Below are 121,896 nucleotides of genomic sequence, written 5' to 3' on the forward strand. Positions count from 1 at the left end.
AAAAGCAGGCGTAGAAAGAAGCATTCATGTTGATTGGGGTGAACGGTGTAGAGTCTTCCTATCGTGGTATCTTTGAAGATGGTAGGTTGGCCGTAAACCCACTGGTTATCTACTTCGATGGTGGTACCGTTGCCATTGTAGGTTTTTCAGTCATTTTACAATTAGAAATTTCTCTTTCAACGGTCTTCTTACAATTAAAAATTTGTCTTTGAACGATATTCTTAAATACCTGTGTCCTGGTCGTCATTTATATTCCCTGTGTCCCGGTCGTCATTTGTGTCCCGGTATCCCAGTCTGTAATTTCTCTTTTTTCTTTTTTCAGTTTTCTTTTTCTTCTTTATTTTTCAGCTTCACTATGAAATACATATCGCCGAACCTTTGTTTTTTTAACTAAAATCTGGTAGTCATTGATGACCTTATCCAAGTCAAAATCCCAAACCCAATCATCATCGCTATCATTTTCAGTTTTAATATGTTTTGACTCTCGCTGTCCAGGTGGATCTTCATCTAACTGCGCGGTTTTGCGTTCTTTAGCCTCAAGCCTGTTTCCTTGCTGTTCTTTTGATTCCTCGGCACGCTTTCTTTTCTGACTTTCTCTATCAGCAGCAAGTTTTTTGGCATAGACTCTTTGAGCATCTTCATCAGTCATTGTAAACTTAAACATTAATAGAATTCTACGCGAACATATGTCTTATATAACTTGAATGACGTCACCTTCAAAGCAAAAATGATGGCAACTAATTTCATGACGTCAGCCGAAACATGACGTCACCTGATCCACGATCCACAGATCCACAGACAACTTATTTTTATATATATAGATATAACAGCTAGTATATATATATAAATAAGTTGTCTGTCTGTCTGTCGGTCGAGTGACGTCATTATATGACGTCTGAATTATTTCATCATATACCAATTCAAAAACGAATGTATTCAAGCCGAAGTAGCTTAATTCTTAAATAAATAATAATAAAGTAGCTGAGTTGGTAAAGTGTTATGTTCCAGGTTCCAGGTCCGAGAGGTTCCAGGTTCGAACCTTGGCTTTAGCATTAATACAAAAGAAGAAAAAAAAACTAAAAAAGGTAAAAACTACCAAAAAAAACTAAAAAGAAAATACTAAAAACACTAAAAAAGCTAAAAAACTAAAAAAAGGTAAAAAACTAAAAAAAATAAAAAAAGGTAAAAAACTAAAACCTAAAAAAGAAAAACTAAAAAAAAAACTAAAAAAAAGGTAAAAACTACAAGAAAAACTAAAAAGAAACAACTAAAAACTAATAAAAAAAAACTAAAAAAACTAAAAACTGAAAAAAAAACTAAAAAAAGGAAAAAAACTGAAAAATAAAGGAGAAAAAGAAAACTAAAAACCGGGACACAGGGAATATAAATGACGACCGGGACACTCAAAGAGAAATTACAGACTGGGACACTGGGACACAAATAACGACCGGGAGATATAAATGACGACCGGGACACTCAAAGATAAATTACAGACCGGGACACCGGGACACAAATGACGACCGGGACACAGGGAATATAAATGACGACCGGGACGCTCAAAGAGAAATTACAGACTGGGACACTGGGACACAAATGACGACCGGGATACTGGGAATATAAATGACGACTGGGACACAGGGACACAACTACAAGGGGGATGCCGGGGGCACAGGGAGATATATAAATGACGACGGGGACACGGGGAATGTTCGATTAGCAATCACCATCAACAAAGCTCATGGGCAATCATTAGAATAATCAGGTATAGATCTGAATACGGATTGTTTATCCCATGGACAATTTTATGTTGCATGTTCAAGAGTCGGTAAACCTGACAATCTATTTATATGCACAGACAATGGGACATCGAAGAATGTTGTATATTCGCAAGTTTTACGTAGTTAAAAACATATATATATCTATCTATATTCACAGGTGGGACACAGGGACACAACTACAATGGCGCGTATATATATATATATATATATATATATATATATATATATATATATATATATATATATATCTATATCTATATATATATATATATATATATATATATATATATCTATATATATATATATATATATATATATATATATATATATATATTTAGAACTTTTAGAACCATTAAAGACGCTTCACCCCGCCCCTTCAAGTGCTCTTATCCCCTTCTCAAAAATAGGTATATTCTCTTGTTTTGGAAACATTTCGAAGTACAACTGCAGACAAAATTGTTACTTTTTCTAAGTTGATAACGTACAGACATTTTTTTTTTATTTATACTTGTCGCCTAAATCAAAATATCTAATTTTTCTTATTATAGCCCCCCTTACTATAACTGTATCTCCCCTAAGTTGTAGCTGCTGACGCGACCATAGCAACAATAATGGTCATATAGAAAACAATTCAACCATACGCAACAACGTCACAATAAAGTATCACTAATGTTAAACAAGTAGTAATTAATAAATAAAAACAGTATAAAACAAGGGACCATCATGAAATTAAATCATTAATGTAAGAAGAATTACAAAATTATCAAAGGCGTGTATATACTTTGGTAAAGTAAACATTCGGACAGATCGATGTAGATCGTCATAAATAAGCACCCTCATATATGTGAAATCTGTTGAGACACGGACCAAATATGACATATACATTCATCACTTCAGTTACGAAAAGGGAATTTTTCACTCTAGACCTGACATTTTTCATCTTTGTAGAAACTCTTTCCAAAACAGGTAGACAATTTTCACGAACCATAAGCCGAACTATGTGTTCGTTGACAAGATAAGTTCTATTAAAAAACTAGATTCCGCCCCCCTCGGGCCACTTCCCAGTCTGTTTCTACCTTGTCTCTTGTTCGCTGCTGTACCTCCAGAAGGGAAAATCTTTATCCCCTACATTACGGAAAAAATAAGCAAAACATCCCGCTAGTTTCCCTTGTTTTTATTTAGTACAAACACTGCCCGTCTTTTGTATTTGTTCGCTTGTTTTTTTCTTCATTTTCTTTTAATGTTCCTTTAAAAATGTTTTACATATTTATATGTTTTCTTATTTTATTGGGCTTTACCTGTTTTTATGCTATTAAAATATGATGACCAAACTCAGTTTAAATAATGACGAATGAGTAAATTGCAATTTTGATAACTTTAATTTCGGGGCAGGCAAAAGAATTTAACTTTAATTTCTTTTGCCAATACTTTAGTTTCTGTTTGCTTTTTATGCTATTTTCTTTTGTACTGTTTTAATTTATTAGCCTCAAAATTCAAATTCCGCCCTTCGGGAGTTGTGATGTCAATTTCTTGAAATAAATATCTTGTCTTTTCTATCTTAAAAGATTATGAACGATGTGCTTCGACATCTTATGTGCCATGAATAATTGCCTCCGTCGCTTGGGAGAGTCCTATGGACAACAGGAGTCCGTATAGAATACCTATGCTAATAAACACTCTAAGTTACAATAGACAAACTGGATGCCTAAGAGTGTGACGACAATCTTGTTAACGAACTAAAAATATTTTGGAAAATCTTGAGAGATGGCCAAAGCAAAAGCTTTAAAAATAATTGGATGGAGGGGGAGTGTTGGCCTCTAACTGCTTGATACTGTTCCGACTTTGTAGTAGTAGTTTACTTGTTAATACTTCTGCATTCAGTTGCTGCCGTGCCTTTTTGAGGGTGCACTGAAATTTTTATAATAACCGCTAAGAACACTTAAGTTTTTTTTTTTATGGCACTTGGTATTAACCAAGTGACATATAGCAATCGCCAATTCTGTCGGTCTGTCGGTCCCGGTTTTGCTACTTTAGGCACTTCCAGGTAAGCTAGGACGATGAAATTTGGCAGGCGTATCAGGGACGGGACCAGCTTAAATTAGAAATAGTCTTTTTCCCAATTTGACCATCTGGGGGGGGGGGGGGGTGCCGGTTAATTCGGAAAAATAGAAAAATAGAAGTATTTTTAACTTACGAATTGTTGATCAGATCTTAATGAAATTTGATGTTTGGAAGGATATCGTGTCTTAGCGCTCTTATTTTAAATCCCGACTAGATCTGGTGACATTGGGGGGATATGGGAGGGGGAAACCTAAAATCTTGGAAAACACTTAGAGTGGAGGGATCGGGATGATACTTGGTGGGAAAAATAAGCACAAGTGCTAGATACATGATTGACATAACCGGAACGGATCCGGTCTCTTTGGGGTGGTTGGGGGGGTAATTCTGAAAAATTAAAAAATGAGGTATTTTTAACTTACGAACGGGTGATCGGATCTCAATGAAATTTGATATTTAGAAGGATATCGTGTCTCAGAGCTCTTATTTTAAACCCAACCGGATCTGGTGACATTGGGGGGAGTTGGGAGGGGGAAACCTAAAACTTAGAAAACACTTAGAGTGGAGGGATCGGGATGAAACTTGGTGGGAAAAATAAGCACAAGTCCTAGATACATGATTGACATAACCGGAACGGATCCGCTCTCTTTGGGGTAGTTGGGGGAGGGGTTAATTCTGAAAAATTAGAAAAAAGAGGTATTTTTAACTTACGAACGGGTGATCGGATCTCAATGAAATTTGATATTTAGAAGGATATCGTGTCTCAAAGCTCTTATTTTAAATCCTGACCGGATCTGGTGACATTGGGGGAAGTTTGGGGTGTGGAACCTAAAATCATGGAAAACGCTTAGATTGGAGGGATCGGAATGAAACTTGGTGGGAAAAATAAGAGCAGAAGTCTTACATACGTGATTTACATAATTGGAACGGATCCGCTCTATTGGGGGGGGGTGTGTGTGTGTGTTCTAATTCTGAAAAATAAGAAAAAATTACGTATTTTAACTTACGAAGGAGTGATCGGATCTTCATGAAACTTCATATTTAGAAGGACCTCGTAACTCAGATCTCTTATTTTAAATCTCAACCGGATCAAGCGTAATTGGGTGGGGGGGCAGTTGGGGGGACCGGAAATCTTAGAAAATACTTAAAGCGGTGAGATCAGGATAAAACTGGATGGGAAGAATAGAAACCTGTCTAAGATACGTGACTGACATAACCGGACCGGATCTGCTCTCTTTGGTGGAATTGGGGGGGGGGGGTAATTTTGAAAATTTAGGTATTTGTAACTTACGAAAGGGTGACCAGATCTTAATGAAATTTGATATTTAGAAGGATCTTGTGCTTTAAAGTTCTAATTTTAAATGTCTACCAGATCCTGTGACATTGGGGGGAGTTGGAGGGGGAAACCGGAATTCTTGGAAAACGTGAACATTGGGGTATTTTATCTTACGAATAGATAATCGGATCTTAATGAAATTTGATTTTTAGAAGGAATTCATGTCTCAGAGCTCTTATTTCAAATCCCAACCAGATCTTTTGACATTGGGGGGAGTTGGAGGGGGAAATCTTGGAAAAACACTTGGAGTGGAGGAATCGGGATGAAGCTTGGTGGATAGATTAAACAAATGTTCTTTATACGTGATTGACAGAATCGTACTGGTTTCGCTCTCTTTGGGGGAGTTGGGGGGAAGGGCTCAGTGATTTGGCGAGTTTGGTGCTTCTGGACGTGCTAGGACGATTGAAATTGGTAGGCGTGTCAGGGAGCTGAACAATTTGACTTGATAAAGTCATTTTCCCAGATTCGACCATCTGGGGCTAAAGGGAGAGGAAAAATTAGAAAAAATTAGGTATTTATAACTTACGAGTGGGTGATCGGATCTTAATGAATTTTGATATTTAGAAGGACATCGTGACTCAGAGCTCTTATTTTAAATCCTGACTGGCATTAAGCCTCTTATTTTCCTTTTTAAATCAATCTATTGATTCATAGAATTTTGTTAGAGCTCATGCCATATGATTTCTTGGCTCTTAGCTCTTCTCGCCTCGTCACAAGTGCCATATGAGCTCTTAGCTCTTGTTTTTTTTCAATGTGCTTATGGAATAACCTTTGAATTGTTCTCTTCCAGGCTGTAATGAAACTTCTTATAAATAAATCAAAAGATGGATTAAATAATGGAGTCATGATTCCTAAGCCGCAATATCCACTTTATTCAGCATCAATCGCAGAATATGGTTTGGAACAGGTAATTTTTTTTGTATTTATTATTCATTGAAACATCCAAAATGAAGCAAAACAACTGACAACTGGCTTTTTGGACAGTCATTAGTTTAAGATGAAGAACTTTACATCCATTCAATGAATCTACTGGATAATACCCTCTCTCCCTGCTGCCACTGCTTTTTTTGCTAGTGCCCTGAATATGAGTACCTCCTTCTTGTCTCCGGTAAAAAAAAAGCGCTTTCGAGTTGTTCTATCAAATCTTATCACATTGGAATACCGGGAAAGGGACAGGGGTGTTGATCAGAAGTACCGAATGATTAATTCTATTTAAACGAATATTTAAACTTGAATTTAAATGAATATTCTTGTTATTGTTATATACAGACCTTCTCATACACGTAAAAATTGTATTGAGAAAAAGAACTCTTTAAATACCTTCTGAATACAATCATTTTAGGAATACATGAATTAATGCACAGTTAATTTTTATTTTGTATTATCAGTTTGATGGTAATATTATTAACCACAGGAGCTTAAGTAAGAAAAGAATTAGAAAGGAAATAGTTTAGTCAATTAAATTTAAAAGTCAAATGTAAAAACTAAAAAGATTCCTTAAGTTAACTTATGGCTTTTAGCACCTCAAATGAGACCTTTTACTGTGGTTGCAGGTTACCATCTGACCTGACGCGGTAACAAGAATATACATATCCTCGTCAGGCACGTTAGTACACGAAAACGTTGAGTTTCGACCAAAAGACTAGTTTACTAAACCAAGGGTTACTATAAATGGTTCCATTGCAACTGTTCCTTCGTGTAACTAAACCCCGTTCAACCCAACACCGTACAACTCAACCTTCGTGTAACTGAAAGCTCGTGCAACTGAACCCTTGTGTGAATCAACCACCGTTTACCTGGGTGCAACTCAACCCCCATGCAACTCAACCCTAAGTTTCTCCCTACCCCAGAGGAGTAGGGCCCTAGAACGTCGTAGAGGGCTATTTGAGTTCATACGAATGGCATTATTTTACATTTACGAGCTTTATAGTTTCGTCATGTCAGCTCCATCATAAAATGCCTGAAGGCAACAAAATGCGATTGGAGTGTAAAGGCTTGAAACTATAAATGGTCTACCACCCAAACCCCCTTGATCGAGAACCCTCAAACTGTTGGCTAAAATCCCCCTCTTGAAAATTCCTCTTTCCAGTCTTTGACAAATCTCCCCTTCCCAGTAGTTTTGACAAAAACTACCAAGTGACTAAAATTCATTCAAGTACAAAGCTGATTTTTTAATGATTAAATAAAAAAAATCGACTGAAAGTAGGGAGCAACGTTAAAAACTTAAAACGAACGGAAATTTAAGTATAGGAAGGAGTTTCCCCCTCTTCAACACCTCGCTCTTTACGCTAGAAGTTTTTTATTACTTTTAGAAAAGCTTCTTATTGTTCTAATTAAACAGCCCTTGTGTTTCAGGAGTCGTTCTTGGGGCAAAATTCAAACTTTAGCGTAAGTGTTGAGGAGGGGTCAACCCTCTTCATATTCGTAATAATTTCTGTTCTTTTTAAGTTTTAATTTTGCTCCTTACTTTCAGTTGAATTTTTTTTTAATTTAATTTCTGACTGTTATTTAAATTTTGTCAGGAAATCTGGCCACTCCTCCACGGAGAAATACCCCTCCGTACGGAATTATCCTCTATCCCGGTGAAAATTTACCTTGGACAAGGAATTATGATTCCTTCACTTTGTAAAGGAATTATGGTAAATTTCCCATCTGTAAAGTTTCTCCTGAAAAGTTCACCCCCTGGAAACTTCCCTCCTCATGAAAAATTAACCTGTGGAAAGCCCCCCCCCTCTCCTGCAGAAAATTCGTCTCCCACCCGAAAATGTATGTATACGTCCCAATAACAAATGGTATGCGTAAACAATGAGCGAATTTTGTAACCCTGTGGCTGTGGGTGGGGGGTCTCATGTTATATCCAACGGTATAATTAATGGGCTTTTCAGCTAAGATGAAAAAATGGCTATTTCAAAATTTTAATTGGACCATTTTGTGAAAAAAGGACTTTTGTGAAAAAGGGACTGGGAAGGGGACCTAGTTGCCCTCGAATCTTTTTGGTCGCTTAAAGAAGGCACTAAAACATTTAATTTCTGTCAATGGGCCCTCTCCCAATATTCTAGGACCCCTGTGTCGATTACATAAGGGTTGATTTAGACGGAGGTTCAATTAGTTGGATGACATTAAGTTGTAGGGGGTTTAGGTAAATGGAGTTGAGTTGCACGTGGGTCGAATTGCATGGGGGCTGAGTTGCATGAATGTTCTCTTTTTCATTTTTTCATCTTTTTTTTAACACATCTAATAAGTTCTGACGTTAAATCCTTAGATTTCATCAACTTGTGTAAAAGCTTATCTAGACAAGCTGTTATTAACTTTTAAGATGGGGCATGATCAACTCACCTGAAAGCAGTTACTTTTTTTTTATTTGCTAGGTATCTATAATTTCCAGAACCTTCCGCTAATTTTGCCGCGCTATTACTAGATTTTCATAGAATTTTGTTTTTGCAAGATTGACGTAGAAAAAGTAGCCATTGTTGTATTTAAAATTATTTACTTTTACGAAATTCAGTGAAAATTGAAGAAATAGAGTTTTTATTAATACCATGTACGCACAAAGGAATGTGTGGCGAGGAATTAAATTCGTGACAGTAATGCTTAGCTATTTATTGTAAGTTTAAAAATACGCTCATATCATTTTTAAAATAGAATTAAATAGATACGGAAATGCGAATAACTCTGACCGGTTGATACTAGTTGACGAAGTCTTGATGCGAGAAAAAGAAACTCTGCTTAAGCTCTTGCTATTTTGGTTCAGTTTGTTTTTTAACTCCTTCTCTCCCCTCCCCCTCCTGCCGGAAAATTAGTGCGTTCAGACATATATAGCGAAAGCTTTTATTAGAGATTTTTTTTTTACTTATCATAGGATCAAGTTTATGGCTTATTTTAACCGACCGGCATATTTGTTGAAACATGATAGTTTGGAAGTTTATATGGCAGTATGGTCTATGAAAGTATATATGGAGGTAGAACTAGATGTATCAACGTAAAACTTTATGTGGAACTTAACTTAATGATCGGTGCATTAAAATAAAAATAAAAAATAGTGACGAATATTTTTTTCAAACTTTCTCGGTAGATTTTTGTAGGGAGTGGTCAATTTAGCCTCTGTACCGTTAAATTATCCCAACGTTTTCTCTCGTTGCTCGGAGACCAAAATTTTAATCGAAATATTTACTGACCGTTTGTATAGTTCACCTGAACAATCCAAAATTAAAACATGTTGTGTAGCTTCTTCCGAACTATGAGTAAAGTGAACGTGCGACCCGGTTTGAATGAGGTTGCCATATTTTCTATCACACATTCCAGATTCTTCCCATTTTTTTCGCCTTAAAGAAAAGAAGTATGCTCAGCCTATCTGCAAGTTAAATGTAGTCTTTTTTGTAGTAAGTACGGTTGCCCCGCCATTGGTTGCTCATTTTCTGCTTGTCTTGACAATAAAATTGCTATTAGCTATAAGGGTGATAATGCCGTGCAACAGATTCTCCTGTGGCAACACAACCTGATATTGAGGTTAGAAACAGTCCGTAACCTTATGCTCACTCAAAGAAAAGGTGTTGGTAACCATAAAAGAAGCCGTGAACTGTTACCTTATAGCACCTATCCCGCTCAGACTCTGAAAACAGGGTGGTTAACCACCTGTGTACCTGACTAGGCCCATGATTGCTCCCCATGATGTATTATTTGATAACGTCTAAGAACTTTTTAGATTCTTCTCGCATTAAGGCACAATTCGTAAATGACTTTCAGCATATTTTCTTTAATTCTTAATTCAATTCCCGTAAACTTTGGCTTTGTAATACATGTATTCCTTTTTTGATGTCTGTCTATCTGTATTTACCATACAATTTCCTTAGTATGATATGATTTTCACACAATTTTCTATTTAAGTTGAATTACTATTTGGACGAGGACAACGGTTGGGGTTTGGATATAAGTGAATTGGAGCGTTCAGTCAACGAAGCAAGAAAGCGATGCAACCCAAGAGCAATTGTTATTATTAATCCTGGAAATCCGACCGGACAAGTTTTATCCCGACAGAATATTGAAGATGTCATAAAATTTGCTCACAGAGAGAAGCTTTTCATTTTTGCTGACGAAGTTTATCAAGAAAATGTTTACGCCAAGGGCAGTCAATTTCATTCTTTTAAAAAGGTTCTGATGGAACTTGGTGAGCCCTACTCAGGAATGGAGATGGCATCGTTTCTGTCATCTTCAAAGGGTAGAGTACTCATTTCTATTTTTGAGGAAAGATCATTTTGCGCTCTACAATTTTTCTATTACTTCAGTAAACTCAGTTGATAAAACTGCCGTTTAAAAGATGCTTCGAAGATTAACTTTTTACTTTTTACGTTTTAACCTCCACTTTTTACGCTTCCAAATTTCACTGCTAAATTTGTCTTATTGACAAAGGCACAGAGATCAGCATATCTTCATCGTCTTATTTTATGAATTTCTACGATTATGTCCCTTTTTTGAAGTAAAAAAAGCTAGGCTAAAGTTGTTCCGAGCTGTATGGAAATCATGCGGAATAATCGTACAGATTGTAATATTTTAGTTTACTGTGACTTGGAATCTCTGTGCCTGTATGCCGTGGTCCAATTTTTCCGTTCACCTGACTTTGCTTACTTTGATCTTGCAAAACTGTTCTGGATTCTTACTTAAAAACAATGGAAAAACTACTTGATCATAATTTTCCTAACCAAATTTCTTGTTTGGGGACTTCTGGGGTTTTGTAAGTGGTTATTCTGCTTAGAAGTTTTACTAACCACTTGTGTTTATCATCTGTGTTCATCTTGCCATAAATTTTATTTTTCATTATCACACTCAAAGAACCAATTAAAGATGTCAGCCATGTTACAGCTATCACTTTACTTATAAAAAATATATTTTTCTATCGCTAATAATTTCTTCTGAAATTCTTATTTTTAATAAGAATCATGTATGCTAAAACCGAAAACAAAGAATTGCATTCTCCAGACATACATTACCTCCCAAAGTTCTGGGTGACATCTGTTAGTCGTAAGGAGCAGCAAGCCCGAATATCCAGCAAGTGTTATGGCATTCTCAAATATATTTCTTCTTTTTTTTTTTTACTCATTTCAGTTGAGGTTATATGTTCATACAATAAAAAGTTACAATTTCAAGCCACATTGATCATTGCATATATATTATTACTAAACCATAACCTCTATTTCTTAATTTCTAACCTTTATTCCTATGCCTACATAGTTATTATATCTAAACTTTAGTTTAAAAAATATCAAAGAGTGAGGACTCATAAAAAGTAAGTTCCTCGGTTTATCATAGTAATTACATTTGTATTTAGGAAGTAGTAATTGTTGGAACAGCTGTACTAAGTTAATCTAGACATGCTTTAAAGCCCAACTTCACTTTTGGATATCCACTCACAGCAAAATCAATTAATTAATCAATCGATCAATTGTCACTTTCTTTTTTGAAAACTGTTAGTTTCTGGTTGGAACTCAACCACAACAAAAATCTCCATTCTTAGTTCTAATTTTCACTGTTTTTTCCTCGAGTTTTGGGAACATGGTAGAAACTTAGCACCAGAACCAGCGAAATTTTTGAAATAGGTCTATGAGAAAGAAAAGTTTAGGAGCCTCTGCTTTAAAGGGATGTAAAATTACTGTAAAATCTTGCTGTGGGAGAGGGAAGCAGTGTAATGTGGTGTAAATCAACACAAAACAGTTAATGCAATAATTTTTAACAATTTATAGTACATTATATTGGTTTTAACACTCTTCGTAGTCATTTAGCAACTGTCAAATAATTTTTTTGAACTTGACAAATAGAAAACTACAAAGCAAAAATGAGTAATTGTCAACCAGAAATGAATGAGCGATCAATTTTCGATATGAAGCCATATAATTTTAGTTTTTCTGTTCAATTTCTTAAGTAAACATTGAATTCTTTTGCTGATTTTTGTTCCTTTTATATTTGAACGTGTCTTTCGAAGGGGAATACATTTTGCTGTTTTTTTTTTTTTGTTTTGTTAGGCTTACCTAACAAAAAAAAAATAGTAAAAATAATAATAATCATATAACGAAGTGTTAATTAGCTTATTATCTTTATTCTTAATGTTTGAATCCAATCAAGTAGCGGTATAATACTTTTAGTAATTCGAATGCTTCATGTTTTAATCCTGTTTATGGGCCTTTTTGAATATCCAAGCTTCTGGCTTTTCAAGTATCTCCTGTTCTTTGTATCAATCTTCAATGTCGTATGTATTTAAGGTTATATGGGCGAATGTGGTTTGCGTGGTGGATATGCTGAAGTTATCAATCTAGATCCAAAGGTTCGAGCTGTTTTGGAGAAGTCCATATCTGCCAAGCTTTGTCCAACTGTTATTGGACAGGTATTTATTATTCTTTTTCTTCGCTAGTATTGCTAGTGCCTACCTCTCAATGTGAGAACAATCTCAAGTTGGCTATGGTATTTAAAAATTTTTAATTGCTAAAAAGAGTTTTATGGGGAATAAAAAATGAAAAACATCTTCCCCTGTTCTAATGAAGAGAAAATTAGAGTGCTATGAAATAATCAAGGCTCATAGGCATATCATATAACGACAACTGTTTTGTCTGACATAGCAATGCTTGGACATGGAGCTAGTTTTGGTTCCCAAGATGTGTCTTAAGGACACTTCCTCCTGCACAGATGGGGTCTCAAAATCACAGATATCCTCATATATCCTTTGGAAGATCCTCTTGATTCTCCTTCCATCCTAAAAGGTCAGGATGTTGTGGGCCTTTGAATGCAACGAATATTGCTTAGGTTTTTGTTCATTTGAAACGTGTGTAAGCTTCAAATTGTTTTTTGTTTATTAATTCTGTTTCGTTTAAATAAAATAGAAATTTCGAGACACTAAACTATCTATTTATTTTTTAAATTTACAACAATAAATTCAGCCTACAATTTTAAGTAGGTATTAGCCTCATTATATTCAAGAAATGAAAAATAGAACCCTGATTACACATAATAAGTTTAAAAGTTGATTTTATTGTTATTTTTTCTGGAATATAGTTGATTATAATATGCATAGTTGTCAGCTCTTATACGGTGACTAGAATTACTCATTAGAAAAAAACTATATACACTTTAGCTTGGGGAAGTAAGAAACTTCCTAGCAAGAAACTAGTAAGCTGTTTCCTAGTAAGAAAGAGCTTAGCAAGAGGGAAAGTAACTTGATTCTTAAATATGTTCACTGGATTCGAACTTGCGTACACGTTTTGATTCTTTCATCAAGGAAGAATGGAGACTATAAATCAGTTATAAAACATGAAAGACAGCGACTACTGTTCGATTGCTTACAACTTAATCTTAATTAAAGTTAAATAATTTAAAAAACTTAAAGTTAAATTACAACACGGTTGTGGATGCTTTCGCCTTGGGCGCCAATTAAGGGGGAGGCTTTAGCCCTATAGATTCTGAAAAATGCTATTTTTGTATTTTCATCAAACAGGTTTAAAGAAATCTTGCAAAAATCCGCAATCCTTCCAGATATTTGTAGCAATAATTTCGGTTATGAATAATTTGAGTTATTTGTACCTCCTGAAGTATTGGAACAAATGTGTCTTTTTCTTGGAAGTATGTTCTTGTTTTCTTATTTTGTTTTATGTTTGTTAATCTACGACTCCGGAATTAGCAAGACCTTACAAATTTTTAGCTGTTGGTCAAATAGATTTTGCTTGGATATTGGGTGGATAATAGATTGGCAGGGAAAAGGCAACTATAGGGATAAATTGGGCGTAATTGAAATGGGTAACTGATAATACATAATGCAGTGATAATGAAGTAGATTGAATAATACATTTTTTTAAATATCGGCCTATACCAGTTTTTTTTTCATTTTTTAGACGGTCATGGATGTAATAGTGAATCCACCAGTACCTGGTGAGCCTTCGTATGACCTATTTATGTCTCAAAAGAAGGCTGTACTTGAATCCCTGAGTCAACGAGCAACAATGGTTGCAGAAACCTTCAATAGCATACCGAAAATGAAGTGCAATATTGTCCAAGGAGCGATGTATGCCTTTCCTCAGGTAAAATTCGTTTTATGGGAATAATTTATATACACCGGTCACGAACTTTTATTTTGTACCTTGTAATAATGGTGTAAGATCAGTAAGCTGATTTATTAGCAGCTAAAGGGAGAAAAGAAGATAAATATGGCAAAGGGATTTTTTTTTGGGGGGGGGGTTGGGGTGGAGATTAAGAGGAAATTAGTAGTCTCTGGTTCCTTGGGTTTCATAGATTATTCTTGAAATTATTGCCCCATGTTGTTTGCTAGTCGATTCTATTTTGTAGGCTCTCATTTGTAGAACACAATGGATTTTCAAATGGCAAACTAATCGCTTGATGAAGTTTTTTTTTTGTTAGGCATTCCTATTCACAAGCTTCCAAATAGTACGATAATTGATACGATTAAGGTTACAGAAGTTTTCTCGCTCTCAACTTTGTCAGTAGTTTTATTGAAAATTTTTACAGATGGAGGCTAAAGTATAAATTTTTAGATTACTGCCGTCATAGGTGTCATGTCGAAATTTCATGAGTTGATTGAAGGGGTTTTGTATGACTCATCAAAAGTTGGGGCTTTTACAGCTTAGTTTTTAAAATGGTTGGAGTCCTTAAAATTAGTATTTAGTCAGGAGCATAAGGCGGGAAATGTGTGCATTCGTATAATCAATCTTTCTTTGGGAAGGCTTCTGCATTATTTGATAACTTACCAGTTTTCTCAAATGAGATGATCTCACTGTACTTCAATTGACAGAACAAGAGAGATCTAAAGAGACTTGATCCTACTAAGAGGTTCATAATTTTGAAACTATTTGCGTTCATTTAAGACATTTACATCGAGAATCTGTCTATTGCAAGCCCAGATGGGTCGAATTCGCATTTTAGGGTAAAAAAAAATAAAAGAATAAATAAAAAAACAAAAAAAAACAAACAAACCAATAAATTAAGAAGGGAAAAACAGTTTGACATTAGCACTCTGTAACGAAGACTCCAACATTCATATGGAGTTTGGGGACGACTGTCAATACTTGGCAAATGAAGACCCTCGTGTTATCTCAGGAAAATTCTAGAATCATTCTAAGATAATATTGTATTGCAAAATGACTTCAATTAAGACTGGAGAGCTTTCTTTTTTACGATACCACGGATACCAGAAGGTACCTCACAGTGTTCAAAGACGAAACCTGGACAGTCATCAATGCCTGCTAGAATATCGAAAATTTTATATGTATGCAAGATAGATCTCTTCCACGTCTTGCTATTGTTATCATGCACAATCGAATGAATATTTTCTGTGGAGATGGTTAGTTTGACGTGAGCCAGTTGAGCAGAAATGCTAGAAGCTCAGTCTTAAGGCATTTCATACCTTAAGACAGACAGGTCGTAACATTTGTCTTAACACCTTGTAGCTTAGGGGTTGTTTAAAGGAGCAAGTATCTGCCATCTCCGCAAGAGTTCCTTAGAAAAGCGCCTTATGCGATCCCCATGAGACTTGTGAATTACATGCAAATTCTGCTGCAAATATTGCTGCAAATATTGAGCTCAAGATAAAATCGATTGTTAATCGTTTTCACCTAGTGATAGTTTTTGTAAGAATATTGATTGATAAATAAATTACAAGATTTTTAAAATAGGTAACTTTTCATTCAGCCTTTACTTGATGTAATTAATGCATGTAGTTGCGTTATTGAATAATGCTAATAAATATATTACAAGATTTTTAAAATAGGTGGCTTTTCATTCATCCTTTACTTAGTATAATTATTGCAGTTAGTTGCGTTATTGAACAATACTGAATCTTTTTGATCACTTTTTAGCTATGCCGGGATGATTATCAGTCACCAGAAGTTCAACGCCTGTTTTTTCTTCAAGATTTAAACATGCTTAGCATATATTTTTCTGCTTACCTTTCTACTTAAATGCATCATTACCTTTCTGCTTAAATGCATATACCTTTCCTCTTAAGTGCATCAATGAAGACTGTATTTAAATGGGCTATTTGTATAACTTGTCACACTTGCCCTGGGGTTGTACGTACCACGTTACCCCCTGAGGCAGGCTTTTGGAATTGTTAAGTGTTCTGATTATTATGTTAGTTTTGAAAATTTGATCCGAAGCCATATGGGACTGGGGTGTCGCACCCAGGCATAAAGATCACAGTGGATGCCCTCCGATTTCTTATTTTAGTAAAAACAAGTCTGTAAGCTTCTTTTTTGTTTTGTTTAATAGACACCCCCATGGTAGCTAAGTCGGGCATTAATTGCAACTAATGTATCATATAAGGGGCATGAAAATAATTTTACTGTTGACAAAATAACGTATGTCTATATTTATGTTTATAACAAACTCTTGCTAATTTATAGTTTTCCTGGTGAAAAGGGTGGACAATTTTCTTCTATGAATATACTGATGGTTCATAAGTCCCCGTCCCCAATAAAAGACAATAAATTTTCTTTTATGTTTAAACTTTCCATAGTAAAACAGTAGATGTGTCTCCACTTCTCCATACAACTGAACAAAGCTTCTGAATGAGAGTCTCCGATGATGACCGGTCTTGTGCCAACTCTTCAGCCAGCGCTTTTCTCGAGTGCGGCCACATTTACGGAAATCTAGCTGGCTCTAGATCTCGCTTAACTAGTGCCCACCAATTATTTAATTGTCCTCCGTGTCTGTTGTCCCATGTTGCTAAGGGTTCAGCAAGCAGTATTTATATAATGAGGCAATCGTCAGGGTGACCTATAGCGTGTCCAAGCCAGCAGAGCCGGTGGAGATTGATGATGCTTGAGATTCTCTCGTAAATGGAAGAATACTAGTAAATCGTTAAAATGAGGAGGATTGATAAGTAAATTGATCCTACTATAAAAATCTTTTTGTTTATTCTGATGTACATAAATATAAATCTACTTTCAGATTATGCTGCCAGAAAAAGCTATTGAGAAAGCAAAGTCACTGGGCCAAGCACCAGATGTGTTTTACGCTTTTCAGCTATTAGAAAAAACGGGCATCTGTGTCGTACCTGGATCTGGATTCGGACAGCGACCTGGTACTTACCACTTTAGGTAAAGACGCACTTTTCTAGTTGTGTATATTGATTTTTCAAAACTGTTTTTTACTTATTTTTGTCATTTATGTTAATTTCTTTAACTTTTTTCCTTGGTAATTTCCTTTATTTTCTTTTTGCCTGGGATTATTTGCGGTTAAAATTTAGCAAGCGATGCAGTTTGTTTGAACTGATATCACGAGGATTAAAAAATAACAAATCCGACAATATATATCAAAAATAACAATAACATAAACATCTGTGTGAGATCTGTGTTTTTATTAGAATATATATTAAGAAATGTAGGGCTTTATTGTATCCACATATTTCTGTAAATCTAAATTGGCTTTAGATTGGTTAGATGTTTTGTGTACTGAACTAATAGTATAAGTCTATTTGAAAAAGCGGAAACGTTATGAAAAATAAATATTGGGGGAAAGGCTCGTTTCTTTTATTTATTTTTAATGAAGGGGTCATGATATAAAAAAAAAGTTAAGACTATTGGTATAGCTGAATGGGATAGCTGAAAATTGAGGTATCTTTATCTTATGAATGGGTGATCGGATCTTAATGAAACTTTATATATAGAAGGATCTTGTGTCTCAGATGCTCCATTTTTTCAATTCGAATCGAATGATATTTATATGGGATAGATATTTGTATACCAATATGGGATAGCAAGAAGTAAGAAAATGAAGGTATCCTAACTGTATTTTTAAATTCATTAAAAAAAAAAAATCTTTTATAATTCGACTAATATCCCCGTTCATAACCTACACAGCCCTCAAGTTGTACAAAACTCAACACTCACGGTCACGGTCAAAACACAACTCTGCGGCAATAGATATCGCTCATAATATTGGCTTTCCTACTTGAAACAGTAATTTTCAAACAGTTCGTGGTAATGAACTTTTAGTAAGTGTCAACGCGGCTCAATAGTAGCGGAAACTCTATAAAATGGAATTTTGATTTTGATATATATATATCAAAACAATCAGCTTATTATACTGGCTCTAAATAGCCCCCTCACACGCCCCTTTTTCCTCAAAATCGTCCGATCAAAATTTTGGGATACCCATTTTATTCACCAAAGATGAAAAGCCAAAAAACTATGTCTTAATGAGTAAATTATAAAATTTACCCATTGTTTACATTTAGTTTTTGTTATTAGGAAGTATACAGACATTTTTGGGAGGAGGGTAAATTTTGTACTTTGGGTGGGTTTCGACGAGGAGAATTTTTCATCGGAAGGGAATTTCTGGGGGTAAACTTTCTAGGGAAAATTCTACACCTGGGGAATTTGACAAAACTAATGTACGAAATTGTTTGTATTTGTTGTACTTTCTGTTTACCAACTCAATTTTGCATGCGGAGATGTTCCGGGGGATATCGTCAACGTGTTTGGATTTCCGGGAAAAATTTCCACAGAAGGAGAGGTTTTCAGAGTGATTGGAAAATCGATTAGAGGTTAAAGTCTTTTTCAAATGAAAGTATGCTAAGGAGAATTTTTCAGACTGAATCCTCCGCGACAAATTTTACAGAACGAGGGGGAAGGAGGAGATTTCAGCGAGTATAGAATTGCCCGCAGATAATTTTACGGGAGAGAGATGTCTTTTACACTGGAGAAACTTCCCATGGAGGAGTTTCCCGTGAGGGGAGGGAATTCTTCATGGAGGGTGAGCCAGGTTTACCGACGTTATTTGAAAAACGATCAGAAATTACAGAAAAAACAAGTTTTTTTTAAAAACTGAAAGTGAGGAGAAACAGTACAACTCAAAACAAACAGAAATTATTCCGAAAATGAAGGGTTTGCCTCCTCCTCAATACCTTGCTCTTTACGCTAAAGTTTGAATGTTTGTCTTTTTTTTTTTTTTTTATACTCCTGAAACACAAGGACCGTTTAGTTAGAAAAGGAAGATTTTTTTAAAATGCTTAAACCTTTAGCGTGAAGAGTAAGGTATTGAGGAGTGGGGCAACCCCGTCACATGCGGAATAATATATGTTCGTTTTAATGTTGTGCCTTATCTTAAGTTGAAATAATTTTTTTTTATGTAATCTGCGGTAAGAATTAAACTGCAGCAAGTTTAGAGTCGCTGTAACATATGTACTCATATAATATGATCAATCTCTGTCGCCCACTTGCCTGCAAGTCCTGTGGGGATGGTTGATCACAAATCTTTGAATCTTTTTTGGCCTCCAATCACCTTCAAAATGCTCACAGAACTGATCGACTATTTGAATTACCCTTACTTTATGCCTATCTTTCTTAGCTCTGTCTTAGGATGGATTATAGACTATGAGAAACAAGTGAAATAAACCATTTTTATACAACTCTGAAGAGGTGATACCAGCTTTGCCTCTCGCACAGACCATCTGTCTTAGCTTTACTCTAATTAGCTCTTACTCTCCAAGTCCTTCATCTCCTCCACCGAGTTGATAATTCATGTTAGCCCCGAATTACTCATTCAAATTAAGAATTTGGTAATTCAAATTCTATGTTATATTTTGCGGACATAAGTTATTAATGTATTAATTTTCGTTTCGAATTATCTGTTGGAAAACTTCATTCCATTTTGTAGCTTTTAGTTATACATTTAGTAATATTGATAATATACTCATTCTCACGCTTCCACTCATTTTGTATATCACTTAAATCAGTATGCTGTTAATCATCTACTCCAACGTACATACGTATATGCCAATAATTCTGCCTCTCGTTTTTTTTTTTCTTTAACGTTAGATTGCAGGTCTGCTGAAGACTTGGCGACCAGTGCCAGTGCCAACGAATAGCTGGTTGTATTACAAAATAGACAGACGGAGGCTTAAATAAATGTAGGGCGTATCTACTATTGTAAACCTTAGTACTCCTCCAAAATTTATGTTTGATTTAATCTTTTAATTTCAGGACTACTATTCTTCCTCAGCCCGAGAAACTGAAAATGATGTTGGAGAAGTTTAGAGAATTCCAGACCGATTTCATCAGGGAATATAGTTGAGCGCTGTTGCCTTTTTACCTACTTACCACTCTTTGTTGGAAGTTATTCTGCCTTTCGAAGTATGACAGTACAAAATTACACTGCTATTTTAATCCTATAATTTTGTTCAAGCTCAAGATTTTACTGAAATTCCCATTTAATAAATGCTATATAAATTGTGTACATATTTTCTCAGCGGGATTCACCAAAACAAAAATGGTAAGTTATTTGTCAAAGCATCACCATCATCCTTAAGACCAAAGGGTTTGTCGAATGTTTCCTGAAAGTGAGTTTTTGTGCTCTTAAAAGTCCTCTAAAAATCTTCATTCCCTCGTCAAATATTCTGAGATAAGCATACGCTAATGAATTTACTGATAAGTTTGGGTCTGAATGAATTTAGTGAAGTGTTAGCGCGAATTTCTCCCAAACTAAAGGGCTAATGCCATAAAACAGATGAAAGGATGGTAATATACATTGAGCCTTTCAGAGTCAACACGATAGGGTTGATTTAGTAAAGGGATATTCATCTTTCATGCACTTTTTCCTCAGCCAGTTTATATCGGACCGGTTTTCGAACAAACTTGAGGGAGGGGGGCTCATTCGAGGGATTTCAAAATGAAGATACTCACAGGGAAGGGGGTAGAGTATAGGCTTTTGTGCGAAATTTGTAAGGACTAAGTTTTCCTTTGGAGCTAGTTGAGTGTGACTTCTTGGAACCAGTTTTTTCGGTGCAATTTTTCACAAATCCTGGGAACAACATTTTTGCCGATAAGTTGTTCTTGGGGTAAAATCGACAGGGAAAGTTTCATAGGGGCGAATTTCACGCAATCTTTCCAGAGAAGGTATGCAACAAACTGACACTTACAATTAGAAGTGGAATAAACCGAAAATTTTATCTTGTTCCTGACTAAAGACGCCTTCTAAGCTTCAATACACGTGAATTATTAGAAGTTTAAATTTTGACGGTAAGAGATTTTGAATTTCAGCAGGTAATCACCGAGTTCAGAACATAATAGAACATTTTTACTGAAACACAAATATATACATACAATCTTGATAAACCGCGCACTTGTCTAGTGCCATGCTTGCAGTTGAAAAGCACTTAGTTAGTATAATTCAAGAAGTGAATTGCACACTGACATCACGAAAATTATAATAAAAGTTAGAATACACAATAAAAACCCCACTACGTATTGTGAGATCGAACTGGTTTTTGTGAAATGTACCCAATTTTGTCGAAATTGTGGGAATTTAGTACGGATGTATAGATAAACCAAGATTTACCAGATCTTGTACTATTGACAGCATAGAAAGGAACAACAAACACTATTTCAGAGTCCAATTAAACCAAATCCACACTAAAAAAGATATAGGATGTTTTTGCAGACTCAACCCTAAGTCAACACCAGCAAGTTCTGTACATTTGAATACCTGCCAGATGACTGCTGGGCCTTCAAATCAAAAGTATCAATGAGGAAACTTCTTTCCAATTTCCTCGCATGTCTGTTTTATGAAGTATTCTGCATCTGAACGTTTCATATGTTTTAAGTTCCTTGATGTGATGTAAATTTATCTGATGAAGCTGCTCGCCTGTTTAATTGATTAGTTTTATAAAATTCAGTGATTTTGTACAAGACTGTTAAAATTGCAGGATATCTTTTTTTACAAGCATTAGTTACAAGTTACAGGCATTAGTAGTATAATTGACATAAACGGTGTGAAAATTCTACTCGCTTCATTGATCCGAGGTCCGGTATTTTATTAAAATGATTGTATCTTAATTTTAATATACAATTCACATGCTTGAAAACAAGATAAATTGGGATAAAAAAGGCGTAAAAGTCAAAACATGGGGAGGCCAAGACAGTAAGAAAATTTCAAGAATCAAATATTATTGACAATTATCCAGAAGGATTGTCTCAGCTTGGTAGGAGGGGGAAGATCAAAGGCTACTCATATCCTCATAGTAAATAAGTTTTAAGACCCGGCTTTCAAAAAATGATAATAAAAAAAAGGGAATTTTCATCCAGTAATAGGAAAAATTACAGATATTTTGGCTAAGATCTCTAATTATTTGGGCGAAGTTGATTTTATTCTTATATTTTATTTTTTCTCCATGGTTTGTAATTTTTTTTCGCCAGGTTTTACGTTTTTTGTTTTCTCCATCTTTTTTATGGAATTTTGAAATCTACTTGCACCGAAGAGGACTGAGCAGAGATTCTAAACAATGTCTGCATTTTTGCCAGTTCACTAGTTATAAATTCTCCCTTCCCTTCCTTTTTTTTTATTTTATCCTAATTAACTTTGTCTTATGTAGAGGTTTTCTATAGAAATAATGCTAACCAAATTAGTACAAATCATGGTTTTCAAAGTCCAGTGCTCCCACCTTAGACTGGCCACCAAGTCGCAACAGTACTAACCAAGAATAATACTAAAATAATAATAGAAGGATATAAACTAAGCAAGGAGTAAATCAAGAAAATGAGTGCAGATGAATTCAACTTCTTATAACTGATTTTAAGTCCTATATAATAGTAGGCTATAATTTCACTGTCCTGCTGTTAGCCAATGCAGCATCCAAATTGGCAGGTAAAACTGAATACAAGTGTCGTACATTTTGTTGCCATAGACGAAGCTGTCCATTAAAGAATACATCACAGATCTTTTAGCAGCAGACAAACTTTTTAGGAGTATACTAGGTGGCGTCTCTTCGGGAAAAGTTCGATAAGCGTCAAGTAAAAGAACCACATGCAGGATCATCACTGGGTGTGCAAGCAAAACAATCAGTCTCTTGAAAAAAACACCTTTTCTAAAAATAAAAACTAACTGAAAGAATCGAACGAGTGGTACCGCTAAAATAAAGAGATGTCAGGGATGTTTCGACGAGTTTAGAGATTTTGGGTACGACGAATCAAAAAGTAAGGTAAGTTTTATTGAATTAGCCTTGGTTTATTGAGCCCTTTTCCATTGATTCTGTAATAGCGTTCCTGAACCAGAGTGTACTGTAAAATTATCTAAACGTTGCCAACAGAGTTTGAAATAGTGCGAAAACCAAACTTGATATTCCACCCGAAAATCCACATAAATTAATTTAACGAGGAACTTGTTGCTAAGCAATAGTATAAATGTTTAAGATTTGCATTTTGTGTTACGCCCAATTAAACAACGTAATCAGAAGATAAGCTATTCCATGAATTGTTTCAAAACTAAAGGCTGTACATCAATCATACATTAAATGCCTATTTACTACTACTACTACCAACAACTCACCGCAGCACCAAGCCGCCTAAGGCCAACACAGCTACGCACGCTCCTGCTCCATCATAATCTATTCCAAGCCTAACTCCCACCCCACCCAAGACGAAGGCGACCTGCTTTCCGTTTAGCCCAAGACGGTTGGCCGAAAAGGACGATGCTCGGCAATCCTTCATCCGCAGAGCTTGCCCTAGCCATCTTAACCTTTCTTTCACTATAGCCCTAGAAAGCGGAGTTGAGCCACATTTTTCGTGCAGCCCACTGTTTGAAATACGGCCTGTCAGCCGTGTAACCAGAACAATGTGTAGGCAATTTCTCTGGAAAACATTTAGCAAATCTTCATCCGCTTTTCGGAGCACCCATGCTTCAGAGCCATACTTGACCACTGTCATCGTTGTACCTTCCAACATTTAATCTTGGTTTGCAGACTTATCTTCCTATTGTTCCATTTTTTTTTAAACTGTGAAAAACACTCTAAGCCTTGCCTACTCTACTTTCAAAATCTTCACTGCTCCCACCGTCTTAACTAATAATACCACAAAGGTAAGTGAAGCTGCCCACTTCATTGATCTTTTCGCTACCCAACGTCACCTTTCCATCTTCACTTATTCCTAGTCTTAGTGACTTAGTCTTCTAAACATTAATTTTCTAACCCATTCTTGCACCCTGAACTCGCAAAACCTTTAAAAGTTCATTCATTGTGCTCATGCTTTTCATCTAGGATGCTTAAATAATCAGCATAATCTAAGTCCGAAAGATTTTCCTCCCCATTTAATTCTGTGGTCACCCATTGCCTTTCCTGTGCTCTTTAAAGCAAAGTCCATCAAAATAATCCACATAAAGGGGGATAGAACACAACCCTGCTTAACTCCTGATTTAATACAAAACCAGCTGCTACCATTTCCTAACTTAACCGCAGCAGTGTTATTCTCGTACATAGCACTAATCATGTAATTGTCTGGCATACCATACAAGGATATGACCTTTGCTAAAGCTCTTCGATCAACTAAATCGAACGCTTGCTCATAATCTATAAAACTGAGGACCAAAGGTGTTTGAAAACTCAGGCACTTCTCAATTATTAACCTAATAGTGAAAATTTGGTCGACAATTCCTCTACCCTTTTTTAAAACCACACTGTTCTTCTCTTAAAATAGTCTACAGCATCTTTCAGTCTGCAAAGTATCATATTACTAACTAATTTGCTTACTACTGAGAGCAGACAAATGCCTCGATAATTGCCATTTTTGGTACGAAAATGATGATTACAAAAGTAGATTTTCTGTTTGGCTAGACGGACACCCAATTTTTCCAGAAATGTTAACTCAATTTTTGTTCGAAAGGAGTGACACAAAGGAAATATACTGTAATCCTAAAACAAGCAAAACTGGCACACTGTTATGTTTATTTTTCGTATGAAATAATAAAGAAGTTAGAATGTTATTTTCTATAGATGCAATGTTGTCAATGACAAAAAAGCATTACGCAAAAATCAAACTGTAAGCTACGATAGCTGTATCCGAAGAGAGATTATTGGTAAGGAAGGTAAGGAATTGGTAAGGAAGCGATAAGGAAATCGGTTCGAAATAATAATCAACTCTATTTAATCTTAAAATGGTGCTCAAATAGAATCAATGGCAAAAACAGATACAAATGAAGAGTTAATTCTATTTTCGGCGAGAAAAGCCCCATGGATACCAATATATTTTTTTTTAATATTATAGAGCTATCGATTAGCTCTTCCATCAAAGAAAGTCTTGTGGTGGCGCCCAAAACCCTCATTTACGAGATTTGACGAGATTTGACGAGATAAAAACACTATAATTAAACCATGATGAGTGACAAATCATCTAAACATTTCAACTGTTTCTACCAACCTTACCAGCTACACTTTTGAATAGTCAATACTTCAGGCGTAGTTCTTCGTATGCTACGTATAAATTTAAAAAGGCGAGATCTTAATGAAATAACAAATATAAGAAAACATGAAATCGCAGCGCAGTTTATAGATAATTTATGTCTTTCGGTAGATAAGCTTAAGTCATATCGACAGGGGAACTCGACGGATCGAAAAGGTAGATAAGCTCAACGATTTTTCAATAATCTCGAAATGTCAGCAGAGATCAAGGGAATCAATTAGGAACCTATTTGCCGGTTTTCTATACAACTGTGCGTTATGTATAGCAGATATGTATCAACATTGACGCTCCTGATGGATACGCTCACGAAAAAAAAATTGTATGTTGCTATCCACTATTGGGTTTATTTGCTCCCAAATGTATGCAAGTAATTGACTCATGGGACGCGAAAAAAAATATCAAATTTACTACTTTGTCTGTCAGAGTACTATCTGAAACATACGAATATAAAGACACAACCATGCATGAAAATGGTCACATGAAAGCAATTTAGAAGATTTTAATCTACTGAGGTCGCAGGATATCTGTTCGAAGCTCTGCGACTTAGTTTCTTTGGATCCTCTTCGCTGATGAGACAGCCGTTGGCAGTGAAAAAGCTTTAAACTCCTTCTAAGGTGCTCAGTCTACAGAAGTAACAGGACATTGGTCCATACCAGGCCAAATAATCACATCTCTTCTCGGCATTACTGTTACAAGGATAGTTTGAAGGAATCAACAGATGCGATCGATGATTAAGTTAAATGAATCAAAGTTGAAATTAAGTTGATTAAATGATCAGTTAAATGATTGAATCATTTGTACTATTTTCAAACTGCTTTAAAAATGAGCTGGATTTCCACCCACGCTTGAAATCATTTTTATTCCTTTGTAAGTTTGCCCTATTTTATGTCCTTTACTCCGTTAAAATGAAGTTTTTCCAGCCATTTTTGTTTAGCAGTATCCTATCTTTATCTACAAAACTTCTTTATCTTTGCAGTAAAAGGCTTGAAGCTGCTGCTCTGAGGTGCTCAGATGTGCTGAATCTCAGGTGAAATTTTCATCAGATCCCCCTTTTCGGGGCTCTTCCAGCTGATCCAAAATCATGCAAATTTTCTTAACCTAATAGCTTTTTATGGTGGCTTGAAATATGATGTCTATCACTCTCTCTCTCAGCCTTCCCAGCCACAGGGATTTGGGGTAGAATATAGTATTTTTTTTTCCTTTTTTGTTCCCAATTTGTCATTCTTGCTGAATAAATTAACTCTAAAAACTGAAGGAATTTTACATATTGAAAATCACTATGAATAGCAGATTCTTTTGATGTGTAGATTAACATCAAAACTTGTTTTTATAGTTTCTATTACTATAAGCATAGGTTGTTCTTAGCTTACAATTCGTTGACACGAGCAGCTTGAAAGATCTCTTTAGACTGACTTTTTATGCACAAGAAGCTCTGGTTTTTTTTTTTCGTTCTATTCTGACATAATTTGTTAATTTATTATTATGCATCAGTAACTTTCCATTCCCTGACTAGTACTAAAAAAAAAAAAACTTCGTAAAACGAAGGGAAAATACCATTTAAGAGAATATATCCATGTTCGAAAGGTAGCAACACGGAAAAAAATTTATCCTGAAGAATTTTCAACGGTGACAGCAGAATAAGGGACAGTGCTTTTAACAGAAAACATTCCACATAGCTAAAATTAATATAGTAAGCAATTGAAAATCAAGTACCAAGGAAAGAGAACAAGAAAAGAGTTACGTAAGCATAATTTTTAGGAAGGTAAGTTAATAGAGTGCCTATAATAACAAATCAACAAATAATGTTTACTTCGCTTATTCTTCCAATAGCCACGTTTAAAAGTAATAGACAAAGACCAGTTGGCCGTATTTATGTTGGCCTAGGGGGAGGGTATTTACAGATCCCCACCCCCCAAAAAATGGAGTAAAACGCGGCAAAAACCAATACTTTTATCTAGTTTTGTGGATATGCAGTCATGTCCCCCTCCCCGTGAAGGTAAACTATATAGTTTTGATTAATGTAGGCATGGGCTGAGATACAAAGAAATTATTAATCAAAAAAAAGGAGAATGATGTTCCAATTAAAAAAAGAAGCATAACAAAGGAGTAAAGGAACTTCAAATCTTAGCCATCTTTCATTAAATAAAAATTACCTCGAGGAAGCAGTTCCCGTCCCAAGAAACAAGGGTGTCACGATAAAAGCTTGAAAGGTGGCCAAAGATATGTTTTGTAAAGCAGTTGCAAACATCAATGTGGCCATTTCTAAATGAGCTATGCAACGTATAGCCCTTGCATCAATCCTGAAAAAAGTCCATTGTAAGGTTAAATTACTTAGAAGTATTTCTAATCAAAACGCCTGCCTAATAAACAAACAATTAAGTAGCCAGCTGTAGCCTGGAGCTCAACTTCTAAATCCTCCTTTTTTTTACAACGAAGGCTAATTAACGACGATAGAAGAAGGGAGGAGGGCGAACAATAGAGATCACTGCAAAGATGATGTATTCAACAACGAAATAAAATAAAAATTTTCTTACTATCACCTAAATAGAATACTTAGGGAACAACTTCACATAATAACAAATATATTATTGTCAATTTCTAATATTGTCACCTGTATATTGCACACTAGTAAAATACTATTCTACATTATTTACTTAAAATATGATTTACTGATAAATAACAATGTCACATGAATATTGACTACAAATATGCGTATGTGGGCAATGAATTAAGACAAACTAGAATCTGGTCCCAGGGGTCTATCCTTGCACAAAAGAAGAGGGTCTGTCAGTCCGGTAATCGCAACTATTCTGTCTAGGGTGTCAAAAAGAAAAAAAAAGAAACAAAAATTAAAGATATAAACCCATGCATTGTCGCAAAATTAAAAAAATGTCTAGTCTAATTACTCGAATTTTCAGTCTCACGGCTCAGATTTTTTTTTCTTTTTAGTGAAGAAAGATAAGAATTGTTGGCTCATTTTTGATATCCAAATTTTGTTAAGTAGGAATTTACATATTCGAATTTGCATTGTGAAATAAATTTGAAAAAGGGGTTGCCTGATAAATCATTCCAACAAATTTTTTTGGAGGGCTAAGTCCAATTTAATACAGCGTGTACATTCTGAATACGAACGTGAATACGAAAAAATTAAAAAGAACGTGTTGAAATATAACTTACAATACGTAAATCCTCCACTAAAACCAGGGTTGTCATAGTTCACAGTTTTCGTTTTAGAAAAATGGATATGGAAATACACAGAGAGCGTATCATTAATGCAGAATCACTTCTTTTTTACTCAGATCCCCTCCTTTATAGATTTTTGTATCGCAAGCCTGGAACTTAAAGCAATTGATAGGATGGCATCACCAGTGAGTTGAGCGTGCAACTTAATTAGACACAACACGACAAACCTAACTGGCCAGGACAGTAGAATGCTTAAAACTACTACTACTACAATTAACAACTCAACGCAACACCAGGCCGCCTGAGGCCAACACAGCTACGCACGCTACTCCTCTATCCCAATCTATTCAAAGCCTCCCTCTTTATACCCTCCCAGGAAGTTCCCATTTTCTTCAAATCTTCTTTTATGAAATCCTCCCACCCCAACGGCAGACGACCTGCTTTCCGTTTAGCCCTTAACGGTTCGCCAAAAAGAACAATCTTTGGCAATCTATCATCCGTAGAACGTACCCTAGCCATCTTAACGTTTCTCTCGTTATAGCCTCAGAAAGTGGGATTGAACCACACTTTTCATACAGCCTACTGTTTGAAATACGGTCGATCAGCCGGGTACCCAAATTAATCCGTAGGCAATTTCTCTGAAAACCATCAAGCAAATGTTCATCTGCTTTTCGGAGCGCCCATGCTTCAAAGCCATCCTTGACAACTGTCATCACTGTAGCTACCAATATTCTAATCTTGGTTTCCCCACTTATCTTCCGATTCTTCCGATTCTATTCTGCTTGTAACATCTTCACTGCTCCCACCGTCTTTACTAATAATACTACCAAGGTTAGGGAAGCTGTGAAGCTGTCCACCTGATCAATCATTTCGCTGCCCAACGTCACCTTTTCATCTTCACTTATTCTTAGCCTAAGTGACTTAGTCTTCTTAACATTTATTTTCAAACCTATTTTAGCACCCTGAACTCGCAAAATCTCTAGAAGTTCATTCATTTTGCTCACACTTTCATCTAGGATGCTTAAGCGTCAGCATAATTTAAGTTTAGGAGAGTTTTTCCTCCCCATTTGATTCCCAGTTGATCCCCATTTGATTGCCTTTCCTGTGCTCCTTAAGAAAAAGCCCATCAAAATAATCCATATAAAGGAAGATAAAACACAACCCTGCTTAACTCTTGATGTAATACGAGACCAGCTGGTGACTTCATTTCCTATCGTAACCGCAGGAATGTATCCTTGCACATAGAACTAATCACTTTAATGTATTTGTCTGGTATACGATAGAAGGATATGACCTTTGCTAAAGGCCTTCTATCAAGAGAAACGAACGCTTGCTCACAATCTATAGAACTAAAGACCAATTATTATTCTTAATTATTAACCTAAAAGTAAAAATCTGGTCGACAAATCCTCTACCTTTTCTAAAACCGCACTGTTCTTCTCTTAAAACTTCGTCTACAAAACCTCTCAGTCTAAAAAGTATCATATTACTAAGTAATTTGCTACCTAAACACACCAGACTAATGCCTCGATAATTACCACACTCACTCTTATCACCTTTCTTATACAATGGTTTAATTAAGGTTTTTCTAAAATCGCTAGATAATTTGCCCTTTTCAAAAGTCATATTCACAATCTTCACTAACTTATTTCTAAGCTCAGAGCCGTCATATTTAAGAAATTCATTTGCCACACTATCAGCACCTGGAGCCTTATATTTTTACAATTCTTTTAATGCTGTCACTAATTCTTCCTCACAAATCAAATCTTCCTTCACATCCAAGGTATCGCAAACTTTTTTTAATTTTCCTCTTTATCTTTTCCTGCAACTCTATCTCGGTTTAGCTCATACTCAAAATGTTCTGCCTATCTCTCTCTAACCCTTTTCTTATCACTAATTGTGGCCCCATTCCTATCTTAAACAAGGGCAAGTCCAGATTTACTGCTCCCTCTCAATTTATTAACATGCCCGGACAATATGTTACTACTATGCCGTTTAGCTGCATCTTCTAGATCCTCGGCAATTTTTTCCATGGCTTCCACTTCACATCTCCGTAATTTATATTTTAAAGCTTCCTCCACTTTCTTTACATACCTTTTGTTTTCATATGATCTGTCACTCAGATAATTCTTTTACAAGCCCCTTATCCTCTCAATTAAACATAAAGCTTTTTCACTAATATTCCTAGCTGCGGTCCTAACTTTCTTCCCCAAGACACCATCAGCAACTTCACAAATTGTTTTCCTAAAGTTATTCCATCCATCTTCCACATTGTCAAATTTTAAACTCTCCAGTTTAGTATTCAACTGTTCCTGGAAAGTTTCTCTCAAATTCTCATCCTGGAGTCTACCAACATCATAACTTCTCGGGGGGTAGCTACCCTTTCGATATTTCAGCTTTAAATTATTCCTAGACACTACCAGCTGGAGATCTTTACTTTTAACCTCAATAACAGCACTCGTATATACCCTAGTATGTTGTATTGATCCTGCCAGTCTTTGGTTTACAATAGCAAAATCAATAAGGTTTGCTGTCTCACCATCACGTGAATACCATGTTAACTTATGGGCCATTTTATAACCAAACACCGTATTGGTTATAACTAGATTGTCATACCTACAAAATTGCAACAGTCTGTAGCCATTGCCGTTCTTTTTCCTACACCGTATGTACCTAGGTTAGAATACCATCCATTCCTATTTCTTCCGACCTGAGCGTTAAAATCTCCTAATAAAAACACTATATTTCTACCTGGGATCCTGTCTATTTGCTCCTCTAAGTGTAAGTAAGATTCACCTGAGTCACCAGTATCTCCATCGGTCGGTTCTACAGGGGTATATACTACTACAACTGATACCCGGAACTTTTTGTGCACAAAATGAGTGATTAGCATTCTAGTATAAATACCTTTGCACCCTAAGCAAGATTTAGAAGCTTCCTTACTCATCGTGAGCCCTACTCCCTGTCTATGTACCCCATTCTTCCTGCCTTAGTAACAAATTCTATACTACCTATCCCTCGGATATGAGTTTCTGAAACTATTAATAAGTCCAATTTGAATCGTTTGCATTCGTCAATCAAAATGTCGATACGATAGTCATTTTTTTACGCAACATTCCAGGTTCCAATTTTCCAATTCTATAAATCATTAATATTATTTTGGCCTCAGCAAAAGCAATAGTCCCGGATACGAGTTCAGGATGAGGACCAACACCTCTTCAGTTGTTTACACCAAAGCACTTAAGCCGGCTTAGAACTGGACCGCAAGAAGTCCCTGGGACCTCCAGTAGAATAGAGGCTTTTTGCAGTCATGGGCTCATCTTGGTCACAACGTGGGTTTCAGCACTTGGCGATGCTCTTCTATGGAGGATTTCGACAAGAGTCGAAATCCTGTACAGATATTTTCAAGCTTATTATCTCTGACTCATTATATATCCACGCCTACAAATATTATACTACTACGGGGAGGCAACCCATAGTAGACAAATTAGCTAGGAAGAGCCTTTTCAGCCCGAAAACGCCCACCAAAACAGACCAAACTCAGAAGAAGTATCCATTGATCAAAATACTGTGCGAATGTGGTGTCGTTTACTAGGCTATAATTTCCTCGAGGGGCGCCACTCCTCAAGTGGGAATAGAGTTGACCGCAAGATCCCTAGTCTTGCAGGCACCCCGGAAGGGACGAAGCAGCCTTTTGCAGAGGCCGGTGTCCGCAGATTTGGATCTTACGCCTTGACGCAGTTGTCCTCCTATAGAGGATCCTCCCACGATGGTTTTCTGTATCACCATACAATTTAGCCCATTACCGAGAGAAGGTTTGTAGCTCACGGAACGCGTACACAAGCCGGTGGCTTTGAAAGTACTCTCTTCCTCCTCCACCTGTATTTACAGCCCCAGGCAAGGCTGACCTAGTTTCTACTGTGGGCCAATTTTTATTAAGTTCGTCAAAATGATCTAACATTGCTAAGGCTATCATATGGGTTTTGACCATATACTTCCTTGTTTCTCAAAACTAGAGGGCTTAAAACACTGAGAGATATTTCTTGATTAGGAGGGTAATATTGCACTACTAAGATTTTTAGTTTTATTTTATAGCTTATACTTTACTTATTTTTCAGTACATACCTTTCAAGCTTAGTTTGACAGGGGCGATCAAAAAATGTTACAGTTAAATGTGTACTCAAAACAACCGCGTCTCAAAACCAAAACCACAACTAAACGTTGGCTGCAGCATTAAACTATCTGAAGCCAAACAAGGACAAACACTTCTCCCCCCAATCATTTTAAAACTTACAAGTGGTTTTTTTTACATTACTCACCAATATCTAGGCCATCTTGGCCTAGACGTGACAAATTTATAAGTACCCCCCCTCCCCACCTTCATGACCAGAAAGGTCTAGTAGGAAAATAATACGTTGCTAAAGTGATTCATTTGCATAAATCTACAAATTTACAATGTTTTATCATGGTATAACATATGTAACATATTATATTATGAACATATATACATATATATCAAGCTGAAATTTTAGTTAAAAAAAAATTATATGAAATCGAAACCTAGACAATTCAAGGATGAAAAAAAGAAATTACCTCTTGACTGGAAACATCAGCAACATAGCAATGATGACGGAAGCAAGAATAAATCCATAGTAAACTGATTCGTCAGTTTCAAATTCAAAGTAGCTCAAACCAAGTTTGGCGGCAGTTGAAGGCAATAGAAAAAGACAGGATCCAAAGACGTGGCACAAAATAATTATTCCACAAACTTGGTCGTAATTCAACTTAAATAATACAGACAAGATTAGTTCCATCTCTCAAAATTAGAACAAATACCCAGATAATGCTTGGCTTCTTTTAATGCCAGGTATGCAATAAAAAAAAGGAGCAGTGTTTAATTTGCCTTCGGGATTCTTAAAGAGTGGAAATGGTAGAAAAAAAATGAACTATTACATCTGATTTACACTTTCCCAAGTAACATGATATACTGCGAAAAGAGAGCCCTGGTGGAGCCTCTCAAGCCTTCACAGCTGTTGAAGCACTCCCTTTGAAGTGAAACAATTTTTTTTGAAAAAAAAAAACACTATTTGATCTTTTTTAATAATTTGATACGCCAACGAGATACATGGCCGGTTTTCCAGCTCATGGACGAGAATCTTTTCATCTAGTATCCGTCTTGGTGATTTATCCCCTGCAAAAGTACATTTGTGAGTTGCGATTTTATTGTTTTTGTATCAAAAATATTCTATTCCTGTATAGTTCGATTTTTTCTGACTAACGTGGAACTTTAAGTTATGAACTTAATTCGTCTTTTGAGGAACTGACGTCTATTGTGGAACTAGTTAAGACATTTTCGATCCAAAAAGATGGTTTTGATTTTTCAACCTTTAATAGATAGATACGTAACTCCACAGATAGGATTGTCTTAAAATAAAGATAATTTTAATCATAATCTTTTTCACTTGTTTTTTAATGGTCATAACTAAGAATATTCTACCTCTTCTAACAATTGAGGCCTCTGTTTTGTTAACGCGGTCAATCCTTTTGCCACATCTACTTTCTTCAGCGCATCTTCGTTACCAGTGATAACGAAGTCGATCTAGCTATGCCGTTACTCCTTGGCCAGACCCAAAACCCCCTTTGTTTGCGGATCGAGGTACCCACTGACAAATTCTTATCAGAAATGTTGTTTGTAGAACCGATTTACCGTGGGACCACATTTCTCAGTTTGAGCCACAATTCAATTAAGTTCCCATATCCATTGGTGCCTACTATTTCCTAATGTCTTTTGCTCGGAAAAGTGGCAATTTATTTTCCCTTCTCTACATAAATAGACAAATATATTTATTCAACAATTCAGCAATAATTTTAAACAATAAACACAAATATATCATATCTAACCCGTAAGTCTCCATGAACCGGTTGGGAAAGCAGATTTTCTACCACAACTCAAGTCTTGTCTAGGCAACTCAAGTCTTATCCAGAAGATGTTGCATATACCTTCAAAATGTTATGTATAAGGTCTAAAGCTACAGACGCATTTATTATCCAACCAGAAGCGTTTACTGAAGACGAAATATCACTTTTATATTTATTTTGGCATTTTTTTAAAATAACAAGTTCGGCTTTGCGGTCAAACTAAAATAGGTGATCAGCGCTGCCTCAATAGGCACTGAAATAACAGCCTGTTTAAACAGGAAGTGCTCCTCGTGCTATCCAAGGAGTAATTAGGATATGAGACTACTCCCACCTCGACGGTTCACAGATGAATTTAGTTTCGACTATCCGAATTCAATTATGTTTCAAGCCTCCCACTTTAAAGATCCCCACTCAACTCCTCACCTCGTTCCATAATGCTCAAGGTCCTTTTACAATGGCCCCAAAATGAGACAATTGCAAATGCTAAGATCATTTATATTATATTTTTTTTTTTATTATTAAACTAAGGATTAAATTTTGGGTACAAATCTGAAAAACTCATACACAAACTGTGCTTGGCATGTAGACAAGGTCGCAGGGCTTTTTCAGAAGACAGAGGAAAGAAGAAGTTGGTTAGATACCGTAATGGAGAAATGCAAAAACCTTGACATACGGCTAGGCGGACGCCCTGAGCCCTGTTCCGTTGCTGTATGAATATTAGCTGCCAGGAGTTCCAATTTCTTCACGATTTCCGTAAATATCTGTTTTTTGGTTTAACGATTAAACAAGAGGTAAGAGCTCATATGGCACTTGTGACGAGGCAAGAAGAGCTAAGAGCCAAGAGATCATATGGTATGAGGTCTAACAAAATTCTATGAATCAATAGATTGATTTAAAAAAGAATAAGAGGCTTAATGCCGGTCAGGATTTAAAATAAGAGTTCTGAGTCACGATGTCCTTCTAAATATCAAAATTCATCAAGATCCGATCACCCACTCGTAAGTTTTAAATACCTAATTTTTTCTAATTTTTCTCTCCCCTTTAGCCCCCTAGATGGTCGAATCTGGGAAAACGACTTTATCAAGTCAAATTGTGCAGCTCCCTGACACGCCTACCAATTTTCATCGTCCTAGCACGTCCAGAAGCACCAAACTCGCCAAATCACTAAACCCTCCCCCCAACTCCTCCAAAGAGAGCGAATCCAGTACGATTCTGTCAATCACCTATCAAGGACATTTGTTTATTCTATCCACCAAGCTTCATCCCGATTCCTCCACTCCAAGTGTTTTTCCAAGATTTCCACCTCCAAACCCCCCCCCCAATGTCAAAAGATCTGGTCAGGATTTGAAACAAGAGCTCTGAGACATGAATTCCTTCTAAAAATGAAAATTTCATTAAGATTCGATCATCTATTCGTAAGATAAAAATACCCCAATTTTCACGTTTTCCAAGAATTCCGGTTTCCCCTTCCAACTCCCCCTAATGTCACAGGATCTGGTAGGAATTTAAAATTGTAACTTTAAAGCACAAGATCCTTCTAATTATCAAATTTCATTAAGATCTGGTCACCCTTTCGTAAGTTACAAATACCTCAATTTTCAAAATTACCCCCCCCCCCCAAATTCCACCAAAGAGAGCAGATCCGGTCCGGTTATGCCAGTCACGTATCTTAGACAGGATTCTATTCTTCTCATCCAGTTTCATCCTGATCTCACCGCTTTAAGTATTTTCTAAGATTTCCGGTCCCCCAACTGCCCCCCCCCCCAATTACGCTTGATCCAGTTGAGATTTAAAGTAAGAGATCTGAGTTACGAGGTCCTTCTAAATATGAAGTTTCATGAAGATCCGATCACTCATTCGTAAGTTAAAAATACGTAATTTTTTCTTATTTTTCAGAATTACCCCCCCCCTAATAGAGCACATCCGTTCCAATTATGTAAATCACGTATGTAAGACTTCTGCTTATTTTTCCACCAAGTTTCATCCCGATCCCTCCAATCTAAGCGTTTTCCATGATTTTAGGTTCCCCCACCCCAAACTTCCCCCAATGTCACCAGATCCAGTCAGGATTTAAAATAAGAGCTTTGAGACACGATATCCTTCTAAATATCAAATTTCATTGAGATCCGATCATCCGTTCGTAAGTTAAAAATACCTCATTTTTTCTAATTTTTGAATTAACCCCTCCCCCAACTAACCCAAAGAGAGCGGATCCGTTCCGGTTATGTCAATCATGTATCTAGGACTTGTGCTTATTTTTCCCACCAAGTTTCATCCCGATCCCTCCACTCTAAGTGTTTTCCAAGTTTTAGGTTTCCCCCTCCCAACTCCCTCCCCAATGTCACCAGATCCGGTCGGGATTTAAAATAAGAGCTCTGAGACACGATATCCTTCTAAATATCAAATTTCATTGAGATCCGATCACCCGTTCTTAAGTTAAAAATACCTCATTTTTTCTAATTTTTCAGAAATAACTACCCCCCCCCCCAACTATCTCAATGAGAGCGGATCTGTTCCGTTTATGTCAATCATGTATCTAGGACTTGTGTTTATTTTTCCCACCAAGTTTCATCCCGATCCCTCCACTCTAAGTGCTTTCCAAGTTTTAGGTTTCCCCCTCCCAAATCCCCCCTCCAATGTCACCAGATCTGGTCGAGATTTAAAATAAGAGCTCTAAGACACGATATCCTTCTAAACATCAAATTTCATTGAGATCCGATCACCCGATCGTAAGTTAAAAATACCTCATTTTTTCTAATTTTTCAGAATTACACCCCCCCCCCCAACTATCCCAAAGAGAGAGGATCCGTTCTGATTATGTTAATCATGTATCTGGGACTTGTGCTTATTTTTCCCATCAAGTTTCATCCCTTTCCCTCCCCTCTAAGTGTTTTCCAAGATTTGGCAAAAATAGCACTCCTGATTACGTATCAGTATAGAAAACAAAGCAACAACATAGAATAGGGCCCATATATACGAGGGATAGCAGGATTTTGAGTCCACCACTCCCATAACACAGGCAGTATGGCCTCTCTTACCGACCTGTCTTGCTGTGCTAATCTACTGGGAGTATTTTTTCTAGCACTGTTGCTTTCTTCCTTTTTTATGCAAACAGCGTGCAGTTGTGAAATTTCGTTTTTCGCTGGGTAAGAAAGCTGCTGAAATTGTTGTAATGTTACAAAATCTTTACAAGGAGGACGCTGCGGGTAAAAATCAAGATGCACGAGAGGTTTGCTCATTTTGCTCAAATCGCGACATGTCAATTGAGATCAAACCTTGTTCTGGACACCATCAACTGCTTGACATGAATAAAATGTTGATAAAATGTGAGGGCTTGTGCTTAGAGACTGACGAAAGGCAACTGTTCGATAGTCAGAGAATAATGGGATATCCTGGAACTCAGTTAGGCAAATTTTTACCAAATACTTGAACATACTGGCGATTGAAAAGCAAATACTGGCGATTGAAAATACAGTCGAGTTAAAAGATGTCATGCTTTTAAATGACAGCTTGAAACCGGTCCAAAGTTTCTGTCAAAGGTCATTACTGGTGATGAGACACGGTGCTATATGTGGGACCAAAAAACAAAGGAACAGTCGAGCGAATAGAAGAGGTCATCATCAACCCAAAAGAAATATCGTCAACGTCAAATCAAATATCAGAACAATGTTTACTCAGATATTGATGCCTAAGGCCTGGTACATTCACAATTTGTCCGCCGAGGTCATATCGTCAGTCAAACATTTTAGAAGGGTTAAAGGTTAAAAGAGCAAGGGTTAAAAGATTGCTCAACAGTGTTTGTGGCAGACAGGAGATCGACTTTATGCCAGACGGGAGACTAGCTCTTCCATAGCAACAATACACCCGTGAATAAAGCCATCCCTGTTTGCCAGATTTGGCTAAGAATAACACGGTTCTGCTGCACCAGGCACCCTACTCGCCTGACCAAACTCCATGCGATTTGTTCCTGTTTCCACATTCCACGATTTCCATTTCCACAATATCCAAGCTTCATTTGGAAATGCATCGCATAAAAGTGGAGCCTCTACGTCCCAAATTCTAAAATTCCAAGAATAGTGAACGTCAGTTTCAGGCTTTGCTCTTTAAATTCGTTTCTTTAAGATAAATTAAGTATATTTTTGTCAAACTGTTAGTCAATTCCCATTATAATTGTTGTAATAATCCACCTATAATATTGCCTATATTCGTAACACTCAGTGAATCATAAATCTTGAGCACTGAGAACAATCATACGACGTTACACAATGGGTGTCAGAAGCCTGAAGGCAAGTGAGTTTTTATCATTTCACAACCAGGGTTTCACTAAAAATGGTAACAAATTTTATATGAACTTTTGACAAACCAACCCTGTTTTGTCTCACGACTGGGGGATCGATTCAAGACTCACAGTATTTTTGTGGGGGGGGGGGGTAAGGGAACTATGCTACTTTTTTCTTTTTTATGACTGTCGTCCAAGCTTTGCTGTTTGTAATGATTAAAACTTAATAATACATGAGAGTATAGCTAGAAAAAGTAATATTCAAGTAAGATAATTTTCAGCCAGAGATATGGCCGAAATCCACATTAAAACCCAATAAGCTTAGAGTAAATACACAAATGAGAAGATGAATAAAAAGAAGAAAATTGGCTTCACTTACGCTAGTCAGGTCTTTTTGTGCATTATGAGACTGGACAAGGTCGAACCAAATTGAAACAGCTCTCAAGAGTAACGGAGCAGCCATAATTGAAAAAGGTATCATATACACACCTAAATAAGGAGAAAAATATAAACCGCACATTACAAAATAATTCGTTCAGAATTTTCATACTCACAGTGCACACACACCGGGTACTCATGGTAAATAAAAATGCTATAAATACTCAAACATAATGCTTGGTATTCTTCTAATTACAGTCCATATTGCCTTTTGATGAAAACTATTGGTATCGAGACAAAATAGGAAATTTTGAACGTTAAATTACATACTTGGTATGACTATTTTGCATATATGTATCTAATTAAATACTTGAGTTAGAAACGCAGCTTGGAATTTTGGTGCAAATGCTTTATGTTTAACAGAGAGGCGGAGGGGAATATATAAGAATTATTTCTACAATATATCATATGAAAATAAGAGGAATGTAAAGAAAGTGGAGAGAGCATTAAAATATGAACTAATGAGGTGTCAAGTGGAGGACATGGACTGCCGAAGATCTAAAAGATGGAGCCAGACGGAGTAAAATATGGAACTGGAATGTTGATAAATTGAGAGGGAATAGTTAACCTTGACTGGTCCCAGTTTAAGATTACATAAAAAAACTAGTTTTTTTAACTGAAAGTAAGGAGCGACATTAAAACTTAAAACGAACAGAAATTACTCCGTATATGAAATGGGTTGTCCCTTCCGCAATCCCTCGCTCTTTATGCTAAAGCTTTTAATTGTTTTAAAAAGCAGAATTGTGGCAAAGAGTCAAACTTTAGCGTAAAGAGCGAGGGATTGCGGAGGGGACAACCCATTTCATATACGGAGTAATTTCTGTTCGCTTTAAGTTTTAATGTCGCTCCTTACTTTCAGTTAAAAAAAACTAGTTTTTTTTATGTAATTTCTGAACGTTTTTGAATTAATGCATGTTTGATTTTGGCTCTCCACACATAAATTATTCAAATTAAATTTGCATATTAATTCCTTTTTTGGCTAAATGGCTTTCTCTTAGTTTTGATCAGACGATTTTGAGAAATAAGGGATGGGGAAGGAGGCCTAGTTGCCATGCAATTTTTCGGTTACATAAAAAGGCAACTATAAATTTTAATTTTTAACGAATTTTTTTATTAGTAAAAAATACACGTAACTTAAGAATTAACTTACGTAACAAACTTTTATATTCTTAATTTTTATTATGTATATGAGGGGGTTTGTACCCTCGTTAATACCTCGTTCTTTACACTAAATCGTAAGTTTTGTCCCAATTCTTTAAGAATGACCCCTGAATCAGAAAGGCCGTAGAATAAATAGTTGAAATTACTAAAAATACTATAGCATAAAGAGCGAGGTATTTATCTCCTCCTAAATACCTCGCTCTTTATGCTAAAATATTTTTAGAACCCCTCATATGCGTAATTATCTCTGTTCGTTTTAATTTTCAATGCTACTCTTTACTTTCAATTGAAAAAACTTTTCCATGTTTATTTTTTCATTGTTTTTTTATAGTAATTTTAGAAAATCCTGCACCCTTTTCATTGAATTTCTGTTCCCCCATGACATATTTCTCCAAGGAAAGATCCTCCCATATAGCCCCCTCCCTCAACCCTACTCCCAAAACCAAAAAAAATTCCCCTGAAAACCACTGTACACTTCCCAATAACCATTATTATATGTAAACACTGGTCGAAGTTTTTAACTTGCAGCCCCTCCCCCAGGGACTGTGGGGGAGTAAGTCATTCCCAAAGACATAGTTATTATGGTTTTTGACTATGCGAAACAAAATGGCTATCTCAAAATTTTGATCTGTTGACTTTGGAGAAAAATGAGCGTGGGAGGGGGCCTAGGTGCCCTTCAATTTTTTTGGTCACTTAAAAATGGCACTAGAACTTTTCATTTCCGTTAGAATGAGCCCTCTTGCGACATTCTAGTACCACTTGGTCGATACGATGACCCCTGGGGAAAAAAAAAAAAAAAAAAAAAAAAAAAAAACAAATAAACACACACCCGTGATTTGTCTTCTGGCAAAAAATACGAAATTCCACATTTTTGTAGATAGGAGAATTTTGCAATAGGGTTCTCTGATACGCCGAATGTGACGGTGTGATTTTCGTTAAGATTCTGTGACTTTTGGGGGGTGTTTTCCCCTATTTTCTAAAATAAGGCAAATTTTTTCAGGCTCGTAACTTTTGATGACAAAGACTAAATTTGATGAAACTTATATATTTAAAATCAGCATAAAAATCTGATTCTTTTGATGTATATTTTAGCATCAAAATTCTGTTTTTTAGAGTATCGTTTACTATTGAGCCGGGTCGCTCCTTACTACAGTTCGTTAGCGATCTTAAGAAAACTCTAATCAAACCCATCTGTAAGATAGGTGATAATAGTAAGTGTGGTAATTATGGAGGTATAGCCTGGTTTCTGCAGGAAGTAAATTACTTATTATGATGATACTTTTTAGATTTAGAGATGCTGAAGATAAAGTTTTAAGGGAAGAGTAGAAGATGCGTCGATCAAATTTTTACTCTCAAAAACATAATTGAGAAGGGCCTGAGTTATCGAACACCTTTGATCTTCAGTTTTATAGGTTATGAGCAAGCGTTTGATTCACCTGACCGAAGACTTTAGCGAAGATCCTATTCCTGCATGCTATACCGGATAAATACATTAAAATGATTAGTTCTAGGTACGAGAATAACACTGCTGTGGTTAAGGTAGGAATGAGGTTAGCAGCTGGTTTCGTATCTAATTAGGAGTTGAGCAGGGTTGCGGTCTATCCCCCCATTTATATAAATTATTTTGATAGACTTTGTCCGAAGGAGCACAGCAAAGGCAACGGGAGAACACGGAATCAAACGGGAAAGTATAACTCTTCTGGACTTAGATTATGCTGATGATTTAATCATCCTAGATACAGGTACTAGCAAAATGAAAAATTTCTAGAGGTTTTCCTAGTTTAGGGTGCAAGAAAAGGTTTGACAAATTAATGTTAAGAACGCGAAGTCGATAAGACTAGGAATAAAAGTTGAAAAGGTGATGTTAGTTAACGAGAAGATCGAACAAGTAGACAGCTTCACTTACCTAGGTAGCATTATTAGTGAAGACAGTGGGTGCAGTGAAGACATTGAAAGTAGAATAGCCAAGACACAGGGTGTTTTTTTTACAGTTAAAAAAAGTTTGGAAGAATAGGAAGATAAGTCTGCAAACTAAGTATAGAATACTGGAAGCTACAGTGACGACATTGGTCAAGTATGGTTCTGAAGCGTGGCCGCTCCGAAAAACAGAGGAGGATTTGCTAGATTTTTTCCAGAGAAATCGCCTACTGATTGTTTTGGGTACCCGACTGTCTAACTGTATCTCAAATAGTAAGCTGTACAAAAAACGTGGTACAATCCCGGTTTCTAGGGCTATAATGTGAGAAATATTGAGATGAATAGGACACGTTCTGCGGATGAAAGATGACAGATAGCTAAAGATTGTCCTTGTTGGCCAACCATCAAGGGCCAAACGAAAAGCAGGTAGTCCCGAATGGGGTGGGAGAATGTCATAAAGAAATATTTAAGGGAAATGGTAAGTTCCTGGAAGGGTTTAAGTAGTGTAAATGGTGTAAAGGGTCCACATCTTTGAGTAAATTGGGATGGAGAAGGAACGTGCGCAGCTATATTGGCCTCAGGCGGCTCGGTGATGCAATGAGTTGTTAGTAGTAGTACTAGTAGAAATTTCAGAAATTTCAGTTAAATTACAAAGTATCTTATACTTTTTATTTTTAATTAAAGAGGTTTTGAACTTTGAGCTAGCTTTTCAGGCTGAACTGCCAGACACTACCTGAAAAATTACGTGAAAAATAGTCTATTAAAGCAAAGTTGGTACCAAAAGCAGTATCAAGTGCGGCTTCAGATTTGTATTCTTCGTTTTGGCAAGAAGGAATCAGTGATCTATGTTTGTTTATTGCATAAAAAAAAACAATACTTTACAATAGCCATTTAAGACTATTCAAAATCAAAAAACAAAAAATATTTATTAATCTTGGGGGAACTTTTCCTTGAATTTATCTTTTAATCTTTCAGGCGATTTTTAAGGATGAAGCAGCACTCGCAGGAGCCTGGATGTATTCATAATTACTGAATTCCATATGACCAAAAATATCTTTCAGATTGCAAGTTATAAGCATATCATGAAGGTGTCAAATTTTTAAGCCTAGCTCTTAGACTGCAACACGAATTTTTTTGAGGGAAGGATAATAGTCGAAATGCGAGGCCTATGTTCCGAAGTTCTAAGGCAAAAAAACTACAATTACCGCATATAAGAGAATTTAGGCATAAACAGGCGTTTTACTTTTTAGCTCTTATCTTGTTTAGAGACAAAATAGTTTACATCGAAGACGCCCAAACTTCAGATGGTTGTTTTATTCATATTTTGTCCACATTCCAGATACAGATAGTCTTTACGACTGCGAAAACTAGCCACAAAAAACATTTATGAAAAAAAGCTTGTCAAATTAGAGATTAAATTTACAACAAACATTTGCCCAAGTTTCTTAATTTGGTCGGGAGAGAGAAAAAAAATTGTAGGGATATACAAGGGAAATCAAACAAAGGAGGAACCTCATCTTCCTTAATCAAATGGCCAAAGAGCTGCAATCTCCTTACAAAATACTAAAATTAAACATTTGAACAATCCTGACCATTTCTGAAATAATTAGTTATTATACAACAAAATCTTTTGTACCAGACCTTTTTGTAAGTCCAAAATTTGTTTTCGAATCATCCCTTCTTCAAATTTCTACGATATCCCGTCCGTTACAGTGTCCACTGAGAAAAAACCTATACAAAAAAATCTAATTGTTCGTTTTTTTTATGATGGTTATTTTTCAACCTCATTACAAGCGCCTGGTCCAAATAAACCCTCGCAAATAATTTGTTTAGTGTATAAAATAAACCATGGAACCCAAAATGACCTCTTCTTCTAATTTCTCCGATATCCCGTCCGTTACAATGTCCAGTGAGAAAAAAACCTATACAAAAAAATCTAATTGTTCGATTTCTTTTTAAAATTAAATAAAAAGTTTTTTAAAATGAAAGTAAGGAGCAACATTAAAACTTAAAACGAACAAAAATTACTCTGTATATGAAAGGGGCTTTTCCTCCTCAACGCCTCGCTCTTTACGCTAAAGTTTGACTCTTTATCTTAACTCTATTTTTAAAACAGTAAGAAACATTAGCGTAGAGAGCGGGATGTTGAGGAGGAAAAGCCCTTTCATATACGGAGTAATTTCTGTTCGTTTTAAGTTTTAATGTTGCTCCTTACTTTCATTAAAAAAAAAAGCTTTTTTTTATTTAATTTCTGGACTTTTTTGAATTAATGCATGTTTTGATCTTGGCTCTCCGCACATAAATAATTAAAAAGAAATTTGCATATTAATTAATTGCAATTAATCGGAAGATTTTGAGAAAAAAGGAGCGAGGGAGGAGGCCTAGTTGCCCTCAAATTTTTTGATTACTTAAAAAAGCAACAAGAACTTTTAATTTTTTACAAACGTTTTCATTGGTAAAAAATATACGTAACTTACGAATTAACTTACGTAACGAACTTCTATATTCGTATGTTTTTATTGCGTATATGAGGGGGTTCAACCCTCGTCGATACCTTGCCCTTTACACTAAAGCTTAAATTTTGTCCCAATTCCTTAAGAATGACCTCTGAATCACAAAGGCCGTAGAATAAATAGTTGAAATTACTAAAAATACTTTAGCGTAAAGAGTGAGGTATAACGAGGAGGTAAACCCCTCATATGCGTAATAATTTTTATTCATGCTAAGTTTTAATGTTGCTCCTTACTTTCAGTCGAAAAAAACTTTTCATGTTTATTTTTTCATTGTTTTGTTCAAATAATGCTAGAAAATCCTGCACCCCCTTCATTGAAATTCCCTTCCCCCATGAGAAGTTTCTCCATGGAAATATCCTCCCACGTAACCCCCCCCACCCCTCAACTCTCCCCCTTAGCCAAAAAATTTCCCTGAAAACGTCTGTACACTTCCCAGTAACCATTACTATATGGAAACACAGGTCAAAGTTTGTAACTTGCAGCCCCTCCCACGGGGACTGCGGGGGAGTAAGTCGTCCCTAAAGACATAGTTATTAGGTTTTTCGACTATGGTGAATAAAATGGCTATCTCAGAATTTTGATCCGGTGACTTTTGGGGAAAATGAGCGTGGGAGGGGGCCTAGGTACCCTCCAATTTGTTAGTCACTTAAAAAGGGCACTAGAACTTTTAATTTCCGTTAGAATGAGCCCTCTCGCATCATTCTAGGACCATTCAATCGATACGATAATCCATGGGGATAAAAACAAACAAAAAAACAAATAAACACGCATCCGTGATCTGTCTCTTGAAAAAAAAATGCCAAATTCCACATTTTTGTAGATAGGAGCTTGAAACTTCTACAATAAGGTTCTCTGATGCGCTGAATCTGATGGTGTGATTTTCGTTAAGATTGTGTGAGGGTGTTTCTTTTAGGGGGTGTTTCCCCCTATTTTCTAAAATGAGGCAAATTTTCTTAGGCTCGTAATTTTTGATGGGTAAGACTAATCTTGATGAAACTTATGTATTTAAAATCAGCATTAAAATGCGATTCTTTTGATGTAACTATTGGTATCAAAATTCCATTTTTTAAAGTTTCGGTTACTATTGAGCCGAGTCGCTCCTTACTGCAGTTCGTTACCACGAACTGTTTGATGGTGATTTTTCAACCTCATTACAAGCGCCTGGTAAAAATAAACACTTGCGAATAATTTGGTTAATGTATAAAATAAACCATGGATTCCAAAACTTGACAAGAAATTAGTGCTCCAATTTATTTTATTGATTTTAAAGCAACATATAAAAGTAAGCTGGAAAAATACTGAAAATATATCTCTAAAAAGGAAAAAATCTTTATATAAACGCCAAAATAGCAAGATCGCACTATGCTATGGTAAACTCGTCCTTTTGACAATTTGCAGATGCAGCCCAGACTAATTTTACATTGGTATTGAAGGAAAAAGCTGTTCTGAATAAGTATTTTCTTTGAAAATTTACCTTCTCTTCTTTCAAAGGTAGAATATACTTAAGATAGAAGTGTCCTTAAGACTAAGGAAAACGTAATATTTTACAAATTGCGACAGTCTATTTTGATTGTTTACGAAGTGATGTTAAAGAAATTGCAGATTTGCTACTCTGAAAATACGCGTTTGTGAAACTGATGTGATTCTTGCCAATTACCTTATAATTTGTTTCAATTTTCCCCCGAAAATACGTAGATACCAAATACAATCAATTGTTATATAGAAGCGACAATTACACAGAAGTAAGCGTAAATGTTTTAGGACCTCTAAGATCCCGAGATACCATACGCTCACCCCCACATTTCACGAATAAATTTCTTTGTATACAACTGAAATACAGTTAGGTCTAATCTAAAAGTAGGAATATACTAGAAGTGGAGCCTTTATTCCTGAGGCTTTCAATACTTATTCACAGAAATAGTTTTACAAATGGCACTTTCAACTATGAAGTATATGATATATATTCAATCTTACCTATTGAAATATATCGGTTAGTTCCAGATAGCAAATAAAAGAAGAAGGACTGATGGAACCTCTCTTGAAGGTTATTGAGACTCCGAAAAATACCTTCCACAATCCTTCAAAAAGAAAAAAAAGTTAGCTAACTACAGGTATTCTGGACATAAGAAACATAAATCTTTCTGGTCCAATAGCCAATTCTTAATCATTCAATGCATATCGTAAGAAACTTTTAAGAACCCCCAAATATAATATCACTTGAATTTGCAGTATATTCTAATTTACGAAACCAATCTAAATTTTATTACATTCAATTTTCTTAGGTGAGAAATAATCTTAACTGCATCATAATTGAGTCGTTTCTTACAATAAATTAGGCAGGTGAGTCACAAGTAACCCTCAGAATTTTTAAACTTTAGGATTTTTAAATTTTGATTTTGATGCAAAATTTAACAAAGACTTAATGTGGTAGTGATGACTAAGTAAGGAGCTCTTCAATGTTTTATTTTTCACCTGCAACTCCTACAGAACAGATGGTTTCAGAAACTAGAGAGAAGACTCATCAGAGGCCACGCTATAGCGTTGTCTATAGTAAAGGCCATACGGCTCCTATGTTTGATTATTATTATTTTTTTATTTTTCAGAGGCACTTCATATAGAAAAGTTTGTCGCAAAAACTTTAGAAGGGGCTTATTTGATTAGAAATCGGAAGTTCTAGTGTCCTTTTAAAAAGTTAAAAGTGATCGGAGGACAACTAACCCCCCTACGCCCTTTTTTCCCAAAATGCACCTGATTAAGATATTGAGATGGTCATTTTGTTAAAAATAGTTCAAAGACCATATAAGAAAACTCCTGTACCGACAAAACCTCCCAGGCTGCGGGGACAGGCGTTGTAAGTTATACCCTGGGGGCATCTATGGTTCTTGTGGAAGCGTTGCTCGTATAAACTTCAGAAAGGGCTCATTTGATAGGAAATTAAAAGTTATAGTTCGATTTTAAAGTAAAAGAGATCGGAGGGCAACTAGCCCTCCCCCCACCCTCCACGTCCATTTTTCCCAAATGCAACTGATTAAAATTTTGAGACACCCCTTTTCTAAAAAATGGTTCAAAGATTATATAACAAAAACTCCGGTATCGACACAACCCCCCAGGGCCTGGGGGCAGGCGTTGTAGGTTATGCCATGGGGTCATATATGGTTCTTATGAAAGGAAAGCTCGTATAAGCTTCAGAGAGGGCTCATTTGATTGGAAATTGAAAGTTATAGTTCCCTTTTTAAGAGCCAAAAGAGATCGTAAGGGAAATAGCACCCCCCACGCCCTTTTTCCTTGAAACCCATCAGATGCGAACTTTGAGAAAGCCATTTTGCGAAAAATAGTTCAAAGATCATATAAAAAAAACTCCCGTGTCGAAATAACCCCTTAGGGCCCGGGGCAGGCGTTGTAAGTTATGCCCCCCGCGGAATATATGGTTCTTTTGGAAGGGATGCTCGTATAAACTTCAGAAAGGGCTCGTTTGATAGGAAATTGAAAGTTATAGTTCAATTTTAAGAGTAAAAAGAGATCGAAGGACATCTATCTCCCCTCAACGCCGTTTATTCCTCAAACCCATCAGATAAGATCTTTGAGATAGGCATTTTGTTAAAAAAAAAATTTCAAAGACCACATAACAAAAACTCTAGTGTTGACACAACCCCCAGGGCCCTGGGACAGGCATTGTAAGTTATGCCCAGGGGGAATATATGGTTCTTAGGGAAGGGATACGGGTATTAACTTCAGAGAGGATTCGTTTGATTGGAAATTGAAAGTTTTAGTTTACTTTTTAAGAGTAAAAAGAGATCAGAGGAGAACTAGCCCCCGCTATATGCCTTTTTTTTTACTCAAACCCATCAGATAAGAACTTTGAGAGAGCCATTTTTGTATAAATAGGTCAAAGATCATATAAGAAAAATGTGGGATCGACACGACCCCCCCAGGGCCCAGGGGCAGGCATTGCAAGTTATCCTGGGGGCATATATGGTTCTTATGGAAGGGATGTTCGTATAAATTTCAGAGAGGACTCATTTGATTGAAAATTGAAGTTTTAGTTCACTTTTTACGAGTCAAAAGAGGTCGGAGAGGAGCTAGCCTCCCCTCCACACCCTTTTTTCCATCAGAACAGAGCTTTGAGAAGCCATTTATTTAAAATAGTTTAAAGATCACACAACAAAAATCTGGAGTCGACACAACCCCCCAGGGCCCGTGGGCAGGCTTTGTAAGTTATGCCCTGAGGCCATATATGGTACTTATGGAAGGGATGCTTACACAAACTTCAGAGAGGGCTCATTTGATTGGAAATTGAAAGTTCTAGTTCACTTCTTAAGAGTAAAAAGAGATCCGAGGGCAACTAGTCCCCCCTACTGGCCCTTTTTTCCCCAAACCCATCCGAAAAATTTTTGAGACAGCCATTTTGTTAAAAAAGTTCAAAGGCCAGATAAGAACAAGGGCTAAGAGCTCATATTGCACTTGTGACGAGGTCAGAAGAGCCAAGAGTCAAGAGAACATTTTGTATGAGCTCTAACAAAATTCTAAGAATCAATAGATTGATTTAAAAGGAAAATCAGAGGCTTAATACCGGTCGGGATTTAAAATAAGAGCTCTGAGTCACGAGGTCCTTCTAAATATCCAAAATTCATTTAGATCCGATCACCCACTCCTAAGTTAAAAATACCTCAATTTTTCTAATTTTTCCTCCCCCTTCAGCCCCCCCCCCCCAGATGGTCGGATCGGGGAAAACAACTTTACCAAGTCAATTTGTGCAGCTCCCTGACACGCTTACCAATTTTCATCGTTCTACTACGTCCAGAAGCACCAAACTCGCCAAAGCACTGAACCCCACCCCCTAACTCTCCCAAAGAGAGCGGATCCAATCCGGTTACGTCAATCACGTATCTACGACATTTGCTTATTCTACCCACCAATTTTCATCCCGATCTCTCCACTCTAAGCGTTTTCCATGGTTTTCACTTTCCCCCTCCAACCCCCCCCAACGGCAGAAGATCTGGTCGGGATTTGAAATTAGAGCTTTGAGACATGAGTTCTTTCTGAATATCAAATTTCATTAAGGTCTGGTCACCCTTTTTTAAGTTAGAAATACCTCAATTTTTCTAATTTTCCCCAATTAACAACCCCCAGCTCCCCCAAAGAGAGCAGATTCAGTCCGTTTATGTCAATAACGTATCTAGGACTTGCGCTTATTCTTCCCACCAAGTTTCATCCCGATCTCTCCACTCTAAGCGTTTTCCAAGATTTCTGTTTCGTTCCTCCAACCCCATATGTCCACGGATCCGATTATGAAAATGGAGCATCTGAGACATAAGATCTTTCTATAGATCAAGTTTCATTAAGATCCGATCACCCATTCGTAAGAAAAAAATACCTCAATTTTCACGTTTTCCAAGATTTTAGCCCCCCCCCCCCCCACTCCCCTCAATGTTACCGGATCCGGTCAGGATTTCAAATTAGAGTTCTAAGACACAATATCTTTCAAAGCATCAAATTTCATTAAGATCCGATCACCCGTTCGTAAGTTAAAAATACCTCATTTTTCTAATTTTTCCGATTTAACCGTCCCCCCACTCCCCCCCCCCCCAGATGGTTGAATCGGGGAAACGACAATTTCCAATTTAATTTGGTCTGGTTTCTGATACGCCTGCCAAAATTCATTGTCCTAGCTTACCAGGAAGTGCCTAAAGTAGCAAAACCGGGACAAATAGACAGACCGACAGACCTACCGACCGATAAAATTTGCGATCGCTATGTGTCACTTGGTAGATACCAAGTGCCATAAAAACTCCGGTGTCGAAAGGACCTCCAGGGCCCAGGGGCACGCGTTGTAAGTTATGCCCTGGGTGCATATATGCTTCTTACGGAAGAGATGCTCGTATAAACTTCATAGAGGACTTATTTGATTGGAAATTGACAGGTCTAACTCACTTTTAAGATCCAGGAGAGATCGGAGGACAACTAGTCCCCCAGGCACTTTTCCCCATACCCTCCTGATACAAATTTTGAGATAGCCATTTTTTAAAAAATAATTCAAAAATTAGATAACAAAAACTCCGGTGTCAACACAACACCCCATGGTCCGGTGGGCAGGCGTTTTAAGTTATGTCCTGGGGGCGTATGTGGTTCTTATGATAAGGATGGTCGTATGAACTTCAGAGAGGGTTCATTTGATTGGAAGTTGAAGGTTCTAACCCCCATCCCCCTAGCCCTTTTTTCCCCAAGCCTATCCAATAAAAATTATCAGATATCTATTTTGTTAAAAATAGTTAAAAGATCATTTAACGAAAACTCCCGGGCCGACATAACCCCTCAGGGCCTGAGGCGCTGTAATGTAGGCCCTGGGGGCATATATGGTTGTTATGGAAGGGACACTCGTATAAACTTTAGAGAGGGCTCATTTGAATGGAAACTGAAAGCTCAGGTTCACTTTATAAGAGTCAAAAGAGATTTGAAGGCAACTAGTCCATTGCACGCCCAATTTTTTCCCGAACCTATCCGACACAAATTTTAAGATAGCCATTTTTTTAAAATAGTTCAAAGGTCAGATAACGAAAACTCCGGGGTCGACACAATCCCCCAGGGCCCGGGGGCAGGCGTCGTAAGTTATGTCCATGGGGCATATATGGTTCTTATGAAAGGAATGTTCGTATAAACTTCAGAGAGGGTTCATTTGATTGGAAACTGGAAGTTCTAGTTCACCTTTTAAGAGTCTAAAGAGACCCGAGGGCAACTAGCCCCTCCACGCCCTTTTTTCCCAAAGCCCATCCGATTAAAATTTTGAGATAGCCATTTTGTTAAAACTAGTTCAAAGTTAGATAAGAAAAACTCTGGTGTCGACACAACCCCCCCCCCCGGGTCCGGGTATAGGTATTGTAAGCTATGCTATGGGGGTATATATGGCTCTTACAAATTTTGAGGTAGCCATTTTTTAAAATAGTTCAAACATCAGATAGCAAAAACACCAGGGTCGACACAACCCCCCCCCCCAGAGCCCAAGGGCAAGTGTTTTAATTTATACCCCAGAGGCGTTATGCCCGGAGGCATATTAGGGTTTTATGTGAAGGGTAGTCGTATAAACTACAAAGGTGGCTCATTTGATTAGAAATTGGATGTTCTAGTTCTCTTTTTAAGAGTCAAAGAGATCCGAGCGCAACTATCCCCCCTAGCCCTTCTTTAACCAAATCCATCCTATGCAAATTTTAAGATAGTTATTAGTAGTTTACGATGTCGTCCCGTCCTAAGCGCAAGGTCACTGTTTCTAACAGCACTGAACAACCAGGACATCTTTCGAAAAATCATCCGTCAAATTCAAGCCCGGATATAGGCAACCAATCTTCTGACCTGAACATGAGACTAACTCAGACTCAACAAGAATTGGAAGCTGTAAAAGCGAATCTCAGGGATGAAATCTCACGTAAAGTTTCCGATCGCATAAAAAATCAACTCCCGCACTCGGCTGAATCAATGATATCTGACGTATATGATTCTTTGATGGTGGAATACTCGCCAAAATTTGATTTTATCGAAAAGCAACTAAAATCACTAAAAAACAGCTTCATGATACTCGAAGAGAGAGTGAAAAAGATCGAAAGTAGACTTGACGATATTGAGCAGGAAAATAGGCTGGATTCACTTATTTTCAGTGGTGTCAAACAAGCTCCGGGTGCTGATGTAAAATCGTGTATTAATAATATTATCTCGGACAAGATGGGCGTACAAGTTTATGTTTCGGAACTAACTAAAGTGTATAGATTTACCCTTCCAGAGAATCCTACGCGGCCTGATATGATTGCACCGGTACTCGCCCAGTTTTCGTCTAAGGATGTGGCTAGAAAGGTATTTGCTGCTAAGAGCAAACTGGCCAAATCTGGTATATTTGTGTCTGAAAGTTTAAATAAGAAGCGACGAGAAATTCTGCAACTGGCTCGTGATAGGTTAGGTAACCACAACGTATGGTCCGATCACGGCCGTATTTTCGCTCGATCTGGAAATGACTCTCGGACACGCCGACTGTGGAGTTGTGACGACATATAATCTGAGTTTTTTTTTTTTTTTTCGTTTTAGTAGTTATAAATGTGTACTTTAGTATTTACATTCTTTCGTAGTAATAGTTCTTTAATAGGAAATAGGATAAATTATTTATGAATGTTTTCACGATTACTTCAGTTAGAAAAAAATCGCTTTTCGTTGGATAATATTTTGTCGAGTGATGTTGGTAGCCGGTCGGAATTTTCGGATAAACAGCCTGCAAGGCTTAGTAAATATGTTGCAGTAGATGATGTGAGTGCACCCGTTATGCTGTCCGGATTCCAGATTCTCCACTGGAATTGTCATTTAACTACTTCACATGAAGATGTAGTTGATATAATTAATAAACTTAACAGTGAGGTGCAAGTGATAGGTATTTGTGAATCATTTATTAGTGAACAATGTCCTGCTTCGTTGTTTAATTTTCCAGGTTACACACTTATTTCCAAGAACCGGTCATTGATGGGAAGGGGAGGTTTAGCATTCATAATCAAGGATGATATAAAATTTAAAGTAAGGGAAGATTTATCTTTATGGATTGAAGGTAAGATTGAAACTTTTGCTATTGAAATAGTGACAAGTAATAATAATCCACTTCTTATTTCATCGGTGTATAGACCCCCTGGTGCTAGTCCGGATTTTTTCCTAGAGGAAATTGAAATTTTAATATCTGAAATAAATCGAAATTTTGATAAAATTGTAATCATAGGTGATTTTAATTTTGATTTATTAGATCTTCAAGCCAAAAATTTGGATTTCCTTAATGTCATGCTTTCATTTGGTCTTTTCCCATTAAATTCTATCCCATCCCGATTAACAGACCATTCTGCAACTTTGATTGATAATGTTTTCGTCACTGAAGTTATGGTGGAAGATAGCATGTGTGATGTATTAATCCATTCTGGTTCGGATCACTTACCGCTTCTTTGTTTGTTGCAGAAGTTATCACATTGTAAAATTAAAAGAAAAAACAAGATTCTTCGGCGTGACATGAAAGAAGTTAATCTGGCTAAATTTAAAAATGAAGTTAGTTCGTTGGATTGGGAGGTGGTTTACAATGAAAAGGATGATGCTTCAAAAGCTTTTAATATTTTTTCAGATATTCTTTACCCTGTGTTTGAGAAAAATTGCCCATTGAATAAAATTAATTGCAAGAAAGCTAAACCAAGAAAGCCGTGGATAAATGATGAAATTTTGAGTTTAATAAGACAAAGAAATAAGTTGTATTGTCAATATCTTGATAATCCATCTGAAATGATTTTAAATGAGTTTAAAGAGTTGAGAAATTATGTAAATAATTCAAAAAGAAATGCAAAGAATGAGTATTATTTAAACCGTTTGAAGATTAAGGAAGGTAATATAAAAGATACTTGGGGAATTGTCCGTGAAGTGATAGGATGTGAAAAAAAAGATATGTGTATAACCAATTTAAAAACTAGTAATAGAATTATTCATGATAAATTGGAAATAGCAAATTACATGGGTGATTATTTTTCGAAAATTGGTAGTGTTATACAGAATGAAGTGTCTAGAGGTAGTTGTGCCGTCAACATTAAGGTAAATCCTTCAAGCATGCAGAATGGGTTTGAATTTGTACCATGTAATGTAGAAGAAGTTGAAAAAATTGTTTGTAGCCTTAAATCAAATTCTTCTGGTGTAGATGGATTGAACCTAAAGGCTTTTAATTATGTGTCGGTGTATCTTTTACCGGTACTGGTTCATTTAATTAATCTCTCAATGGTTAAAGGGCATTTCCCGTCGGAACTGAAACAATCTAAAATCATACCTTTACATAAAGGTGGGGACCCCTCAGAACCCTGTAATTGGCGACCAATTTCCATTTTACCTTTATTTAGTAAAATTTATGAAAAAGTTATTTATAAACGATTGTATGATTTTTTGGATTCGAAGAAAATTTTGTATAATGGACAGTTTGGTTTCAGAAGTAAACATTCCACTAGTCATGCATTACACCATCTTTTAAGTTTTGTTGATAATGCATTTGAAAATAATATGATTCCTTTAACTGTTTTTGTAGATTTCCGTAAGGCTTTTGACACTGTTGATTTTAATACTCTTCTTAGCAGACTAAGTGGGCTTGGGTTAGGTAGTACTTGTGTAAAGTGGTTTTCATCGTATTTGCATGGCCGGACTATCAAAGTTGCTTTATCAGATATATCAAGCAGAGAGTTCGGTGTTAAGTGTGGAGTGCCTCAAGGTTCCGTGCTGGGACCTCTACTTTATCTTATTTATGTTAATTCGTTGGCTTCATATGTTGGAGTTGAAGCGCTGACCTCTTTCGCGGACGACACTGCGATAACAGTAATTGGTAGTTGTTTGGTGCAGGTTGCACATAAGGCTAATTTGGCACTTGAACGTTTGCGCAGTTTTACAATAGGTAGTTCCCTAGCAGTTAATGCATCTAAAACAAATTACATTATATTTAGTAGAACAGGTAGGTTACTTAATGATAATAATAACATTTTTTTTTGGACATTTACCCATTAAACAAGTTTTTGAAATTAGGTATTTGGGGTTTTATTTAGATAATAATATTAGTTGGAAAAAGCATTGCAGTGTTATTGGTGCTAAAATGGCTAGGGGTCTAGGAATTTTGAGACGTGTAAAAAAAACTTTTCCGTTCAAGATTTTAAAAATCATTTATTTTTCCCTTGTTCATCCTTATATAAATTATGGTTGTGTTCATTGGGCTAGTAATTTCTTCTCTAATTATAAAAGGATCCAGATTTTGCAAAATAAAAGCATTCGATTGATTGCGGACATAAAAGAGCAGGTTGAATCCAAAACTACTGCTAGCTTTTCCCGGTGTAATGTTTTAAATGTTGGTCAGATTCGTGACTACCAGGCATCAATTTTTGTGTTCCAGAGCATGAAACATATATGCCCTGAGTATTTTCATGATTATTTTTCCATGAATCAGGAGTACCATAATTATGATACAAGAAATTCACAACTTTTAAGCCATGAACAAAGAAAAACAGTTCGATCATCATATGTGGTTCGGAATCTGGGGCCTTCTGTTTGGAATAGTTTGCCGGCTGGCATCAGGGAGTCTGTCACTTTATATGGGTTTAAAAATAAATTGAAAATGTTTTATTTAAGTAATAGGTTTTGAAGGGCAGAAGGTTTTTGATGTCTTTTTTTTTTGCAGTTTATTGATGTGGGGTGGGGACTGAATACCGGTAAATGATATTTAATATGATTATTTTGTTGTATTTTGTTCATGTGTATGTGTTGTTATTTTTTATATATAAGATAGGCTAGGTGGTTAATCATGAGATGTTATGTTTAGATATTTATTTATAAGATGTAAATCATAATATGAAATTGCAGCACAAGTCCTTAGGACTTTCTTTTTGCTGCAACAATTTATTAGTGTTGTCATTTTTTTATTTATGTTTGTATTGTGGATAAAATAAAACTTACCTACCTACCTACCTACCTACCTTAAAATAGTTCAAACTGCAGATTAAAAAACTCCGTGGTCGACATAACCACTCATAGCCCGGAGGCAAGTGATTTAAGTTATATCCCGGAGGCGTATAAGGGTTTTTGTGTATGGAATGGTCGTATAAACTTCGAAGGTGGCTCATTTGATAAGTTGAAAGTTCTAGTTACTTTTTTATGAGTCAAAAGCTAACGAAGGGTAGCTATTCCCCACCCCCCTGACACAAAGATCCTCTTTTCCACAAATACATCGAATGAAAATTTTAAGATACCCAGTTTGTTTGAAATAGTCAAACTATTAGATAACAAAAACTTCGTTATTAACATACCCCCCCCCCCAGAGCCAGGGGATGGGTTTTAGCTTATTCTCTTACTTATCTTACTTATAATCATCATTCTCTTACTTAAGTGGCTACAAAATTCTGCAAAATTAGTTTACCTTTTTTTTTTATTATAATAATTCGGAGTACAAAATTCAAAGACAAGCGAGAATTTGATTAGAGATAGGTTGTTAGACCGCAATCGTTTTCAAGGAGTAGAATTATGTACTTCTACTAAATCGTGCCTTCACTACAGACAAAAGTAAGGTTACTGCCCGTTTATTCTAACGGTAAAAGTACAAGTCCTACTGCGTATTTGGCGCTTACTAAAAGGAATTATATTAAAAATATTTTCTTTGTTCTTATTACATAATTGAAAATAAAAAGAAAATTGCAGTGCAACAAAACCGGGATTTACCAACAGGCCCACCAGGCCTTGCAGCTTTCACTATTCCCGAAGTTTTGGGAATTTCCCCGAAAATCTTGTAAAAACAGAACGGCAAAAGCGCTTGAGACTAGGGGCCTCAAAGCTTTAAATCCGGCCTGGGTGAAACAAAATCTGGAGGTGGTAAGCTTTCAGCTATTAATATCATTATACACCCAATATTCAGTTTAATTTATTAGTTCTTACCAAAATTATCAATTTATTTTGGAATTTAAAAAAAATATTTTGAAATAGGGAATTTTGAAAAACTTGAAACTTTGGCAATAAAAAACAAACAAAAATCAATTAAAAAAAACTTTTCGAAAAAGAAGTTTTCTAAAGAAAAGTAAAGGCCATATGAAAGTTAAGATGAAGAAATAGAAACCTACAATAATTCAAACTCAAAACAACCAGAAATTACTATTAAAGAATAAATGAAACCCAAAGCAAACAGAAATTAAATAAACAATCACAGAAAAAAAAACATATAACAAGTACTCATATAAATGAATATATAAATCTCAAAACGAGTAAAGCTTAAGTTGAATATTCAAATCAAGTTTAAAACGAACAAAACTGTTTTGCTTAGGAGGCATAAATGAAACCCAAAACGAACAGAAATCAAATAAACAATCATAGCAAACAAACAAACGATAGTTACTAATATAAATGAGTAAAAAAAAAAACCTTAAAACGAGTGAGAATTAAAATTGAATATGCAAATCCAGCTTGAAACGAACAAAAATCTTTACAAAGAAGAGTTTGGGTTTTGCCTCCTTCTTTCACTGTAAAAGTCTAAAACCTACTGCGTCATTGGTGCTTCACTGAAAACAAATTATATTACAAATATTTTCTTTTCCAGTTATTGCAGTATAGAAAATTAAAATAAAATTACAGTGAAATAAAATCTTGAACTGATGATCTTTCAACAATTAATAGCACTATATATCAAACATTTCAGTTTGATTTTATTAGTGCTTTTCAAGGCTGTTCAAGACATGAAGTTTTCAGTAAAGCGCCAATGACGCAGTAGGTTGTAGACTTTTACAGTGAAAGAAAGAGGCAAAACCCAAACTCTTCTTTGTAGATTTTTTTTTCGTTCCAAGCTGGGTTTGTCAATTCAATTTAATTTTCACTTGTTTTACGATTTATTTACTCATTTATATTAGTAACCATTATTTGTTTGTTTACTACGACTGTTTATCTGATTTCTGTTCGTTTTGGGTTTCATTTATGCCTCAATAGCAAAATAGTTGTGTTTGTTTTAAGTTTAATTTACATATTCAACTTAAGCTTTACTCGTTTTGAGATTTACTTCTTCATTTATATTAGCTTTCATGATTTTTAGAATAAAACATCGTTAATAAGTTTTTTTTTTTTGTGGGGATCGGGCCATGGAGGGAAGACAAGAGGTTAGCTTTCATGATTCATCATTGATAGGTTGTTTTTTTTTAAATACCACTTTAAGGCGATCGAAATAATTTGAGGACAACCAGCCACCCTTTGGTACCCTTTCTGTCCTTTGCACCGTCATCTGCATCGGATCAATTACCATTTAACTCACAATGACCAAAAGACTCAAAAGTAGGACAAAAAGTCAAAAAGTAAGGGTAGGAAAGTAGGGTCAAAAATTATGCAAATTATATGCAAATTACCCGTTCTTAACACATATAATTTATTTGAAAAGGTAGGCATGCTGCACCTTGTTAAGACCCAATTCAAAGTTAGAAAAGGACCCTCACAGCCCCATACGCAAGGGCCACAAATTATACAAATAATCCATTCTTCCATTCCTTAAAAATCCATTCTTTAAAAAATACATTTTTATGGAAAGCGAGGACATATTGCACCTTGTTCAAACCTTGGTCATGCATATAGTTTCAAAATGGTATGAACGGGGGGGGGGGAAATGGGCAATTGAACCCTACATGGCCCTTTCCATCCACCGTCAAGGTTCTAGCAGAAAGGTGACCATGCTCCACCTTCTTTAAACCAGATTCATCCAGGCTTTGAAGTTTCGGAGAAGCAGTGCAAAACAAGTTGAGTCGTGAACCAGAACAAAAGATTTAAGTCAATACTGTGGAATGATTCGGAGAAAAAATGGGATTTTCTCTAAGACTACAAAATCTTAGACTTTTTTTTCCATGCCAGAACGGTGCATTATTGAGTAATAGTTTAGTAAACCCGTAGAGAAAAAAAATATTACGTCTTTCCTTTTTTTGGGGGGGGGGATTTGAATAACTGATGCAAAATCTAAGCTTAATCAATTTGCTATCTCAATTGATAATTCAGTAGAGCCAAATGAGTGTTACATACCTTTTTAACACAAATAAAAGGGCGTCTGGTGAAATTAGACTCTAATCAGAATGAAATCTTATCATATTTCCTCAGACACATACTTGTCACAGATAAAGGAGGAACAGGGACCTCCACAAACATTGTTTAGCATTGGATGCTAAAATTAGCATTGTTTAGTTTTCACTTAGATTTATGGAAATGCGTCCTTTAAAAAAAAAACGGTCATCAAAACTTTAAGCCACATGTGAAAACGAAAGGGGAAGAAGGTTCCAAGGGGCTGAGCCTAAGAGGGGCCAAGTGAAAAACTTTAACCAAGTGTTCACAATGAAATTCAAAGCACAAATTGGCACGTCTAGAGCTGCACATAAACTTTTTGCGCCATTGTAGAGGCACTACTGAGCTTTTTCGGTGATTGTTCGTAAATCACTAACGAGCGTTTTGAGGGTTCATTCGCAATTCGATTGCAAAACTCACACCAAATGACCTAGCGAAAGTTTTCGGAAACATTTTAAGACGTGGATCAAAGCTTAATGTATCTGAATCCATGGTCAGCACTTCAAAACTGTTTACCATTGAATGTTCAGCATGTTGCTATTCATAATATTCTGTGTTTACAATTTGTAAATAAATATTAAGATATATTAGTAATTTAATTACTTAAATATTTGTGCTTCTGTATTCGCACCAGACTTCTTTTAACTTGACCATCCTGCACTCAGAATGCACACATTTTGAAATGCTTAATAAAACTGGTACTAGTGCTACTTTTACATCCATGGTTCGTAACTGTTTACGGTTTAGGTGTTTAACTGTTTGAGGTTTAGCAAAAAACCTTTTGCACCGTAATCAACCCTTCTTTGCATAACTTATAATGTTTCCAATATTAAATATCTCATATTAGTCCTAGATGCGCCAATTCATGAAAATTCAGAGGGCAAGGTTTTTTTGATTTTTTTTTCAATGTAAATACAATTTTTTTTTAAATACATGAGTGGGGGGACTTTTTAAAATGAAAATATAAAAAAGGTATTTCTTAAAATCTAGGGGGGATACAAATACCCCCCCCCCCCTGTCTCACTAATTGACACCCCCCAATTATACCTATAAAAATTAGTGTAATGTACAATTTTCATGCTAGGGCAAACTCGCAAAACCAGAAAATTAGTTCTTCGGGGGGGGGGAGGATTTGGGGGAGGAAATCCAAATGGAAAATACATTGTTTTAAGGTCATAGTTTTCATCTTTTCACAAGGGAGTCCCCGAGACCAATGGAGGTGGAATTCCCATAGCCCTCTTTTTTAGGTAAAGATATATACGAGGGGCAAGGCGTGATTTTGTCTCTTATAGTTGTTTGTTACTGGTAAATTGATGGATACATGAAATTCAGAACTGGCTAAATGGCTTTACCGTCCCAATTCATGATAGCGAATTGGGTGATGCATCCCAGGTTCGTAATATCCGGCTAACGTTATTGCTTCGATACCAAACCTATGGAAGAAACCGTGATTCCCAGTTGGAACCCCTGTGGCCTGTGAGCTCATCATTGAGAGCATGGTCTCTAAATTTTCAAGGAATCCTTCAAGAGATGTCCCGTCATAAGGATCGACCTGAAAAAGAAAATCTATATAAATGGTATCGAATACTGACAGAGGTTAATAACATTGGACTACAGTGGGAAAGTAAGGTGATATCCAAACTTATATTAAGCAATTAATTTCAGATTACTTGGGACAGCATATAGCAGTGTTAAAGTGTTCATGACAGCCTCTATAAACAAGGTATCAGGCTAGTTTTTCAAGAAAATTTAATAATAATAGGTATTTAAGGATAGAAAATCAGACATGTGCGCAATTTTTTTTAAGAATGGGGTGGGGGATTAATAAGAAATTTTTTCGTGACTCGATAAAAGTTGCCCAGAAATTCGGAGAAACTTAGGATTTGGGAGGGGGCATGCCCCCCCCCCCAAGTAAGTCCCTGTAGAGGTGGTTATCCAAGGCGTAATAAAGGTTAGAGACGATAAAAAAAAACTAGACTAATTCAGAAGCGCTAAAACTGAGGATGGGAATCCCGAGGAAGACATAGAGCAGAGACTGCCAAACTGTCGATCGCGAGCTACTGTTAGCAAGCAGGGAATTTTCGGTAGCTCACAGGGAATAATCAGACAGAGAGGTTGGGTAATCTGATTTAGGCTACTCATAACAAACCTAAGGTTCATGGAAACAAAACGGAAGTAGTGAGCCGTGCATCTGCCATTCAGTCATTATCTGTTCGTTTAGGAGTGAGGTTATTTTATTTGATTTAGATCACTGCAACTGTTTAAATTAGATCACTGCAGTTACTTTCCTGCAACTTGATGAATCATCCGATATGTTTGACACAGCACAGTTGGTCATTTTGCGATAAAAAAAAACTAGACTAATTCAGAAGCGCTAAAACTGAGGATGGGAATCCCGAGGAAGACATAGAGCAGAGACTGCCAAACTGTCGATCGCGAGCTACTGGTAGCAAGCAGGGAATTTTCGGTAGCTCGCAGGGAATAATCAGACAGAGAGGTTGGGTAATCTGATTTAGGCTACTCATAACAAACCTAAGGTTCATGGAAACAAAACGGAAGTAGTGAGCCGTACATCTGCCATTCAGTCATTATCTGTTCGTTTAGGAGTGAGGTTATTTTATTTGATTTAGATCACTGCAACTGTTTAAATTAGATCACTGCAGTTACTTTCCTGCAACTTGATGAATCATCCGATATGTTTGACACAGCACAGTTGGTCATTTTGCGATAAAAAAAAACTAGACTAATTCAGAAGCGCTAAAACTGAGGATGGGAATCCCGAGGAAGACATAGAGCAGAGACTGCCAAACTGTCGATCGCGAGCTACTGTTAGCAAGCAGGGAATTTTCGGTAGCTCGCAGGGAATAATCAGACAGAGAGGTTGGGTAATCTGATTTAGGCTACTCATAACAAACCTAAGGTTCATGGAAACAAAACGGAAGTAGTGAGCCGTGCATCTGCCATTCAGTCATTATCTGTTCGTTTAGGAGTGAGGTTATTTTATTTGATTTAGATCACTGCAACTGTTTAAATTAGATCACTGCAGTTACTTTCCTGCAACTTGATGAATCATCCGATATGTTTGACACAGCACAGTTGGTCATTTTGCAAGAATGGTTTTGATTACTTCCAAATAAAAAAAAACAGCTGGTGAAAGTTGTACTATTAGCAGGACATACTACGGGGCAGGACATATATTCTGCTTTCAAAAAGCTCATTGATTCTTAAAATATTCCTGCACAAAAATTGATGGACTTGGAAACCGAATGGACTTCCGGTATGGTAGGTTGCGAGAAGGGATCTATTGCCTTGTGTCGTAAAGACAACAGGTTTCCAAAATTTCTGTCTTACCATTGGAAAAGTTTTATATATGAGCTTCAAGGCAAAGATATTGGTGGTACCATTTCAAATGTGGTGTCATTCACAAAAAAATACTGGAGCTGCAGCCAAAAATTTTACCCAAGATGAATGCAAACATTATCATTGTTTGAAGTAGACGCTCGACAAGTAAGGATTTTCACAGCCACCTTGTAACAACAAAGTATATATTACAATTCTTTAAGACTTGAAAAATCAACTCAACCAATGCTTTCAAAACTTCCAAAACATTTGGATTATAGCATAATTCGTCATATCCTCATTTGTAGGGATGGATGCTGAAGAATTCTCTGCTTGTGTCATACAACGCTTCGAAGAATACAACGCTGCAGTGGAGATGGAGCAAAAATTTTGTCCCTTTGTTCCAAAGCAAAAATATCAAATTTTGGTTCTGATTGTTTGATGAGTGAAGGCAATGTTCAGCTCAACAGATACGGGCAAGATTCCACTATCTAGTATGATATTCATTAAAACCAAGAACAGAAACCGGCTGAATCACGAATATTTGGGTAACTGCAGTCAAATGGCGGCGACAACACAACTACCTTAAGAAATTATTGATGACAAAAAAAGGGCCACTTCTCATATTAAATTATGTTTTTCTAGTTTAGATATTTTTTTAGCGTAAATTATAAATGCATATTTTAAGTTAATAAACAACAGTGTGCTTTAAACGAAATACGTATGATTTTCTAGAACTGCTTCCCAGATATCTAAACTTGTTGTAAATGTAGCAACTGTAACATGTTCTCAGTTTGTGACATGATCTGTGGAAAAAAAGAGCGAAGTTAAAGCGAAAATGAAAACAAATTCTTGTGTGTATGTGACAATTGATTTTCAAATTAATACTTTTCCCCCGGTCTTTCAATTTAAAACTGATATTTTTATTTCATTTTTTTAACAATCTTGATTTCAATCTGCATAAAATGTATATTTTAGGAAGAAAAAAAATCCCTTGTTTATCAGATATTACATAAACGTATGCATAAAAAAACATCACAGCATATATGAAAAAAAAACGAAAAAAAAGTTCAAGTAATTTTTACTTGAACATTACTCCCACTTTAGTTCACGCAACAAATTGAAGCCAGATTTGGCTAATATCTCCTAATTCTGCTAGTAAAGCATCTATTTGGCTACTGTTTTTTTTTTTTTTCAAATTCTGACCACGCAAAGTCTGTCACAATACAGGGAAAAAAATAGGGCCAACTTTCGACAAACTTAAGTCTTTTATTCAGAAGTTGGCATTGAGTGAAGTCTACATTAAAAGAGATCTATTGTTTCCCAATCACTATATTGAAATCCTGAAAACACACGACTTTCGTTCTTCAAGCTAGAAAAGATGTTGACCCGACATGACCCAAATTTAGCTCTATGTATTTTACTCGGCATAGTAAAAAGCTCCCCATGACTTTTTTACACAACAACTGGGGTGATCTCCTCGCGATGGATTTCTTGAATTTAGAATGGTCCTCAGACTCACTGCAGACAACCAAACTTGAGATAGTCCCAACGAAATAAATCGGAGAGGCTGAAGTCTGAAGATTCAGGTACCCATTCAAAACTAGTCTTGAGACTAATGGCATGCATTCTAAGGTTCCAGCCAGCTAAGGTTAGAAAGATATCAGTAGAAAGCTAGCTGAAAGTGAAATTTCGTTATTAGCGTCTTCTAGCGTTTCACTAGCACCTAGTACACTCTAACAAGTCTCGAGCAATGAACATAGGACAGGCTGTACTTAAGTGCAAAGCATCTTGGACAATGCTAGAACAAATCTATAACCCTATGGACCATCTTAGCCATATTTTTGCTGGGGCATTCTAAATAGCTTTGTTGCTTTGAGCTCCCCCGTCTCTCCATGATCACGAGGCTATGTATTACGAAACTATATTCCAGCTAAATGAATTCTAAAAACCAATGTATCCAAGCTATAATATTGTGATTCCATTTGGCGGAACGTAGCCTAAACTGCTATACATGACCCTAGTTGGAGTGATTATTTCGCTGAGAATGGAAAGCTCAATAGTCAATTTTTAGCTAACGAACAGGGCACTGAGTGCTCTCTGAGCTACCTTTTAAATTTTTATGTCTATTTTCAATGTTGTAACAACTACAGAAGTAAATATTTGTAATATAATTCGTTTTAGTAAAGCGGCAAATACGCAGTAGACTATATACATATACTTTTACCGTTAGGGAAACGGGTAGTAGCGAAACTCTTGTTTGTAGTGAAAACTATTGGTGTCTTGAAAAATATTGGAAAGAGCCCGTAAAATTAAACTGAATTCCCATGATTTTTGGAATTAAATATCGTTAATAAGTTTTTCTTTGTGTGTCTGAGGGCCAGGGGTCAGTTCCCATGGTTTTTTGAATAAAATATCGGTAATAAGTTTTTGTTTGCTCTTTTTTTTTGCGGGGGGGGGGTCAGGCCATGTAGGACGGCCAGGGGTCAGCTCCCATGATTTTTGGAATAAAATACCGTTAATAAGTTTTTTTTCGGGGGTCAGGCTATGGAGGGATGGCCAAGGGGTTTAGTTCCCATGATTTTTCGAATAAAACATCGTTGCTAAGTTGTTTTTTTGGAGTGGGAGGGGGAGTTCATGGAGGGATGACCTGAGGTCAGCTTCCAGGGTTTTATGAATAAAATATCATTAATAATTTGTTTTTTGGTGGGGGTCGGGCCATGGATGGAAGACAAGAGGTTAGCTTTCATGATTCATCATTTATAGGTTTTTCGGAGGGGGAGGGGTATCGGGCCATTGAGGGCCAGGGATCAGCCCCCATAAATTTTGGAATAATATATCGTTACCAAGTTGATTTTTTTTGGGGGGGGGAGATTCGGGCCATGGAGGTCAAGGGGTGATTTCCCATAATTTTTTGAATAAAATATCGTAGATAAGTTGCTTTTTGGAGGGGATGGGTCAGGCCCTGGAAGAAGGACCAGGGATCAGTTCCCATGATTTATCAACAATAAGTATTTTAGGGGGAAAGGAGGAGGATCAGGCTATAGAGGGACAGGGGTCAGCTTCCATAAGTTTCGAAATAAAGTATCATTAATGAGCTTTTTTAAGTGAGAGTGAAGGTCGAGCTTATCTGATGTATGAACTATTTTAAAAACCCTCGAATAAAAAACATATGCCCCCAGGACATAACTTACAAGACTTTCCCCGGCTCTTGGGGGTGTTGTCGACCCAGGACTTTTTGTTTCAAGATTTTTGAACTTATTTAAAAAAATGGCTATGCCGAAAATTTGATAGGGGAAAAGAGTGTAGGGGATGGAGTCGTCCTCCAGTCCCTTTTGACACTTAAAAGGGAATAAAAACTTTTAATTCCAATCGACTTGGTCCCCTCCGAAGTTTATACGACCACTCCTTCCGTAAAAACCTTATTTGCCAATCGGCCATAATTTACAACATTTCTGGGGGGTTGTGAAAACCTCTGAGTTTTTGTTATATGATCTTTGGTTCTGAGCAAAATGACTATCTAACATTTTTATAAGATACATTTGGGGAGAAAAAGGGCGTGAGAGGGAGGGGGTAGTTGCCATCCTATCACTTTTGACTTTTAAAAAGAGAACTGAAACTTTCAATTTCTAATCATTTGAGTCCCTCCCAAGTTTATACGACCGATCTTCCACAAAAACCTTATATATGAGGCATCAGTTACAATCCTTCACCCTGGCTTTGGGGGGTTATATTGGCCCCGAAATTTTTGCTATTTGATCGTTGAACTATTTCAAGCAAAATGACTTTCTTTAAATTTTGATCGGATGTATTTGGGGGGAAAAAGTGGTGGGGGTGAGGGTGACCCTCTGATCACATTTGACTCTTAAGATAGAAAGTAGAACTTTCAATTTTTAACCAAAGGAGCCCCCCTCTGAAGCTTATACGACCACCCTTTCCATAAAAACCTTATATGTCCCTCGGGAATGACTTGCAACACCTGCCCCAGGGTCTGGGGGGTTGGGTCTTTCCTGGAGTTTTTGTTGTCTGATATTTGAGCTATTTTTAACAAAATGGCTATCTCAAAATTCTTATCGTATGCATTTGGGATCTCTTTTGACTCTTAAAAAGTGAACTAGAACTTTCAATTTCCAATCATTTGAGTCTCCTCCGAAGCTTATATGACCACCTCTTCCATAAAAACCATACATTCTCCCGGGGCAGATACAACCCTTCCCCAGGTTCTGCGAGGTTATGTTGATCCCAAAGATTTTGTTGTCAGATCGTTGGACTATCTCAAACAAAATGGCTATCTCAAAACTTTGATCGGATGTATTTTGGAAAAAAAGAGCGGGTGGGGGTATGCTTCCTGATCACCTTTGACTTTTAAAAAGGAAAAAAGGAACTAGAACTTTAAATCTTCAATCAAACGAGCCCTCTTGAAGCTTATGCGACCGCTCCTTTCATAAAAACCTTACATACACTCGGGGCTTAACACCTGTCCCCGGGCTCTGGGAGGTTGTGTCGCCTTCAGAGTTTCTGATATCAAATGTTTGAACTATTTTTAACAAAATGGCTATCTCAAAATTTTGTCAAATGCATTTGGGGGAAAATGGCGTGCGGGGGCTAGTTGCCCTCTGGTCACCTTCTACTCTTGAAAAAGGAGCTAGAACTTTCAATTTTCAATCAAATGAGCCCCCTTCTGAAGTTTATACGACCACCCTTCTATACCTTATATGCCCCGGGTGCAAAATTACAACACCTGCCCCAGGGCTCTGGGAGGCTGTGTCGACTTTGAAGTTCCTTACATTTGATCTTTGAACTATTTTCAACAAAATGGTTATCTCAAAATTTTTATCAGATGCATTTGGTGAAAAAAGGCATAAGAGGCTAGATACCCTCCAATCACTTTTGACTCTTAATAAACGAATTAGAAGTTTCGATTTTAAATTAAATGAGTCATCTGAAGTTTATACGACCTCCATAAGAACCTTATATGTACCCGAGGCATAGCTTACAACACCTACTCCCGGGCTCTGGGAGGTTGTGTCGACTCCGGAGTTTTGATATCTGTTTTTAACAAACTATTTTTTGCGAAATGGCTATTTCAAAATTTGTATCGGATACATTTGGGGGAAAAGGGCGTGGGGGAGGTTAGCTACCCTCCAAACTCTTTGGACTCCTTCGACTACTTCTTTGGACTTTGGACCCCTTCTATAAGAACCATACATGCCCCCAGGGCTTAACTTACAATGCCGTTCCCTGGTCTCTGGGAGGTTTTGTCGACTTCGGAGTCTTTGATATCTGATCTTTGAGCTATTTTAACAAAATACCTATCTTAGAATTTTTATCAGATGCATTTGGGGGGAAAAGGCATGGAGGGGGGGGGAGCTAGTTGCTCGCCAATCACTTTTGACTCTTCCAATATGTGAGCCCCCTCTGAAGTTTATAAGACCACCCCTTCCATATAAATTGCCGCTAGGAAAAATATAATAAATATTAATAAAACATTGCAGCCTTATGGGTTTTACTATAGGCAACACTATAGCGTTACCTCTGATACTAGTGTACTTCTATAGTTAATAATAATGGTTGCATGCTAAAGTATGTAACCTACTCTTTTTTTGAATGTAGATTGAACTCGTTCTCTTCTGCAGAGGCGATGGGCCAAATTGACCAAGTCCAAGTTTGGAAGCTGACCATTCAAGCCTTCGATTTTGACGTCGATATAGGACGCTCGGCCTTCTGGGATCTCCAAATTAATCGCAGCCTTAAAAGGAAAGAAAATTCGGCTTTAATGTTTATCACGAGGTTCATCTTCGGGTTTTCCCTAGGTTATTTTTCTTCGGTCTTACAGCTTTTATTTATCAGCGTAAAGCATCAATTTTGCTATCCTACAATAGTCAAAATTCAGTTTTATCCATGTATAGAATTATATTTGTTAAATCTTACTCACATTTTTTCGGTGATTGAAAAATATACTGAAAAGGCATGAAAAATATGTGTTTAAGTCTTTAATGAAGTTTAAATCTTTCCCTAAGAAGAAGTCTACCTAATATTAGGTGCAGAATCATGTGGCCTGACTAAAAAATTAAAAAGAATGAGGGATATTTGACTTGGATTGCAAGTTAATGAAAGAAGAAGCAAAATATTTATTAAATCGTTTGAATGAATTTGATAGCGCGGAAGATCAAAGTACAAAATTGGCTAAATATAAAGATAAAAGAAGAGAATATAAAAGTATAATAAAAAGAAAAAAAAAGAGAACGAGAATAAGAAGAAACTGGATATTGCTGATGATTTTAGAAATAAAGATTTTAAAAAGTTTTGGGGCTATATAAAGAATGATAGTGGAAGGGGAAATGTTAATACCCAGGCTGTTCCGGAAGCTGATTCATGGCCTGATTACCTAAATAATTTAGAAGGTGTTTGTGCAGATCTTCAGGAGGTAGCGCATACCCCAGAGATGGTTATTTATCCCATGAGAGAACATGATTACGATTTAGTGGGTGATGTGAATGGCCAAGAGATTAAGTCAATATTTAGGAATTTAAAAGGTGGTACTGCTGCGGGTGTTGATGGTATACCAATATTGTTATTTAAGAATTTTCTTTCCATGTTGATGCCGATAATTGTTCTTCTTTGTAATAAGGTGTTAAGGTCAGGGCAATGGCCAAGCGCTTGGAAGACATCATTGTTTATACCACTTTTTAAGAGAGGAAACCCGAAGGCTCATGAAAATTATCGTTTAATAGCACTTGTCCCTGCTTTAAGTAAGGTTTTGGAGAAAATATTAGATACCAGGCTTTCTAATTGGTTAAATAAAAATAATTTAATACATGAGGAACAAGGAGGTTTCAGGACAGGGTATGGGACGACAGATATTTTAAAGGTATTAATAGATAAATATGGAAAGGGTAAAACTTGTCTTTATGTGGGATTTCTGGATCTCCATAAGGCTTTTGATAGTGTCGACAGAGAGTTATTGAAGGATGCCATGCTAAATATTGGCCTTCCCCATTCATTTGTTAGATTGATAGTGAGCATGTATACTTGTGTGAGTGGAATCATTCAAGTTGGTAATAGGTTTTCGAAGCTTTTTGATATTAAGCGGGGAGTAAAACAGGGCAGCACCCTTTCACCTAAGTTGTTTAATATTTTTATTAATGATGTTGTTAATTTTCTAGAGAATAGATGGGCTCCGAAAGTTAGTTTAGGGACTCAAAAACTATCTCTGTTATTATTTGCAGATGATATTGCTTTGGTGACTAATAAACCGCAAGATCTACAGACTCTTTTGAATCTCATAGAAGAATATTTGCATATAAAAAAGTTAAGGCTGAATACTGAAAAGAGCGAAGTTGTTATTTTTAAAAAAAAGGAAGGTTGGGGACGATGAAAAATATACGTTTAAATTTAATAATAAGGAACTATTTATAAGTAAAAGAATAAAATATTTAGGCTTTATCTTATCGGAAAATGGAAGCCTAAGGAGTCATGTTGATGAAATAATTAAGAGAGGTAGGGTGGCCATGTCAGCTATATTTAGAAACCCGACGATAATGGGGATCAAAAACCTAAAAATGCATAAAAGAATATTTAACACAAAAATTTTACCCGTGATAGAATATGGAGCAGAGATATGGGGTGGAGAAACGGTGCAGCAACTGGAGTCCCTTCAGCTCCAGTATTATAAAAGAGTGTTTGGTCTACATCAGACAACTCATTCACAGATTCTGAAAGGTGAGATGGGCCTGTTTTCTTTAAAGCTACGTAAGTATATTTTAATGCTTAGATTCTGGTTGAAGTTAACTAAGAGTAATGAAGATAGACTAGTAAGAGTGGCATATGAAGAGATGTTGAAATGTGGTTTAAAAACCTCGTGGCCATCCTAAATTAAATCATTACTAGAAAAAGTAGGAATGCCTTATTTATGGAATAATGGTCTTTGCTCTCGTGATGTACCAACAAATTTAGAAAGCCAGGTACGATTTATATTAGAGAGTCAGGAAATTCAGCATTGGCAAGGGCTGGTTTTTGATTCTACAACCCTACAACATTATAATCAGGCAAAACCTAGTTTTGGGGAGGAAGTTTATTTTAAATTTAATTTACCGGCTATGATTCTACGTCGTTGGATTCAGCTTAGGGCAAATTGTCTTCCAATCCAGAACAGGCAAAAAACGTTCGACAAAAATAAAATGATAGTTTGTCCTGATAGGCGGTATGTTTGTCCCCTTTGTAAAGATGATGATGAAGACTTGGATCATTTTCTCCGGAAATGCCCGGTGCTCCCGATTTACGGGAAATTTAATTTGCATGGGATTAATTTGATGCTTCCGGGTATTCTACAAAATAGTAACCCAACCACAATATTTCGAGTGGGGGTATATATAGATAAATGTTTAATAAGAAGAAAAAGTTTTATATGATTAATTTCTTTTGTAGTTAGATTAGGTACTTTTTGCGTTGAATTCTGTTTTTTTGTGCGTGTTCGTACTGTTGTTAGTTTCCTTGCTTGTTTGTTATTTATTTATATTTTTGTGTGTATATGGCCCACGGGTTTTTGAAATACACCTATCTATCTATCTATCTATCTATCTATTATAACTCTGGCTAGGTGAAAGACTACATTTAAAACTAATAAACCCATTAATATGAATTTCATATCCTTTTGATGCAGGTTACAGCTATAGGTTTGTCACAAAATCGCAAGTTTCAAAGGAAACATAAACTAAGTCAAAGCATTAGATTAATCTTTCCCCGGTGAATACGATCTACGATAGAATGGTCAACAATATTTAAAGCTTATTTAATTGATAAATGTGTTTAATACAATTAAATAATAATTAAAACGAGTCCCATACATTGCCTTCTGACAGCACAGGGCCACAGGTTAATTAGTAAGTTCGAAATAAGCGATAATAGTTTTAATTGGGATACGATGATACAAACTATATTGAGATGATCAAATACTGGAGATCCCAATGTTCGAGAACACTGCATACCAATAATATGTTTTCCTCTTTTCTCCTCCTACTACTACTACTATCAACTCACTAAAGCACAAAACCACCTGAGGCAAACACCGCTATGTATGTTCCTCCTTCCCAGTATATTCAAAGCCTCCCTCTTTGCACCTTCCCAAGAGGTTCCTATATCAAGAGTTCCTATACGGTTGACGGACAAGGACAATCTTTGGCAGTTTGTCATCCTTCATCCGCAGACCGAGTCCTAGCCATCTCATCCTCTCATTATAGCCCTGGAAAGCGGGATTGTACCACATTAATCGTACAGCATAGTGTTTGAGGTACGTTAATCAGTCAGGTACCCAAAAAAATCCCTCGACAATTTCTCTGGAGAACATCTAGCAAATCCTCCACCGTTTTTCGGAACGCCTACACATCAGAGCATACTTGAACACTGGCATCACTGAATGTGTCATCACATTCAAAAATCTAGGTTCGTAGATTCTTCCAAAGTTTTCTTTAACTGTGAAAAACACCCTGGATCTTGGCTCTTGGCTATTCATCTTTAACATGTTCATGGCACCCACCGTCTTTACTAATAATACTACCTAGGTAAGTTGAGGCTGTCCAAACTTTTAGGAATTGACTTAGACCCTACCAAAATTTTGTCACTGACTACAACTTACTATTGGTTATATCTTAAATATAGATCCTTTTTTGAATACAACATCTAGCCCCCCAATCAATCGTGATCTTCAAGTGACCCCAACCACGCTATATGTTAAAATATCTTTTCTTTTTCTTTTCGAATCTTTAACTAAGCAGGATGTGCAACAAACGTGATGTGGCTTAAGAGGTTAAATAGGAGCTTTCAAGACACGAATACTTTATTCAAAGTAAAAGCAAAACGGCTTTAATTCTTCAAGACTGAATTCCCCCTTATAAAGCCGTCTTTTCAGTGATGACATGCAGAATTGTTGAAAAGTTTTCATCTCGTAGAGTCTGTATTTCGCCTACGACATCTAAGAATTCAAGTTTCGAGCATTCAAAACTTCTCCTAAAATTTACTTAAATTCCCTCTTTGTCGGGGAAGACATTGTCAGTCTCCTGGTTGGTAATACTTCAAGATTTCCAATTATTATCAAACAGTTCGTGGTAACGAACTGTAGTAAGGAGCGATCCGGCTCAATAGTAACCAAAACTCTAAAAAATTGAATTTTGATATCAATAGCTACATCAAAAGAATCGCATTTTAATGCTGATTTTAAATATATAAGTTTCATCAAGTTTAGTCTTACCCATAAAAAGTTACGAGCCTGTGAAAATTTGCCTTATTTAGGAAAATAGGGGGAAACACCCCCTAAAAGTCGTAGGATCTTAACGAAAATGACACCATCAGATTCAGCGTATCAGAGAACCCTACTGTAGAAGTTTCAAGCTCCTATCTACAAAAATGTGGTATTTTGCATTTTTTTTTGCCAGAAGACAAATCACGGGTGCGTGTTCATTTGTTTGTTTTTTTTTTTTTTTTTTTTTTTTTTTTTCCCCCAGGGGTCATCGTATCGACCAAGTGGTCCTAGAATGTCGCAAGAGGGCTCATTCTAACGGAAATGAAAAGTTCTAGTGCCCTTTTTAAGTGACCAAAAAAATTGGAGGGCATCTAGGCCCCCTCCCACGCTCATTTTTTTCCCAAAGTCAACAGATCAAAATTTTGAGATAGCCATTTTGTTCAGCATAGTCGAAAATCATAATAACTATGTATTTGGGGGTGACTTACTCCCCCACAGTTCCTGGGGGAGGGGCTGCAAGTTACAAACTTCAACCAGTTTTTACATATAATAATGGTTATTGGGAAGTGTACAGACGTTTTCAGGGGGATTTTTTTGGTTTTGGGGGTAGGGTTGAGGGAGGGGGCTATCTGGGAGGATCTTTCCTTGGAGAAATATGCCATGGGGGAAAAAATTCAATGAAAACGGCGCAGGACGAATCTTGTCACGTTAGAAAAAACGTCAAATTCAGAGCTTAATATACAATGCTGGGTGTTCGGAGCCTCTCTATTATGGAGTATAATTTGAAAATAACACAACTATACGAGCGATAAAACATATATACCACAACCATAGCTCAACTAACGAAAGAACTGCTAAGAGATAACACAACTTATAAAGCGAAAACAGGTGAAAACTAACGGGAAAATAAACGAACTAAGAGGTGGAAGGGGCCCAGAGAAAAAATATAATCATTTTTCAATTTTGAGCCTAACTTCCGCAAAGGAGTAATAATGTCAGAAGCCCCGAAATACCGAATTATTTTCTTTTCAAACAGTTCGTGGTAAAGAACTGTAGTAAGGGGCGACCCGGCTCAATAGTAAACGGAACTCTAAAAAACGGAATTTTGATGCTAAAAGATACATCAGAAGAATCGAATTTTCACGCTGATTCTAAATATATAAGTTCAAATTAATTTAGTCTTTGTCATCAAAAGTTACGAGCCTGAGAAAATTTGCCCTATTTTGGAAAAAAGGGGGAAACATCCCCTAAAAGTCATAGAATCTTAACGAAAATCACACTATCGCATTCGGCATATCAGAAAACTCTATAGCAAAAATTTCAAGCTCCTATTTAAAAAAATGTGGAATTTCATATTTTTTGCCAGAAGACAAATCACGGGTGCGTGTTTATTTGTTTGTTTGTTGTTGTTTTTTTCTTTTCCCCAGGGGTCATCGTATCGACCAGGTGGTCTTAGAGTGTCGCAAGAGGGCTCATTCTTACGGAAATGAAAAGTTCTAGTGCCCTTTTCAGTGATAAAAAAATTGGAGGGCAAATAGGCCCCCTCCCACGCTAATTTTTTTCCAAAAGTCAGCAGATTAAAATTTTAAGATAGCCATTTTGTTCCGCATAGTCGAAAACCATAATAACTATGTCTTTGGGAATGACTTACTCCCCCACAATTCCTGGGGGAGGGGCTGCAAGTTACAAACTTTGACCAGTGTTTACATATAGTAATGGTTATTGGGAAGTGTACAGACGTTTTAGCCAAAAAAAATTAATATACTAATTTCATTTCAATAATTTATGTGCGGAGAGCCAAAATCAAACATGCATTAATTCAAAAACGTTCAGAAATTAAATAAAAAAAACTAGTTTTTTTAACTGAAAGTAAGGAGCGACATTAAAACTTAAAACGAACAGAAATTACTCCGTATATGAAATGGGTTGTCCCCTCCGCAGTCCCTCGCTCTTTACGCTAAAGTTTGACTCTTTGCCACAATTCTACTTTTTAAAACAATTAAAAACTTTAGCGTAAAGAGTGAGGGACTGCGGAGGGGACAACCCATTTCATATACGGAGTAATTTCTGTTCGTTTTAAGTTTTAATGTCGCTCCTTACTTTCAGTTAAAAAAAGTTTTTTTTATTTAATACATAGAAAGACTATACAGACTATTCACTCCGCTGGATCCAAGTGAAGGTTTGCAATTGAACCTTTGTCGTCTTTTGGAATTCAAAGAACTCTTAATAGAATAAATTTATATCTTGGCCTAGAACAAGACAATTGCGCACGTTTTGGCGTTAGACCTTAAAAAATTCAGTGCTGATTCAAGTTTATCACTGTTTAAGCTGGATAAAAGGCGGTCACATTAAAAAATTCCACCTCAATAGAAAGCAAATACTTATAGTTAAACCAGCTTCATGTAGTAACTTGGGATCATGTGCCAAAATATATTTCAATAGCCTTCAGTATTTAGAAAAGAAGAATTTACCTGCACTGCAAGTAAAATGTAGACAAATGAAAACATTGCAGAACTAATGGATAATGATTCCTATGGCGCCAGGTCCTTAAGACTAAATCCAAATTATGGAGTCAGTCACCAAAAGAATTAGGCAACTTTTTCAAAATAAGGGATGATATTATCTCTAAGTCAAAGCAAAAACAGCTCGTTAAGCTCTCAAAATACAGTGGTGATAAGATTATCCCTCTAGGATGCAAGATCTTCGATCAAGTCGTAACAAATATGGTCTTTTTCTTCAAATGTCTTTTTGCTTGGTAGTCATAATACAATGGCGAGTTCAACGTACTCTGTGGCACCGTCTATAAATTGAAACAATCTTTTAGTGGTCACAGTGTAATGGTGCATAGACTCTCCTTTAGATCTTAAGGATTCGAGATCACCTCACTCTATGTTAACGTTGTATTGTAATAAGATTTTTAAGATAGAGTGTTTAACATAAAGTTTAAACGAAGAAATGAGTTATTCAAGGACGTTATGAAGAATTCAGGCAAGGACGGGAGAGTGAGATCCCACGTTGAAAAACAAATTTTCAGTCATTTATCACGGACACACCATGACCTAAAAAGTTTACAGACAAAAATTATTTTGAGATTTATACAAAACAACAGAAACAAATAAGAAAAAAAAACACAACAAGTTGAATACTACTGGAGGAAAGGTGTAACTACAGATATCTTAAATCAGGATTCCCTCTTGCTCAAAATAGAACATTGCTGAACAGACTAGTTCAGATCAACAGCAAACAAAGAAAAAATTATACAAAATTATTAAGAAACCAAAACTAGGGTAGTTTTAAGCCAGTGGAAAGAAACAGCAAGAAAAGACAAAGCAAATATTTCCTCAGTACAACAAAAGCTAAGAGCTCATATGGCACTTGTGACGAGGCAAGAAGAGCTAAGAGCCAAGAGATCATATGGTATGAGCTCTAGCAAAATTCTATGAATCAATAGATTGATTTAAAAGGAAAATAAGAGGCTTAATGTCGGTCAGGATTTAAAATAAGAGCTCTGAGTCATGATGTCCTTCTAAATATCAAAATTCATTAAGATCCGATCACCCACTAGTATGTTATAAATACCTAATTTTTTCCAATTTTTCCTCTCCCTTTAGCCCCCCAGATGGTCGAATCTGGAAAAACGACTTTATCAAGTCAATTTGTGCAGCTCCCTGACACGCCTACAAATTTTCATCGTCCTAGTACGTCCAGAAGCACCAAACTCGCCAAATCACTGAAACCCTCCCCCCAACACCCCCAAAAGAGAGCGAATCTAGTACGGTTGCGTCAATCACGTATCAAGGACATTTGCTTATTCTATCCACCAAGCTTCATCCCGATTCCTCCACTCCAAGTGTTTTCCAAGATTTCCCCCTCCAACTCCCCCCAATGTCGAAAGATCTGGTCGGGATTTGAAATAAGAGCTCTGAGACATGAATTCCTTCTAAATATCAAATTTCATTAAGATCCGATCATCTATTCGTAAAATAAAAATACCCCAATTTTCACGTTTTCCAAGAATTCCGGTTTCCCCCTCTAACTCCCCCAAATGTCACATATCTTAGACAGGTTTTTATTCTTTCCATCCAGTTTCAACCTGATCTCACCGCTTTAAGTATTTTCTAAGATTTCCGGTTCCCCTCAAATGCCCCCTCCCCAATTACACTGGACCCAGTTGAGATTTAAAATAAGAGATCTGAGTCACGAGGTCCTTCTAAATATGAAGTTTCATGAAGATCCGATCACTCCTTCGTAAGTTAAAAATACGTCATTTTTTCTAATTTTTCAGAATTATCCCCCCCCCCAATAGAGCGGATCCGTTCCAATTATGTAAATCACGTATCTAAGACTTCTGCTTATTTTCCCCACAAGTTTCATCCTGATCCCTCCAATCTAAGCGTTTTCCATGATTTTAGGTTCCTCCATCCCAAACTCCCCCCAAAGTCACCAGATCCGGTCGGGACTTAAAATAAGAGCTTTGAGATACGATATCCTTCTAAATATCAAATTTCATTGAGATCCGATCACCCGTTCGTAAGTTAAAAATACCTCATTTTTTCTAATTTTTAAGAATTACCCCCCCCCCCAACTACCCCAAAGAGATCGGATCCGTTCCGGTTATGTCAAGCATGTATCTAGGACTTGTGCTTATTTTTCCCACCGAGTTTCGTCCCGATCCCTCCACTCTAAGTGTTTTCCAAGTTTTAGGTTTCCCCCTCCCAACTCCCCCCCCCCAATGTCAACAGATCTGTTTGGGATTTAAAATAAGAGCTCTGAGACACGATATCCTTCTAAATATCAAATTTCATTGAGATCCGATCACCCTTCGTAAGTTAAAAATACCTCATTTTTTCTAATTTTTCAGAATTACCCCCCCCCCAACTACCCCAAAGAGATCGGATCCGTTCCGGTTATGTCAAGCATGTATCTAGGACTTGTGCTTATTTTTCCCACCAAGTTTCGTCCCGATCCCTCCACTCTAAGTGTTTTCCAAGATTTTAGGTTTCCCCATCCAACTCCCCCTAATGTTATCAGATCCGGCCAGGATTTAAAATAAGAGCTCTAAGACACAATATCATTCCAAACATCAAATTTCATTAAGATCCCATCACCCGCTCATAAGTTAAAAATACTTCAATTTTTCTATTTTTTTCGAATTAACCGGCCCCCCACTCTCCCCCAGATGGTCAAATCGGGAAAACGACTATTTCTAATTTAATCTGGTCCGTTCCCTGATATGCTTGCCAAATTTCATCGTCCTAGCTTACCTGGAAGTGCCTAAAGTAGCAAAACCGGGACCGACAGACAGACAGACAGAAAGACCGACAGAATTTGCGATTGCTATATGTCACTTGGTTAATACCAAGTGCCATAAAAAAAGGTACGAACGGCATAGCCTACATAACCAGTGTAGTCTTAGAACGTATTTTAGATCAACAGCATTGACGCGCCTTCAATTGTATCTGAGCAAATCATCGTTGGCATGTTCCATTTTGATCAAAACAACTGCCTTAAAAGTTTCATACTGATGAGTGAAAAAATCTTTCTCGGAAGGTTCCGATCAATAACCTTTTGGCTGAAAATTTTGCACTGAGAGCAGTAACGAGCCCTCTTTGATACTTCAACCATACATATTGACAATCCTTCTACAGTTTCACTTCAAACAACATGCAACATGTCTAAGTTTCTACCAAAAGTTTTGTTGGAGATGGCCAGAGGGTTGTGGAGGGGCCGTGAACAGATTTTGCTTCGTAAGTTATGTATTTAATTACATGTTTTCATTATACAAGGTTTGAGGACCTCTTCGATGTCATAGAACATGCATTTGAGTACAAGATATCTGCCTTTCCCCTTTTTGTAAATTGCCTCTGTCCTTCCACTTCTGATTTAAGACGATGCCTTAATTGTACTGAAATTCGGCATTATTTTTTGTAAGGGCGGGTCGCACATTTAATAGAGCTTAATGGGCTATTTTTGTGAAAATGAGCTCATGCGTTTTATTCGTGTTGGCTGAGTTGAACGACAAAAGAAGTATTGATTGATAAGTGGAGACGCCAACCACATATTATTTTGCATAAATTTTTTCTTCCCTTCCTGGGCTTGGTAAAACAGTTTTGTTGATACCAATCTGGTGCAGTTATTAGTTAGATATTTCTATGATTCTGACAATATACTGAGAATTCTTTTTAATCATATTTACAAGTCATTTTTGCTTTTATCCTGTTGTAGTATAGGTAGAATACTCACAGCTGATTGGTGTGTACTGGGCAGGCGGTTAACAGTTTTGGGTAGTAGTCTTCCTTGGTATAGAGAATTCCAGAGAACTATCGTATACAAGCTTATCGGGCTTTGTTTCCAGGTGCAATTTTCAGTTCGGTTATGTCCGCACACAGACAGCTCCGTAACAACCAACCCCGGTTCCGAAGCCACTAGTATTATTGGGTCCTATCAAAAGGCTAATGGTCTAATATTGGGTTTTTCTACAAGATTTTCCTGACTCTTGTACGCTACAAGTGCTAGCCTATAACATCAGCCTATAGGTATTCTTGTTTACCGCAATAAGAATGGGCTACGCTAACGGCACCCTATTACTTAGGATGATAGTGATATTTTTCTTTTGAAATTTATAGTTGGGAGGCATGGGGTCATCAGAAAGGTCTCGGGTCCACTTTAGTCTTTCAGTTGCAGATATTAAAAATTCGTATATGATGCAGATTAAAAAGGGACACAACATACCCAAATATGTGCTTAAAGGTTGGTGGTTGGAGGGATGAGAGGCAATTAGAAGGTCTCTAACCAGTGACGTATTTGGAAGGGGTTTAAGGGCCTTGCCACCCCCCCAAAAAAGTCCAAAAGAATTTTTTTAAGAGTTTAATGTCTTACACTCAGCAGTAACCTTGATTTTTTGTTCTACACTTCGATAATATACAGTAATTTCTGTATAGCAATAATATTTCTCCCCTTTGAAGATCTTTTAAATATCCTCTAGGTCTAGATCTCATAATTTTAAGATCTCTCTAACGTCCTTAGCCAAGAATTGTCATTCCCTCGGTCGTTCCATCGCTTACTCCAGTCTCCTGTTCACCAATCCATTCTTCTGAATCATTTCCAAAAACATTCCTATCTGTTAAATGTGCTTGTTTTATTCCAGTCTTTTATTATTGTGTTGCGAGAGCAATACTTTGGTTTTGTCCCCTTTTTTTCCCCTATGCCGCTGATCTCAACTTATTCCTGGAAACTGGTAAGGGTCTAACCTTTGCGGTTTTTACGGAAAGTGTGGACCTCAGGCTGGATTGCTGAATATGACATTACATTTTGGAAAGCTCCGCAGAACTCTTGCCTGGGGCCAAAAAGGATGGTTGAAGGATGGCGAAGTGAAGTGGAGTTATATAGCCTATGTCAGAGAGGAGTATCTGAAGTTGTGCAGCCAAGCTTTTGTTTCATCAAAGCATGTTTCTGCTTTCGAGTGGAAAGCTCCGTTCTAGCAGGCAAGCAGGCAGGCACCACTTTCAAATTGAATATGGACTAAAATCTTTAAGTGTTAAATATATGCGGCAGTTACCCGGCCCAACAGCCAATATATCTTCTTTGAGTGATAAATAGAAAATTTACAGAAGCAAAAATGTGGCATTTTCCTACGGGTCCGAAAGTGTTGCCATCTATTGTTTCCATCCATTTCTGTTCGTAATTTCAGCTGAGTTTATCATTCGGTTTTTCGGACTTGGGATTGCGGTAGAGAAATGGCATCAGATGTGCCTAATAAACTTTAAAAGTCCTCTTATTGCTAAAGAAATTGGAGCTTATCCTTTGCTCCTTTCTAGGTGGTGACGTTAGAAAGTTGGCCTACGGCAAAAAAAGAATCAACTTTTGAACTAAGAAAGATAGAATTTTTCTTCCGACGGCAATCGATAGCTCTTGATGAGCTGATCAAAGTATATGACATCCATTTTTGGGTACAAAAATTCCTTCATGAGGTATACCAGTTTGAAAGTGTCAAGGGGGTGACAACTTCAGTAGTAAGGTACACACTGAAACGAAATCTAGGCCAATACCAACTGTGAAACATATAGAGGACTTGTAAGCAACAGTTGACTGTTAGGTAATAATCACCTTAGGCAATGAGGGATTTACCAGTTTTGCTAGTTGGTGTATCTATTATTTGTTTCCAGTGTATTTGAAGGTAAAACCAATTTGGTTCCAGTTTCAAGACACGTAGGGGACTTGTAAGTAATAATCTGCTGTTAGGCTACAGTCAACTTCAACAATGAGGGGTTTGCAACTATGCTAGTTAGTGTACCCATTTATTTGTTTCCGGTGAACTTGATGCCTATCACGGGAGAGGGACTTATAAGTAAGAATCGGTTCACTTTGGGCTAGTAAACTGTGCAAATTGGTTCATATTGTACTCGATCTCTTTAAATCTGACAGAATTAAGTGTTTACGCAACGGGTACAAACGATAAAGTAAAACAATGAGGTAGTTTCGTAATAATTAGTGTCACCTATGGTATTTTAATCCTGAATAAGTTACGGATAGCTTTATAATACCAACTAGATTATATAAGATATTGTTCCAAGTTTTCATCCGTCACGATGTCTACGACTGAAAAGGATAAAGTTCAACTGGCTGCAAAGTCAATTTAGTCCCTTCTTTCGATATTATTTTGTAGTTGTTATTTTTTCAACGCTGAGGAATAGCCTTTGATCATGTGATTACTGATCGATAGCGAAGAAACAAAACCAAAGTGTTGCTCTCGCAACACTTTAGCCGGCGAAGCCGGACAAAGGTTGCCGCAACAGTTCACGTTGCCCGGGTAACGTAGGTCTAGTTGTATGTGTTTTAGTGTTTTATAAAAGTCCAATGTTTTATTGTGTTGTGTGGCCCACTACAAGCCAAGCTTCTTGGGCCAAGTAACCCTTTTCTGTTTGTAATTATTTTTTTTCTTGTATTCATAACATGATTGATTGATACTTATTGTGATTACAATAAGGTCAGATTGAAAGCTGTGTAAGTTTCTTTGCTATTATTTGACTCGAAGTGAAACAGTGATATTTAAAAAGAAAGCGCAATGTATATTGACAGGCATCTTAATGCCGAAACGAAACTGTCTACAATCACATTATCATTTATTTTCAAAAATATTGCGTGTAGTTAGTGAAGATGGTGCTTTGACCCCTACTTTTCCAGTTGTTGAGGAAAGGGCAGAAGGTATTCGGCAAATCTCATTCGTGACAAAATCATTCCAGTCAAAGGGATTATTAATGAATGTCCTTTTTTCATCGAAGCTTTATACACCACTTTCCTTACGTTTCTATATGCCCGAGAAAGATAGAACATTAAGAGTGAAACAAATTAGCCCTAAAATAGCATTGCATTAACACCAATAGTCTAGATCCTTTTCTATAGGGTGCAGATCTACAATTTTATCAACATTATTGGCCAACATGAAAACCCCAGCAATGGTTTAAATACCTTATTTAACTTCAAATTATAATAAAATACTTTACTTTTTAAATCATAACCGTAGCAACACACTAGCTTTCTACAGAATCTAAGAGAAGTTATAAAATCTTAAAACTTTTTTTAGTCATAAAGCGGCCGCCGTAAGGTTCCCCAATGGCTCCCCAATCCAGTAATGGCCGGAGGGGCACAGGATGTACGAGGGGCATATATATCCGACAGAAGATGCTGGAGGGGGCCAAAGAGCAACTCTGTGTCTCCAATAATACTGGTTAATCATGCTTGTATTTATTCTGTTTCAGACAAGATGTAGTATGTCTTCCTTTCTCCTAGAAAAGTGACAGACAGAGGAGGGAGCGATGAAGGGGCCAGGGGCAAAATTATTACCTCCTGTCTGTTTTTAGAAAGAATTGAAACTTAGGTCATTTTTACCGTGAAATAGGACTTAGCTAGGTTTTGTGCAATTTTGATTTCCAGCTTGTGCCAGAGCCGAAAGGTTGTTCGTCCCGTGAAATTTTCAAAATTATGATTCTAATAAACACATTGTTGTAACAAAAAAGATGTCATGAACTTGAATCGCCTCTTTAAGAATTATTGAACAGGGTTACCAAAAAAAAAATCTTCTAGTTTAAAATTTGATTTCCTTGTTGTGGGACAGCCTTTTATTATCGCTACTAATAAAAGAACAAAAGAAAAGTTCCAATTTCATTAGTAATGAGAGACCTATTGAGTTTTAGGATCAACTTGTAATATGCTTCCTCTGCCTCAGTCCTAAATGCAGAAAATTAATCAACCCAAATCCCAAACAGAAATCTTAATGCTCTGTTTTTGATCTCAAACAAGTTTCTATCAGTTATTCTAATGAAATACCATGGCGCTGGGGCCAGGGAATTGTCGGGCATCCTAAGTACTTCTTACATTTTAGTCGAACTCCAAATATAAATTAATGCCTGCTTGCTTGGCTGCTTCAACGGAGCTTTCAATCGAATGCAGAATTATAATTTGTAGAAAAAAGATCTTAGAGGGACAGCTTCAGATAGTTACCTCAAACATAGACTGTAACAATCAACTCCAGCTCTCAAGGACAAGCAAAAACGTCCTTCTTGGTTCTAAGCAAGGATTATACGCAGCTTTCCAAAATGTAGCGTCAAATTTATCGATATAGCCTGAGATCCACACTTTGAGTAAAAATCGCAGATTTTACCTTTACCCTTTTCTCAACAGCTGCAAATAGGCATTATACAAAAAGGACATTTGTTGAAACTTTCACGTGAAGATTAGAATATCGGAAGGTACGGTGATGAAACTCCGAATACGCTCCGAAAAGCGGATGAAGATTTACTAGATGTTTACCAGAGAAATTTCCTACGGATTGTTCTGGGTATTCGACTGACTGACCGTATTTCAAACAGTAGGCTGTACGAAAAATGCGGTTCAATCCAGATTTCTAGGACTATAATGAAAGAAAGGTTGAGATGGCTAGGGTACGTTCTGCGGATGAAGGATGAAAGATTGCCGAAGATTGTCCTTCTCGGCCAACCGGGTGGGAGGATGCCATAAAGAAAGATTTAAAGGAAATGGGAACTTCCTGGGAGGGTGTATAGGGGGAGGCTTAGAATAGATTGGGATGGAGGAGGAGCCTGCGTAGCTGTGTTGGCCTCAGGCGCCTTGGTACTGCGGTGAGTTGCTAGTAGTAGTAGTAGTAGTTTCTCATAAACTTTCAACGGATCTATATAAACTAGTGATTACACTGGATAGTTGATTATTGGTATGTCAGGCGTTCGATATGGCTGGTGCCTTTAAGCAGCATGTTCTATAAAACAGTCGGTTTATTTTTTCTCTGTTGTTGTTCTTTCCAGAACGACGTTACTAACATCAAGTTACCATTTTTAGCATTATGTTTTTCCTCCCAAATAAGCTAGATTACTGCAGTCTATGACGTTTAGTGAAATGTCTTTTCTGACAGATGTAATTTTTGACGCCGTGAATGTCTGATAGTTCATACTAGAAGATTTCTCCAACCACGCTAAAATATGAGCATCTATTGAGGAATTTCTTATAAGGTCCATTTTTTTCAGCTTTCTTGACAATTCTTACTGTCTCCTCTAAATTACACAAAGGTCTTTATTTCGTTTCGTTTATTTATTTATTAAGAGAAAACTGTAGTAACCTCCGAGCTTGTCACAATAAATTTTGAACAGTGGGAACGAACTTACTATATAACCGTAAAAAAGGGAGACATAGTAACGCAAATATGATACGGAATCCAGATTTTAACCATTACTGAAACACGATACCGCATCGCTTATTATTTCCATTACAAAGTCACATTCTAGATAGTTAATAAACTTGAGAATATAAAGAGTTTAAGAAACATAATACAATTTTGGCTGCGATTTCTCACAACTTTCTTAACGGACAACTTTCTTAACCTGGATCTGCAAATCTATGTTTCGAGGATTCAGACCGCGATTAAGACAATCACCGTTTAATAGAAGAAAAACGACAAAAAAATTATACCTGTATAGATCCAGCTCTTTCTTTCAAGTCTCCACTGTCTACAAGTCCGGCAGCAGGAGAAACCCGATGATATGCCTCAAGCCAAGCCTCCATTCCAAGATGCTCATGCTCTGTTACCAAGAATATAATATCTTTCGCCCAATAGCTTGCAGCTAGTTAGAAAAAATTAATGTTAAATTCTGGAAAAACAAAAAACAGAACATGTGTACATGAGAAACAAACACAGTTGCATTATCCTTCTTAATTCCATTAATGCGACTTAAACTTAAAGAAAAGTCACTCCTGCTCTCCCAGACGATATTCTTCATTCAATATTTTTCATTTTAATCTTCGAGATGAAGCTTCATATTGGGAATAGGCTCCAAGACATAGCTATCTCCCATGATCTAAACCTGGTTTTAACACCACGGTAAATTATGAAACTCCATAGAGAATTTCACCCACTCTCTTCTTGGTCACCTACTGTATTTAGTATACATTTTTGGGTAAAAAGTGAAACAGCCAGGTCTGTCTGCCAGTCGTCAATCCTAAACTAGTTTTCAACGTGTACATATGAAACAAGGAAATCGTGTTTTGTGAAGTTGCCATACTATTTCCTACATCCAGGAAGGATTAAAAAATAGTGCAAAGACTGGGTGGTTACAGCTAGGAACTCTCATGCTATACGACCAATGGAACTCGAATTCTGACGGCAAAAGGAACCACCAAAATAGGATTTTGGAATGCAAGAACGACAACCCAGACTTCAATTACCCAGCAAATTCTCAAAGAAATGAAACAGTATTGTCTGGATACATTTGTCTTAAGGGAAGTTAGATGGAAAGGAATCGGACTAGAGAAACTTGAAGATACACTTTGGCTTTTAGTAGAGATCCTGCAACACATCACGCTTGAGTCGGAGTTTTGATGTCATCTAGCGCGTCGAAGCCAATGGTGAGCTAGAACCCTATAAACGGACGTTTACTGGTGGTCCAATGTATCTCAAAAACCACCAAACTGACCATCATTGCCTGCTATGCTCTCACAAATAAAGCCGACAAAGATGAAAAAGACAAATCCTATGAAATGTTACAAGCGGTTACCAAAGATGTGCCCAGACATGATATTCTCAGCGCTGTGGGCGACAACAATGCCAAAGTTGGAGCAGACCGTCACTATTACCCAGAAGCCATGAGTCTACATGGTATAGGAATTATCAACCGAAACACAGCGCTTCTTCTAGACTACACGCTAAGCAACGACTTGATAATAGGTGGTACATTGTTCGAGCATAAGTCAATCCACAAATACTCCTGGGTGTCCTCAGATGGTAGGCCAAAAAACAAAATCGACCCCTCTCTAATTTCAAGACATTGGAAAAGCATCTTATTTAACGCACGTGGTTTTCGAGGATCTGACGTTAATTCAGACCATATACTGATGATGGTTGAAATACAAATTAAGTTGAAAGCTCAAAAAAAATTAAAGTGACCAGTACCTATGGGCAGTTTGACACCAACAAACTGAAAGACCGAGACTTGCGAAAGGATTTCTGTATTTCTCTGAAAAACAGATTTGAGGCTTTGAATCTAACAGATGAAACTGACAATCCTGTTGTCGAAGATATCTGGTTGATAATCAAGAAGACCATGATGCCGCCAAGGCATATAAAAAAAAAGAGAAGGAGGATTGGATATTAGACGAAACCTGGAAATTTATTGAACGGCGCAAGGAAAAGAGACAGATATCCTGAATGCGTCAAGGCCTGAAGATAAAGACTGTCTGCAGCTTCGCTATAAAGAAGAGGAAAGAGCTGTCAAAACGATTGAAAGAAAAGATAAGTGAACCAGATAGAAGAAAAAACGGCACTTCCTGAAGAGGCTACGAAGAAAGGCAACTTCAGGATGGTTTACCACCCAACCATTGAGAGAGTTGGAAAAAAAGAGAACCGCTCATCACTTGTTAAAGATGGAAACGGGAAAGTAATTTCAAATCCCAATAAAGTAGAGGAAAGATGGGCATCCCATTTTGAAATATACTTAATCGTCTCCCACCCCATGACCAAGAAACTGTACCTGATATCTTGTTTTTACAAATTGACACAAGTGCTGATCCTCCCAGCACCGTAGAGGTAGAAGCAGCTGTTAAAAAGCTTAAAAATGACCCTGCATCAAAATTCGATGGGACAACGACAGAGATGCTAAAGACATCCCTTCGAGCCTGCTTAAATGTATTGACTGCTCTTCTAGTAGCAGTTTGGACCATGGAAAAGGTCCCACGTGATTGGACTAGAGGTATTCTAGTGAAACTGTTTAAGAAGGGTGATGCTCTCAACTGTGACAACTGGAGGGGGATCAACCTGACTTCAGTGCCAAGTAAATTCTTGGCCTCGATTATATTGCAGCGTTTGAGAGCAGCTCTTGACTCAAACCTAAGGGAAGAACAACACGGGTTCCGGCCTGGTAGATCATATTCTGACCTTATTTTATCCTTTAGACTTATGGTGGAAGAGTCAAGAGAACGGAATAAAAAGCTGTACCTGCTCTTCATTGATTTTGAAAAAGCGATCAACTCAATCAATTGCGATGATTTATGGAAGATTTTGAAATTTTATGGAGTACCTAATAAACTAGTCAGAATAATAATGGCCCTCTAAAAAGAGAGCGAATGTTGTGTCCGAACGGAAAACGGAGAGACACGATTCTTCAAAATTCTCTCTGGGGCGAAACAAGGATGTGTGTTATTTCCGTTCCTTTTTGTCCTAGTAATGAACTATGTTCTACGGCAGGCATAAGGCTTTGGTGTAAAAGTCAGTGGCCAGCAGCTCACAGACTTAGACTTCGCAAACGACGTAGTACTTCTAGAAGAGACAAAGCAGTGTTTGCAGCTACTACTTCACACCATGGCGGGCAAGGCAGAGAAAGTGGGACTAATAGTAACCGTTTATAAATTATAGAGCATAGCCACATCCAACTCACATTTGATCCTTAAATGCATTGGAAAAACAATCGAACAAGTCCAGGAGTTCAAATATCTTGGAGTTAGGATCAAATACGATAGCGAAATAGTCAACGAGATAAAAAGGATTGTTGGACAAGAAACATCGGCATTCAATATACTAAAACCAGTTTGGCGAAGCCCAAAATACTCTTTGCACCTAAAGCTCCGTCTGTTGAATAGCAACGAGATGTCCTTTCTTCTTTATGCAAGTGAATGCTGGAAGCTGAATGTACAACTAGAAAAACGTATCCTAGCATTTGAAATTGTCTGCTTCAAAAGAATTCTTAACATTTCGTGGCACGACAGGGTCACAAACGCAGTGGCCCGCAGACGAACAGGTCAACCACCAGTCATTGATCTCCTCAAGCAGAGAAGATGGACCTATCTTGGTCATGTCCTCCGAATGCCAAAAGACCGTCTTCCGAATGATGTCTAGGAGTGGCAATCCGAGGGCGGGCGATGAAGAGGGCGACCGGAACACGCCCTCTGACGACAGTAGGACAGAGACCTGTGGATTGCAGAGCTGTCGTTACAACCACAGTGCGAGGATGTCACGGCTGCTGCTCCGCTCCGAAACGTCTTGCGAGGCTTCGTTGATGCCCTATGTGCCACACCTGGTCCTGGAGGAACTAAGGTCTAAGGTAAGGTTGAAAGACGGTCACAAAAAAGTTCTAGGGCTTTGGCATTTTTTTTAATGTCAATAGGGATTCCAAGGTCCGTTTTCTTCTCGTCTGTTCTAGACGTAGACACTAGTTTATGTCGTTCTAGTATGTTGGTAATTGTTTTAACTGCGGAAAAATGGTTAAATCTATTTTTGCAAGTGTAGATTCTAGGTCGCATCTCAGAAAGAATAACATATAGAAAAATTTTGAATGTGATATGGGACTCGACGTGTTAAGATTGGGAGAGATGCAAGCTTAACTCAGAACTGAACGAATTTCACGATGATAACGGAAGATACCAGGGCAATTACCCCACCTAGACCCTCTACCCTCACCATTGACGTACCTGTGCATTCCTTATGCTTTAATAGAGGTAGAAATTGAAACATAAACCTTGGATTACAAGTGGGATAATCATCTCTATACATAAAACGAACAAGCTTTATTACCTAAATGAAATCATTCAGTAGAAAACTTTTCGTTTATCATAATTTTTTTTTACATTGTAAGATCACTAAAAAAAGCTTTTATAAAAATTAATTTATTAAGAATACAAATAATGCTTGGAAAATTTCAAAGCTAATTATACTCATATTATGGTTAATCCATTAAAAATTACAAGCCTCAAATCAAACGGGTCGATAATAATGATGTGATTTACCAGACGGAATTATCTAATTCTAACATATATGCTCAGCACCTTTCAAGTATTTTTGTCGTCGGTTATCTAGTAGTTTAAAAACTAAACCTACCTCTGTTTTCTTTTGAGTGGTAATGACTCGGCCTTTTAATTTAAAAATTTAGATGGAATTCAATTTTAAGTAAAAATAGGAAAAGTACAAATTTACCAATTTTGGGATTGATGAAAAATAAGTAAGGATAGTAAGAAATTTGATTCATCAGGTTTTTCTTCGTATCTTGTTAAGAGAATTACTTGCTTCACTGCTTCTATTATAGCCCCTCTTTTTAAATACTTGTTGAAATGCCAGAATTTCCCGACACAAAAATTACTCCTGTATCGGAATAATTTAACTCGTATTTTTAGTACGCATTTCTATAGAAAAGGTTTACTAAGTTAGCTGTATATGACTTATAACTGACTAAATAATAATTGAGTATCATAATAATAAAAGCAGAATACTTCGGCCAATTTCTTGGATGGATTATGAGCATGCACACAGAACTGATTTAGGGCTCGTCAAAAAAGTACGTTACCTCCACCCCCTACACCCCAAAAAAGGCGCAAAAATTAGCACCAGCCACTGGGATATTGGTGCCCGCCAAGGCATGGTATTTTGAAATAAGGCTTGTCTACCTCTGTCATCCCCTTGTAGAAGAGCTCTTCCTTAGTAATGCTAGATTTTCCATCATTTTCCCTCCATCTAAGAACCCCACCCACCAGCTTTAGACCATATAATTAGAAGGGAGAGTGATCCAACACATGTCAGCAACCCGTGAGAGGCAGTGGTTGATCCGCAGAGCCAGTACTAGGAAGAAAAGATCTTTTCCCACCATGGATTGCTCCTCAGTTAATATCTTCTTGTACTACGGTATGCGCTGGATAAGTCTAGAGGAGTGTCCCCCGCCCCCACCTGATTTTGGCAGCCATTACTCGTTATAGTTCATCCAATCTCCGTAGGGTTTCCAGAAAACAACTTATTTCATGGTTAGACACTGGGCAAGACAGCTAGCAACTAAAATAACAGTAGTAGGCCCTTGTCTGCACTTGCAACTGTCAAGGGTACCACAGTAAGATTGTCACCATTCCCCCCGTTCTTGGAAGTAGCAAAAGCATTGAATTATATTTTGATACATTTTGAAAGCATTTTTATTTTGATGATAACAAAGTTAATTTCTTCTTTTGTTTATTAAGTCCTTCACTATATTATTCAGTGAAATACTCCTATTTCTGATGTTTATCACGTTAATTTGTTGTTTCCCAGAGGGAGTGCATTAGGCCTTTTCTTACTATTGCTATATTACCTTTTTGCAAAATTATAATGTTTGCTTATGATGTTTGACTGATGATTATCTCTTCCTCTAATTTGGATTTGAAAGAAGTTATAGTAAACATGAATCTAGGCTTCACTATAATCTCGGAATGATGTAGGAAAAGGATGTCTGTTTAAAACCAATCCAAGTATTATTAGTCCCTGTATTATCAGATTGGTCATGAGTCTCAAAACGAATCTTTAGTCTTGGGTTGTATCAAATTTACAGGAAAATACCACTTAAATATGTCAGTTGGATGACTTTAGGGGAAAGTCTTTTATTAAGGCAACAAATTAAAGATTTTGTCCTAAATTTTCACGAGACATGGGTTAAATATCTCAATTAGACTATGTTTCCCTGTTTGACATTTTAAGAACATTTTATTCTCCATCGTAAATTCCTATTTTTCGTACTGCAATTCTGTGTGGTGCTGGGCGTCCCATATGCCATTCAAATGTGTCTATTTGTATAAGTTATGTTTTCCAAATCTACTCAATCAGAAAAGGATTTTAAATGTAAATCAAATTTATGCGAAATATATCACGTCTTTTTGTTATCTTTTGTAAAATTAAGTGCCAGATTCACACCATTATTTTCAATGTCTGATCTTCTTACCATAATGTTCTATTTAGGTTATAAGAGTGCATATTTTTTTGTTAGTTTCCGAGCAACAACCAGAGCAAGTTTCTCATTTCAAAACAATGGTACTAGCAACTGGAATTCAGGTGAATAAGAACTCAAACTGTTAAAACATATTAACACTTTTTAGTGAAACTTCAAGAAAAAATATGCTTCTGTCTTGATATTTGTCTCTCTCTTTCACCCTTTACCGAATGTGCAGTCATCTGTTTGTTCTATTTACAGTTGCACTTAATTCCACGAAAGCACTTTGCACTACATAATTTGCACAAGAAAACAATATAGAGACATTCCAGGACGGGATCAAATACGTAAAAACATTTTTTACCCAAATTTTTTTTTCTGGGACAGATGGTCCCCAGGACCTATCTTGGGGCGAGGGAGATAATTCCTTCTATCGTTCCCTGTGTGGAGGCAGGTGTATACGGATTGAACATATTTACCTGGAATACTTTTTTTTTTACAAAGCTTAAGAATTTTGGAAAACATTTCGACTTTTTACTTCACAAAATTAATTCTTCAGTGCGTAAACCATTTTCAGTCACTTTGTGAAAATAGCAGATTAAAAGCTTTTTCTTTATAAAACGACATTTTAGGGTGGCACCTTTCAAACTCTGCAATGGGAAGTACATTGATTTAAGTCATACTTTAACGTGTTTTTTTTAAGGAGTCAGCGAATGAATGAGAAAGCCCTAAGCTATAGACACAACTTACACCTAAATGCTTTCGCAAACGCCAACATGAGTGCAATTCCACCATTAGTGGGAGTAAAGACAGAGTTTGGAGGGCGGTAAGGTGCTGCCAAAACTACAGATTCTCGACTGGAATGCCTTCTAGCTCGTAATATCCCATATACGTTTCTTCCAGTATAATTCTGAAAAAGAGAACAAAAATAGGTAGCTACACCACCTATGATTATAACAATAATAGAACTGAAATTACAAAAACATGTAAGTTAAGTCAATTCGACAATAATGTGGGCAAAAAACGCTAGATCTTTACTTTTTATGCATGATAGTAAATTATGTAACCTGACAAAACCTTCCTGTTTTACTAACTTCAAAAATATGAACGTATTTTTTTCTCTCCAGGTTTTCGTTTTAGTGTTATAATCTGTTTTTGATTTCTCCATGCTTTTGAACAATTCTTTTCGAAGATCAAACTACAGTTACAAACGTATTGTTACCTGACTATTTTCTCGATTGATTCGAAAAATTCAACCGCATTGTTTTCTTTTTGTTCCAAATATAATCTGACATTTTTTTAAATTACATTTTTAAGATGATGCCAGGTATCAACCAAACTTGTTCTAAAGTAAAAATAATTATCCTACTTCCACCTATTAGGACTCTACCCAATACAGGCGTAGGGTACGGTTGGAGTTTTTATTCAAGCTACAACGAAACCTACAACGATGGGTTGTCACAATAAAAATCAAAGTGGGAGAAGTGAGAGCCAGTGGGCACTTGCCTCCTCCACCTTAGGTTTTGAGAAGTTCTTTTTTGCTACTTCTTTTTTTGGAAAAATAATTTCGTAATGAAGATACAAAAAAGGCACTTTTCAAAACTAAGGGAGGGGCATTTTTTTCAATTCTTTCAATGAAAATACAAAAACCAGGTATTGTTCAAAATTCAAGGGAGTAATAAAATTTAGGCGGGAAATCTGCTCTGCTTATTTTGCTACATAAGTTTCAAATACACGACAAAATAGAAGAGATGTCACTTAAAATTTAAATTTACCACCCTCGCCCCTTGAGGGGATACTTGCATCCCCTAGAGGTAAAAGAATTGGCGAAAACTGGTAATTTCCTAAAATTAAATTTGAGAGTTTTTTATTGAAGTGATTTTTTATCCAATACTTACTTACTTACTTAAGTCTCCTGCCGGGCACCACTCGGAGTAGAGAGTGACGTCTGCCTCGTCCATCCGCTTTGGTCCATGGCGAGTATTTGCTCTTCGCCCTGTCTGATGTTTGCCATCGTTAGCAACTCGGACAGACTGTCGGACCAACGTTTCTTTGGTCGGCTGCGGGTTCGCTTCCAACCACCTTTGATAGGGTCGAAGTCGTAGACCGTCTTAGCGGGTAGATGTGGTGGCATTCGAAGCAGGTGCCCGAACTATCGTAAGGTTAACTCGGCTGCTTGAGTTGAAAACCGAGACTGCTTTGTGAGCTGCAAAAGCTTATCATTGCTGACGAAGTCGGACCATCGTAGGCCCTCGATCCTCCTCAGGCTCTTCGTATGAAATACTTCGATTTTTTGAGGGTTGCAGCTGATGCTTGCCATGTCTCAGCTACGTAAAGCATCACAGAGCCAACTAGAGGGTTGAATATCCACAGTTTCGTTGTACGACTGATGTTCGGTTTTCGCCCGAAACGAAGATTCAGTCTGCCCATGACAGATGACGCTTTGGATTATCTCGCTTGCAGCTCGGGGAGAAGCGAGCCATTTGAATAAAATATGGAGCTCAGGTAGGTGAAGTCTTTAACAACCTCGATGCTAGTGGTGCTGTCCAGGCTAACTGGAGAGTTAACAGTAGGAAAAGACGGGTCTATGGCCATAATTTTAGCTTTGTTCCAGTTTATATGCAGTCCTAATTTGTCAGCGTCTTCTCGTAGATTAGGAAAGCTAAGTATCCAATACTTAGCTTTTAAATTTTGCCTTGGCTGAATATCAGCGTTAATTTTGAAAAAAAAAATTGAAATCCATTAATTTTGATAGGAGTATTTTTTGCACGAAAATCTTTTTTGGATAGGATCGATTTCTTTTTTTGGCACATTTCAAACCTGAAACATTTACAAGTCTCATTGGGAAATTTTCGCGTTGACCACCATTGCCCCCCCCCCTCCTTCCCTAGATAGGCGGTATCCACCACCTAAAATTGATGCCCTCCCATACATGCCCCTGCGACATTCCACGGTTGTCTAGTGTTTATGAAATCTGCCTAGTCTCCAGGATGCTACGGGGGCGCTTATGGATGCCAAGCTGATTGTGTACTTAGACACTGAAGATAGGCTCCTCAAGCAATGTTTTCCTTTCTTCTCCTCAAGCAATGTCTTATTATCTATTGGCTTTTAGGTTCTTTCTTTTATAAAGCACAGTAATGAGGAAAATCCAGCCTGATTATCCGTTGGATATTTTTCTAGCGAATCTGTCTTTTCAGCTTCTGCACATCTTTAAAATTTTAATCAGCTTTCAAAAATAATTAAAGCCAAACTTTTAGCCAATTTTACGCCAAATTTACGGAGACAAAATATTCTTATTTTTATTCAGTTAAATTAGATAACTGACCATGCATAATGCACTTATAACCCCAAGATTTAGAGCGATAGCAAAATTATTTTACTTTTTTCAATAAGGAAGGTGGCGATACTTTCAAGTGCATTTTAGGCATTAGTATTCAAATTTAATCCATTTAATCATCATTTCCCCAAAACTTTATTTTTCAGAGCATGAAGAAGAAAGGTGAACGTTACTATATTAATCAAGGCTACAGGATAGAAAAATTACAATTTGTAACTTTAACTTTACTATTTCAAAAACACATTAAAAAAAAATCCCTTTTGATTCTATTTCTTTCAAATTTGTAAGAAAATCGAGGCCTAATTAAAACTTCTATAACGAACGTTGGTAATTTTTCAAGTAATTTTTCATTTGTTTAATTTAAATTGACGAATCTATAAATCATTTACTGTTTAATTTTCTATGTATTTGAAAGAAAAGTGTTTAAGAGGATTAAAGTAGCGATAAGAACTTACTACATACCAGACTTATGAACTCATTGTTTAATACAAAAAATATAATAACTTTCTAAATCATATTTTTATTCAACAAAATGCAAATGACACTCTATTCTTTAGACGGTTTAAGGAGATGGTAGCCCCACTCCTATCTGTGGTAATTATCGTACGTTTTAAGTTTGACTTGATTTTCGTTTTAATTTCATGATTTTGCATTAATTTGACTTCTTTTTTTAATTAAATTAACTCATGCTTCTTTCAATTTACCTCGATACTTCGCCCTGGATAGATTCAAGGTTCCACAGAGACTTATAGTGCAACAAACTTTTAGGTATAAATAGTAAACTCTGGAAAATCCAAGTCCAAGCCAATCGAGCGGTCAAGAACAAACATCTCCATTTTTCTAGTAAAACCTAACTGTGAACAATGGGCAATTTACATAATTTAGGTCGTCACCCCTGGGGCTGTGGGGATCATGTTAATCCTGGGGGCATACCTATTAGATCTTTCTATTATTCTAGCCAAATCACAACCTCAAAGTTTTATTTCGATAACAAGAGGAATATGGGATGTCTGGGGGCAAAAGATTGCATATGAGGGGACTGGCTCCCCTCTTTAAAACGAGCGCTAGAACTTTCAATTTCTGATTGAATGAGCCCCCTACGAATTATACGACCACGCCTTCCTTACAGAGTGGTCGGGTAAGAAATAATAGTAATTAATACATAGGAAACACTTCATTCTTTACTAAGCTTACGCTAATGCATTGACTCTCTAACAAATGATGTTCTGGTGATAAATTCCTAGCTTTGGTGACTTTTCCATTTAGTGATAATTTGTACCATGGGGACACTTTTTTTACCCATGTGTTTGTTGTCTAGCTAAACTTTTACTATATATTTTATTCTTTCCCTGTACACTCGTTATTACCTTCAAAAGTAGATCAAAACTGCATCCTTTTGGATGTAGTTTTGTTACTTCAATTCTATTTCTAGCCTAGTGACTTTCGGAGCATTTTCCTGGGGATTTTTTTTCACGGGTAACTAGAAAACCTGACGCACTACCCTCTGGAACAAAATGGATTTTTCGAAAGTTCTCATGTAAGATAATTGTATTACCCTAACAAATTAGCTAAAATAAAAAAATTAAAAATTCTAGTAAATAAGATTAAAAACACAAAGGAAGCATAAAATGACAAGCAAAGGCGGAAGGAAAATTTTTCTTACGACAATAAATGTGGGAAACTATTTAGGTCTAAAGATTAAAAAATAGGATCCAAAGTAACGCTTACAGTCTTGGGGCCAATGTTATATCTTAGAACAAAATCCTGCGTACCAACATCAAGGCCTAGCTGTTGGAATTGGGCAGCAATCCAAGCATAAGGCATTCCATTTGGATACCGACTAGCCTCTTCTTGAATACTTGTCAAAAACTCCCTTGCAACAGATTCGCTGTTAAATTGACCATGAACTAATCCTGGTAACAACGCGTTCTCAGAAATGTATACACCTAAAAGCAGTAAAGTCACACCTAGAAACCTGAGTTACTGATTATAAAAACTATTCTACAAAAGAAATTTGTTCAAATTAAAGTAAACAACTATGTAAAACCTAAGACGAGCAGAAATAAAGGCAAATAGTAATTCAAGTGTAAAACAAACATTAAGTGAACATAAGTAAAACCCAAAACGAGCAGAATTTACAATACAAATATCAAGTCAAGTTTAAAACGAACAGAAACTACCGTACCTCAAACAGGAATATGATTAACGCTTAGTAGCACTCCCTATGCGTTTTAAAGACCAGAACATCATTCGCGCTTTGCTGAAACAATTTTCATTTCGAGCTGTGAGTTTCAGTTTGTCGTAACATTAACAAAGAAAAACAAAACAAAAATTGTCGTATCAGCCAATATTACTGAAAGTCTCAGCAATTTTGCATTTTCTAGAAAAGAGAAAACGTTTTAAATTAATTTGTTTTTAATAAAGCACAAATGAGGTTCTGGTCATTACAGAGCATAGGAGGTGCCCAACACCTGTTTATGGTAGTTGCGGTTCGTTTTGGAATTTATTCATTTATTAATGGTGATTAAAGGTCTGTCTTACATTTGAGTCACTATCTAACTTTTAATTATGCTTCTCTTAGATTTAATATAACTCCTTGTTTTTCTTTGTAAACTTTTTTTGTGCAAAAAGTTCTTTTAATTAAATTCTGTTCGCTTTTAATTCACAGTTGTTTTTTTGTTAGCTAACAAAAGCATTTTCTGTAAATATTCAATCATTTTCTCCTTGTGAATCAAGATGTTGCTATTTATATAGCGGGAAAACTTTAAAACAAATTTTAACAATAGCTGCATTATATAATTTTGGGTGGATGCGTGCGTGGAATATTGTTCAAATAAATGGACTGAAAATCTGCATAAGGTTCGGGCTTCTACAGGGCTGAAGCCATTCTGACCACCATCAAGTTACAACCTTAGGTATATACAAATATTAATTGATCATCCTCTCCAACGTACCATGAAAGTTTCAACTTAATTCCTTGGACATATCGCGGGAAAACCATTTGACAACCTTGAATACATGTTGTGTCTTTTGTTTTAATTCAACATCCCCCTCAACATGTCCTAGAAGTCTTATACCCTTTGCAGGTCTGGAGATATTACAGATACGTCCTTTAGACCATCTGGGTGCACATACTTTCTTTGATTCATAATACCATCCCCCTCAACATCCCTTGACATTTCAAAATTATGCCTTAAGCCATTCCTAAAATATTGCAGAGACGCCCTATTGACAACCTGGGTGCCCGTAGATACTTTCGATTGAGTTCAACGTCCCCTTTAACACGCACTGAGTGTTTTAACTGAATAAACTTAGCTTTCCCTTATATATCGCGGATACACCCTTTTGGCAACATGGATGCACATGTTGTCTTTTGATACAATTAAATATCCCAACAAAACAAGATAAAAGTCTCTTGCAAGCACATTTTGACATTGCACAGACCCCCATCTGACAATCTGGATACACATAGTGTCTTTTTAATTAATTTTTTAATCCTCTCAACTTTTCCTAGAAGCTTCAACTCTTTAACCTGTCCTTTTACTGAAATTAAATAAAATATACAATTTTTTAAAACTGAAAGTAAGGAGCGCAATTAAAACTTAAAACGAACAGAAATTACTTCGTATATGAAAGGGGCTGCTCCCTCCTCAACGCCCCGATCTTTACGCTAACGTTTGACTCTTTCTCTCAACTCTACTTTTTAAAACTCTAAAAACTTTAGCGTAAAGAGCGGGGCGTTGAGGAGAGAGTAGCCCCTTTCATATACGAAGTAATTTCTGTTCGTTTTAACTTTTAATTGCGCTCCTTACTTTCAGATAAAAAAAACTCGTTTTTATGGCACTTGGTATCTACCAAGTGACATACAGCGATCGCAAATTCTGTCGGTCTGTCTGTCTGTCCCGGTTTTGCTACTTTAGGCACTTCCAGGTAAGCTAGGACGGTGAAATTTGGCAGGCGTATCAGGAACCAGACCAGATTAAATTGAAAATTGTCGTTTTCCCGATTCGACCATCTGGGAGGGAGAGTGGGGGGATGGTTAAATCGGAAAAATTAGAAAAAATTAGGTATGGTTAACTTACGAACGGGTGATCAGATCTTAATGAAATTTGATGTTTGGAAGGATATCGTGTCTCAGAGCTCTTATTTTAAATCCCGACTGGATCTAGTAACATTGGAGGGAGTTGGGGGGACCTAAAATCTTGGAAGACGCTTAGAGTGGAGGGATCGGGATGAAAATAAGTGGAGAAAATTACCACAAGTCCTAGATACGTGATTGATATAACCGGAACGGATCCACTCTCTTTGGGTGAGTTGGGGGGAGGGGAAGGGTTAATTCCGAAAAATTAGAAGAAATGAGTTATTTTTAACTTACGAAGGAATGATCGGATCTTAATGAAATGTGATGCTTGGAAGGATATCGTGTCTCAGAGCTCTTATTTGAAATCCTGACCGGATCCGGCGACATTGGGGGGAGTTTGGGGGAGGAGCCTAAAATCTTGGAAAACGCTTAAAGTGGATGGATCGGGATGAAACTTGGTGGGAAAAACAAGCACAAGTCCAAGATACGTGATTGACATAACCGGAACGGATCCGCTCTCTTTGGGGGAGTTGGGGGAAGGGGGGTTAATTCTAAAAAATTAGAAAAAAGGAGGTATTTGTAACTTGCGAAGGAGTGATCAGATCTTAATGAAATTTGGCGTTTGGAAGGATATCGTGTCTCAGAGCTCTTATTTAAAATCCCGACCAGATCAGGTGACACTGGGTAAGTTGAGGGGGGGACCTAAAATCTTGGAAAACGCTTAGAGTGGAGGGACCAGGATGAAACTTGGTGGGAAACATAATCACAAGTCCTATATACGTGATTGAAATAACCGGAACGGATCCGCTCTCTTTGGGGGAGTTAGGGGGGAGGGTTAATTCTGAAAAATTAGAAAAAATGAGGTAGTTTTAACTTACGAAGGAGTGATCGGATCTTAATGAAATTTGATGTTTGGAAGGATATCATGTCTCAGATATCTTACTTGAAATCCCGACCGTATCCGTTGACATTGGGGGGAGTTGGGTGGGGGGGCTAAAATCTTGGAAAACGCTTAGAGTGGAGGGATCGGGATGAAACTTGGTGGGAAAAATTAATGTAAGTCCTAGATACGTGATTGATATAACCGGAACGGATCCGCTCTCTTTGGGGGAGTTGGGGGGAAGGGTTAATTCTGAAAAATTAGAAAAAATGAGTTATATTTACGAAGGAGTGATCGGATCTTAATGAAATTTGATGTTTGGAAGGATATCATGTCTCAGAGTTCTTACTTGAAACCCCGACTGGATCCGGTGACATTGGGGGGACCTGAAATCTTGGAAAACGCTTTGAGTGGAGGGATCGGGATGAAGCTTGATGGGAAAAAATTAGCACAAGTCCTAGATACGTGATTGACATAGCTGGAACGGATCCGCTCTCTTTGGGGGAGTTAGGGGGGATTGATTCTGAAAAATTAGAAAAAAATGAGTTATTTTTACGAAGGAGTGATCGGATCTTAATGAAATTTGATGTTTGGAAGGATAGAGTGTCTCAGAGCTCTTATTTTAAATCCCGACCGGATCCAGTGACATTGGGGGAGAATTAAAATCTTGTAAAACGCTTAGAGTGGAGGGATCGGGATGAAACTTGGTGGGAAAAACAAGCACAAGTCTTAGATACGTGATTGACATAAGCGGAACGGATCCACTCTCTTTGGGGGAGTTGGGGGGGAGGGGTTAATTCTAAAAAATTAAAAAAATGAGGTAATTTTAACTTACGAAGGAGTGATCGGATCTTAATGAATTTTTCTTACTTAGAAGGATCTCGCAACTCAGATCTCTTATTTTAAATCCCAAACGGATCCAGTGTCATTGGGGGGGAGGGGACCGGAAATCTTGGAAAACGCTTAAAGCGGATAAATCAGGATGAAACTTGGCGGGAAGAATAAGCACAAGTCCAAGATACGTGACTGACATAACCGGACCGGATCCGCTCTCTTTGGTGAAGTTGGGTGGGGGAGTAATTGGGGGAAATTAGAAAAAATGAGGTATTTGTGACTTACGAACGGGTAATCAGATCTTAATGAAATTTGATATTTAGAAGGATCTTGTGCTTTAGAGCTCTCATTTTAAATCCCGAATAGATCCGGTGACATTGGGGGGAGTTGGAGGGGGAAACCGGAATTCTTGGAAAACGAGAAAATCTAGGTATCTTACGAATGGGTGATCGGATCTGAAACTTGATATATAGAAGAATCTTATGTCTCAGATGCTCCATTTCCAATTCAAATCGGATCCGGAGACAAAGAGGGTTGGAGGGGAGAAACAGAAATCTAGGAAACCGGAAATCTTGGAAAACGCTCAGAGTGGAGAGATCGGGATAGTTCTAACTTAATTTAGAACTACCATTTATCATTTTATCGCTTTAGAACTATTATTTTAAATCCCGACCAGATTCAGTGACATTGGGGGGAGTTGGAGGGGGAAACCGTAAATCTTAGAAACTGGAAATCTTGGACAACGCTTAAAGTGGAGAGATCGGGATGAAACTTGATGGGAAGAATAAGCACAAGTTATAGATACGAGATTGACATAATTGGAACGGATCCATTCTCTTTGGGGGAGCTGGGGGTTGTTAATTTGGAAAAATTAGAAAAATTGATGTATTTTTAACTTAAGAACGGGTGGCCAGATCTTAATGAAATTTGATAGTTAGAAGGAACTCGTGTCTTAGAGCTCTTCTTTCAAATCCCAACCAGATCTGTTGACATTGGGGAAAGTTGGAGTAGAAAACCGTAAATCTTGGAAAACGCTTATAAATGTCATAGATGCGTGATTGACATAACCGGACTGAATCCGCTCTCTTTGGGGGAGTTAGGGGATGGGGTTCAGTAATTTGGCGAGTTTGGTGCTTCTGGACGTGCTAGGACGATGAAAATTGATAGGCGTGTCAGGGAGCTGCGCAAATTGACTTGATAAGGTCGTTTTCCCCGATTCGACCATCTGGGGGGCTGAAGGGAGAGGAAAAATTAAAAAAATTGAGGCAGTTTTAACTTACGAGTGGGTGATCGGATCTTAATAAATTTTGATATTTAGAAGGATCTCGTGACTCAGAGCTTTTATTTTCAATCCCGACCGGCATTAAGCCTCTGATTTTCTTTTAAACCAATCTATTGATTCTTAGAATTTTGCTAGAGCTCATACCATATGAGCTCTTGGCTCTTGTTTTTATTTAATTTCTGAACATTTTTGAATTAATGCATGTTTTGATTTTGGGATTTCATGTTTAAATTTTGTCCCAATTCCTTAAGAATGACCGCTGAATCACGAAGGCCGTAGAATAGATAGTTAAATTACTAAAAATACTTTACCGTAAAGAGCAAGGTATTAGGAGAAGGTGAAACACTCATATGCGTAATATTTTCTGTTCGTTTTAAATTTTAATGCTTCTCCTTACTTTCAGTTGAAAAAACTTTTTCATATTTATTTTGTCATTGTTTTTTTTTTAATAATACTAAATAGCCCTGCGCTCCCTTTATGGAAATTTTCTTCCCCCGTGACAAATTACTCCATGGAAAGTTCCCCACACATATACTCTTCTCAGCCCCTCCCCCAACCAAAAAATCCCCCTGAAAACGCTTGTACAATTCCCAATAACCATTACTATATGTAAGCACTTGTCAAAGTTTGTAACTTGTAGCCCCTCTCACGGGGACTGTGGGGGAGTAAGTTGTCCCCCCCCCCAAAGACATAGTTATAAGGTTTTTCAACTTTGCTGAATAAAATGGCTATCTTAGAATTTTGATCTTGCTTAACTTACGATCAGCCCTGGAAAAAAAAAACAACAAACAAACAAATAAACACGCATCCGTGATCTGTAGTCTGGCAAAAAATGTGAAATTCCATTTTTGTAGATAGGAGCTTGTAACTTCTACAATAGTGTTCTCTGATAACGCCGAATCTGATGGTGTAATTTTCGTTTATATTCTATGACTTTTAGGGGGTGTTTCTCCCTATTTTCCAAAATAAGGCAAATTTTCTCAGGCTTGTAACTTTTGATGGGAAAGACTAAACTCGATGAAACTTATATATTTAAAATCAGCATTAAAATGCGATTCTCTTGATGTATCTGTTGATATCAAAATTCCGTTTTTAGAGTTTTGGTTACTATTGAGCCCGGTCGCTCCTTACATAAAGTTCGTTACCACGAACTGTTTGATATTGCATGTATGTAATTTTGACAACCTCGATGTGCTTAAACTCTTTTGATTTAGTTCAATAGCTGTACAAGTAGCAGTATAAGTAGCAGTCTCAATCATAGTCGCCATTGCAGTAGCAGTAGTCACAGTCACTGGCATCCCATGTCTAGTTTTTGCACGTTTTCTGACTCTTGATTATTTCCGGTTTTGTATGGATAACAAGTAGTAATAATTGTTTCAAGATTTATTTTTTAATATTTTTTAAAAGCCACTAGAGACACTTCAGATATGTAGGCATTTATAATAACAACAAATTTTTCGATTTTTTCAAGTGTTACGGAATTAGGTCAGTCATTTTCATCTTAAATATCCGTACGGTGAACAAGGGATTCGGTACAATATACCTGCACAGAATGACAACGACGCAACGAATCTGTCATGTTTTAAACTTGATGTAGTAGATCAACACTGATTTTAATTTCCAAACATAATAAAAGGATACTAGCTAAAAGTAAACTGGAAAACTAAAATCATAAAAAAAAAACAAGTGTAAATTCTTCAGTAGGCCCACGATTATTATGCACACGGTAATTAAGACAGAAAACGTATCACATGAAAGTTTCTTTAAAACAGTACTACTAAGCATTCACTCAGGGGGAAAGCCGTGTTTTTTTAGCTAGGAAATTAACTGGCTGAGGTTTTACAGAAAACCTTTCCTGAAGAATTGCACTTCAAATTCACGTTGAATGACCCCATTCACATAACACAATTTAAGATTCTGGCATACATACAGGTGCGAGTATAAAAAAAAAAATTACTAAAAAAAGAACGTTCTGGGATATGGAGATATAGCTCCCATCAAACCGAAATTTCAACAGTAAATCTCGACCCCAACGTTCATTCATCTGACCCAAGCGCCATTGAAGTTTTAATAGCATATGTTTACCTGATCTGCCAACAGTGAAGAGGTTCAGGTTGGAAAATCAAAAATTTCAGTTAAAATAAAACGAAAAATCAAATAACAATTAAAAAGTTGGAAGGATTTAATATGAGACACATTTCTGAGTGAAACTCTCACCTACAAGTTGAGTCTTTTTTCATATCTCTGTGACCATTAAGGTGATGCAGTCATAGGCAGCGCAATAGCGCTGCCCAAGCAAAGAGCTATGTGACACACAGTATTATTTATTCATTTATTTTAGTTTTTTTTCTTTCAGACCAGGGCACTTCGTATCGAAGGAGTTGTCATAAAAACTTCGTTCGATTGGAACACCCCTCCCAAGCCCACCATTTGTCCAAAAACATCCAAACAAAATTTTGAGGTATCCATATTGTTCAACGTAATTGAAAGCTCCGGAAATTATGTCTTTGAGGATGACACCCCCCAGCACTCAGGGCAAAGGTTGTGAGATATGCCTTGGGGGCATATAAGGTATGTATAGAAAGGGTGATTGTATAAACTTCGGAGGGGGCTCACTGGATTGGTAATCAGAAGTTCTAGTGCCCTTTTTAAGATTCAGAGCGATCGGGGGGTGAATAAGCCCCCTCCCCCCTATACACCATGTGTTTCCCTGAAATCCATCTGATAGGAATTTTGAGATGGCCATTTGTTGTCATAGAAACTTCAAAAAGAGCTCATTCAATTGGAAATTGAAAGGGCTAGTGCCCCTTTTTATAGTCAAGAGTGGACTTTGGAGGGCAACTAACCCCCCTTCTACACTCACCGTTTTCCCAAACACATCCAGTCAAAATTTTGAGACAGCCATTTTGTTCAGATAATCCCCAAGCCTTCTCAAGACCAGAACACAACTTGCACTTTATTAAAAACAAAATACATTTGAAATGTTATCACTTTTCTTATTTTCATAAATAAAAATAATAACAACTTTTAGGAATAAATATCAGCATATGTCAATTAAACTGACAATCCATGGTCATTTGTTTGTTTGTTTTTTTTACTTTTTTTCGGTACAGCGCAAATTGTGTTCTGGTCTTGAGAAGACATGGGGTTTTTCAACTTTACTCATGTTATTTTTTTGCTCGTTTTGAGTTTGAGTTGGAAATTTATTGTAATTTCATTTCGTTTTGAGTTTCATTTATTTATTTATTATGATTTGTGGTAGTTTTACGCTTGGAAGTTTTTTGACTTTGTTTTTCTTCATTTGTGGTTTAATGGAGCTCTTTACTTTTCTTTGAAAAACTTGTTTTGTGGAATTTTTTTTAAAAGCAATCAAACAGTTCGTGGTAACGAACTGTAGTAGGGAGCGACCCGGCTCAATAGTAAACGAAACTCTAAAAAACGGAATTTCGATGCTAAAAGATATATCAAAAGAATCGGATTTTTATGCTGATTTCAAATATATAAGTTTCATCAAATTTAGTCTTTGTCATCAAAAGTTACGAGCCTGAGAAAATTTGCCTTATTTTGGAAAATAGGGGGTAACACCCCCTAAAAGTCATAGGATCTTAACGAAAATTACACCATCGCATTCAGCGTATCAGAGAACCCTATAGCAAAAATTTCAAGGTCCAATCTACAAAAATGTGGAATTTCGTATTTTTTGCCAGAAGACAAATCACGGGTGTTTATTTGTTTTTTTTTGTTTTTTTCCCAGGGGTCATCGTATCGACCAAGTGGTCCTAGTGTTGCAAGAGGGCTCAGTCTAACGGAAATGAAAAGTTCTAGTGCCCTTTTTAAGTGACCAAAAAAATTGGAGGGCACCTAGGCCCCCTCCCACGCTCATTTTTTCCCAAAAATTTTGAGATAGCCATTTTGTTCCGCATAGTCGAAAACCATAATAACTATGTCTTTGGGGATGACTTACCCCCCACAGTCCCTGGGGGAGGGGCTGCAAGTTACAAACTTTGACCAATGTTTACATACAGTAATGGTTACTGGGAAGTGTACCGACGTTATCAGGGGGATTTTTTTGGTTTGGGTGTGGGGTTCAGGGGAGGGGGGTATATGGGAGGATCTTTCCTTGGAGGAATATTTGATGGGGGAAGAGAAATTCAATGAAAAGGGCGCAGGACTTTCTAGCATTACTATAAAAAAAACAATGAAAATATAAACATGAAAAAGTTTTTTCAATTGAAAGTAAGGAGAAGCATTAAAACTTAAAAAGGAACAGAGATTATTACGCATATGAGGGGCTCTAAAAATACTTTAGCATAAAGAGCGAGGTATTTAGGAGGAGATAAACACTTCACTCTTTATGCTAAATTTTTTTTTAATAATTTCAACTATTTATTCTACGGCCTTTCTGATTCAGGGGTCATTCTTAAAGAATTGGGATAAAACAAGATTTAGTGTGAAGAGCGAGGTATTAACGAGGGGACCAACCCCCTCATATATATAATCAAAAATATAAGAATATAAAAGTTTGTTACGTAAGTTAATTCTTAAGTTACGTATTTTTTTTTACTAATAAAAACGTTCGTTAAAAATAAAAGATCTAGTTGCCTTTTTAAGTAACCGAAAAATTGGAGGGCAACTAGACCTCCTTCCCCACCCCTTATTTCTCAAAATCGTCTGATCAAAACTAAGAGAAAGCCATTTAGCCAAAAAAATAATTAATATGCAAATTTCATTTTAATAATTTATGTACGGAGAGCCAAAATCAGACATGTATTAATTCAAAAACTTTCAGAAATTAAATAAAAAAAACAAGTTTTTTTAAATGAAAGTAAGGAGCGACATTAAAACTTAAAACGAACAGAAATTACTCCGTATATGAAAGGGGCTTTTCCTCCTCGACACCCCGCTCCTTGCGCTAAAGTAAGATTCTTTCTCGTAACTCTACTTTTTAAAACAATAAAAAACTTTAGCGTAAGGAGCGGGGAGTCGAGGAGGAAAAGCCCCTTTCATATACGGAGTAATTTCTGTTCGTTTTAAGTTTTAATGTCGCTCCTTACTTTCATTTAAAAAAACTTGTTTTTTTTATTTAATACATAAAAGGATCACCCTATGTCGTCCATTATAAACTTTTTAGTTTGTGTGGCCGAACTATTTAGAATTGGATTGGCGATCATAATATAGTTTGTACAGCTTGGATAAGAGATCCGAGCAAGCAGGAGACAACTAAAAGCCAACAACTACTTTCCCAGAAATATTAGAAAACCATTTGACTTCTCCCGTTTTGTGCTGAAGATAGACGTATTCAGTCCTTTTTTTAAGTTCAGTAAAGGGAGTCTCTAAAGATGTTCTAGTATTCCTGCTATAAAAACGATAAAATCAGCTCAAATGAAAATCATTTGATCAATTCGACAGCTTTGAAAGTTCTTTTTGGTGCTACTCACTTTGACTGAAAACCTTGCCGACACAAGAGACGTAAAGTTTAATTGTCTTTTCATTCAAATTTCATAGTTAAACCATAAATTCCAAATAGCTCTCGAATGGTGGCTAGCCCCCTGGGAGAATTCACTAATATCTTTTCGTCTTTGAGATGGTCAGCCGAAGTTGAGGCTCTCAAAATGATTTTAAGGTATCGAATCCCTTTATACCATAAAATTCGCTAATATTGCCACCTGACACCTCTTTGAGGACATATTATCACGCCTTGTTAATGAACCTTTGAAGCAGTGATGGTAAACTGCTATTTCAGTCAAGATGCATAAGGCAACAAGCTAGGCTGCAAAAAAAAAAAGAAAAAAAGGAAACTGACCTGAGCTCACTGATTCATAAGCAAGACTGACAAAACCCAGTATGCCAAATATGTAACAAAAATAACAGACATTCCTGTTCCACGTAATAACAATTTTAACCAATGGGTCCAAAAGTGAAAATTTGCCAGAAGTTCTATTTGACAAAACACCCATTATTTTAAGTACCTAAAAAGAAGGAAGAACAATCAGCGTGTTCCTTCAACTTGTGTGGCCTTAATTCTCCAATAGGCGGAAGAAGTGTTTCACATCAAGGTATTGGTTAGCATTTATCAAACCAACAAGGAAAGGTGACTTTGATTCTACCAATGATAAACCTAAGGCCTTAAGAATCTGAAATTCACACTTACGTTATGCTACGTTTACAAACAAACGAAAGACTTAAGATTTTAACCAGCTATCATTACCTTACGAGTAGAGTGTCACTGCAAAGCTATAAACCAAAGTATAATTTCGAAATTTGTAACCCAAATTTTTTTTTCGATCTTAAAGTATCATAGGAACGAAATATTAACTAATAGAAAAATATACTACAGAAATAAATAATCAAGTTAAAAGCCATAAGTTACTTACAAATGATTTTAAATTCCTAACAAGAAAAAAAACACACCTTAAGTAGATGTGGTAAATGGCAAAATTGAAATTCTGAATGACAAATCCAAAGTCAACCACAGAAGGTAAAAAAAACAACTACAAAATTAAAAACAGAACATTACAATTTTTTGATCTTTTAGTTTTTGTTACTCTGACTTTAGTTTTAAGTTTTTATTGCTTTTATAACTCTAAGAGCTCTTTAAATTTCTAATTTTCCATTTTTAGTTATTCAATAAAGTTTTTAACTCCAACTCTACTTTATAATATATTTTCTTGTCGTGGTGAAAGTCCAATGTTGTTGATAGACACAAAATACTTGTGTGTTCACTTTCTGAGAAAGGTATTAAGACATTTTAATGAAAATCCCAACAAATTAAGCTCTTGGGCTGAGTTAAAAATAATTAATAAAATCGAATATTAAAAAAATAGGAAACACTAAGTTTGTACTAGTGTGTTTTTTAGTGGAATGGATTAACCTTCATTTTTGTACTTCAAGTAGGCTATATGCCTATTTCTCAGAAACGTTGTCCCATTGAAAATAAACCGTAATATTGAAACAAAAAACATGCAGACATTACACTATAGTTGAAGATGGCACTATTCCTATAAAACACCCACTTTCTACACTAAAAGCTTAACTAGAATTTAAATGAAAGCATTTTAGGGTACAAATAACTGAAAGCCAATAGGTGGTTGCAAGTGTTTTATTTACCAATTATCTTTCAAAATATTTGAATAGAAGATTTTATTGTTTAAAGCAAATACAAGTAAATGAGTTTTTTCGCTTCTTGATTTCATTAGAATTGATTCAATTTACAGGTACATGGGTTGAAACAAGAGTCAGCAATATGCATTAGGAACATATAGTTGTGGCTATATATTTGCACAGTAGGGGAGGAAAGGAGGGTGAAGTATAGTGGAAGCGGCTTCAAAATGTGTCAGCTACAATTTTTCTGCATATTAAATAAAAAAAACAAGTTTTTTTTAACTGAAAGTAAGGAGCGACATTAAAACTGAAAACGCACAGAAATTACTTCGTATATGAAAGAGGCTGCTTCCTCATCAACGCCCCGCTCTTTACGCTAAAGTTTGACTCTTTCTCTCAATTCTTCTTTTTAAAACAGTAAAAAACTTTAGCGTAAAGAGCGGGGCGTTGATGAGGAAGCAGCCTCATCAATGAGCCCCTCATATGGGTAATAATTTCTGTTTGTTTTAAGTTTTATTGCTGTTCCTTACTTCCAGCTGAAAAAGCTTTTTCACTTTTATTTTTTAATTGTTTTTTTTTTAATAATGCTAGTAGCCTATATCCTGCTCTCCCTTCATGGAAATTTTCTTCTCCCATTACAAATTCTCTAAGGAAAGTTCCCCCAGCATATCCCCCTCTTCTCAACCCCTCCCCCAAACCAAAAAAATCCTCCTGAAAACGCCTGTATACTTCCCAATAACCATTACTATATGTAAGCACAGGTAAAAGTTTGTAACTTGTTGCCCATCCCACGGGGACTGTGGGGGAGTAAGTCGTCCCCAAAGACATAGTTATAAGGTTTTTCGACTACGCTGAATAAAATTGCTATCTCAGAATTTTGATCCGTTGACTTTGGGAAAATAATTAGCGTGGGAGGGGGCCTAGTTGCCCTCCAATTTTTTTGGTCACTTAAAAAGGGCACTAGAACTTTTCATTTCCGTTAGAATGAGCCCTCTTGCAACATTCTAGGACAACTGGGTCAATACGATCACCCCTGGAAAAAAAAAAAAAAAAAAAAAAAAAAAAAAAAAAAAAAAAAAAAAAAAAAAAAAATAAATGATCTGCCTTCTGGCAAAAAATGCAAAATTCCACATTTTTGTAGATAGGAGCTTGAAACTTCTACAGTAGGGTTCTCTGATACGCTGAATCTGATGGTGTGATTTTCGTTAAGATTCTATGACTTTTAGGGGGCGTTTCCCCCTATTTTCTAAAATAACACAAATTTTCTCAGGCTCGTAACTTTTGATGGGTACGACTAAACTTGATGAAACTTATATATCTAAAATCAGCATTAAAATGCGATTCTTTTGATGTAGTTATTGGTATCAAAATTCCATTTTTTATAGTTTTGGTTACTATTGAGCCGGGTCGCTCCTTACTACAGTTCGTTACCACGAACTGTTTGATTATGAAGTAAGAATTGTTTTCTTAACGTGTTTCCTTCTCAATACCTCCAAACTTCTTGTTGATTTACAGAAGAGATTCTAGAAAATGATCTACATATAATTCCTATCCAGATGAGGCAAATAACACTTTAGTCTTTCAACATCAAAAAAGTCCATCTTCCATACCCTCAATGAGTATTAATGAAGGAAATAAAGGAATAAGTTAATTAATGAATTCAAAAATAAAAACAGCTCCCAAGGCCAAATAAAGGATTTTTATTTGGGGAAAAATCATCAAAAATTCGTTTATATGAACTTGTGTTGTCTTTTAACGAGTCGACGAAAATTTCAGGGGGGGGGGGTTAACCCCTAACCCCCCTGGATACAGCTTCAGGAACCACATCAAGCTATATAATTTTAGTTCGGAAAATTTGATTGATTCCAATATCATCTCTAGCCCTTCCAATTGTAATAGTGGCTTTGATTACCTCATTACAGATGTCCCAAAAGTGAGTTGACAGTAATAAGGTGAATACTTATCTGCCTAATGGTAATGAATCTTCTCCTAATGTTAGCAAATATGGTATATAATTTTGGCAGAATCTTGCAAATTAAGAGATAATTTCGATTTTTGACAAGACCATGCGTTCCTGCTTAAGCAAGCATCACCAAGAATCATTTCTGGATATAGTGAATAAATTACATTAGACACATCCTCCTTAAGCTTTGCTTGAACTCTGTTAAATTCCCCACTCATAATGGTTTTACTATCATAGCACTGAGTAATACACCACATCAAATCTACTCCAAGATTTTCTAAAATTTCACAAATCAAGGTGGACAATTTTTTGGCCTCTAATTTTTACGATTGATAGCAGGCAATTGGCTGCTCTACTAACTTGCATCTGATAAGTACCTGAGAAGGATTGCTAATTGCTGGTTTCTAGAAACGTCTTTTATTTTTTCAACAAGAATAGTGAAGTAATTAGCTGATTTTACTTTTGAAATAATGTCTTGGCATAAGGCACTTCCGATCAGCATAACTGCATCATTTTGGTTCTGATAACTGCAATAATAACCACATCAGCACTGTAACTTGGCCTTCAGCTTTTCACAGCTGATACTTCCTCTATCAGCTTAACAAAATTACCATGATCTGCAAATGTTTATGACGTGTCATTACCCCTCAAACTAGAGCCTAGCAGCCAAGAAAGAAAATAGCATGAAAATTGTACTTCACATGATATCTATTTCCTTGAGTCTCTTGAGATCTGGATTGTATTAAGTTGTTAGGTATAAATCTTGTAGTATCATTACTAATTATCTTAAATTTCGTCCATGCTAATACAATGCCTATGTCTTTCAGAATGCTGTGGCTTTAATACAGCAGAACAGTCTTCCCACTTGCAAAATCCTGAATCAACAAATACTGTTTTTGCAGCAGTTTCTCCAGCTCTTAGAGCATTGAAAAATGGTAAAAAGCAAAACAAAACACAGAATCAAATATTTTGAAGTTTTCAATACATAGACAGATCTTAGAGTAATGTATACTTAATTTCCTTTCATTAGAGGTGGAAAGAAGATATCTTTCAAGGGTAGGTGAGCTGGTTTGTTGTCACACATCCTAGAGATATCTGAGAGAGGTTCTTAACTGTTACTCCTATTAGAACCCACAACAAGTTCGCAGAGGCAGAAAAAACTTCCATGTTGACCTGGGCCACTTATTATCGTGCTTACTTCCAAAACAGTGTCACATGTAGAGGAATCTATTTGCATTAGCTCAATACATTATTTGCAGACATTATGGTCAGTTTCTTGCACTAAAATTTCTTCCATTTTCCTTGTGCATTTTTACTGTAAACAAATCCAAAGTTTGTTGTTGTTTTTTACTCATAATTTTATCAACAATTCACAAGAACAACAAAGGTAAACTGGCCAGCCAAAACTTGGTTTTTACAGAACCCTGCTGAGACATGCCCCCTCCCCCAAATTAGTTTCAGCTGTCCCTGAGAATATTTTCTTGATTTGCCATGGTTCTTAGCCAATTGGCTCTCTCATTATAGTTTTTAATATCTTTTGCCTTTTTGCATTTTAAACCACAAGGGAGTAATATGCATGTGAAGCAGTAGAGTCAAGTATTGCATTTGGAGTAAAGGGAAGAGTCTGGTCTCCTTCTTAGGAGCATGCCTAATATATACCCAAATTCTTTGTGCATGAATTTGACATTGCTGTGCTGTTTCCTATTTGCATTACCAGCAAGCAGTAGGCCTATTCTCTTAGTACCAGCAAGAGCTAAGGACAACACAAGGATGAATTTATTTTGGGGGAGGGATTTTTCAGAAAACTTGCGAAAAAACAGAATTAATATTACATAATATGATTGAATGAAGGATATGCTCATTTTGCCCAACAGGCTTTGGTATGCTGGCTTCAGAAAATAGCACTTATTGTATATTGGATTGTCTAGGCCATTCATTACTATGATTCTGAAATGCTGCAGAGTTTTTTTTAACATAGATCAATTTCTAGTTATCAAGTTAGTTGGCCCAATTTTGCCCACCAAACTGGTATGCAGACTCCAGAAAAAAGTAGCTGTTATTGATTGCATCATTCAGGTCATTCAGCATTATGATTTTGGGGATAGGATTATACACATGGTTATATATAGAACAGAATTATAAAGATTATACTAGGATTTGAGGTCCCTTTCTATCCCTTTATTGATGCTTGATTAATTTATAAATTTAATGTATTTATTTTCTGTAGCTGATTTCTTAATTAGCACTATAAATCAATAATCAAACTAATAGTAGAGTTCTATTTAAAGAATTTCAGGCAATCTTGAAAATTAGTTGACATAAATGAATGAAACTTTCAGGAATGAATCTAGAGCCTAAAATACATGATGGGAAGGTGTTGTAATTTGCTATTTCTACACTTTCCTTCATTCCAATGCTTAGAAGATTCCATAGGGTAGCACTCCCAGTACACACATAGTACCTAATCTTAATTAAATATTTTAGAAGTTGCTAAACTTGGATATGATCTAGATAGTTTTAGATAAGCCTAGTTTGGACTAAAAGATGGTTGGACTAGGTTAAGTAGGGTTGGCTGACTACAATAAGGCATTTTGTTTTCTTAAAATTTAAACAAAAGAAACCCTTACGTCCTAGCCCATTTAAATAAATTATTATGCTCTAAATTTATTTCCCCCCAGGAAAATGCCCCCATGGCAATACCCTCCCCCTCCCATGAAAAATACTCCCCGGAAAATACCCCTCTGTGAAAAATAAGGATTTCCAAATCTCAGAATTTTATGCGAGTTTTGTTTTTTTTTATTTTTTTTAGGGGGAAGGAATTTTGGTAGTTGAGTATTATATACACTCACTCAAGTTTACACTGTGTAAAACCCAAGAACAAACCAGTTTCTTTGTTCGTTTTTTTCAGCTTAGTGTGAGACAAGACAAACTCAAGTGACAGAATAGATGGAAAATATATAATTTGGGCTATATATTTGAACATAAGGGGGTAAAGCATTTAAACAGTTTTAAGTCAAAACACAGTTTGCAGAATAATTGGACCCAACACATTTTGCATTCAGACCCACTATACTTTACTCCTCCTCCCCAAATGTGCAAATATATAGCCTAGATCTGTTTAGTCAAGTTTTACACATTGTAAACTTGAGTAAGTGCCATATAATACACAAGTACCAGAATTTTCCATGGAGAGAGAGCTAGATCATTATTTTAAAATGATCAGAAATTAAATTGAAAAAAACAGCGTTTTTTTCAACTGAAAGTAAGGAGCAACATCAAAGCTTAAAATGAACAGAAAACAGAAATGATTACAAATATGAAAGGGGTTGCCTCCTTCTCAAGACCATGCACTTTATGCTAAAGTTATTTTTCTATAGAATTTTTAAACAAAACTTATTATTCTAATTAAATGTCCATTGTGCTTCATGAATTGTTTGTAAAGAATTAGGGCAAAAAGTCAAAACTTTAGTGTAAAGAGCAAGCTATTGTGGAAGGGGCAACTCCTTTCATATACATAATAATTTCTGTTTGTTTTAAGTTTTGATATTGCTCCTTACTTTCAGCTGAAAATACTTCTTTTTTAAATTAATATCTGATTGCTTTTAAATAATACTGGAAAATCTCTCCATGACATTTCCCATGGCTCTCTCTCCATGAAAAAGTAGGGTGGTTGTGTATTATATGCTACTCATTCATGGTTACAATGTGTAAACTTCAAGAACAAACTAGTTTCTTTTTAACTTTAGAAACAAATTCGGGCTAAATATTTGCCCATTAGGGGGAAGGGGGTAAAGTATAGTTGGTCTGCATGCAAAATGTGTTATGTACAATTATTCTGCATATTATGAAGCAAGAAATGTTTTCAAACTTCCCCCTTATGTGCAAATATAAACCCCAAATTATATACTTCCCATCTATTCTGTCAGCTGTCTTTGTCTTATCTCATGCTGAGTTAAAGGAAACTAACAAATAAACCAGTTTGTTCTTGAGTTTTATGTGGGGTGAACTTGAGTGAGTGGTGTATAATACACAAGTACCAAAATTTCTTCCCCCTACAGAAAAAAAACCCTTACTTTCTATGGGGGGAATATAGTAAACACTGGCCACTAAAGTGAAAATATCTATCAAAATAGTATGTTTATGATTTAGACACTTTGTTGTAACTTTAAGATCCCAGGTGCAGAATTAGGCAATATTTTCCAGGTTAGATTCAAAGTGTGTATCTGTGGGAGTGCTCTACTGTTGACTATCAGTGTATTTGAAATTGTTAGTGCTGTATATGGTAGAGAATATCATGCTAATCACGTACTTGTCAAAAAAGAACTTAATCCAATGGTGAAAATCCACTTATTAGGTGGTATAATAGAGATATAACAGCAATTTATCTGTGAAAGCAGTGATTGGCTGTCCAACTACAGGGAATCTTAACCTAAATGACAGGTCTAAATTTTGAAAGAAAAGATATTTTGCCTTCATTTTTGGCTGGCTCTTAGTTCTTGAAATGCTATTCCTATAATTTCAGCAGGATTTAAGCCACATGAAGGCTCTTTTCCTAATCTGAAGAAATAGCCCTACAAATCTTTATAAGCTTATAAATTGGGATCAAACAAAGGTATAAGGCTCAAAACACTTTCTTTGTGCCTCATTTCAGCAATAGACTAGATATATATCTCAAGGTTTCACTTTTACCTTAGATTACAGGTTAGAGTGAAAAATAAGGATTTCCATCCCTGTTATGCTTTGTGAGGACTTCTGAAGGCAAAAGACAGCACAGTCATTCTTCATAAGACATGCACTTCAAGTCTACATAGGCAAGCAAAAACCATTTGTTAGAACTCTTAGCTGAAACATGCTTCCAGAAGTATTTAGGGTTTTTAACACAAAGATTGTAAAAGATCATCAAGGTTTGTGCACCTCAGAGGAGGGAGGAGCAGAGATGGGTACTGTAGAATACTTTACCAGTGGATTACTGAGGTTCTTGATCTATTCCTTAAAGTTCTATTCACCTAACTCAACTACTTTCCAAGACATACAAAAGCCCCTCATCTAGAATTTTGCCCAAACAAACCCTTGATATTACTACTACTACTGCTAATAACTCACTGCAGCACCAAGCCACCTGACGCCAACACAGCTACGCACGCTCCTCCTCCAACCTAATCTATTTAAAGCCTCCCTCTGTACACCCTCCCAGGAAGTTCCCATTTCCTTTAAACCTTTATTTATGACATCCTCCCAACCCAGACAAGGACAACCTGCTTTCTGTGTAGCCCCAGATGGTTGGCAAAAAAGGACAATCTTTGGTAATCTGTCATCCTTCATCTGTAGAATGTGGCCTAGCCATCTCAACCTTTCTTTCATTATAGCCCTATAAAGCAGGACTGAACCACATTTTTTGTACAACCTACTGTTTGAAATATAGTCAGTCAGCCGGGTACCCAGAACAATCTGTAGGCAATTTCTCTGGAAAACATCTAGTAAATTTTCATCTGCTTTTTAACTTCCCTTGATTTCTACAACTTCCCTTGATATCAGGCTATTATATCTGGACCTTCTCTGACCAGTTGTTACTGAGAAGTAGTTAAAACCATATGCTAAAGTCATCATAGAATCAAAAGTTGTTCTGGCAGACTAAACACCTATAATTATAAGACATCAGTATGCCTGGGTTTGAGCTCAGAACTATTTATTATTATTGAACCTAATATTTAATTAATCTATTTACCTAATTTAGAAACTGAGTTGGTAGAGCAGGACTTTGTCAGGTCAAGATTGGGTAGCCTAATCACTGGTTTTCATTTATTTATTTATTAATACCAAATATGGTAAGCTTTCAAGCTTGTCGCAATAAATATAATAAATAGAAGTTATGACAACATAATACATAATACAACTGACAACATAGTACACACATATAAATCGATGAAAATAAGGACTACAACAAACACTGACAAATAATACTATAAATTATTTAAAAATGATTTACTTTGAAAATTTGTTTCTGCTAGTCTTGTTTTGAATTTATTTATGTCATCTGTTAGAAATGTTTTAGGTGGAAGGTCATTCCATGGCTTCCACACCCTGCTGTAAAATGAATGTTGGCCTATTTTCCTTTTTGAAAGTGAGGGGTACAATTTATGTGGGTGATAACAGGTCCTGTTAGTGTCATTAAATGTGAAGAACTGTGATGTACTTATATTATCAATGCCTTTGATTATACAGAATGTGTTAATAATGTCTGCCCTATCCCTTCAGAATTGAAGACTTGACAATCCTAGCCTGTCCAGTCTATTTTCATACAGCAAATGTTTCAAATAAGGTACAAGCTTAGTTGCTCTTTGCTGTATTTTTTCAACCCTTGCTCTGTCATTTTTATTCAATGGATACCATACTGACGAATTGTATTCGAGTATAGGTCAAACTGTTGATTTATAAATGGCAATGAATGAACAGAGATTAAACTTATGGAAATTCCGTCTAAGACATAATAACTGATAGTTTGCCTTACGAGTTACTTCAGAGACATGCTTGTCAAACCTAAGACTAGAATCAAAATGAACACCAAGGTCACGGACATTTTCAACAGGTAAGATTGAATGTCCAGCAAGATGGTATTGGTAACTTTGTTCTACTTTGCCAAAGTAATGGACAACCCTACACTTATTTTCGTTGACAAACATGGAGTTAGCATTACACCAATTGTGCACTGCATCCAAGTCTTTTTGAAGCAACGAAGCTTCATCTGAATTTGTCAAGGAGCAGTAGAGCTTTACATCATCTGCGAACATTTTAATTGTGGAATGGTGGACAACAAGAGGCAAGTCATTGATGAAAAGGCAGAATCCTGACCTTCATGTCAGGATTCTCATCACTGTTTGTTCAACTTAATAACTGTAATATTTTTATATGTTGAATTCAGTTTTAGTTTACAGTTACTCTTCCTCAGAAGAAATTCTGATACAATTCTGAAAAGAACTTTTAAATAATTCCAAAATACTTACTTACATCATTACTAATAGAATTATAAACCCAGAACTGGGGCTGTAGAGAAGTAAACATGTTAAGAAAATAATTCTTATTTCAATTTTGCCATGTGTCACTCTTTCCTTTGAATAAACTTAACAGCAAAGAGCAACAATAACTATAATCCAGAAACAAAACAAAAATGCATAGAGAATATACAATCCTTCTAAGGAGAAGCAATTGCAAACTAAGACCTTAAATTTAAGTAATGAGACAGTCAATTCTGAGCACCTAGGGCTAGTGCAGTGATTTAATACACTCATTTTTTAAGCTAAGCCTCAGGCTACTGAATCATCTAAAATATTTTAAGGGGGCATCCTCCACCCTCTCCTTTACATGATGCATTAGTAAATTTGTAGTTAACAGCATAATTTAGCTAGGATGAAAGTCAATGCATCACTTGATTCCTTTTCTCATGCTCTTTCATAGTTTAATCATTCTTTCTAGAGGGAACTCTATTTTGAGCCCTTAATGGGATCCTAAAATGTAAAACAGTCCAAAGTAGGCTAAACAAAAGTTTAAAAACATGTTCCTATAAAAAAAAACTGTATGATAAGAAAAAATTATCATTTTCAGTTGATTTAAGAATGGTAATTATTGCTTTCCCTGGTCCTAATAGTAAAATTTCCTAACATAACCCCTTTCCAAAAGTCAATAAACTAGAATTTTACCAAATGTTATTTTGAATATAGGCATTTGTGGGATTCTTTAAAAAGAGCCTGAAACACTAAAAATGATGTTACATCAGAACTGATGTTATTTTTGTGGTATTTTTCTATAAAGACTAAGGAAAATAATAATCTAAGTACCATTCCTGAACAAGCTACAAAAGGTAATTTTAAACTTTTGGTAAAATTCTAGTTAATTGACTTCTTGCTATCTTGGAAAGGGTTTAGGTTAGGAAAATGAAACTTTCAGGGATGAATCTACAGGCTAAAGTATGTCCTGGAAAGATATTTTACTGTACCCACCTCCACTCCTTCTCCCTCTAAATTGCCCCAAAATTTGCCTACATGATAGGTCTATACCTATTTAAATTTTGATAAAACAATATTTTACCTTAATTTTCAGTTACTAGTTCCTTTTTCTCTGCCTTTAGTTCTGAAAATGCAATTCCTGTTATTTGAGCAGAATTCTGAGCCATAACAATGTTTTTTTTTCAAATTTTAGGAAATTTATTTGCATATTTTCAAGACCTTATAAAACTGAATTGAGCAAAGTTATGAAGCTGAAAACAATTTAATTGTACTTCAATTAAGCAGAAGATCTATTTTGCAAGTTTTCACTTTTATAACACACATATTTAAAAGGTCAGGGCCCTCTAGAGGGAGAAGGGGTGGAGGTAGTTGCTTCGAAATACCTTCCTGGGACATACTTTAGTCTGCAGATTCATCCCTGAAAGTTTTGTTTTCCTAACCTAAATGCTTTCTGAGATAGCAAGAAGTCAATTAACTAGAGTTTTACCAAACTTTTTAAATTCTTGGCTACTGTGGGCTGTTTCAAGCAATTAAAGGGCTCAAAATGTAATTCCCCCCAGATGTCATTATTAAATATGAAAGAGCATAAAAAAGGCAACATGTGATACATTCATATGTTGTGAAGTGCAAATTTACCAATGTAGCTGCCATAGACTAACTTATTTGGACATGATCTAATGTATGATCTAGATTTCAGAAATGCAGACTATTTAAGCATTGAAAGCTAGGATAGCATTTTTTTAATGAAAGCAATTGGCCTATTTTATTCATATTGCTTTCCACCTCGATCCACTCATGCTAAGTGCAACAACTTCCATTGTACAACTGATGAAGGTTTCAAGAAAATGGATAATGAGAAGAATCTGACCTAACAAAACTGTTTCAGGAGAACCGAGCAATGAGGCATCTTTTTAATTTGTTCCATTTATGCCAAAATCGGCATCGTGACGAGCTGAACGAAATCACTAGAATCCTGACGAAATATCACTAAATCAGCAAAAATACTTCCATAATAAAAACTAAATAATGTAAAATTGAACTGCTTCACTAGACTTCATACTTTTGGGTTTTGAAATAGCTCGTTTTAGTCACTTTTTAGGTTTTATGAATATCGTTTTTTCCATTAGTATAGTCAGCACAGGGGTAACAATGTGAAGAGGGTAAAACTTTTCCCTTAGATTTTAAAGTCCTTTGTTTTAGTTTTTAAGTTTCCCTAAGTAAAAAAGACTCCCATTTCTTGAAAAATACTTTCTTTGTATCTTTATAAAGAGAATTGAAGAGAAGTCATTGCCCCATCCCTTGCTTTCTCCTGAATTGCCACTTTTTGTTTTTTCCCGATTATTGGTAACTGCTGTTCTAGAAGAGATGGTCATTTTTTTCCCTTGTCTATCAAAAACCATAGTATTATCTCTGCAAATTTAGAAATCATTTGTTAGATTTAGGTAAGCTAGTGTAATCACTGGGATACGAGTGGATGCATTTGAAAATACTTATTTTTCGAAAGTTTTCATTTGATAATGCCTGTTTTTGGTATTTTCTGGGAAAGGATAACAAAAATGACAAATATGCCTCCTTAGAGGTTCAAAAGTACACTCCTCCAAATTTTTGGGAATTAAAACTACTTTGTATTTTTGTATTTAAAGCCTAAAGGTATCAGCGGCACTAATTCATAAAAATTCCGAGAGGGCAAGGATTTTTTTATTTTAAATTAAACTGAAGACAAAACAAAATATTTTAAGAATCTAGGAGAGGTTAATTACTCCTCCTCTAATAATTGGCACTACATACTAATTGATCCCAAGATGTATCATACACTAGGTTTTTTTACGTACGAAAAAAACGGAAATTGTTATATATAAAAACATAATTTCGGTAATAATTGCTTGCTTTCTTTTTTACCCTGCTTACTTCTCTTTTCTTTGAGACGCAAACAATCAACCTTTAATACATTTTTTTTGACAGGATTTTCAACTGAAAGTTAGGAGCAACGTTAAAACTTAAAACAAACATAAGTTATGTCATATTTTACTGGGAATGTCTCCTTCTCAATGTTTTGCCAACTAAGCTGAAGTTTTCACGCGCTTTACAAAACTTCTTCTTGAAATTAAAACACCGCTGCTCTTCAAAAGTCTTTCTAAAAGAATCGGGAGAAAAAGTTGAACTTTGGCGTACAGAGCGAAAGATTGAAGAGGAGGTTCCTCATAAAAAAAAATGATTTCTGTTCGTTTTAATATTTGGTGTTGCTCCTTACTTTTCGTTCAGAAAATTCTTTTTTGTTTAATTTCTGATTGTTTTCAAGCCACGCCGGGAAATTTACTTCCCCTTTCCATGGAAAATTTCTCCCAAGAAATTCCTGCCTCGGAAAATTCACCAATGGAAAATTCCTCCCATGTAAGATTACAAACCCTACCAGACAATTCCCTCCTCGCTGCAGCTTTCCCCAGGCGATTCACATGGAAAATTTTCCTTATTTTTGACTGAATTTTTTTCTAATTTAATTTCTGATTTTGCTCAATTTTTTCCAGATGCCCCTCTCCGAGGAAAATTGCTCCACAGGAAATTCCCCCAAAGAAAAATCACCCCATACAGTTTCCTCCCCGCTGAAAATTTCCCCGAATAATGCTATCGAAATCGTTCCCGCATGTAAATTGAGTAGCCAAAAAGAAAGTAAGACATATAAAAAGAATTCCGCATCTCAATTACGAAAAATTCTCGGCACAACATTTCCCCTGGAAAATTACCCCAGAAGCCTTCCTCGCTATGGAAAATTCTCCCCGTAGAAAATCTAAAAAATTCTCACCCCCACCCCCACAAAATTTTTTTATATTTCCCAATAGCAATTACTAAATGCAAACAAAGAGCAGATTGCATAACTTGCAGTCTTTACCCAGGGCTCTGGGGGTTTTAACATCCTTAGACGCATAATCACTGGACCTTTCATCTATGTTGAACTAAATGGCTACATCAAAATTTTAATCAGATGTCTTTAGGAACAAAAGGGTGTGGGAACGAGAAATTTTGTCACCCAAGCCTTCTGGTCGCTGAAAAAGTGCACTACATATTTTAATTTCCGTTTGGATGAACCCTCTCCCAATCTTCTAGGACCACTAGTTCGATACGATCATCCCTAGGGTAAAAAAAAAACAACAAAACAAACACGCATCCGTGATCTTATTTCTGATGCAAAAAAATACACAATTCCATATTTTTCTAGATGGATGTTTGAAACCACTA

At 36.5% G+C, this 121,896-nt stretch overlaps 2 protein-coding genes across 4 annotated transcripts in view; one reads left to right on the plus strand and one right to left on the minus strand.

Annotated features, from left to right (window-relative positions):
* Window positions 1-20,400, plus strand: part of LOC136032069 (alanine aminotransferase 1-like) — a 50,885-nt gene extending 30,485 nt beyond the window's left edge. The window contains exons 6-11 of the mRNA XM_065712192.1: window positions 5,963-6,079; window positions 10,057-10,387; window positions 12,423-12,544; window positions 14,043-14,228; window positions 17,113-17,261; window positions 20,148-20,400. Of these exons, the coding sequence (XP_065568264.1) occupies window positions 5,963-6,079; window positions 10,057-10,387; window positions 12,423-12,544; window positions 14,043-14,228; window positions 17,113-17,261; window positions 20,148-20,238 (996 nt within the window). The 3' untranslated portion in view covers window positions 20,239-20,400. The remainder of the gene's footprint in view (window positions 1-5,962; window positions 6,080-10,056; window positions 10,388-12,422; window positions 12,545-14,042; window positions 14,229-17,112; window positions 17,262-20,147) is intronic.
* An 818-nt stretch (window positions 20,401-21,218) lies between these two features.
* On the minus strand, window positions 21,219-119,655 carry LOC136032068 (glycosylphosphatidylinositol anchor attachment 1 protein-like). 3 transcript variants are annotated; one of them, XM_065712189.1, is made up of 12 exons: window positions 119,531-119,655; window positions 107,402-107,567; window positions 96,250-96,467; window positions 91,935-92,094; window positions 84,949-85,100; window positions 68,332-68,484; window positions 60,749-60,948; window positions 46,776-46,879; window positions 39,152-39,261; window positions 33,168-33,358; window positions 27,545-27,691; window positions 21,219-23,026 (listed from the first exon to the last, which is right to left on the minus strand). In XM_065712189.1, exons 2-12 carry the CDS (start codon window positions 107,553-107,555, stop codon window positions 22,765-22,767), a joined length of 1,851 nt encoding a protein of 616 aa, XP_065568261.1. In that variant the 5' UTR covers window positions 107,556-107,567; window positions 119,531-119,655; the 3' UTR covers window positions 21,219-22,764. The 3 variants fall into 3 exon arrangements, with proteins under 3 accessions (XP_065568261.1, XP_065568262.1, XP_065568260.1); XM_065712190.1 differs by lacking the exon at window positions 119,531-119,655 and adding an exon at window positions 119,446-119,515 and having other exon boundaries at window positions 22,468-23,026; XM_065712188.1 differs by lacking the exon at window positions 119,531-119,655 and adding an exon at window positions 119,299-119,328 and having other exon boundaries at window positions 22,468-23,026.
* Between the last annotated feature and the right edge of the window lie 2,241 nt (window positions 119,656-121,896).

The sequence above is a fragment of the Artemia franciscana genome, chromosome 10, assembly GCF_032884065.1.
Source record: "Artemia franciscana chromosome 10, ASM3288406v1, whole genome shotgun sequence".
In the NCBI taxonomy this organism is placed as follows: domain Eukaryota; kingdom Metazoa; phylum Arthropoda; class Branchiopoda; order Anostraca; family Artemiidae; genus Artemia; species Artemia franciscana.

What these genes read in the sequence shown, in the direction of transcription:
- LOC136032068 (XM_065712188.1), bottom strand. An exon ending in GTTTGCGAAAGCATTTAGGT is followed by an intron (nt 85,101 to 91,934) that starts GTAAGTTGTGTC and finishes TTTTCTAACTAG; the next exon opens with CTGCAAGCTATTGGGCGAAA. An exon ending in AATCTACATTCAAAAAAAGA is followed by an intron (nt 60,949 to 68,331) that starts GTAGGTTACATA and finishes TTTCTTTTTCAG; the next exon opens with GTCGATCCTTATGACGGGAC.